Consider the following 144179-nt stretch of genomic DNA (forward strand, 5'->3'; position numbering starts at 1 on the left):
GGAAATAATGTGGCAGGCAGAAAAAGTCAATGTTGTCACCATCTGGAGATTATTCTTACAAAATTTCACTAGTAGAAAATAAATACAGTCCTTATTATAATTAAGATAATAAGTGGCTGACTCTAGGTGTTCAATTCATCATTTTATTTCATTCATCATTTATGTTATTAATGAAATCTCATATTCATGTTTTAACCCAGAGCTCTCCACCCAAACAGAATCATGTCTGAGTCCCTAGAGAGCAGAGGACCTATAAATAAAATAGGAAAGCCTGTTTTTACTAAAACCTCAGTTAAGATTTTATCTGCTGAGGCACTTTGTGTAGTATCCACCTTCATAAGTGTAACAATGATCTCCTGGAAATCAGGAAGGCTTTGTCATCTTGAGGACTCCAACACCTCAACCACTGTCAGCAGAAGGGAAAAAAAACAAAACAAAGAAGAAATGACAGTAGGGTCTAAAAGACATGGCAGTATCCAGAGGAGGGTGGAACCTACTTCTCAGTTGCCTTAAATTGTTCTTGGGCATAGGTAAGATATCCCTCAGCCCTCCCTAAATATCACTGGAATCTGGGGTTTGGAAAGAGCAAGGGAGTTGGGTAGGGCCCAAACCAACAAAGATCACACATACAGTACCTCATCTGATCCACTCAGAGGCCTTGGGATGCAAAGAGTATTCCCTTTTCAAAGATGATACCCTTTAAGGGAATGTCAGGGTAATAAATACCTGGGTTTTATTGCTAAAAAAGAAATTCTAAAAAAAATACACCCTTGAAATGTATTTTATTTTGTTCTTTTAACAAGTTTAAAAAGCTAATTGACACATTACTTTAATTACTTTTATTACACTTAAGGGCACAAGTGATAAATACAAATTTGGGGAAAATACAGTTATCACAGAGAAAGAAATTAAATCATTCACAATTATGCCATCTAAAGATAAACACTCACATTTTAGTATATATATTTGCCTCATTGTTAATATATGTAATACATAAATATATAAGCATTAAAATGAAAGTGATAAATTTACTCACTGCTTTCTAACTTTTTTTCACTTTTGGAACACACAATGAACATATTTCTATTCAAATGAGTGAAAACACCTCTGCTGACAAAGAAAAGCTTGTTGATTTGGTTTGAATTCAAATAGAATTCAAATAGATGCTGATAGTATTCAAAGTTTTTTTTACCATCTATTCTTTTTTTTCCATTTATTTTTATTAGTTGGAGGCTAATTACTTTACAATATTGTAGTGGTTTTGTTTTTTGTTTTTTTTTTAATTTTTTATGTATTTATTTATTTATTGGGCTGCACTGGATCTTTTTTTTTTTAATTTTTTTATTAGTTGGAGGCTAATTACTTCACAACATTTCAGTGGGTCTTGTCATACATTGATATGAATCAGCCATAGATTTACACTTATTCCCCATCCCGATCCCCCCTCCCATCTCCCTCTCCACCCGATTCCTCTGGGTCTTCCCAGTGCACCAGGCCGGAGCACTTGTCTCATGCATCCCACCTGGGCTGGTGATCTGTTTCACCATAGATTTGTAGTGGTTTTTGAAGCAACTGAATAAGTAAAATTACACCAAGAAAAGGCAAATAAACAGAAAACAAGATTGAAAAGTATTAACCTCAGAGAAAACCTCAGTATTCAAGGCATAAGGAAAAATTCATCATGATGATGAGGGTGGTCCTGCACCCATGCTACGTAGCTTCAGTAGCATCCAACTCTTTATGACCCTATGGACCATAGCCCTCCAGGCTCCTCTGCTCATGGGATTCTCCAGGCAAAAATACTGGAGTGGGTTACCACTTTCTTCTCCAGGAGATCTTCCCAACTTAGGGATCGAACCTGCATCTCTTATCTCCCACATTGGCAGGTGGGTTCTTTACTACTAGCACCACCTGAGAAGCCCTCCAGGGTGGTCCTACTAAAGCTAGATGGACTGTACTTAAACATCAGGGCCCTGAGTTAAACTCTCTCATCTCTTCTGTGAACATTTCCGTATCATCTGCATCCCTATCACGTTATTTACAAGCCTAAAATCCTGGGAAAGCAGAGCCCAAGCCCCTCTAATATTGCCTTCAGGCTTCTGGCTTTCATTCCCTCCCAGAGCTTCCTCTCCATTCAGCACAGGGGCAGGATCCCTTCCTTTTGTGTCTTTTTCCCCCCAAGGGATCCTTTTCCGTGTTGAGATCCCACCCCACCCCACCCTCGCCCTTATTCCTCTTTGGACTCCATTACTTATAGGAGACAAAAGGCAAAAGAAAGAACTGAATGCTTGAGACAAAGATCAGCACCGAGGACAGAGGTCCTACTTACTATAGGCCTTTCAAGGTTTAGATTTCTGTGGTTTCTGAAATTCTGTTTTTCCCACATGAGAGGACTAGTGCGCCCTCCAGGAGGCCTCCAGATGGAGTTCCGTCTTCCCGCTCGTTTCTCTTCCCTACGCCCTTTTAAACTCACCAATTTTTTCCTTTACGTAGATCCTTCCTCAGGCTTCTGAAGGCACAAAAAGGGAAGCTCCGTAGGGGAGCCTCAGATTGGGCTCTGTTCCCGCACCTCCCCCCACTGTCCCCCGCATAGATTGAGCCTATCTTTGCTGTCTCTGCCGCCTCCGCATTCTCGCGGCCAGGCGCGCGAGGTGCTTGGTCCTGACCCGAGGACCCTCACACCTGATGGTTGGGGTCGGGGAAGCGGTAGGTGCCATAGCAAAAACTCAGTGCGGATCTGCCCCTGCCGGGCCCTTCCCGGCCTCTCCCAGCACTGTATTTCCCAACTTTGTCCCTCCTTATCCATAGCCATCCTCAACTTTTGGTACACCTCCTCTTAAATACCCCCAATGGTGGAAGAGGGGTGACTATTTAAAATAAAACTCACTCTCTGTGTGTCTTTGTTTCCTCCTCCTGTGACTCATTTCCGCACTCCAAAATGGGCATGGGACACGGGGAGCAGGGGTTGAGTGGAACCCTTTCCAGCATATTCCCATACTTATGTACTCATAAGAAGAAAAGCTATGACCAACTTAGCATACAAAAAGCAGAGACATTACTTTGCCAACAAAGGTCCATCTAGTCAAAGCTATGGTTTTTCCAGTAGTCATGTATGGATGTGAGAGTTGGACTATAAAGAAACCTGAGCATGGAAGAATTGATGCTTTTGAACTGCTGTGTTGGAGAAGATTCTTGAGAGTCCCTTGGACTGCAAGGAGATCCAACCAGTCCAACCGAAAGGAGATCAGTCCTGAGTGTTCACTGGAAGGACTGATGCTGAAGCTGAAACTCCAATACTTTGGCCACCTGATGCAAAGAACTGACTCCTCGGGAAAAAACCCTGATGCTAGGAAAGATTGAAGGCTGGAGGAGAAGGGGATGACAGAGGATGAGTTGGTTGGATGGCATCACCGACTCAATGGGCATGAGTTTGAGGAAGTTCTGGAGTTGGTGATGGACAGGGAGGCCTGGCGTGCTGCAGTCCATGGGGTCGCAAAGAGTCAGACACAACTGAGTTACTGAACTGAACTGAACTGAAACTACTTGCCCCCAGTATCACCCAAAATAGACTTTGGGTAAGGAAGCTGTGACCAGAAAGCAGACTCTGATCCATTTAAGGATTCGGCCCTCAGTCCCCAGCCATCCTGGTGCCAGGGTTACCCCAGGCAGCTTCAGTCGGAACACAAACTTACAGTGTTCCTGGACCATTGCTTCCCCATGCCCTCGTCCCTCCCCTTCCCTGCCCCGCATTCCTTGACCAGAAGCTTTTCCTCCTCTGCCAAGAGGAATCTCGACTCAGAGGATACAAGAGACAGGAAAAAAGAGATTTGGGCCCAGGTAGACTCCCTCTAGTGACACTGTTGCAGGAAAGGGCACTCCTTCCAGGGCCTGAAAGTGGGCTCTGGTCTAACACTTGGAAATGAATTGAGCACTCCTTCCAGGGCCTGAAAGTGGGCTCTGGTTCTAACACTCAGAAATGAGTTGTCCGAGGAGACACACTTGCTGACAAAGCAAGAGGTTTTATTGGAAAGGGTGCTGGGGTGGAGAGCAGTAGGGTAAGGGAACCCAGGAGAACTGCTCTGCCAGTTCTGGCTGGCAGTCTCAGGTTTTATGGTGATGGGATTAGTTTCCGGGTTGTCTTTAACCAATCATTCTGACTGAGACTCCTTCCTGGTGGTGCAAGCCTTGTTCAGCCAAGATGGATGCCAGAGAGGATTCTGGGAGGTGGTTGGACATGTGGTGTCTCCTTTTGATCTTTCCCAAACTCTTTCAGTTGTTGGTGGCTTATTAGTTCCATGTTCCTTACCAGGACCTCCTGTCCTAAAACAACATGCAAATGGTTACTATGGTGCCTGGCCAGGATGGGCGGTTTCAGTCAGTGTCCTTCCCCTAAAACACCAAAAGAGTTCAGGTTCCTGATCCTCCTTCCCATTCAAACTGGGCAGCAGGAACCCTCATCCCCTGATCCTCCTGTCACCATGGATCTGGAATGTCTGTTTTTCCACCTCAGCATTTCAAGAAGCCAGATGTACTATTTGGCTTTCTCCAATAATGGGCGAGGGGGCACTTCCCAGGTGGCACTAGCAGTAAAGAACCCACCTACCAATGTAAGCTGACATGGGTGGCTTAAGAGAAGAGGGTTCGATCCCTCAGTAGGGAAGATCCCCTGCGTGAAGGCATGGCAACCCACTCCCGTATTCTTGACTAGAGAATCCCAGAGGAGCTTGGCGAACTATAGTCTATAGGGACGCAAAGAATCAGACATGACTGAAGTAACTTAGCATACAATCATAAGGGAGAGGCCACTTAAAATTCCTGTCAGATTAGCCCTTTCCTTGTTCTAACCTCTTCTCAACCTGCTCCTTCTCAGAACCTCCTCTCCTGGTATTCTTTTCCCCTGAAGCCCTTTCCTGCACCTAAATGGCCAGAAAGCTAGGTATCAGGAAAGAGTGCTGGAAGTTGAAAATGGAACATTATCTTTCTTCTGTGTATGTTCACATTACAATTTTTTAATTTTAAATGCTTTGTTTTTACATTTCAGAAATACAGTACTTACATTTGTAGGGGAGGAAGAATATGGGTATTTATCCTCAGATTTCTCTTTTCATTGTAGTGCTTTATTATTTGGCTAAATTAACATGTATCAAATAGAAAATATTTTCCATCAGCTACAAAAGAAAGAGCAGTTTTTAAAAACATGTTAATTATTCACAATCTTTAAGACATACTCTTTGGAGAGTAAAGTAACACAATAAAAATAAGATTTTCTACTAAATAGGAAATTCTTCATAACTTGGTCATGTTTATCATTTAAAGAATGATTCTAGTGATACTTCTCAAATAGTTTTTAAAAATCAGGTGAATTAGTTTGAAATTTTTAAACCTAAATTTTTCTAAAAGAAATCCACATTTTAGAGGTTCAGCAAATTAACCCATGTAGAGCCTAGTAAATGTCTTATTTTTGTTTGTTTTAGAAAAATGATCTCTCTCTTCCACTTTGAGGAGTTTTAATCTTTATAAATGTGAGTTAGTTCAGTTGTGTCCTGTCAGAGGGATGCAGCCTGCTAGGCCTCTCACCTCTGGCCTCTTTACCTCCAGAAAACCCAGAAGAAGTCTAGCCTTGCAGAAGGGTTGCTGCCTGCCAGTCCATCCCCACCTAGGTGGCTCTTCAGCCAGACTTCCAAAGAACTCTCACCCGCTAACCATATTAATTAACTTAGATCAGGTGCTCTCAACAAGGGAAGTCTGTGGACTACCTGAAATTCTATGCAAATTTGTATAAGTTTGGGCTAGTGGGGTACATGCACTTTTGTGGGAAGATGGTTTGTACCTTAGGAACCTGAGAAAGCCTATACATTAGCAGGGCAACATGATGCGGAAACTGAAGCTATGAAGTAGAGACAAGACAAAGGAGGAGAAGGAGATATGAGGGGAAGGGAGAAGAGACTGAGTCCAAAGCTGAGCCAAGTTAGTAGTAAAACACTATAGTGCTCAGGTCCTGGCTCCCAGAGTTCCATTCAAAACTGGCTGTCAATTCTCAGATCCCCTTAGGATCCTAGTCTTCTCTCACTTCAGTTCAGTCGCTCAATCATGTCCAATTCTTTGTGACCCCATGGAACTGCAGCACGCCAGGCTTCCCTGTCCATCACCAACTCCCAGAGCTTCCTCAAACTCATGTCCATCAAGTCGGTGATGCCACCCAACCATCTTATCCTCTGTCGTCCCCTTCTCTTCCTGCCTTCAATCTTTCCCAGCATCAGGGTCTTTGCCAATGAGTCAGTTCTTCGCATCAGGTGGCCAAAGTATTGGAGTTTCAGCTTCAGCACCAGTCCTTCCAGTGAACATTCAGGGTTGATTTCCTTTAGGATTGATTGGTTTGATCTTGCAAGTCCAAGGGGCTCCCAAGAGTCTTCTCCAACACCAGAGTTCAAAAGCATCAATTTTTCAGCACTCAGCTTTCTTTACAGTCCAACTCTCACATCCATACATGACTACTGGAAAAAAAAAAAAAAAACATAGCCTTGACTAGATGGATCTTTGTTGGCAGAGTAATGCCTCTACTTTTTGTAATCTGTCTAGGTTGGTCATAGTTTATCTTCCAAGGAGCATCTTTTAATTTCATGGCTGCAGTCACCATCTGCAGTCATTCTGGAGCCCAAGAAAATAAAGTCTGTCAGTGTTTCCATTGTTTTCCCATATATTTGCCATGAAGTGATGGGACCGGATGCCATGATGTTTATTTTTTGAATGTTGAGTTTTAAGACAACTTTTTCACTCTCGTCTTTCACTTTCATCAAGAGGCTCTTTAGTTCCTCTTTACTTTCTGCCATGAGGGTGGTGTCATCTGCATATTTAAGGTTATTGATATTTCTCCTGGAAATCTTGATTCCAGCTTGTCCTTCATCCAGCCCAGCATTTTGTATGATGTACCCTGCATATAAGTTAAATAATCAGGATGACAATATACAACCTTGATGTACTCCTTTCCCAATTTGGAACCAGCATGTTGTTCCATGCCCAGTTCTAACTGTTGCTTCTTGACCTCCGTACTTCTCAGGAGGCAGATCAGGTGGTCTGGTATTCCCATCTGTTTAAGAATGTTCCACAGTTTGTTGTAATCCACATAGTCAAAGGTTTTGGCAGAGTCAATAAAGCAGAAGTAGATGTTTTTCTGGAACTCTCTTGCTTTTTCAGTAATCCAGTTCAGTTCAGTTCAGTCACTCAGTCATGTCTGACTCTTTGCAACCCCATGAACCACAGCATGCCAGGCCTCCCTGTCCATCACCAACTCCCGGAGTCCACCCAAACCCATGTCCATCAAGTCAGTGATACCATGTCATCTTTTGTCATCCCCTTCTCCTTCTGCCCTCTATCTTTCCCAGCATCAGGGTCTTCTCAAATGAGTCAGCTCTTCACATCAGGTGGCCAAAGTATTGGAGTTTCAGCTTCAACATCAAGTCCTTCCAATGAACACCCAGGACTGATCTTTCAGATGGACTGGTTGGATCTCCTTGCAGTCCAAGGGACTCAAGAATCTTCTCCAACACCACAGTTCAAAAGCATCAATTCTTCAGTGCTCAGCTTTCTTTATAGTCCAACTCTCACATCCATACATGACCACTGGAAAAAACATAGCCTTGACTAGATGGACCTTTGTTGGCAAAGTAATGTCTCTGCTTTTTAATATGTTGCCTAGGTTGGTAATAACTTTCCTTCCAAGCCTTAAGTATCTTTTAATTTCGTGGCTGCAATCACCATCTGGAGTGATTTTGGAGCCCAGAAAAATAAAGTCAGCCACTGTTTCCATGTTTCCCCATCTATTTGCCATGAAGTGATGGGACCAGATGCCATGATCTTAATTTTCTGAATGTTGAGCTTTAAGTTAACTTTTTCCACTCTCTTCTTTCACTTTCATCTGAATATCACATTCACGATAATCCAGTGGATGTTGGCAATTTGATCTCTGGTTCCTCTGCCTTTATAAATCCAGCTTGAACATCTGGAAGTTCATAGTTCACATACTTTTGAAGACTGGCTTGGAGAATTTTGAGCATTACTTTGCTAGCATGTAAGATGAGTGCAATTGTGTGGTATTTTGAGCATTCTTTGGCATTGCCTTTCTTTGGGATTGGAATGAAAACTGACCTTTTCCAGTCCTGTGGCCACTGCTGAGTTTTCCAAATTTGCTGGAATATTGAGTGAAGCACTTTCACAGCATCATCTTTTAGGATTGCAAGCAGCTGTACAAGACTGAAGCAACTGAGCACAACTGAGCACATAAATGACATATAACACTGTATTAGTTTCAGGTGTAAAACATGGTGATTCAATATTTGTATATATGGCAAACTGATCACCATGATAAATCTAGTTCACATTCATACACTATTCTATAGTTTCAAAAACACTTGTGAATAGATGATATGGCTGGAAAAGCAGAATCCCTATCATATGAGACCTTTCAGAGAAAGGGCTTATGGAAAGGGTTGACTGCCGGGTCAATAGGAGCTCAGAGAAGGCAAAGGCCAGTTAGCCCAAAATAGTCAGAGGAAGCCTCACGGAAGTAAAAGATCTTGACCTAGGCCTCACAGGGTTGGCAGGACCTAGACAGAGGGTGGGAAGGAAAGAGATCAGTCTGATTGTATCCTGACCCCATGTCCTTACTGTTACCCTGGCCTGTTTTAAGCTTCCTTGCTGGGTCAGGTTCATTGTTCATAAATACTCTTTCTGGGTATTTATGTCTATTGACAGTCGCTATTGTCTGAAAGCAGGTTCAGTGAAAGCACTTTTTGACAAGCTCTGCACTACCCCGAAGGACTTTTTTCACTTATTTCCAGGTTATAGAATCTGAATTGGTCAACCTTTCTGGATAGTTCTTGAAAGTGAAAGTGTTAGTTGCTCGGTCGTGTCCAACTCTTTGTGATCCCATGAATAGTAGTCTACCAGGCTCTTCTGTCCATGGAATCCTCCAGGCAAGAATACTGAAATGTGTAGTCATTTCATTCTCCAGGGAACCTTCCCAGCCCAGGAATCAACCCAGGTCTCAAGCACTGCAGACAGATTCTTTATGGTCTGAGCCTCCAGGGAAGCCCTTTAGTTCCTAGGCAATTGCTAAGTACTTAAATATGCATTCCCTTTGAGCCTGTAAATCCATTCTTGGGTATTCACCCTAGGGTGAACCCACAGGGGATAGGGCTCACTCTCAAGAAGATAGACCTGAAGAAGAGGCATAAGCAAGTCTTGCGTTTCCGCTCCAGGTCCTTTGGGCAGGATACTCTAGGGTCCTAGGTATCTAGAACATAGTCTAGAAGGATAAAAGTGAAGGTTCCAGGTTGGTATATCTTCTTTCTCATTGGCTCTTCACTACCTGGGGAAGACAGCATCCAGAGGACCAAACTGATCACTTCCTGGCAAATATCACCACCAAGACTCTGGAGTCAAACATGATTTTTTTTTTCATTTTGAATCCTTTTCCCCAAATGAAATCCTAATATAATTATTTTTAAAAATATAAATATAATAATAGTTTGCACTTCTAAAGCACTTATCATATGCCAGGCACTATTCTCAGGACTGTACACATACTAACTCGTTTAATTGAAGTAATTCTGTCTTTGCTTGTTCCAACTATAAAAAGACATGAATTTGTTAAAAAACAAAACAAAACCACAGACCCCAAACTTCATCTCTTGTGCTAAAGCCAATGATACCAAACCTAGACTTAATATCTCACCTAATTGCAGTTTCAGCCTCTTCCCAGAAATGCAATCTTAAATCAACCAGCCTGGAATTTTCTGGTCAAGCAACAGTAAGGTAATGTCACATATGCCCTCTCCATCACCCTAATAAAGAAGTAATCTGCTTCATAAAACCTTCGCTGCTCCCTTCCTCTGCTCATGCCAGACTCTATACAAATCCATGGACTGTAGCCCACCAGGGTCCTCTGTCCATGGGATTTTCTAGGCAAGAATACTATAGTGGGTTGTCATTTCCAACTGAGGGATCGAACCCACCTCTCTTGCATCTCCTGCATTGGCAGGAAGATTCTTTTTTATTTTATTTTATTATTGAAGGATAATTGTTGGTCCTTTAATGGACCGGAACCTGATGGTCCGGAGTCGACGATAAGAAAGTAAGAGAGATAAAGAGGCTGATATCCCCTGATTTATGCAGAAAGCCCTATTCTTAGGGCTCGCGCTGCTGCACGTAGGCACCCGGCGCCCTCTCGAGTGGGTGGAGGCGCAGTGCCCCTTCTCGAGAGGGTCTTAGAAGCCCGGGCAAGAAAGTGAGCTCAGCGGGCCTCTGCGCTCCAAGGAATTAGCCTGAAAGAGAGAGAGAAGGAAAGAAAGAAAGAATAGAAAGACAGACACGGGGACCCAAGCTCTGATGGAGCAAAGGTGTTTTAATCAACATGGTGTGTACATATTTACTGTTTTACAAGGTGATTATTCTCAGCAAAGATAAAGATTAAAATTCCAGACTTAGAAAACGCAAGACATCCCTGTCAAAGAGAGAGTTGCAAACAATCACCTTTTACCGTATGACTCATAAAAAGGAAGAGGGTACTTACCACCGTAATGAGAAATGCCTGGCTTCCTCAGCCCCGGGAAAGGCGTGCCTCTATCTTAATTAGGAATTAATAAGGGCCAGAGGGTTCCTGACAGATCCAAAACAGCACACAGGAAGCCTCTTGTTAAATGCTTCCTGACAGATAATTGCTGTACAGAATTTTGTTATTTTCTGTCAAACCTCAACATGAATCAGCCTAGGGTATGCATATGATCCCTCCTTCTTGAAGCTCCCTCCCATCTCCCTCCCCATCCCATCTCTTTAGGTTGATACAGAGCCCATTTGAGTTTCCTGAACCATACAGCAAATTCACATTGGCTATCTATTTTACGTATGGTAATGTAAGTTTCCATGTTACTCCTTCCATACATCTCACCCTCTCCTCCCCTCTCCCCATGTCCATAAGTCTATTCTCTATGTCTGTTTCTCCATTGTTGCCCTATAAATAAATTCTTCAGTACCACTTTTCTAGATTCCATATATATAGCAGGCAAATTCTTGACCACTGGGCCACCTGGGAAGCTCATCCCTTCCTCTCCCCTCCCAAAAAATTATCCTTATCTAAAAATAATCCTTTTATTTATTTATTTAAAAATTTATCTTTACTTTTTTAACACCAAAACCTTTTAGCAATATTTTAATGTAGTTTTTCACTTTACTTAATACTGTTCTATATTTTTTAAAAAGTAACTGGAAAAACAAAATTCAGCTGAATAAATGTGAGGAACTAATTGGCTTTATACAACAATTCATGAATAGGGCAGCAACCCATCTAGCAGCTACCCGGGCACTGTCAGGGATTGTATAAAATGGAAGGTTTCTATAGGCTGTCAAGTAGGGCAAGGGAGCTATTAGCATAATAAAAGAAAGGATTTGGGGCTATACCCCAACAGAAAAGTACTAAAAGTAAAGTTTAAAACTACATTAAAAATAATACTTCTGTCCCAGGCCTCCCCCACTCAGCTCTTTTTTTTTTTTTTTTAAGAAACAACCCACTGCCAAACCAAGCCTATTCCACAACAGCCAAGGACCAGATTGCAGATGAAATGGAGACTGGGGCGGGGGCAATGGATGTAGGTTAGTGTTCTTAATCCTGGGAGCAGAAGGCAAGAAAAAAGAATTCTTGGAAAAGTAGAAAAGTTTAGTAGCTCCAGAAAAAAATGCAGCCCCTCCCTAGTAATCAGAGAAAGGCAAATAACATTTTCCCCCTGGGGATAGGCAAAAAAGATGGACAGGGCCAAATGTACAAGCGGGAGGGAGCAGAGGAGTGGCCCACATCTGCCCCGCTTTTGGTGGGAGTGGAAATTGAGGGCCAGAGATCACTGGTGACGTAGACCTCATGTGACCACGAGTCGACGTGTGCAGAAGTCCTGCTAGTCTGGTCCTTGTTCCCGTTTGGGTACCAGCTTCCTTCAGCAGCGGTAGCCGGTGGGGCCAACGGTGGGGAAGGAGGAGTCTACTGGCTGAAATTTTTCAGGTTGGTGGCAAAATAGATGCTGCCTGGGGATTTCGAGGGTGGGGATGGCCTAGAAGCAGAGATTTAAGGAAGCCCTGGAAAAGTCCATCTCTCCACCTCCCACCTCCAGGTCTGCAGGAAATGATGACCCTTGGGAAAGGGACTAGGGGTCCCCGGAGAAAGACAAGGAGACCTGTGATAGTTTAAAAATAATCATCCTCTGCCACCTAAGACGGCTTTCCCAACACCTCCCCTCCTCCCACCCCCAACCCCCATTTTTAATGATAGTTTGGAAATCTGCTTTTCCGACTCCCTGTCTGATGGAAAATTCGAGCTAACTGGCACTATGGAGACGGAGAGAAATGAGGGAAACAGAGGATGGAAAAGTTTCCATAACCGAGAACCTTAACAGGAAAAGTGCGCGGTGTTGATCAGTCCGCGGAGCGCTTGCCCCACCCCCACTCTTATCCCCTCCCCCTCCCGTTTCCCGTTGGTCTGCAGGTCTGCTGTTCTGAAAAGGCCAGGAAGAAAAGTGATCGGATGAGAAGATGAGGGAAATATTATGAAGACCCCTGGAGTGGAGGTGGGCAAAGGAGGGACTGAGGTCGCGGGCCCCTATGTTCTTCCCCCACACCCCTTTCTCCCAGCTTACTGTGTTCTAGGAAGGTCTTGCGTTCTGCCTTGTGTGGAAGAAATGGTTGAGAAGAACCTTGGAAAAGGCTGGAGGGAGGGACAAGGGAGGTGAAGAGGTAGAAAATGGAGGTGAGAATGGCAGGCTCAGGGAAACCCTGATGGCTGACGTATCCTTCTTGCTTCCTAGAAGTAGTTGTTTTCAAATAAGAATAAGTAGAAGAAAAGAAAGGAAGAGGGAAAGAAAGGGAGACACAAGATGAAACCCTGTCAAAAAATTGAAGAAAAAACAGAAAATGAGAATGAACCAAAAGTTGAAGAAGTACCAAAGCCTGAGGAAAAGCAAGAGGAGGAGGAAAAAACAGAAGAAACTTTTAGAGAAAGACTGATTCAGTCTCTCCAGGAATTTAAAGAAGATATACACAACAGGCATTTAAGCAAGGAAGATGTGTTTAGAAATGTGAATGAAACTGATGAGATAAGGAGAGTCAGAAACAAACTTACAGTGATGCGTTGGAAGGTTAATCGAAACCATCCTTACCCCTATTTAATGTAGTTTACCTTGATTTCTATTTTTTCTGATGTTGACATTACTTTCTTTTTTTGTTGTCCTGTATATCTCTGTCCATCTTTCTGCTTTTAACTTGTTGCTGTTAGTGGTTTTAGATGCATCTCATTGTTTATTTCAAACCAATCTACAAGTCTTTGCCTTTTAATAGGAGAGCTTTACTCATTTGTACAAAAAGAGATTCCTAACAGGATATAAAATGTAAAAAAGTTACTAAGTAATATGTGAATATCATATTTTTGAAAGGGAAAGGTACATTTGTATATTCCATATATACACAGAAGAATATGTAAAGGATGAAAGACAAAAAATATAGTCAGTGTAGGATTATGAGTGATTTTTTTAATTCAGCTTATTTGTATTTTTCCTTATTCCTAGAATGTACACACGTTATTGTTAAAAATAATAAAATTTTATAACAAAAAAAGGAGTAACCAACAGTAGTTAGTATATTTCTAAAGGCATTGAGACATAATATTTATTAGCAGAATTTTAGAAGTAAATGTGAACTCCAAATTACCACCAGACCTCTTAGCTAGAAAAATAAATTTTATATCTTTTCTCATTTGCAGTATAGAGATAATAATGATCTTTCTGGGATCTCATAAGGACCAAATAAGGTACTGACTGTGAGCTGTATTTGACAAGCTTTTATTCCCATATGCCCATGTAGGATGCCAAATCCTAAGAGATTTGTTTTAGGTATTTTGGAGGGAGAAGGTTAGTCCTCACCTGTGCTTAAGAAAAAATCCAGACAGCTGTTAGGTGGGTACCACCTTTGTTTTTCTCTCCTCCTGTGCCTGTCCAACCTTTTATGCCCCTCCCCTTGATACTACCACGTGTACTGGATATTTCTGCCCCTTCATTCAGATTCTGTACCTCTCAGCCCCCTAACACTGCTAATGTGCTAGAAATCTCAAATAGTGAAGCCCAACATATTTCTTTGGAACCCGCTTGATTCTCCAGTCTGAGCTCTACAGAAGTGGGGAGAATGCCCATCTCTTCAGTTTAGATGTTTATGCAAGGCCACTTGGGCTGTGATATCTTACTGATACCTTGGCAACTTTGGGATTTGAATCAAAGAACCCCTCTTCCCTATAGGACTCAGACACAATGGGTCTGTTTAGGGGTGGGACCAGAAAATAAGTCTGAATAAGAGACATTATGCTTTAGTCAGGGTTGCTTCTGAGTCTAAAGATTGGTTTATCTTCCTGAGTTTCATTTCCTTAGGGTGAGTGATCTCTCCCAAAAACTGGTGGCAGGCCTCCTCACCAACTCAAAAGATACCCTTAGACTTGTGTAAGTTTTAAAGGGAGGCTCAAGTCAGATTTTGCAATATTCCCATTCTTTATTGGAAATGTATGAAAGTGCTGGGTAAGACTTACTGTGTATTTATATCTGCATCCAGATTTTCATAACTATATGTGTATCTGTGGATCACAGTTGTACCAACAGTGTATTATTTTTCCTCTGTGATGCTCATTTTGGGGGCAGTTAATCACTTCAGACCATTCTTCAAGGTTACGGCAGCTTGATGGATGAAGGTGAAGGTCCAGGAACTCACTTGCCAGCATTATAAGACTGGTTGAATCCAGCCCCTTGGCACTGAGGAGTGGCACTGTGGCAGGACATGGAAGGACTCCCCCAAGGCACACCCCTCTCCAAGATGATCTGACATTGGTTTCTCTGCTCCAGCCTGCAGCAGGCACCAACTCTCCAGGCTGTCCTGGACATGCATACCTGGAGGACAACTCTCCCATTGCAGGTCAGAGCACTAGACTTCCTTTATTCCTTTTTTTTTCCCTCACAAAAGGGCTTGATGGGAACTTTTTAAAGGAAAAATGTAAAATTTCAAAAGTCACTAACTAAAAACATTGGTTGTGATAGTCTTTGTCCCAGCAATGACTACTCTGGAGGTAATCAGATAACTTGGGATTAAGGTAGAAGGGCCTACTGGAGATGATTTCAGATAATAACACAATTATTTTAAGTTATAATATCCATGTATTTGGGGCTTCCCAGGTGGCATTAGTGATAAAGAACCTGCTTGCCAATGCAGGAGACATAAGAGATGAGGGTTCAATTCCTGGGTTGGGAAGATCCTGGAGGAGAGAATGGCAACCCAGTCCAGTATTCTTGCCCGGAGAATGCCATGGGCAGAGGAGCCTGGTGGGCTGGAGTCCATGGGGTCACAAAGAGTCAGACACTACTGAAGCAACTTAGCATGCACACACATATTCATGTATTTATTTGAGTGTATATTAATAAATCTTTAAGGCAAATGATGATAGTTTAGATTAAGGCAGTGCTATAAAGTTTCCTTTTCAAAAAAGTACCCAAATTTCCTTTGCAAAAAATATTCAAATTCAATAAGTGAGTCAGTTTGAAGACAAACATGAAGTAGAATACTATGTTAATAGCAAAGATGGTACATAGATATGGCAAAAGTTATCCTAGTGGGTAATGCTGTTGTCACTCTCTTGCAACCCCATGGAATGTAGCCTGCCAGGTTCCTCTGTCCATGGAATTCTCCAGGCAAGAATACTGGAGTGGATAGCCATTCCCTTCTCCAGGAGATCTTCCCAACCCAGGGATTGAACCCAGGTCTCCTGCATTGGCAGGTGGATTCTTTACCACTGAGCCACCTGAGAAGACTGGAAATATTGCCCCAGTATAATTGATTTAGAGAATAATATCTGGAAACACCTGTCAAGAGGGGTGCAATCTGAGATTTTACCTTATCTACAAATTAACAAGTTAATATTAACCTGCTGCTGTTTAACCTGCTTTTGCTATGGCAAATGACACTAGAATCCCAGTCCTAAGGACATTATTACCCATGGTAAAAGCAGTAGCCTTGGCTTCATTTTGGTTTGTATTAGTTCCCCATGATCCTCAAGTCCCACGAGCTGACACAGCCCATCATGGATGATGGCACATGCAATGCACCGTGTTCTAGGAAAGATGCCCACAGTTTGGAGAATTCACTGCTTTCATAGTAAGCAAAAGCAAGCCTGCTGTGTCCACAGAAAGGGAAACACATTACTTCATGCCTCAAATTGCTTGCTGCAACTAAACTCTGAGAAATGGTCTGCCTGCATAAAGGGTGGTCAGGGCCTTAAGAACGTACAAGGATGCTCAGGACTCAAGGCAGATTGCCTCTCCCAGTAACACTTTTCTCTGTGCAACAAATCTTAATGTGAATGGTAAGCCTTTCTTAACATCACAAATTTTGATTTATAATTCCAAGTTAAAGCAGATAATGCATTATAATACTATATACTATAAACAGGAAATTTGTAATTCTAATTTTTACTTAAATACATAGGACTTTGAATGAATCCTAATTAACTGAATGAAAAGAACATCACCTAAGAAACCACAAGTAAATAATCTATGAGGAACTTTAAAGTTACAGTAAGACATAGCTACTGTGACACACAAAATTAAATAAATAGAGGAGCAAAAACCATGGATTTATCAAGATGCTAATGACAGGAAAAATATTCTGCAAAATTTTTCACTGAGAAATTGACAGGAGTGTGTGTGTGTGTTTGTAAGTCAGCCCCAGATCCTTTACATATATAATCGTTACTGTCTCTATAAAAGGAAAAGCCAAAAGCTAGGAGAAAAGCTGGTCTGTTCCCTCTATAGGGAAAGTTTTGAGGGAGAAGGAAACTTTTGCACATAATGGTATCCCAAATCAATCATTTGATATTTTGACACCAGTGTTTTGCAAGAGCTTCAGAAAAAAACAGCTGCATCATTTGCTAGATAATTTACTTGAGTATGGAACATCTTTTCATGTACTATTGGTCATTTAAACATCTTACTTTGAGAAATGTCCATTCAAATATTTTGCTTAAACACCCCCTTAATATTTTCAGTACACTATAGGTAAAGAATCCATTTGCAAGGGTGAGGTAGCTCCATATGTACTACATGTTCACCATGCATCATTAAAAGAAAAATGAAGGACAGGAGGTTAAGTATAATATATACAGGTGGCGCTAGTGGCAAAGAACCTGCCTGCCAGTGCAGGAGACGTAAGAGACGCAGGTTCGATCCCTGGGTCAGGAAGATCCCCTGGAGAAGGAAATGGCAGCCCATTCCAGTATTCTTGCCTGGAGAATCCCTTGGACAGAGGAGCCTGATAGGCTACAGCCGATGGTATCGCAGAGTCAGACACAACTGAAGCAACTTAGCACAGCACACACATACATACACATACTCACAAATGCCAACATAAAGCCCTTCAGCTCACTAAAGGGAGGGATTGTGTCTTTCAAAGTGATATCTTGATATCTCATCAGGCCTCTTGCTACCTCATTGTTTAAGGAACTTTTTAAAAATTTCTCCTAATAGACCATTCTATTATCCTTGCATTGTAACATGTATCCTTGCATGTATCCTTGCATGTCAAAATAGTTTCTTGTACTTACACAAAGTCCTTCCCTTCCATGAATTCTGAGTCCTTTTCCAGATGTTATGCTATTAACCTACTATTTAACAGAAAAGGAAGCAAGGCTTAGAGAGATTATGTGTCTCGGCCAAGGTCACCCAGCTATTAAATGGAACACCTGCCTAAGGTCAAAGCCCTCACTCCTAATCTCTACTCTGCAACAGTTGGTATTTAATAAATACTAACAACAACAACAGCAACACTGCTAAATGGATTCCCATCATTTCCTTAAAGCTCCTACTCGTTATCCCAGAATAGATGTTACTTCTTTTAAAACAGTTTTTATTGAGATATAATTCACACACCATACAATTAAGTGTACAAGTCAATAGTTTTTAGTGTACATTTTCATATCAAAGAGAAATACCATACCTTAGCAATGATCCTGCCCCCACGCCTCTATCCCTTCAGCCCTAAGTGAAAGTAAGTGAAAGTGAAAGTCACTCAGTTGTGTCCAACTCTTTGTGACACCATGGACTATACAATCCATGGAATTCTCCAGACCGGAATACTGGAGTGGGTAGTCATTCCCTTCTCCAGGGGATCTTCCCAACCCAGGGATCGAACCCAGGTCTCCCAAATTGCAGGCAAATTCTTTACTAGCTGAGCCACAAGGGAAGTAAACATCAACCTATTCTCTGTCTCTATAGATTTCCTTTTCCTGGACATTTCATAAGAATGGACTCATAAAATGTGGTCTTTTATTATTGGCTTTTCTCACTTAGCATATGTTTTCAAGGTTAGTCCATTGTGCACCATGTATTAATTTCTTTTTATGGCTGAACAATATTCTGTTGTATGGATATGAACATTTTGTTTATCCATTAGTCCATTGATGGATATTTGGGCTGTTTTCATCTTTTGCTTGTTATGGATAATGTTGCTATATAGATTTATGTACAAGTTTTGTGCGGACATAATGTACTTATTTCTCTAGGGTAGATATCTAGCAATTGAATTGCTGTGTCATACAGTAACTCTATGCTTAATTGTTTCAGGAACTGCCATATTGTTTTCTAAACTGGCTGACCATTTTACCTTCATTGTGTATACCGCTGTATACTTACCAGCAGTGTGTAAGGGTTCCAATTTGCCCATATCCTTGACAACACTTTATTTTCTGACTTTTTGACTGTAGCCATTTTAGCAGAGGTGAGTGATATCTTATTGTGGTTTGGATTTACATTTCTCTGATGGTTGATGATATTGAGCATCTCTCCATGTGCTTATTGGCAACTAGTATATATTACTAGGAGAAATGTCTATTCAAATCCTTTGCCCATTTTTAATTGGGATATTTGCCTTTTTATTATTGAGTTGTAAGAGTTTTATTTGTTTTTTTTTACCAATTGATTTTTTAAATTAATTAATTAATTTATTTTACTTTACAATATTATATTGGTTTTGCCATACACTGACTTGAATCTGCCATGAGTGTACATGTATTCCCCATCCTGAACGCCCCTCCCACCTCCTTCCCCATCCCATCCCTCTGGGTCATCCCATTGCGCCAGCCCTGAGCACCCTGTATCATGCATCAAACCTAGAATTGTGATTCGTTTCACATATGATATTTTACATGTTTCAATGCCATTCTCCCATATCATCCCATCCTCGCCCTCTCCCACAGAGTCCAAAAGACTGTTCAATACATCTGTGTCTCTCTTGCTGTCTCGCATACAGGGTTATCGTTACCATACTTCTAAATTCCATATATATGTGTTAATACACTGTATTGGTGTTTTTCTTTCTGGCTTTCTTCACTCTGTATAATAGGCTCCAGTTTCATCCATCTCATTAGAACTGATTCAAATGTATTCTTTTTAATGGTTGAGTAATAGTCCATTGTGTATATGTACCACAACTTTCTTATCCATTCATCTGCTGATGGGCATCTAGGTTGCTTCCATGTCCTGGCTATTATAAACAGTGCTGCGATGAACACTGGGGTACACGTGTCTCTTTCGATTCTGGTTTCCTCAGTGTGTATGCCCAGCAGCAGGATTGGGTCATATGGCAGTTCTATGTCCAGTTTTTTAAGGAATCTCCACACTGTTCTCCACAGTGGCTGTACTAGTTTGCATTCCCACCAGCAGTGTAAGAGGGTTCCCTTTTCTCCACACCCTCTCCAGCATTTATTGCTTGTAGACTTTTGGATAACAGCCATTCTGACTGGCATGTAATGGTACCTCATTGAGGTTTTGATTTGCATTTCTCTGATAATGAGTGATGTTGAGCATTTTTTCATGTGTTTGTTAGCCATCTGTATGTCTTCTTTAGAGAAATGTCTGTTTAGTTCTTTGGCCCGCTTTTTGAGTGGGTCTTTTATTTTTCTGGAATTGAGCTGCAGGAGTTGCTTGTATATTTTTGAGATTAATTCTTTGTCCATTGCTTCATTTGCTATTATTTTCTCCCATTGTGAAGGCTGTCTTTTCACCTTGCCTATAGTTTCCTTTGTTGTGCAAAAGCTTTTAATTTATTTATTTATTTATTTTTAAGCTTTTAATTTTAATTAGGTCCCATTTGTTTATTTTTGCTTTTATTTCCAATATTCCAGGAGGTGGGTCATAGAGGATCCTGCTGTGGTTTATGTAGGAGAGTGTTTTGCCTGTGTTTTCATCTAGGAGTTTAGTAGTTTCTGGTCTTACATTTAGATCTTTAATCCATTTTGAGTTTATTTTTGTGTATGGTGTTAGAAAGTGTTCTAGTTTCATTCTTTTACAAGTGGTTGACCAGTTTTCCCAGCACCACTTGTTAAAGAGATTGTCTTTTCTCCATTGTATATTCTTGCCTCCTTTGTCAAAGACAAGTTGTTCATAGGTGTGTGGATTTATCTCTGGGGTTTCTATTTTGTTCCATTGATCTATATTTCTGTCTTTGTGCCAGTACCATACTGTCTTGATGACTGTGGCTTTGTAGTAGAGACTGAAGTCAGGCAGGTTGATTCCTCCAGTTCCATTCTTCTTTCTCAAGATTGCTTTGGCTATTCGAGGTTTTTTGTATTTCCATACAAATTGTGAAATTATTTGTTCTAGTTCTGTGAAAAATACAATTGGTAGCTTGATAGGGATTGCATTGAATCTATAGATTGCTTTGAGTCATATACTCATTTTCACTCTATTGATTCTTCTGGTCCATGAACATGGTATATTTCTCCATCTATTTGTGTCCTCTTTGATTTCTTTCATGAGTGTTTTATAGTTTTCTATATGTAGGTCTTTTGTTTCTTTAGATAGATGTACTCCTAAGTATTTTATTCTTTTTGTTGCAATGGTGAATGGAATTGTTTCCTTAATTTCTCTGTTTTCTCATTGTTAGTGCATAGGAATGCAAGGGTTTTCTGTGTGTTAATTTTATGTCCTGCAACTTTACTATATTCATTGATTAGCTCTAATAATTTTCTGGTGGAGTCTTTAGGATTTTCTATGTTGAGGATCATGTCATCTGCAAACAGTGAGAGTTTCACTTCTTCTTTTCCAATCTGGATTCCTTTTATTTCTTTTTCTGCTCTGATTGCTGTGGCCAAAACTTCCAAAACTATTTTGAATAGTAGTGGTGAGAGTGGTCACCCTTGCCTTGTTCCTGACTTTAGGGGAAATGCTTTCAATTTTTCACTATTGAGGATAATGTTTGCTGAGGGTTTGTCATATATTGCTTTTATTATGTTGAGGTATGTTCCTTCTATTCCTGCTTTCTGGAGGGTTTTTATCATAAATGGATGTTGAATTTTGTCAAAGGCTTTCTCTGCATCTATTGAGATAATCATATGGTTTTTATATTTCAATTTGTTAATGTGGTGTATTACATTGATTGATTTGCAGATATTGAAGAATCCTTGTATCCCTGGGATAAAGCCCACTTGGTCATGATGTATGATCTTTTAAATATGTTGTTGGATTCTGTTTGCTAGAAATTTGTTATGGGTATTTGCATCTATGTTCATCAGTGATATTGGCCTGTGGTTTTCTTTTTTTGTGGCATCTTTGTCAGGTTTTGGTATTAGGGTGATGGTGGCCTCATAGAATGAGTTTGGAAGTTTACATTCCTCTGCAATTTTCTGGAAGAGTTTGAGTAGGATAGGTGTTAGTTCTCTAAATTTTTGGTAGAATTCAGCTGTGAAGCCATCTTGTCCTGGGCTTTTGTTTGTTCGAAGGTTTCTGATTACAGTTTCAATTTCCGTGCTTGTGATGGGTCTGTTAAGGTTTTCTATTTCTTCCTGGTTCATTTTTGGAAAGTTGTACTTATCTAAGAATTTATCCATTTCTTCCAATTTGTCCATTTTATTTGCATATAGTGCTGATATATATATATGATATAGTTTCTTATGATCCTTTGTATTTCTGTGTTGTCTGTTGTGATCTCTCCATTTTCATTTCTAATTTTGTTGATTTGATTTTTCTCCCTTTGTTTCTTGATGAGTCTGGCTGTAAGAGTTTTTATATACTCTGAATATAAATCCCATGGATACATGATTTGTACATATTTTTTCCCATTCTGTGGGTTATCTTTTTACTTCCCTGATGGTATACTTTTAGAAAATTATTTATTTTATGTATTTAGTTTTGGCTGAGCTGGGTCTTTGTTGCTTTGGGTGGACTTTATCTAGTTGTAGTGAGTGGGGGCCACTCTCGGTTGCAGTGCACAGGCTTCTCACTGCAGTGGTTTCTTTTATTGTGGAGCACAGGCTCTATGTGCACAGGCTTAAGTAGTTGCAGGAAGCAGGCTCAGAAGGTGTAGCTTGCAGGCTCTAGAGCATGGGCTCAGTAGTCCTGGCGCCAGGCCTAGTTGCTCTGCGGCATGTAGAATCTTCCCAGAGGAGGGATTGAACCTGTGTCCCCTGATTGGCAGGCAGATTCTTATCCACTGTGCCACCAGGGAAGTCCTGATGGTATACTTTGATGCCCTCCAAATTTTAGTTTAGATGAAGTTTAATATATATTTTTTATTTTTCTGCTCATTCTTTTGGTGTCAAGATCGTGAAGATTTGTACCTATATATTTTCCCCTAAGAGTTGTATCATTTTAAATCTTACATTTAGGTCTCTAATCTATTTCTAGTTAATTTTTTGTATATGGTATGAGATAAGGGTCTCATTTCATTAGTTTGCAAATGGCTGTCTAGTTGGTCCAGGACTATTTGTGAAAGGACTATTTTTTCCCATTGAATGGTCTTGGCATCCTTGTCAAAAATCAGCTGAAACATAATTTTATTTCTGGACTCTCAATTCAGTCCTATTGACCTATATGTCTATCATGTGACAGGATGACACTGCTTTGATTACCATTGCTTTGAAGCAATTCTGCAACCAGGAAACATGAGTCCTCCTATTTTATTCATTTCCAAGGTTGTTTTGGCTATTTAGGGTCCCTTGCAATGCATATGAATTTTAGAATAAGCTTGTCAATTTCTACAAAGAAATCAGCTGGGATTATGAAAGGGATTGCATTGAATCTATAGATCAATTTGGGAAGCATTACCATTTTAACACTATTAAAATTTTCAATTCATGAACATGGGATTTTTTTCCCATTTAATTGCATCTTCTTTAATTTCTTAATGGCATCATTTAATTTTCTTCTTTAATTTCAATAGTAGTTTGCAGTTTTCAGAGTATCGATTTTGTGATTCCCTTATTAAATGTATTTCTAAATATCTCAGTCTTTTTGATACTTTTATAAGTAGAATTGTTTTCTTAATTATCTTGTTCTGATTGTTCATTATAAGTGTATAGAAATATGGTTGTATTGAAATATCTTTGTATATTCATCTTACATCTTGCAACCTTGCTGAATTGTTTGTTTTGTTAGTTTATCAGTGGATTCCATAAGACTTTCTATACATCAGATTATGTCCTCTGGAAATATAGTTCTAATTCTTATTTTTCGATCTGGATGCCTTTTATTTCTTTTTCTTGCCTAACTCTCTTGGCTAGAACCTCCAGTTGTAATGTTGGATAGAAATGGTGACAGCACATATCTTTGTTTTTGCTCCTAATAATAGGGAAAAGATATTCATTGTTTTAGCATTAAGTGTAATGTCAGTGGGGGGCTTCCCTGGTAGCTCAGCTGGTAAAGAATCCACCTGCAATGCAGGAGACCCTCGTTCGATACCTGGGTCAGAAAGATCCCCTGGAGAAGGGATAGGCTGCCCACTTCAGTATTCTTGGACTTCCCTGGTGGCTCAGATGGTAAAGAATCTGCCTGCAGTGTGGGAGACCTGAGTTTGATCCCTGGGTTAGGAAGATACCCTGGAGGAAGGCATGGCAACCTACTCCAGTATTCTTGCCTGGAGAATCCCCATGGACAGAGGAGCCTGGCAGGCTACATACACTCCATGCAGTTACAAAGAGTCAGACATGACTGAGAGGCTAAGCACAGCACAGCACATAATGTCCATGGAGGGTTTTTGTAATAACTTTCATTATGCTTAGGGAATTCCTGGTTTGGGGATGCTAAATCATGCTTGCATTTTGGGATAAATCTTTTGGTCATAATGTATAATTGTTTTTATATGTTTCTAGATTTGTTTTCCTAGTATCTTGTAGGGGGATTTTTGCATCCATATTCATAAGCAATACTGGTTTGTAGTTTTTTCATGTCATATCTTTGTCTGGATTTTGTATCAGGGTAATACTGGTCTCACAAAAAAAGAGGATAAAGGTTTCCTTTTCTGTTTTGTTTGTTTGTTTGTTTTTGTTTGTTTTGACGAATTTGTGAAGGATTCTTCCTTAAATATTTGATAGAATTCAGCAGTGAAGCCATGTGGCCTAGAATTTTATTAGTGGGTAGTTTTAAAAAATATATTACTAATTCAATCTCTTCATTTGTTATAGGTGTATTCAGATGGTTTATTTATTCTTGAGATAGTTTTGGTAGTTTGTGTTTTTCTAGGAATTTGTCCATTTCTTCTGTTATCTAATATAAGGGCATGTAATATTTCATATTATTCATTTATAATCTTTTTTCATATCTATAAGGTCAGTAATACCAACCCCTCTTTCATTTCCAATTCTAGTAACTTGACACACATTTCTCTCTTTCCCTCTCACCCTCTGTCTCATCAGTCTAGCTGAAGATTTGTCAACATTGTTGATCTTTTCAAAGAATCTGCTTTGGTTTCATTAGTTTTCTCTATTCTCTATTTTCCATTACATTAATTTCTGCTCTAATTATTATTATTTCCTTCCTTCTGCTTGCTTTATGCTTAGTTTGCTCTTCTTTCCCAGTATCTTAAGGTGGAAAGTTAGGATGTTGATTTGAGATCTTTCTTCTTTTTTAAATACAGGCATTTAAAGCTATATATTTCCCTTTATACAAGTTTAGCTTTATCCCATCATTTTGAGTACATTGTGTTTCTAAATACCAAAGTTCCACACCATAAGTTCTGGTATGCTGTATTCTATGTTTCATTTTTCTTTAATTTCAAAGCATTTTCTGATATCCAAAGAACAAATGTTCTTTGATGCATTGGCTATTTAGGAGTGTTTTGCTTAATTTCCAGATATTTGTGAATTTCCTAAATTTTTTTCTGTTGTTGATATGAAATTTTATTTCAGTGTGGTCAGAGAACATATCTTCTATAACTAACTTCTAATCATTTAAATTTATTGAGGGTTGTTTTATGGCCTATTACATGGTCTACCATGGAGAATGTTCAATGTGCACTTGAGAAAAATATGTATTTTGCTGTTGTTGGGTGGCATATTCTATATGTCTATTAGGTCTAGTTGGTGCATGGTGTTCTAACATCTTCTATTTCCTGGTTGATCTTCTGCCAAATTGATCTATTTATTATGAAAAGTGGGTTATTAAAGTCTCCAACTATTACTATTGAATTATCTATTTCTCCCTTTTTTATTGTCAGTTTCTGCTTCATACATTTTGGTCCTCTGTTATTAGGGGCATATATATTTATAATTGTCATATATTACTTATATGTTAACTCTCTTATCATTAAATTCCCTCTTGCTTCCAGTTTTTTGTTTGGCATGGAAAAAACTTAGAAGTAGTTACTCTATTGTAACAATAAGTAAAGAGTTGAATAAACTGAGAATCAAGAACTCCTCTTAGATCCATTAAATGATTGAAGTCACAAAGCAAATCCCTGCTCCAGACAGGTGACAGACAGGCAGATACACAGAATCACAATTTGCTAGAGTAAAATCTATAAACAGAAACTTCCCCAGGAACCAGTACTGATATAAACTATATACTATAGTTATATACTATAGTTTATATACTATAAACTATAGTTTACGAATTGCTAGAAGCTCAATGTGGACAAGTCTGAGATTTAAAACTCCAGAGAGGCCCAATTTAAGGGGTGCACTCACACTTTTAGAGACCTATGAGGTTTTCACAGTGAATATTAGAGAAAACCTCTTTGTCCTTCTGGAAGGGGAAGGGGAAAGTAGGCATTTTTAAGTGTACCCAGAGTGTTCTATTCTTCTTAATAGTCAAGAAGAACTATTTTTTACCAGAGCCTAATTAGAATTTTCTCCTTCGCCTTTCACTTCTTTTCTTTTCACAGCTATTTGTAAGGCCTCCTCAGACAACCATTTTGCCTTTTTGCATTTCTTTTCCATGGGGATGGTCTTGATCCCTGTCTCCTGTACAATGTCACGAACCTCCGTTCATAGTTCATCAGGCACTCTGCCTATCATATCTAGTCCCTTATATCTATTTCTCACTTCCACTGTATAGTCATAAGGGATTTGATTTAGGTCATACCTGAATGGTCTAGTGGTTTTCCCTACTTTCTTCAATTTAAGTCTGAATTTGGCAATAAGGAGTTCATGATCTGAGCCACAGTCAGCTCCCGGTCAAAATTCTCCAAGCCAGGCTTCAGCAATACATGAACTGTGAACTTCCAGATGTTCAAGGTGGTTTTAGAAAAGGCAGAGGAACCAGAGATCAAATTGCCAACATCTGCTGGATCATCGAAAAAGCAAGAGAGTTCCAGAAAAACATCTATTTCTGCTTTATTGACTATATCAAAGTCTTTGTGTGGATCACAATAAGCTGTGGAAAATTCTGAAAGAGATGGGAATACCAGACCACCTGACCTGCCTCTTGAGGAACCTATATGCAGGTCAGGAAGCAACAGTTAGAACGGACATGGAACAACAGACTGGTTCCAAATAGAAAAAGGAGTATGTCAAGGCTGTATATTGTCACCCTGCTTCTTTAACTTCTATGCAGAGTACATCATGAGAAACGCTGGGCTGGAAGAAGCACAAGCTGGAATCAAGATTGTGGGGAGAAATATCAATAACCTCAGATATGCAGATGACACAACCCTTATGGCAGAAAGTGAAGAGGAACTAAAAAGCCTCTTGATGAAAGTGAAAGAGGAGAGTGAAAAAGTTGGCTTAAAGTTCAACATTCAGAAAACTAAGATCATGGCATCTGGTCTCATCACTTCATGGCAAATAGATGGGGAAACAGTGGAAACAGTGTCAGACTCTATTTTTGGGGGCTCCAGAATCACTGCAGATGGTGATTGCAGCCATGAAATTAAAAGACGCTTTCTCCTTGGAAGGAAAGTTATGACCAACCTAGATAGCATATTAAAAAGCAGAGACATTACTTTGCCAACAAAGGTCCATCTAGTCAAGGCTATGGTTTTTCCAGTGGTCATGTATGGATGTGAGAGTTGGACTGTGAAGAAAGCTGAGTGCTGAAAAATTGATGTTTTTGAACTGTGGTGTTGGAGAAGACTCTTGAGAGTCCCTTGGACTGCAAGGAGGTCCAACCAGTCCATCCTAGGGGAGATCAGTCCTGGGTGTTCATTGGAAGGACTGATGCTGAAGCTGAAACTCCAATACTTTGGCCACCTCATGCGAAGAGTTGACTCATTGGAAAAGACCCTGATGCTGGGAGGGATTGGGGGCAGGAGGAGAAGGGGCTGACAGAGGATGAGATGGCTGGATGGCATCACCAACTCGTTGGACATGAGTTTGAATAAACTCCAGGAGGTGGTGATGGACAGGGAGGCCTGGCGTGCTGCAATTCATGGGGTCGCAAAGAGTCAGACACGACTGAGTGACTGAACTAAACTGAATTAGAGTTTTATCTAGAGCCTAGTTTATCTAGCTAGAGCCTAGCTGACCTGGGGGAAGGACAATATCCAATCCCAACACCTCTCTCATCATCCTGTCCCAACTAAATGAGAACGAGGTGAGGCACTGAAAAGCACTTGTCCTGTCCATATGCAGTTGTTAGGTTCCTATTATTGCCAGTTGATTAATCTACTATTTTTTAACTGTGTTCTTGGGCATCAATTGCTCTGCAACCTAATTAAATCAAATTTGGGCTCCCTTGCAGGAAAAGTTCCAAAGGTCAGTGTTTAATATTTGTTCCAAACAAAGAAGGAGAACTCCCCACAGCCATCTTCTTACCTGACTTTTTAAAACATATATTTATTTATTTATTTATTTGTCTGTGTCAGGTCTTAGTTGCGGCACTTGGGATCTTCATTGTGTCATGTGAGATCTTTCATTGAGATACATGGACTCTCTAGTTGCAGCACACTGGCTTAGTTCCTCCAAGGCATGTGAAATCTTAGTTCCCCAACCAGAAATCAAACCCATGTTCCCCGTATTGCAAGGGGGATTCTTAATCCCTGGACCACCAGGGAAGTCCCCTTACCAGACTTTTTTTTCAAAAAAAATCTTTTATTAATAATAATAGCACATTTGAATTGAATGTTGATTGGGCATCAATGTCAAAAATACTATATTTTCATTAATCTTCAAACCAATAACAACTCTTAGAGGTAGAGATAAAGAGACTTCATGTATAAAAATACTTCATGGTATTTATTTGCCTAAGCCTGGAAGTGGAAAAGACAGGCTTTGAGCCCTCACTCTCCAAATGCAAACTATTACCCAGTGAAATGAACAACTGCAAACTTTTTAATTTGCCTTCTGCTAGGGAAGATGTTTTTCCTCCTAGTTCTCTGAAGGGTACTGTCTTTCCCTTTAAAAGAACATTACCTGACTTTTTAAAACAATCTAGCCAGCTTACGGCTACCTGGTATCTTCACCAAACCCCTGAATCACTTCCCAATTGCCTCCACAACAACCATTCTGTTTTTAGAGCAACTTTGGCTTGAATGCCTCCATGCTTTGTTGCAAATAAAGTAAGTTCCATTGGGGAAATTTTAGCACCTATATGATTCATGACTTTCTTCTCTCCCCAGGCAAAATCTCTGAGCCAGGGCTCTGGATCTGGGGGTGGAGACAACAGCACTTTTATCTTTGAATGACACTTGTGCTTTAGTACCTGATGTGTTAAAGTAGGCAGAAAGGAAACAACAGCCTGATGTTCTCTCACCTTGCTTCTCATAGTGTGGAACCACACCTTACAGCCAAACCAAGAGTGATAAGGACCCCAGTATTCTCAGTGGTACCATACCCACAGGACAATTTCCATTCTATTAGTGAGGGCTGGTTCCTCTCAATTGCACTCACCTGGAGCCTAACCTTGCAACCTCAGTAGTTGAAACAGGATAAGAAATACTGATATACTCCTCTTCTGAGAAAGAAATCACCATGGCAGTGAGCTGCAGGAAGAGGATATCCTGTGTTCTTGGCTGATAGTTAGGAGTGCAATTTTGCTTCCTTTATTTACATTTACATTACATTACAAATGTAATGTAAAGGAAAAAGGGAGAGGTCTAGGTTCAAATACCACAGATTCATATTTCTTGTGAAGTTTTTATAGATTTTCTTGAATAGATAGTTTTCCACTTAATGGTTTCCCTTAAAACCTTTCTAAAGCCTTTAACTTGTTTTGCTTGTTTTTTTTTTTTTTTTTTATGAATTTCACTAGTTTCACAGGAAAGCAGATCCACAGAGATCCTCACATTGTCATAGCAGAAATTGACCTCCTAGACATTCCTTCTTCCTGGAAGACTTCACTGGCAACTGAGTTAGGTCCTCTTACTCAGTGCTGTAATCTCCCCTTCAGTACTTATCGCACTCTCCTTGTTTCCTCTCACTAAACTATGTGCTACATAGCAATATGAAGGTTATATCTGTCTTATTGCTTTTTATATCTCCAGGGCCTGGAGCATAGTAGATGCTTAATAAATTATGATTGAATGAAAAGTATATTTCTGATATTTTAATTAAATGGAAAGAACTGTGTCCTAGAAATCAGAAATGTAAATACAGTACTGAGATTGAGATGTGAAATGGGCAGGCAGTGCCTGCCACAGAAAAGGCCTCAAATAATAGATGGATAAAAGAAAGAATGAGAAATAGATTTGGGACTTTTAAAAATTATTTATTTATTTAATTTATTATGTTTTGGCTGCATTGGGTCTTTGTTGCTGCACGTGGGCTTTCTCTAGCTACAGAGAGCAGGGGCTACTCTTCATTGTGGTGGGGCTTCTCATTACAGTGGCTTCTCTTACTGCAGAGCATAAGCTCTAGGTGCATGAGCCTCAGTAGTTGCAGCATGCAAGTTCAGTAGTTGTGGTACATGGGCTTAACTGCTTCATGGTGTGTGAGATCTTCCTGGATCAGGGATCAAACCTCTGTCCCTGGCACTGGCTGGCAGATTCTCAACTACTAGACCACCAGGGAAGTCTGGGACTTATTAATAAATGAAACTGAGTAGAGGGCAAGAACATGGACTCTAAGAACTAAACTGTATGTGTTTGAATTCCTGTTCTACCACTTCTTATCTGTTGCATAGCCTTGCTGTCCTACAATACTATTATTTGTAAAATAGGGGATGATATTAACACCTACCTCATAGAATTTGGAGGAGAATAAAATGCAATAATGAATATACATATACAACACTTTTTGATATATACCAGCATTTATGTAAGTGCTGTTTTATTTCATTTTCATCACTATGTATTTTTAAGGAAACTAGGATAATTCTGTATATACTATTTCATAGCCTGAATCTAAAAGAAAAATAATTAATGATTTTTCCCTTCTACTTACAAAAAGAATACCTTGTCCTCTGAGATAATTTAGAAGATAGAGGTAATCACCACTTGATGTCCAGCATTAGAAAAACATTTTTAATCTCAAATATGAGGACAAGTACAATAAACGGAAAGGGATGAGGGAGGAGTGGGAGTGCAGGAAGGGGTCATCAAGTCACCAGACGTAAGTCTCTAAGTGTAAAATATGGCTCAAGATACTGTCATGCTACAATGCCTAAGTCTTAGATTCATGGTGGGAAAAGTAGCCCCTGACTCAGGAACTGGGGCAGGGGTGTAACATGGAGAGGAGGAACGGAGGAAGGGAAGAATGTGTGAGTGTGTGTGTGTGAGAGAGACAGAGTATGTGTTAGCTTACTGTTTAGTTATAGATAAACTTGGGGTTTCCCTCATGGTTCAGTGGTAAAGAAACCACCTGCCAAGCAGGAGATGTGGGTTTGATCCCTGGATCAGGGAGATGCCCTAGAGAAGGAAACAGCAACCCACTCTAGTATTCTTGCCTGGGAAATCCCATGGATCTCTAATAGATAGTGAGGTCCTGAATATTTGTTGATTTCACACTCAGATGTCTTAGCCTTATGGCTTTGTACTTATATAATACAAGATCTCTTGAATGAAATATTGAATACATTATCTTTCAAATGTTCCAAATTCTTAAAGTAACATCTTTAAAATTTTATCACGTCTGTTCTCAGTTCTTCAAAGTTCTTGGCATCAAAATTATAATGGCCATAGCTTATTGGGAAGCTAAAATAGGCATAATTTCCTAGATTTTTAATATCTGGCTTCAATTTGTTAATATGTGCTTACATTTAGGAAAAAAGAGAGAAGCACAATAAGACTGAAGCACTGAAGCATTGGAATGACCCATAGAGAACCATTCTAGGCAGGAACAGAGATATCCACACCCACAGAGCCCACCATGTGCCAGACTATCTGCTTTCAATCCTTGCACTCACCCATGAGAGTATAATGAGAGGAAAACAGGACAATAACTACAATTCAACTGGGTACCTTTCCAGCCAAATACGTGTGAGCTATATATCATGGCAATATGCAAAAAGATCTCAGCAAAAATGAGTTGCCTCTGATAGAATATTAACCTGATATCACCACAGTTTGATTGAAGTGTAGCTAGTTGAGGCAAAATCACAAAAGAGTCTTATTTTTCCAATAGCTCCTCAACAGTGCTCTATTATCCCCACCCTCCACTTTCTACTGGATAATAAGCTTCTTTAATTGTATCTCAGTCCTGTTCCCCAACTTTTCAGTTACTTTTGCTTATTAAAATATTTCAGTTAAACTGTTAAAGGTTTGGTTCTATGTCTTTTTAAAGTTTATTTTTTCTTGAAATATAGTTGAATTACAATGTTGTGTTAATTACTGATGTGAAACAAAGTGGCTCAGTTATACATATATATTACATGCATTCTTTTTCATATTCTTTTCCATTGTGGTTTATCACAAGGTATTGAATATAGTTCCCTGTGCTGTACAGCAAGGCCTTATTGCTTATCCATTCTATATATACCAATTTGCATCTTGGTTCTATGTATTTTAAAACACTGATATCACTTTTGATTCAGAATTCTCCTCATCCCTCTAGGAGATCTAATTTTCTATCTAGAGTCTATCTATCTATCAGTTACCAATTATAAGGTCTATAGACTGACTGTAAGTCTATAAGCTTACATGATTATGTAGCCTGGGAAGTTCCATGATGTGCTGTCTACAAGCTGGAGAGCCAAGAAAGCCAGTGGTGTACTTTAAAAGCCTGAGTGTTGGAGAGCTAACATGTAGGTACCAGTCTGAATTATAAGTCCTGAGAACCAGGAACACCAAAGGCAGGAGAAGATCAAAGTACCGGCTCAAGCAATCAGACAGAGAGTGAATTCGACCTTCTGCTTTTCTGTTTTATTTAGGCCCTCAGTGGTATTAGATGATGTCTACCTGCATTGGGGAAGGCCATCTGCTTTACTCAGTTTACCAATTCAAATGCTAAACTTTTCTAGAAACATCCTCACAGACACACTCAGAAATATTATTCAGCCAGATATATGGGCATCCAATGGCCTTTTGGATTCATAAAATTAACAATCACACCCTTTTCCCTGGTTTACGCAAATGACTTGACAGTTTGAAGAAGAGGGATATAAAGACAACTCTTTATGTGAATACCGAGGGTAAGATTGCTATCCCACATGATTAATCATCACTGAAGCTCAAGCTTGATTTCTAGAGAACCTGCTGCTAAGGACTCACATCCAAGCATCTCCCTTTCAAGTGTTTCCTTGGAAGACTGGGCCATATCTTGTATGTGACTCTTACCTCATAACCCTCACATGGAATTCCTATAATTCATAGGTCTCTTTGTCCTAGTCTGTATCAGTTTCTGGTAAATCTGTATCTCAATAACTCCCCTCTTCCCAACTCTAGAACTTGTAAGCATGGTAGGATTTATTTTTCATGCTTATCCAGAATTGGGAAATTTGGTAGGGGATTAATCTTAGCCCTTTCTCTACCTGGCCACACCACAACATCATCTTTCAAAAATGTTCTTTCCAGGCTCCCATAGCATCTAGGTAGCTCAAAATCCCAATGGTAATGCAGATATCCAGCAGAGGAATAAGTGAACCTTAACAAGTGATGGGAAGAATTGACTCATTGGAAAAGACCCTGATGCTAGGAAAGATTGAAGGCAGGAGAAGGGGACAACAGAAGATGAGATGGTTGGATGGCACCATTGACTCCATGGACATGAGTTTGAGCAACCTCTGGGAATTGGTGATGGACAGGGAAGCCTGGTGTGCCACAGTCCATGGAGTTGCAAAGAGTTGGACATGACTGAGGGACTGAACTGAACTGAACATCTTGTAGATATCCCTAAACTTTATGTACTATTCTTTTGGGGTCCCATCTCCTTGGCTTTGGTGAAGGAAACCGATCAAGTGGCTGGTTCCACTATAATTATAGGAGATAAGGAAAGGAAATAGGTTCTTTTCACAAATACTGCACTTCCCCAAACATGAACACAGGTTCCTCCTTCCCAGTACTACACTACTCTTCACCCTCTCTGTCTTTCAGGGCACATGAGTCCCAAACTAAGACTCTTATATCCTTCCAACTCAGCCTTAGAAATTTAAAAAAATTTTGTTCTCAACAGGTTGTTATCTACTTTCAACTCCTCAGAAAACACCAAGGACAAGAAAAGATCTCAATCAACACCTCAACACTTTAGTGAAGACAACATCATTACAAGGACAAATTTCACCTATCTTTATTATTTTTAACTAATTTATTTTTAATTGAAGGATAATTGTTTTACAGAATTTTGTTTTCTTTCTGTCAAACATCAACATGAATCAGCCATAGTTCACCTATCTGTAAAACATCACTTCATTACAACCAACGTCCCATGTAGCATAAACTCTAATCTTGGAAAAATACACAAAAGTATGTTTTCATCCAAGAAAATTTGGTGGTTTCAAGCAAAAGACTAATCCAAGATGGATCAAAAAGATAATAGCAAAGAATTGAGCCACTGAGAGAACCAAAAATCTACTTTTCAAATTTTGTATTCAATGGTTGCATGTGTGCTCAGTCTCTCAGTCATGTCTGACTCTTTGTGACCCCATAAACTGCAGCCCACCAGGATCCTCTGTCCATGGGATTCTCCAGGCAAGGATACTGGATTGGGTTGCCATGCCCTCCTCCAGGGATCTTCACAACCCGGGGATTGAACCTGCATCTCTTACATCTCCTGCATTGGCAGGCGGGTTCTTTACCACAAGCATCATCTGGGGAGGCCATTCAATGGTTATGTCATAGCAATTTGCCTACTTTCAGGGGATTCTTTCTAGGTAATTTCTAATTTTCATAAAAGTTTTTCTATATTGCTGTAAATATAGTCCCCTGAATGAAAAGCAACCTATTAGCCTCAGTATGCATGCTGCATGCTAAGTCGTTTCAGTTGTGTTGGACTCCTTGTGACCCTATGGACTGTAACCCGCCAAGCTCCTCTGTCCATGGGATTCCTCTGTCCATGGGAGTGGGTTGCCATTTCCTTCTCCAGGGGATCTTCCTGACCCAGGGATTGTCTCATGTTTCCTGCACTGGCTGGCGGATTCTTTACCACTAGTGCCACCTGGGAAGCCCCATTAACTCAATAGTGGATATATCAGTCAACAAATATTCACCTACCGGGGTCCAGCCCCAGCAGGATCCAGGGGAACCCTCAGGATGAATGGCATCGGTGAGAGAGAGACACGTAGGACTGGCCTTGATAGGGCTAAGTCTGCGAGGGGGAGAGAGAGAGAGAGAAAGAAAGAGACCAAACCAGGAATATGCAGCAGAGTCTGGCAGTTGTTTTATTTTTCACTGTAGCCTTTATACCCTAAGTTGGTACATTTCTAAGGGGCAGATAAGCATACAGACTTAGTTTAACATTACATCAGCTTGTCCTTCATGAAACCAGGTGTTCTCTGTATATTTTTTATTTACAAAAGTCTTTTCCCATAGATTTTTTGTACCTTGTCTTCTGGCCTTGAGGTTAGCAGAAAACAGAAAAGTGGCAGTCTCATGGTACAGCAGGTTGCAACATAATAGAAATACAATCTTGTTAACATAAAAGTCAGTCTTTTTGCAGAAATTCTTAGCTAAATTTATCTAAAAAGTTTAGCACACAAAGACTCTGCGGCTCTGGTGAGGCAGCCCCTGTTTAGCACTCCTGGTTAAAATTAACAATTATCTTATTGTTTTTACACTAGGGCTAAACTCTTATTTTACTATATCTTTAACTATATTAACAATAGTTTCCACTGCACAACCTCAGCACATTAACATCAATCAAACGTTGATCTAATAACCACTTTTAAAACAATATTTTTTGTATTTTCTAATAGGGCTTCCTCACCCCCCAAAGGGCTCTGTGCCTATTAGGGCCTTTTTTAAGGTATATGTATATGTATAATATCTTTTGGCTTTCAGGCCTGTTAACAATTTATGGTTTGCACCTGGTGCAACTTTAAGCAACTTCAGTAGCCGACCCTGTCTTTTTTGTCGTTAATCTATTTTCTTTCTATTAGGTGTCATCTCCAAGGGAACTAGATAGGATTACATTTTCATGGAACAGAAATGCAAAGGATTGCAAAAACAGCAGATATGGCACAAAACAGGCTCTTAGTCTAAAAGTTAATTACCTGCAAGAAGTCACCAGCTGATCTCTATCTAAACTATTTTCTATTAGGCGTATATGTGGCTATAATATTTGTGGGGCTTTTTTCACCCCGCAGAGGGACCTATACTTAATAGTTTCTTTTGTTAGCGTACTGTGCTTAGGTTGTTTAGAACAATCATGAACATTTTGTGCAATGAGAGCACACATTTATCAAATAAGCCAGAATGCCAGCAAAAGGGTTTGAATTGAAGCATTTCCTTCATCCCTGGCTCCTTCATAGGGTACCAGCGTCCAGGAGATTTATTAATTAGGGTTTTAAGTTGGTCTTCATTCAGTGAAAGAGGAGCAGGAGAGCTCTCGGCAGGCAACACAAGAATCTGCAGCAGGGCAAACAAGAACAACAGCAGAAAAGAGGGGAGGATATAGGGTAGGGTAGAGGCCAAGGCCAACCTGGAGGGTCCCTTATCCTAGACAGCCTTGCCTGTCAGGTATTTTCCTCGTGACCTCATCATGGATGGGGTCCCGGACGGCCTTGCCTGCCAGGTATTTTCTTCATGACCTCGTCACGGGCGGGACCTCCCATAATGGCTCCCGACATTCACCAATCACCTACTTGGTACAAAGAATTCTGTAAGTCAATGACTTTGCAAAGTAGAAGACAGCAGATGAGTTTGGGACCCTCACAGATTTTAAAGACAAGTGTATCTAGCTAAGAACAGAACTATGCTTTGCCCACTCTTTAAACCTTGTTAGAAACCATCTAATAATAGTAAAAAAAAAAAAAAAAGTAATGAATCAACTTTCACTGATGATTCTTTAGGCTCTATGGTACTTACTTGAAATATGTGATTTATTTCTAATAATCCCTGTTTCACAGAGGAAGCACAGAGACCCTGATAAGTAACTGACCCAAAGTCATACATCAGTACAAGTAGCAGAAACATGATTTAAACCCAGACATGTCTGATACCACAACTCATGCCTCTAATCGGCATGATTCCAATGGGTATCATTAATAGAGCTACCTATATGAAGAGTTGTTAATTGTGAGAGAGAATTCAGGAATCACTAGCATTCCTTTAAAAGACAATTACTTTTAATTTGAGCTTTTGGAGCAATATATCAATATTTCTTTATCTCTCTAAAATTAGTATATATATATATATGTGAAAAATATATGTGTGTATGTATATATATATATATATATATATATATATATAACACACATATATGTCAGATAGATAGATACATGGGCTTCCCCAGTGGCTCAGCAGTAAAGAATCCACCTGTAATGCAGGAGATATGGGTTCTATCCCTGGGTCAAGAAGATCCCCTGGAGGAAGGAGGGCAAGGCAACCCACTCCAGTATTCTTGCCTGGAAAACCCCATGGACTGAGGAGCCTGGCAGGCTCCATGAGGAGTCCATGAGGTTGTCATTGTTTCGACATGTCCGTGAGGTCAAAAAGAGTCAGACATGACTGAGCATGCATGCATATATACATAATTTTATATATTTCAAACTACATATGCAGTAGGCATATACTCTTCCTTTATTCAGTGTCCCAGCTAGTTTAGCAGGGTGGGAGATTACATAGGCTTTTGGAGCCAAAGGGCTTCCCAGATGGCATAGTGGTAAAGAATCCACTTGCCAATGTAGGTGATACAAGAGAGACAGGTTCAGTCCCTGGGTTGAGAAGATTCCCTGGAGGAGGAAATAGCAACACACTCCAGTATTCTTGCCTGGATAATCCCATGGACAGAGAAGCCTGGCAGGCCACAGTTCAGGAGGTCTCGAAGAGTCAGACACAACTGAAGCCCCTGAGCAAAACTAGAGGCAGTTAGCATTTGCCTGGCCCATCTGGTCTCAGTACATATAACTCTTTTGGTTCCTTGGACACAACCAACACTTACTATTTTTAAATAATAATGCCATTTTCCTAAAGGCATCTCTATTTTGTAACCATGATTTTTAAAAATAGTTTTCAGTTATTTCAAGTCGAAAAAATGAACAGTTATACTCAAAGTGAGTTTCAAGTTTAATTGCTTCACATACCCCATGCCTATTTCTAATATTTTTTGGAAACATTCACATTACAAAAAACATGTCTTTGGAACTAACTTTTACCAGTTGTATACTTAATTTCTGAGATCACTCTAAGGAAGTATGTGTAGGAGTGCCTTCCCAACTTTGGAAAGGAAAGCAGAAAATAAACAGCCTCCTTTTTTTTTAAAGGCTCCTTTCCTCCAAAGACTATGGTATCAAAAACATCACATAAATTTACATAAAATGGTCAAGGTCTGACAACTGGACTTCAACCTCAAGATTTACTTTACAGATCATTTTGAAAACAACTGTATTCAGGAAGATACTTGTATTTTTTCAAAAGAAGATTTCAAAATAAAATGTTTCCAAAATGTTGTTGATGTTGTGTGGTGGAGTCCAAAGAAAATATTTTCTGAGTGGTACCGGTGAACAAACAAAATCAAACAATTAGGCTTTTTCTTTCCGCAGGATGCAGCATTTCTTTAAAAAATGAAACCTTGTAATTTTTAATTTTTTGATGGCATGCTGACTTTTTTAAAAAAAGAAATAAAGAGAAATTATTAGGAAGGATATATACAACCCACTCTACCTTCTCGCCTCTCTGTCTGACAAGTTTCTTGCTCCCTCCCCACCCTAACCTTCAACCTAAATGTCCTAGAAGAGTATGAATTCTGGGCACTTGGTGGGCAATGGCGGGGCGGGGTGGGGAAAGACTTTGGTCAGTGAGAAGAAGAACGAGAGCAAAAACACCAACGCCAAGGCCTAGGGGCGGAGAGCGGGTAGAAGGTGTTGTAGACCCTCCCTTATAACCAGAGAAATGCAAACTCCAACACCAGGGAAGTGATGCCACTCGTGGGCAGTCAGATTGGAGAAGAACGAGATGATTGATTGACAGGGAGGTGCGCGCTGTGACCCAGCGCACAAACAGGCGGAGGTGGTAGTCCGTGCCGGTGCACGAGGCGGAAGTGGGGCGCTCCTGCTGCACTGGCCGCCGGAGTTGGGGGCGAGCTCGGCGGTGACGTGGGGGTGCTCACGTGATCTAGAGCTGCAGAGCGACGCAGCCTTCGGTGCAGTCGTCACTTCTGTCTGGGTACCAGCTTCCCGCTCCCCCGCGCACGGCGGGTTGGCATCGGGCCCGCGGCAAGCGGAGCAGGTAAGGGCCCCGGGGCCGCGCGCTGACGCCAGGGAGGCAGCTGCCAGCCAACCCCAGAGGCCAGCACAGGGGTTCAGCGGCAAGCCTTCTCCACACCCCGGCTTTCCTGGAAACAGAAATAGTGGCCCCCTGGGGTGGGGGGTGCAGGGGTGCAGGGTTCCAGGGAAGGCAGGAAAGCAACTCAGAGCGATGGGAAATCATCCCTGAGTTCCTGCAAGGCGATAGAGAACCTGGGAGTGGGGCGGGGATGGGGGCACCTGAGGGTGGGGGCGGGGGGCTCGGGGCGGCCAGGCGCGGAAAGGGGGGTTGGTGGGAGTGGGGGACGCGGGGTCGGGAAGGTGCCAAGAGCCCGGCTGCAGCAGCCTCCTGCCCCCACCCTGGCCCTTTGCAGGTCTGCCGAACTAAGTGTGGCGGCTGCGCACTCGTGGCGAGGATCGGAAGGAGCAGGAGACAGCGAGGATAGGCCCAGGTCAGTGCCGGGAACTGTGCAGGGGAGGAAGGGACTGGTGCATAGCCCAGCCTGAGATCCCTTGCTAATTCCCCCAGACCCCATGCCCCGTCCTCCATTTTGGTGCCTGCTGCGCTCTGGGAAAGAATCCTGGGAAAAGAAAAATGGTGGGCTTTGGGTGTGAGGGAGGGAGGAAAAAGGAGAGAGCTGGGAAAGAGGTCAAATTGAAGGCTCCCCAGAAGGCGCACGAAGCGCCTGTGGTGGGAAAAAAAATTTTTTTTTAATCTTTGCTATCAGGACTCTGAATCCTGCTGGTCAGTGCACCAAGCATTCAGTCTCTCACCTTGCCTTTGTCTTACTTGTTGTTCAAAGAAAAATAACAGGGGGGAAAAATCTCATCATGGCTAATATCCACCAGGAAAACGAAGAAATGGAGCAACCCGTGCAGAACGGAGAGGAAGACCGCCCTTTGGGAGGGGGCGAAGGCCACCAGCCAGAAAGAAATCATAGACGGGGACAGGCTCGCCGACTTGCCCCTAATTTCCGATGGGTCATACCCAATAGGCAGGTCAATGATGGGATGGGTGGAGAGGGAGACGATATGGAAATATTCATGGAGGAGATGAGAGAAATCAGGAGAAAACTTAGGGAGCTGCAGTTGAGGAATTGTCTGCGTATCCTTATGGGGGAGCTCTCTAATCACCATGACCATCATGACGAATTTTGCCTTATGCCTTGACTCCTGCCATTTCCATGAGATTAATACTGTGATTTCCACTGTTGTTCTGTTTTTCCTTGCATTTTCCTGATAATGCCTTTACTGATCCGTTTGCTGTGAACCTTATGTAATTTCAGTGTGTCAGGTGGGTTCTGTGTTACCAGCTTCTAACTGCAGATTGCCTTGGCACCCAATCTAAGTTTCTGTCAACAGTAAAGTTTCACCCATTTGCATGGAAAAATGTAAAGTTAATAAAGTAATGAAAAAGCAATTTACACATTTATCATTGTCTCATTAAAGAAAAAAAAATACATGAACCCTTCAAAAATCTGAAATCACATATCCCAGGATGGTAATTGGAGCACATTTCTCTGGGTTGGATAATACGTGACTTCTTTTCATTTATTATCTGGGATTTTTAGAAGCATTGAGAAGAGTTTTTCAATGAATCTGTGAATGAACATAATTACTGGTTCAGCAAACTTAAAGAAAAGTGAACTTTAAGTATCTTCCAGTCTTAATTGAAAGTAAACCCTCCCTTTATTACAGATACATTCCTGTAAAGAATCAGTCTTCTCTTCTGTGAAATGGGATAAATAATGTCTGCCTTAGAGGGCTGCCAAATGAAATACATGAGGTGTGGAACTGTTGGCCTGCCTCCTATGCAACTCCTCAGCATTTAACAGGACTCTGACTCTCATCAGATCCTTGGGCACTACTAAGGGGAGTTTTCACCCAGGCTCACAAGAGGAAAAATAGGTGGGTTCCACTCTGTCATTCCAGTCATATTTGCAGTACACCTACCTCCCTGATTACTGCCATGTCAGTTGGGCATTTTTCCCCTTCTGCTGGCTCCTATTTCAATATCCTGTGATAAACCATAATGCAAAAAGAATATGAAAAAAGAATGTAAAAAAAGGTACTGGTTTAAATACAGACATACATTGTTTGATGCAATTCCAATTTTGGAAAGATTAAAATTTGGAAAGGTACATTCCTTGTGAAATTAAATAAGCAAATCAGATCACAATGTTTGTAAAATTGTGTCATCACTGTCACTGTTCAGTTCATGTTGCCGATGTGCTGGAGTCCACAAGCTAAACAAAAGCCCACTGATCTCTCTGTAGTCCCTGGTGAGATAAATCCCCCCTTTGACTTCTATAAAAGTTGTGGGAGAAGGCTCCCACACTTTGGAGTTACATTTACCAGTGAGTACCATTCCCATAGTTCTTGTTCTTAACGTTGGTTCTGAACAAGACCCTTTTGGTTTTACTCTGTCCATGGGTTTCTCCAGGCAAGAATACTGGAGTGGGTTGCCATGCCCTTCTTCAGGGAATCTTCCTGACCCAGGGATCGAACCCACAACTCTTACGTCTTTTGCATTGGCAAGCAGGTTCTTACCACTAGCGCCACATGGAAAGCTCCAACAGATATTTAATTATTTTAACTGATTCATTAATAGAGTTCAGAAACTGGCTCAACACTGTTCCTAAGTGACTGTCCTTAATTAAGTGGCCTAGTGAAAAGTGAAAGTGGCTCAGTCATGTCCAACTCTCTGTGACCCCATGGACTACACAGTCCATGGAATTCTCCAGGCCAGAATACTGGAGTGGGTAGCCTTTTCCTTCAGTGGATCTTCCAAGCCCAGGGATTGAACCCAGGTCTCCCAATTGTAGGCAGATTCTTTACCAGCTGAGCCACAAGGGAAGCCCAAGAATACTGGAGTGGGTAGCCTATCCCTTCTCCAGTAGATCTTCCCAACCCAGGAATCGAACCAGGTTCTCTTGCATTGCAGGCGGATTCTTTATCAACTGAGCTATCAGGGAAGCTCAATCACCTGAAGGAAATGTTAAAAAATGCTTTCACTTGGGTGCCTTCCCAGTCCCAACCCCTTGTCATTCCTTGAATCACCTGATCATTAACTACTGTTTTGACAGTTCCTCGGGTGATTCTGCTTCCCTGGTGGCTCAATAGTAAAAGAACCCACCTGCTAATGGAGGAGCTGTGGGATTGATCCCTGGGTTGGGCATATTCCCTGGAGAAGGAAATGGCAACCAACCCACTCCAGTATTCTTGCCTGGAGAATCCCATGGACAGAGGAGCCTGGTGGGCTATAGTCCATGGGGTCGCAAAAAGTTGGACACGATTGAGCACACATGCAGGTGATTCTGATGCATCTGAGTTTTGCCAGCATAGGCATGGAGAAACACTGACAGTGATGACACCATTTTACAAACATTGTGATCTGATTTGCTTATTTAATTTCACAAGGAATGTACCTTTTCAAATTTTAATCTTTCCAAAATTGGAATTGCATCAAACAATGTAAACCAGTACATTTTTTTACATTCTTTTTCCATTATGATTTATCACAGGATATTGAATATAGTTCCCTGTGCTGTTCAGAAGGACCTTGTTGCTAAACCAGTACTGGTTTTTTTTACCTTTCCAAATATCCTGTTAAGTTAATGCACTATTATAGTTTATTATTAATAATAATTATATAATTATTAAATAAATTAGGCATTATCTTTTCTGTGCAAGCCTGTGCCCTTTTATAACAATGCTTTTGTCTTAATTACCCTGGAGCTCAATTTCCAGCAGTGTCTGATGTAGATATTTAATAACATAATAATGCACTTTATTATTATTAAAGCTTTTAGCAATTTTTTTATAACAGCAATTAACATTGGGTCTTTGTGAGTTGTTTATTTCTTTACACTCGTTTTAAAAGTTTCTATGAGAAACATTTGAAGATGAAATACTTTCTGTAATTATTTGTGTAATACAAGGTGATTAGACATATTTGGATTATGCAGAAATATAAAGAAAAATATAAACAAAACCATAATCCAACTATCCAAAGAAAGTACAATTTACAAAAATTGTAAAATTTTTTATTATCATCCTATACTAGTCATGATTAAACCAGGTTTAGTCATAATTAAACCACTCATGATTAAACTTAATCACAATTAGATCTCTTAAGAGAAATATTGCCTCTTTCACAGCCCCTGCCAAGGAGACACGTTTAACTTGTTATGTTTATTTTTTATGTCTTCTCACCACTCTTCAAAGCTAATTGGATCATATTTGACCTACTTTCAGTTGTTGTTCAGTCACTCAGTCATGTCTGACTCTGCAAAACCATGGACTGCAGCACTCCAGCATGCTAGGCTTCCCTGTCCTTCACTAATCTCCCAGAGTTTGCTCAAACTCATGTCCATAAATTGATGATGCCATCCAACCACCTCATGTCTGTCACTCCCTTTTCCTCCTGCCTTCAATCTTTCCCAGCATCAGTGTATTTTCCAATAAGTCCGCTCTTTGCATTAGGTGGCCAAAGTATTGGAGCTTCAGCATCAGTCCTTCCAATGAATATTCAGGCTTGATTTCCTTTAGGATTGAGTGGTTTGATCTCCTTGCTGTCCTAGGGACTCTCAAGGGTCTTCTTCAGAACCACAGTTTGAAAGCATCAATTCTTTGGTGCTCAGCCTTCTTTATGGTCCAATTCCGACATCTGTACATGACTACTGGAAAAATTATACCTTTGATTATATGGACCTTTGCCAGCAGAGTGATATCTCCACACTTTTTAATACACTGTCTAGGTTTATCATGCTTTTCTTCCAAGGAGCAAGCATCTTTTAATTTCATGGCTGCAGTCACCATCTGCAGTGATTTTGGAGCCCAAGAAAATAAAAACTTTCAATTAGCTCCTGTTTTTCAAAACTGAAAATAACAGTCATGTTTCAGCAGGTCCACTCTCAGTGGGCAAATTTGGGAACATTACATGAATACATTTAGTTAATAGAACTAATTTATTTCTATATGAAATTTAAAAGTTGTCTTGTGAGTAGAAAAAGGACTGATTACAGGAATGAAATGGACAAAATCCTGTGTCTATTCCCTGTCTCCTTCCCTAATATCACGTATTTCATATAATAAATGTGCTGATTTTGTTTAGAATGATCTCATTTTAAAATTTTCATGCATATAGCATGAAATGTGGTTGCTGTCTTGTGTAACCAGTCAAAATGCTTTCTAAGTAATATAAACAAACATAACTAAATAAATAAGGCATCTCTATAAATTTGAAAATCTTGACATTTATTTGTATTTTTAATTTTTGCTCAAACATTGTTTTAAAAGTTATGATTAGCCTGTTTAGAAATTTACTCTTTCTCATGTAGCCAATGGAAAATATTTTCCATTTAGTTCCCACAAATGGAATGAGCATTATTATGTTTCTGATTGTAAAATATGCCTCCTAAAGTGGTTTTGTTGTTGTTGCTTTGGAACAGAAGATAAACTATATTAAGAAGACAAATTTTAAATCTTGCTTTCAACACCATGTTTCCTTTACTGAAATTACATGTGTAAAGTTTTTATCTAGTTTTCCTAAATTAGCAGATATTACTTAATCTCTGATTAAAGTTTGATTTTTAAAAGAGGAAGCAGGAATTCCTGGGTTGTCTAATGGTTAAGATTCTTCACTTCCACCACAGAGGGCACAGGTTTGATCTCTGGTCGGGAACTAAGATCTCACATGCTGCATGGCCAAAAAAAAAAAAAAAACAAGAGGAAGCAAACTAAATGTATCAGTCAATTTAAAGACAGTGAAAAACTTGATGAAAACTTGTTGAAAAAGCATCAACAAACAAGAATAATGAATTTCAAAATACTTTTGAATCATTTAGCTAGCAATATGTTGTTTAGTCACTAAGTTGTGTCCAGCTCTTTTGGGACCCTATGGATTGTAGCCTGCCAGGCATTTCTGTCCATGGGATTCCCCAGGCAAGAAGTCTGGAGTGGGTTGCCATTTCCTTCTCAAGGGATCTTCCTGAGCCAGGGATTGAACCTGTGTATCCTGTGCAAGAGGCATCTCCTGCATTGCAGGCAGATTCTTTACCCCTGAGCCACATGGGAAGAAGCTAGCAATATAAACAGTGGTTTTTACTATGACAATGCCTCCGTTATTTCACTCTATTTATTAGTAAAATGGAGATAATAATTTCCATGGCTGCTGTCAGAACCAAAATAGGTAAAGAGCATGTGAGCTGGCACAGGCAGAATCCAAGTCCCTCAGATTCCGCTCCATTGCTGGAAGTAGCATCCAAACTGAGTGTCACAAAGCCCACTCCATTCCTCTGCTGTGGTGAGCCACCTCCACCCTCCATCATTACAGATTTTTCTGGACACCTCAGTGTCCCAGTTTGTCTCTTACAGAGCTGTGCATAAAGATCCTCTACCTGACTTAGAATTGTACTAGCTTAGGTGAGTACTATCTTAATGATGCTTGGACCATGGTATGTTGTATATTTTTAGAAAAAAAAAGTTCTTTTTCTCAGTATGTGTCTATGGTTTGTTGTGTGTGCAACAAGCCCTCTCTTCTCCATAACATTCAGATATTAAAGGCTCAGTCTTGCTTTTTATTCACTCTGACGATCTCTATCATGTCATTAGAGAGCTTAGACAATTTTCATTTAAAGTGATTATCAATATAGTTGTCCCACAACTCAGTAATGCTTGTTCATTTCTTAAATTGAAGTACAATTTGTGCCTCAGCTGGTAAAGAATCTGCCTGCAATGCGAGGGACCTGGGTTTGATCCATGGGTTGGGAAGATCCCCTGGAGAAGGGAACGGCTACCCACTCCAGTATTCTGGCCCGGAGAATTCCATGGACTGTATAGTCCATGGGGTTGCAAAGAGTCGGACACGACTGAGCGACTTTCATTTCACAACTGATTTACAATATTATGTTAGCTTCAGGTACACAGCATAGTGATTCAGTATTTTTACAGATTATATTCCATTCAAAGTTATTATAAGGTAATGGCTATAATTCTTTGTGCTGTAAAAATAGGGGTATGGAATTGATATCTATTCATTTTTAAAGTCTGCATTTCATTTTGAATTGTTTTTATTCCTATGTCTTCAAACTCACTAATCTTTTCTTCTGTAACATCTAATCTGCCATTAACCCCATCTAACATATTTTTCATTTCAGACATTGTAGTTTTTAATCTCTAGATGTTCAATTTGGGTCTTTTTTTTTTAATATTTTTTGTATTCCATGTCTCTACTAAACATCTTCAGTCTTTCCTCCAGCTTCTTGAACATAGATAGTGCAGTTATATCTATTTTAATGTCTTTGTCTATTGTACCATCTTTATCTTTTCTTGGTCAGTTTTGATCGATTGATTTCTTTTCTCCTCATGATGGGTTAGATTTTCCTGACTCTTTGCTGACCTGGCAATTGTTGACTGGATACCAGGTATTGTGAGTTTTACCTCTTGAGTGCTACATAGTTTTGTATCCCTGTAAAGATGATGGTTTTTACTCTGGAACACAGCTAAGTTACTTGTAAACAGTTTGATCTTTTTAGGTTTTTATTTTAACCTTTGTAAGATAAGAACAAAGTAGTGTTTAGTTTAGGATTAATTGTACCCCATTAATGAGGAAAAACTCTTCCAAACACTCTTTCTGATGTCCTGTGAATTATGAGATCTTCAAATCTGACTGGTAGGAGCAGGCACTATGTCCAAACTTGTGTGTACTTAAGAAATTATTCTCTTTAATCCTTTTGGGTGATTCTTTTCCTGATCTGGGATCATTTGCTCACAGGTGTGTAATTAGTACTCAGATAAATAGTCAAGGGCTGCTGCTGCTGCTAAGTTGCTTCAGTCGTGTCTGACTCTGTGCGACCCCATAGATGGCAGCCCACCAGGCTCCCCTGTCCCTGGGATTCTCCAGGCAAGAACAGTAGTGTGGGTTGCCATTTCCTTCTCCAATGCACGAAAGTGAAAAGTGAAAGTGAAGTCACTCAGCCGTGTCCAACTCTTAGCGACCCCATGGATTGCAGCCCACCAGGCTCCTCCTTCCATGGGATTTTCCCGGCAAGAGTACTGGGGTGGGGTGCCATTGCCTTCTCTGTAGTCAAGGGAGACTCTCTGTAAATCTCCAAAACTTTTTCTCTGTGGGCTCTTTCCTTTTTGGTACTCTGTCTTGCAATCTCTAGCCACCTTGGCTTCCCCAGATTCCCTTCTTATCCTAATCTGTAGGATACCACCAGGCTCTCCATGGATTCTCACTTTCTACACAGTGGCCTGAAAACTTTCTTCAGGAAGTAGGCTGGAGCAATCATAAGAATTATCTCATTTGTTCCCAGTCTTCTAGGGATCACTGACTTCTGTTGCTTAAAGTCCTGTGTCTTGAACAGGACAGTTCTTAGAATGTCTTGAATAGTTCATTCATAGAATGAAAGGCAATTTGTTTGTTTCAGAATGAAACACTCTAAGTTACTTTATCCTGGTCAGGAGCAGAAATTCTGCTATATCTTGAATAAATGTTTAAAGTAGCCATTATGACTGTGTAGATTCTTAAGTCCTTAGCCTAATTCTACCCATGACTAAAGAATAACAGGCAAGTCACTTCATTTCTCTAGAGTCAAAGACTTGACTTTCCCAAGGAGCCTAGCAGGGGTAGTATGACACAGCAAATTAAAACATGAACAAAAATTTTCTGTTATATTGTAAAAGAAAACTTCCTTTTACCTATTAAAAACAGCAAGAAATACTTTACTCAAGATTATTGTAATAAGGATCAAAACTATTACAATAGGGAAGAGAAATTAAACTCAGCTGTAAATACGACAGGGACAGGTAGGGATTTATGGTCAATGGGAAAGGTACAGGAGAGGATGAAAAATTATGAAAAGGAACTTGGTTATGTATCAAGCTTGATTAGACATCAAGGTTGGGAGAATTCTTGATAAATTGCCTAACCAGAATTTCTTGCTAAAACTGGACTTAGCAGGCCAAAACCAGAACCAAGGACAAGGCCTCATTGAAGACAAAGCCAGAGAAGCCCGAGTAAAATTTTGGTCCAAGAGGGAGTCCTTGTCAGTATGTATCAGTGATTTTTTGAAGCATTTCCCAAAGACTACTTGCTTCAGAATCTTGCTAATAATACAGACTTTGGTACTCCTCTCCAGATTTCATGAGTCAAATTCACTTCCAACTGGGCCCCAAAACATAAATTATTGTCATGCTCCTCTGAGAGATTTTAATGCACACTAACACCTGAGAACCACCAGAAGTACGGTGGAAATACAATTATATTGAATACAAACGTGCCTACAGAAAGGCTACAAGGAAATACATCAAAATGCCAGAGATCCTAACTGCATATATCATATGACCTAAATTGTCTTATTCTATGTTAGGATCAATTTTTTTAAAATTTCAACATTTCTCACATTGGGATACATCATAAAATATATGTTATGTGATCAGTTTATTTTTCTCAAAAAGGTATTTCTGAATAAATGGTGTATGTTGCAGATACTCTAATAATAAAAAAAAACTAAGGTATAAAATATATACAGGAATGTGCATATAAAAGTAGAAAAAGTCATAAAGGAATTCACCACTAATGACATATGGAAATGGATGTGTAATAAAATGTAATTTTTCTGTTATTTATTTCAGTGTCAGGCTTTTAGATTTTAATTTTCTTGTGCAGTTATGATATTATTGCCATTAAAGCAATTCTGAATATGTCATCAGGTTAATTTGGACTACACAGAAAATTATGATACTAATCCAATATTCATAACATAACACTACTTTTAGTGTGTACCATATTTGAGACAGTGTCTTCAGCTATTTACAGGTACTAATCAATCCATTCCTCAGAAGAAATCTGTGAGGGCTGTACTATCAATGTACCCATTTTACATAGGAAGAAGTTGAGACACATAGTGATTAAGCAAATTACCTAAAATTGTACAACTAGTAAGTTGTAAAGACAAGATATAGCTCAAAATGTTGGGTCCAGAACCAGTGCTCTCAGCGTCTCATAAAACAAATAATAAATCCATTAAAGCAGTGATTGAAACAGCCACCTATTTTCTTAAATATAATTTAAAAATAATGTCATTTTTAAAGATATTTTAATAGTGGTGAATTCCAATCCAATTGGTTCTTCTAAAGAGAGACATGTTTTCCCTCACACTGAATGAAATTGGGTATGAGGTGAAGTGAAGTGAAGGTGAAAGTGGCTCAGTCGTGTCTGACTCTTTGAAACCCCATGGACTATACAGTCCATGGAATTCTCCAGTTCAGAATACTGGAGTGGATAGCCTTTCCCTTCTTCAGGGGATTTTTCCCAACCCAGGGATCAAAGCCAGGTCTCCGACATTGCAGGCGGATTCTTTACCAGCTGAGCCACAAGGGAAGCCCAAGAATACTGGAGTGGGTAGCTTATCCCTTCTCTAGAGAATCTTCCTGACCCAGGAATGGAACCTGGGTCTCCTGTATTGCAGGCGGATTCTTTATCAACTGAGCTATTAGGGAAGCCCAAGGGTAGGTATAGTGGAGATAATCAGGCTATTGATGTTGGGAACCAAAAAGGAAAATAAGCAAAAGGAAAAAACCAAAGTCCTTAATGTTGAGGACTTGAGAGGTAATCATGGTAAGTCCAACTTGTGAGGAAGATGATATTAGGGGGAACAGAAACTATGCAGAAGTAAAAACTCTCCAGAAAGCAGGAATAGAAGGAACATACCTCAACATAATAAAAGCTATATGTGACAAACCCACAGCAAGCATTACCCTCAATGATGAAAAATTGAAAGCATTTCCCCTGAAATCAGGAACAAGACAAAGGTGCCCACACTCACCACTACTATTCAATATAGTTTTGGAAGTTTTGGCCACAGCAATCAGAGCAGGAAAAGAAGTAAAAGGACTCCAGATAGGAAAAGAAGAAGTGAAACTCTCACTGTTTGCAGATGACATGATCCTCTACACAGAAAACCCTAAAGATTCTACCAGAAAATTACTAGAGCTAATCAACAAATATAGTAAAGTTGCAGGATATAAAATTGACACACAGAAATCCCTTGCATTCCTATACACTAACAATGAGAAAACAGAAAGAGAAATTAAGGAAACAATACCATTCACCATTGCAACAAAAAGAATAAAATACTTAGGAGTATATCTACCTAAAGAAACAAAAGACCTATACATAGAAAACTATAAAACACTGATGAAAGAAATCAAAGAGGACACAAACAGAGGGAGAAACATACCGTGTTCATGGATTGGAAGAATCAATATTGTCAAAATGGCTGTACTACCCAAAGCAATCTATAGATTCAATGCAATCCCTATCAAGCTACCAACGGTATTTTTCACAGATCTAGAACAAATAATTTCACAATTTGTATGGAAATACAAAAACCCTCGAATAGCCAAAGTAATCCTGAGAAAGAAGAATGGAACTGGAGGAATCAACCTGCCTGATTTCAAACTATACTACAAAGCCACAGTCATCAAGACAGTATGGTACTGGCACAAAGACAGAAATATAGATCAATGGAACAGAATAGAAAGCCCAGAGATAAATCCACAAACCTATGGACACCTTATCTTCGACAAAGGAGGCAAGGATAAAGACAACCTCTTTAACAAGTGGTGCTTGGAAACAGGTCAACCACTTGTAAAAAATGAAACTAGAACACTTTCTAACACCATACACAAAAATAAACTCAAAATGGATTAAAGATCTAAATGTAAGACCAGAGACTATAGAACTCCTAGAGGAGAACATAGGCAAAACACTCTCCGACATAAATCACAGCAAGATCCTCTATGACCCACCTCCCAGAATATTGGAAATAAAAGCAAAAATAAACAAATGAGACCTAATGAAACTTAAAGCTTTTGCACAACAAAGGAAACTATAAGCAAGGTGAAAAGACAGCCTTCACAATGGGAGAAAATAATAGCAAACAAAGCAACAGACAAAGGATTAATCTCAAAAATATACAAGCAACTCTTGAAGCTCAATTCCAGAAAAATAAATGACCCAATCAAAAAATGGGCCAAAGAACTAAACAGACATTTCTCCAAAGAAGATGTACAGATGGCTAACAAACACATGAAAAGATGCTCAACATCACTCATTATCAGAGAAATGCAAATCAAAACCACAATGAGGTACCATTACACACCAGTCAGGATGGCTGCTATCCAAAAGTCTACAAGCAATAAATGCTGGAGAGGGTGTGGAGAAAAGGGAACCCTCTTACACTGTTGGTGGGAATGCAAACTAGTACTGCCGCTATGGAGAACAGTGTGGAGATTTCTTAAGAAACTGGAAATAGAACTGCCATATGACCCAGCAATCCCACTTCTGGGCATACACACTGAGGAAACCAGATCTGAAAGAGACACGTGCACCCCAATGTTCATCGCAGCACTGTTTATAATAGCCAGGACATGGAAGCAACCTAGATGCCCATCAGCAGACGAATGGATAAGGAAGCTGTGGTACATATACACCATGGAATATTACTCAAAATAATTCATTTGAACCAGTTCTAATGAGATGGATGAAACTGGAGCCCATTATACAGAGTGAAGTAAGCCAGAAAGATAAAGACTAATACAGTATACTAACACATATATATGGAATTTAGAAAGATGGTAACGACAACCCTATATGCAAAACAGAAAAAGAGACACAGATGTACAGAAGAGAATTTTGGACTCTGTGAGAGAAGGCGAGGGTGGGATGTTTTGAGAGAACAGCATCGAAACATGTTATTATCTATGGTGAAACAGATCACCAGCCCAGACTGGATGCATGAGACAAGTGCTCGGGCCTGGTGCACTGGGAAGACCCAGAGGAATCAGGTGGAGAGGGAGGTGGGAGGGGGGATCGGGATGGGGAATACGTGTAAATCTATGGCTGATTCATATCAATGTATGACAAAACCCACTGAAATGTTGTAAAGTAATTAGCCTCCAACTAATAAAAAAATTAAAAAAAAAAAAAAAAAAAAGCAGAGACATTACTTTGTCAACAAAGGTCCGTCTAGTCAAGGCTATGGTTTTTCCAGTGGTCATATATGGATGTGAGAGTTGGGCTATAAAGAAAGCTGAGCACTGAAGAATTGATGCTTTTGAACTGTGGTGTTGGAGAAGACTCTTGAGAGTCCCTTGCACTGCAAGGAGATCCAACCAGTCCATCCTAAAGGAGATCAGTCCTGGGTGTTCTTGGGAAGGACTGATGTTGAAGCTGAAACTCCAATACTTTGGCCACCTGATGCGAAGAGCTGACTCATTTGAAAAGACCCTGATGCTGGGAAAGATTGAGGGCAGGAGGAGAAGGGGACGACAGAGGATGAGATGGTTGGATGACATCACCAACTCAATGGACGTGGGTTTGGGTGGACTTCGGGAGTTGGTGATGGACAGGGAGGCCTGGTGTGCTGTGTTTCATGGGGTTGCAAAGAGTCGGACACGACTGAGCTACTGAACTTACTGAAAATAAGATAAATACATTATGGAATTTATATGATATGTACCAGTAAAATACATTACAAAAATACCACAATAAGGGAGAATAAAATAAAATACGATTACTGTAAGATTCTTACATTTATATATGAAGTGCTAAAATCAGTGTTTAAAAGTAGATAGAAGTCAAAAATACAGTGTGCAAATTCCACCAAAACTAGTAAAAATAAAACAATGTGTACTAATAAGTCAACAGAAGAAATAACATAAATTACTAAAAATGGTTAAGTAATTCAAATGAAGGCAGTAACAGAGAAATTCAAAAAGAGACACAAATAGAAAACAGCAAAATATCAAATTTGAATCAAATTGTTTTGAAAATTACATTAAACATAACCATTGTGAACATTCCAATTACAATGTTAGCTTGTCTGATTGGATGAAAAAGCAGGACCCAAACATATGCTGTATAAGAAATAGACTTTATTTTTTAAAAATTATTTATTTATTTGGCTGCATCAGGTCTTAGTTGCTGCTTTCAAGTTTAGTTGCTGCACAGTATATGGGATCTTAGTTCCCTGCCCAGAGATTAAACCCACAACCCCCACATTGCAGGGTGGATTCTTAACCACTGGACCACCTGGGAAGTCCCAGAAATAGACTTTAAATATAAAGACAGATATAGGCTAAATTCAATGGGTAGAAATGTATATTAAGAAAAATGCTAAGGCTTGTCATTATATTAACATTATACAAAGTATATTTCAGGACAAGGAATATTACTTCAGAAAAACAAAGATGTTTTTTATAATGCTAGATTAACGCGTCAAAAGGTCATAGAAATCCTAAATATGCTGCACCCAATAATATGCTTCAGAATGCTTAAAGCAAATCCTAATACTGAAAATATATGTAGACAAATCTGAAATTATAGTTGTAGATGTCAGTGCTTCTCACTCAATAATTAATAGAGCAAGTAGACAAAAAAATTAAGGGTATAAAAACCCGAATATTAACACAAAAAAAGCTTCACACAAATATTTTTTTTTAATAACCGATAAGCCTGTGCTTACATTCTTTATTTTTTTTCTTTTTTTTTTAATTAATTAATTTATTTATTTTTTCAGTGGGTTTTGTCATACATTGACACAAACCAGCAATAGATTTACACGTATTCCCCATCCCGATCCCCCCTCCCACCTCCCTCTCCACCCGATTCCTCTGGGTCTTCCCAGTGCACCAGGCTCGAGCACTTATCTCATGCATCCCACCTGGGCTGGTGATCTGTTTCACCATAGATAATATACATGCTGTTCTTTCGCAACATCCCACCCTCATCTTCTCCCACAGAGTTCAAAAGTCTGTTCTGTACTTCTGTGTCTCTTTTTCTGTTTTGCATATAGGGTTGTCGTTACCATCTTTCTAAATTCCATATATATGTGTTAGTATGCTGTAATGTTCTTTATCTTTCTGGCTTACTTCACTCTGTATAATGGGCTCCAGTTTCATCCATCTCATTAGAACTGGTTCAAATGAATTCTTCCTAACGGCTGAGTAATATTCCATTGTGTATATGTACCACAGCTTCCTTATCCATTCGTCTGCTGATGGGCATCTAAGTTGCTTCCATGTCCTGGCTATTATAAACAGTGCTGCGATGAACATTGGGGTGCACGTGTCTCTTTCAGATCTGGTTTCCTCAGTGTGTATGCCCAGAAGTGGGATTGCTGGGTCATATGGCAGTTCTATTTCCAGTTTTTTAAGAAATCTCCACACTGTTTTCCATAGTGGCTGTACTAGTTTGCATTCCCACCAACAGTGTAAGAGGGTTCCCTTTTCTCCACACCCTCTCCAGCATTTATTGCTTGTAGACTTTTGGATAGCAGCCATCCTGACTGGTGTGTAATGGTACCTCATTGGCTTCACACAAATATTTATAGCAGTTTATAATTGCCAAAATGTGGAAGCAGCCAAGATGTCCTTCAATAGATAAATGGATAAACAAACTAGGGTTCATCCATAAATGGAATATTATTCAACAATAAAAATACATGAACTCTCAAGTCATAAAAAGATTTAGAGGAAACTTAAATGTGTATTTCTGAGTGACAGAAGCCAAACTGTAAAGGCTCCATACTATATGATTCCAACTATATGACATTCTGGAAAAGGCAAAATTATGAAGACAGTAAAAAGATTGAAATGATTTCAATGATTATATGTACATACTAATTGAAATTTGTAGAATAATCCAACTAACAACAGCAGAATAATTATTTTTGAGTAAACATGGAATATTCAAAAGCATTCAAACAAATGCTTGAATGCATTTGTGCTACAGACAAACTCCTTCAGGCTCCACTTCCTTTTTGGTAAAACAGGTATAAAAGGTATAAAAGCTGGTATAAAACCTACCTTGTAGACTTGTGCTGAGGATTAGATGATGCAAGAGAGACATAAGAGACACAGGTTCGATCTCTGGGTTGGGAAGATCCCCTAGAGAAGGAAATGGCAACCTACTCCAGTATTCCTGCCCAGAGAATCCCATGGATATAGGAGCCTGGCAGGCTACAGTCCATGGAGTCGGACACAACTGAAGCGACTTAGCACACATGTACAGTAAAGCTCACTTACAAAACCTGTACAAGATGAGAAATTTCAGGCGATAATGACAAAAAAATGCAGACACATAGGCAAGGAAATTTGCTGATTTTTATATTTTTTGTTCTTTTTTCGTATGGCGTGGAAATCCGTGGTCCTTTGAGACAAGCGAGAGCCAGTTATTCAATACCAAAAGGTGATGGTAATGGAGTATATGACCTTCTCTTTATGCCTGTTCTTTGTTCTTTTCTTCTGAGAGTTGAAGATACCAATGGAGTTTGAGAATTTTTCATTATAGAGAAGCTGCACCTCCTGGAGTTATGTTGCCCAAAGTTGTTTCCAGATTTGAAAGGCCATGCGGGATGCTAATGTAATGAGGAGTAGAAGAGAGAGAATCAGCTGCAACATGAAACAGAGATAAGGAATCATGTCTGACCAATTGCCCATTGTAATGGATAGGTTTTCACTGAGAAGATCCTCTCTTCACTTTTCCAACAGTGAGAAGTTCATAATTTTTAGGTGTCAGAAGAGGAGCCATCCCACAGTTACAAATTCTCTGGGTTGTTATTGCCTCTTTCATCCAGTCTAAGTTCACAGATAGATGATTTGGGCAAGAGGCTTACAGGGAGTATGACCAGAGGAGTTCAATGGCTGTTGACCTGGTAATGGGGTGGCTTCATTATTACCCATCTCTTTTTCCCCCTCTGAAACTTTCATTATTACCCTAGCACTCAGAGCTTGGTTTCCACTTCAGCCTTGGGTGGAAGAACTACTGCTAGTTTCCCTAGAAACTTTATTCACTGACTAAGTTATTTGGTGTTTCCCATGTCATACTGAAAAAATGACTTGTGATTCTTTTCTGCCAGTATTATCAGATGGGAAAAGAAATGTTGCAGCATTCATCAAAAGTGTCCAGTCACTGCTTTGTCACATGTAGTTGTCTCCTTCTGGGATCCACCATAAATCCTTACTCTTGTTTTGGGTGTATTATGCTAGACATGGGATTATTTGTCCACCAGGGCCTTCAAGGGGAGAACTCATCCAGAGGTCCTCTTTCCTCCCTCCTCTCCAATTAGTCTCTGGGAGAGAAGGTCATTTCTCAGAAACCCTTTGTCTGGCCCTCATCAGAGGCAGCTCCCTTCACTTTGCCAGAAGACCTAAATTAATTCCGTTAAGAGAATATACCACATGAACAACCTTACTCTGTGACTAAGTCTCTGTATGTCTAAAACTGTTGGAACCAAACAGAAGCTATGAGTTCTAACTCTTGCCCAGAAACAGCCTTCTCCCAAAGGAGGATCCTGCCACCACCCTGCTCTCCTGGAGTGATGGCTCCACCAGGATCAGAAAGATGCTCATCAGGAGACATCAAGTGCCCTGAGAATGTGAGGACAGTGCAGTCACTATCTGACTTGGGGCCTTGGTCTCATTCCTTTCCAGCCTCTATCGGCCTGTGAAGATAGCACAGAAGCTTCTGTGAAGACAGAAGCTGAGTCATGTGTCCAAAGGGAAAAGGAAGAGGGACTCACACTTTTTGAGGACGGATCTGCTGAGAGTCAGGAATCTGGTGGAGCTTTACCCTCCTAGAAGTGGAAGGGGCAGGAGAATGTGAACTACAGATGTGACTGGTATTTGAATGGCAGCATGATCTGGAGAGCAGGTGGAGAGAAGGAAAATATTCACATATTTCTATTTTGACTGTGACTCAATGTCATTTTGGGCTTCCCAGGTGGTGCAGTGGTAAAGAATCTGCCTACCAATGCAGAAGACGCAAGAGACATGGGTTCGATCCCTGGGTCTGGAAGATCCCTTGGAGGAGGGAATAGCTATCCACTCCAGCATTCTTGTCTGGAGAATCCCATAGACAGAGGAGACTGGCAAGCTACAGTCAATAGGGTCACAAAGAGTCAGACATGACTGAACTTAGCACGCATGCATGCAATGCTCTTTTATGTGGTGGAATAAGTGCCCTGATGGGGCTGGGGAAGAAAAGAAGGTGTCTATACCATTTCCATTCAATTGAGTCATGTACCCCATGAATGGAGACTGGAGTAAGGGAATGAAGTCACCACCTACCTTGTTCCCCATGTTTTCCTTTCCCCTTAGCTTACCCTCTTGTTTTACATAGGAAACTAGTATTTTCTTTGAGGTCCTGAAAAGTGAGATCAAAGTCTAATACTATATCTGCCAGACAGGACACAAGACACTGGAACAAGAGAGACAGGAGACTTCCCTGGAGTAACTGTTTATGTCTGTAAGTCACCTCACCCCTCTTAGTCTCACTTGGAAAATATATATTTGTGTTATGTATGGGCTTCCATTGTGGCTCAGCTGGTAAAGAATCCGCCTGCAATGTGGGAGACCTGGGTTTGATCCTTGGGTTGGGAAGATCCCCTGGATAAAGGAAAGACTACCCACTCCAGTATGCTGGCCTGGATAATTCCATGGACTGTACAGTCCATGGGGTCACAAAGAGTTGGACATGACTGATCGACTTTCACTTTCATTGCTGTGGGGTAGAGTGATGGCACTGCAAATATAAACAGGTAGAAACTGAGAGCTTGCTGGATGAGCCAACAACCAGGGCATACGCTTCGGTATCTGTGTTTCCTGTTGTACCATTCTGGTTGTCAGGCATCTCCCATCTTTCTGTCCTTCTCTCAGGGCACCCCAGATTTACTAACCCTAACTTCTGTCTATATTCCTCTAATGTCACAAAGAGCTGGGCTGGAGCAAAGGATTTCAAGAACGGGAGCAAAGAGGGATCTCCTGGAAAACCTGCTGTTTTCTGCTCTCCTCCCCTGGAGAAGTTGGAAAGGAAGAAAATCATCATCCTGTTTGTTCTTGTTTCATGTGCTATTATGTTCCCTTACTTCTCCATGAAGATAACTTCAGGGAAATACTTCTCCACTGAACCTTTGAAAGGTAAGGTGCTATATAGGATCAAAGGCTATTTGTGTATTTTGTACAAGATCACACAGTACCAGTCAAGAGCTTGCCCTGGGCCCCAGTGACAGATCTCACCTCATAACTCTAGGATGACATTGGGTAAACACTGCCCAAAGAAGAGGTGGTCTCTCCTGTCAAAGAGGATCACACCAGCCTCTTCTCCCAGCCAGCTAGGTCTGGGCCAGAGACTAAAGTCATTTCCATCCAGCAAAACACTTTGAGTTTCTAGAAGGAAGATATTTTTCAATGTAAGTCCAAGGAATTATTTTAAGACTCATTCTGTAGGCTGTACATCTACATTCAGTCTCTATATCTGATTTCAATTCAGTTAAAAATTCACTGAGTTCCAGACTCTTGGTGAGATTCTAGAGATATTTGTTGTTTCATGGTAAGGTACTTTCATGGTTAGTATCAGTGGGCTTTATTTAATACCATATAGACCTGGGAAGGGCCATCCCTCTGTTTCCTACTATGTGAGCTAGACAACTTTTTTAACTCCTGTGCCTTAACTTCTGATTCATAAATGGTGATAAAACCTTAAAAGGATGTTTTGAAGATCAAATATGTTAGTATCATCAAAGTACTTAATATGGTGTCTGGCATAGAAATGTAGGCTACACTGGACCTTCACTCTTTTATTCAGCTATCTTAATGTTGAGTTCTTGCTCTGGCTTTACCTGGTGGTAGCATAACCCATTTCAACATGTTCTACCATTTCAAATACATTCCTTTCACAAAGAGGAAAAAAGCTAATAAGTGTTGGGTTGGAAATGCAGATTTTGATAAAGCTTATGAGAATGATCCTACTTTAGTTTGTAGAACTGGTGTAAGGATAGAAAGAATTGATGACTCAATTTTATAAGCCATTTGCATTTTTAACAAATATTTTGGGGGTATCTGTTATATGCCAGGCTCGGTAAGCCTACAAATCATGTCTTCATCTCAGAACTTTCTTCTATGCTCCAGATCCATGGCCTGCTCTCTTGAAATAATTCCAAGTTTTAATGTCATTGTCAGTAGTTGGATACCAACTACCTGCCAGAAATTTTACATCTAGAGCAATAGTTCTCAAATGGTGTTGATTTCATTCCCTGGCTCCAGGAGACATGTGGAAATGTCTGAAAACACTTTCAGTAGTCACAACTTAGAGTGCTACTGAAATTTTGTGGGTAGAGGCTAAACATCCCACAGTGCATAGAACAGCCTTCACAAGAAAGAGCTCTCTGAACCAAAGTGTCAACAGTTTTGAGGAAAAGCTCTCTAGAGCAAGGTAAACGTTATTACCCACCTTGTGTGCACAGATACAGGGTAGAACTCAAGTTTGGAATCTAACAACCCTGAATTAGAATAACTATAGTGCCTATTCCTTGGCATGCCCTTGGAAAATGTATGTAACCTCTCTGAGCCTTTGTAGAGTGTGCCATGGCAAAAACCACTACAATATTGTAAAGTAGTTAGCCTCCAATTAAAATAAATAAATTTTAAAAAAGAGGAAAGAGTTATAATGGGGAATACTGATACTTAACTTACTGAACAGTTGTAAGAAGTTGTAAAACAGTATGTGGAGTTCCTAACACAGTGTCTGGCCAATAATAGGCCATTGATTTGTTAGTTTCCTTCCCACCCCACTTCCTAACTTCTGCTTCCAAGATTACTTTAACCTAAATTATGTAGCCCTACACAGCGTAACTATGTCCTGAAGAGCTTCTGGAACTATAACAACAAGAAGGAAAATAAGCTTACAGAGACCCAACTTGTGTATAAGAGTTGGTGCCACTTTTGTGTTGTATGTATAATGGAAGTGGGCTATGGGGAAAAATTGTCCCCCCATTTCCAGGAAATCAGTGTACCTTTACTGAGCTCTTATGGGGCCATCTTGGAAAGTTAACACAGGAATGCCCACTAACTGGGTATGTGGTTCATCTTGTGGCTCAATAAACATAAACAGAGAAGCACAAAGGCCAGACATTTCGGAGCAAGGCCATAGGAATAATTGGGAGCCAGCCAGACACAGAAAGAGGAGAACTTTGGGCCAGTTGTGAGACCACCTTACAACTGGGCAGAGCAGAATGTGAGCTCCATAAGGGCAACTCACCACCAAGAGTTTTGAAGGAAGCGGACCTGAGCTGTGCAATTAGTTCTCCTTCCGATCTCACTAATTAGGTAAGTTGTTCCTGTGATAGAGAAGAAATGAGTGTATAGAAAGGCTAGAAGTGCTTTGGTCATGGATGTCCCATCATATGGAAGAAATTAATGAGAATGGAGGGTCAAAATTCCCCAGGACAAACCAATGTATGGCCCAATAGACTAAGTTTCTGCCTTATGCATCATGCTAAGTCACTTGTGTCATGTCTGACTCTTTGCAACCCTATGGACTGTAGCCCACCAGGCTATTCAGTTCTTGGGATTCTCCTGGGATTGAATCTATGTCTCTTACATCTCCTGCATTGGCAGGCATGTTCTTTACCACTAGGGTCACCTGGGAAGCCCAAGTTTCTGCCTACTAAATAACTAATATTCTAGGCCTGCTCTCTTGAAATAATTCCTAAATTGCCTAATGACATTTATTTTGTGTGTTCCTCGATAATTCAGTCACATGATTACAGTCAGTCTCTTAGTTTTCTGCCACAGATGGCTAACTGTTTAGCATGGCCTGTGATTTTACACATTCACCCTGCAAGGGCTAGTTCACCTCCAAGAACCCTCCATGGGATATTGATGATACTTTCACCTTGTCTCATTCTAAAGAATGCAAAATTCCTGATGACAGGCATTTGCTTTGTTAGAATAGCTTGGGCAGAGTTCCACCACCACCCGGCTCCCAGTCTATATTGCCTTTATTTCTCTGGTGACAACATAAAGAGCAAAAGTGCTCTGCTTTCGGGCTTCCCTTGTGGCTCAGCTTGTAAAGAATCTGCCCACAATGAGGGAGACCTGGGTTTGATCCCTGGGTTGGGAAGACCTCCTGGAGAAGGGAAAGGTTACCCACTCCAGTATTCTGTCTTGGAGAATTCCATGGACTGTATAGTCCATGGGGTCGCAAAGAGTTGGACACGACTGAGTGACTTTCACTTTCACAAGCCAATGGCCCTGTAGTTATTGTGGGATCATGAACGTCTGTATGAATTCAGGCACTTTTTATTCCTTTTCCTCTTTGTTGTTAAGAGATAGACGAGAAAAGGAGAAGAAAAAGGCCGTGGTGGGAAGTTCATTGTAACATCTGGTTGTTATGATCACCACCCAGTTGTTTTAATGTCATTGTCATTAACCCAGTGCCTAGCATGGTGCAGGGCACACAGTCACACCAGTAAACTGTGGTGATTGCTGGATGTGTCTCTCCCTGTGCAGCCCTCATGCTGGTGGCCTTGCTCATATCAGGTGTCTGAAGAAGACAGGTTCTGAGAATCAGTGTCCTGATGGCTGACGGAGCTTCTACTCCAGGTTCAAGGGCAGCGGTCCTCAGGAGACCCCAAAACTTCACATCTTCAGTTAGATATGATACCTGACAAGTGAGTTCATAGGTATGATAAAACTATGTTGAGGGATGGCTCTGTAAGGCTCACAAACTGGCCTAAAAGTAAAGAAGCTACTTTGATCTCATGATGGAAGAAAAAGGTTAGCAGGTGGCATTTAATTTCTTCAGCAGCTAATGCTTTATAGCAGCCCTTGAAGTCTATTAACGATGTCTTCTTTTGTTTGAAAGCAATTATTTACCCAACCTGAGGGAGGAACTTGATCTTTAGCATGCGTTTGGAATAAATATACCTAAATTGTTTTCGCTGGGTAAATATTATTCAGTGATCACCATGTTTCTCTCAGGTGGTTGTTGAAATATGCATTTGGTTGGAAACTCTTCCTAGTGATTTGAGATTGTAATATAGTTTATTCCCTGGAAGCTGCATTCTTTATCTATTCTATAATGAAAAGTCTTAAGAAGCCAGAAAATTTCCAAATGTTAGTTAAAAATATCTTTTACTGGCAGGCTACAGTTCATGGGATCGAAAGAGCTGGACACAACTTAGCACTATCCTCAGCTTTCAGCTCAGCTTTAAGAATTTATATATTTAAACAATTAATTTAGAGTGTCTTATTGATCTGCTAAAATAACCATGTAATCTTAAATGTAGATATGTTTACCTTCCCAGTACATAATAATTTCAGCTTTTTATTATCTGGCCTCCCTCCTCCTCCCCCTGCAGTGTACCCAGGCAACCACTGATCTCTCACTATAGATTACTTTTCATATCCTGGAATTTTATTCAAATGGAACCATAAAGGATTTTCTTTTTCTTTCTTTTTTTTGGTCAGTTGGTTTTGGTTGGTCTGGTTTCTTTCATTCAACCTGTTTGTTTTAGATGTATCCATTTTGTTGCATGTATCAATAGTTCATTCTTCTTTATTGATGAGTAGTGTCCTAGTATGAGCTTCCTCCATGATTCAGTGGTAAAGAATCTGCCTGTAATGCAGGAGCCGTGGGTTCGATCCCTGGGTCAGGAAAATTCCCTGGAGAAGGGAATGGCAACCCACTCTAGTATCCTTACCTGGAGAATCCCATGGACAGAGGAGCCTGGCAAGTTGTAAAGAGTCAGACGTGACTGAAGTGACAGCATGCACACACGCACACATCCCAGTATACGGATATACTGTGATTTGTTTGAAATTTGCTGTTGTTTTCTAAATTAAATCTTCAGTGAATATTTGTGTGTAAGTTTTTGCATGGACATATGTTTACTTTCTTTCAGGTAAATACTTAAAGAGTGCAGTGTCTGGATCATATGGTAGATTTAAGATTAACATTGCTAAGAAACTGCCAAACTGATTATACCATTTTTCATTCCCTCAAACACTTTGTGAGAGTTCCATTCTCCTCAACCTTGCCAGTGCTTGGGATGGTCAGTCTTTTTAATTTCAGCCATTCTCATGTGAATGTAGTGGTATCAGATTGTAGTTTTAATTTACAATTCTCTAATGATATTGAGCATATTTTCATGTGCTTATTTGCTGTTTCTGTATCTTCTTTGGTGAAATTTTTATTCAAAAATTTTCCCCATTTATTTTTTGTAGTCTCTTTTTTGCTTCTTAAATGACTTTTTTCTATAGTCTGGATACAGATGCTTTGTCAGATATATAATTTGCACATATTTTCTCCCAGTCAATGCCTTGACTTTTCATTCTCTGAATAGTATCTTAGAAAGGGCAGTTTTTAACTTGAAGTCCAGTTTTATGTATTGGTTTGCTTATGGATTATAGTTTCGGTGTCTGTGAAATCTTCACCTAACCCAAGGTCACAAGGATTTTCTCCTATGTTTCCTCTAGAAGGTTGAAAACTTTAGGTTATATTTGGGTCTCTGATGCATTTTGAGTGGACATTCGTGTATTATGTGATATGTGAATCACTCTTTATATTTGTATATATGATATCCACTTGTCCCAGCACCTTTTGTTGATAAGACTATCATTTCTCCACTGGATTGCCTTTGCTTGTTTTCAAAAATCAGTTCTCCATATATGTTTGCATCTATTTCTGAATACTTTATTATTTTCCTTCAATCTGTTTGTCTACATTAATTCTAATACCACACTTCCTTGATTACTGTAGGTTTATAGTGAGTCTTCAGAAATCTTGGAGTCTTCATCCTTCAACCTTATTCTTCTTTTCTCAAAGTTGTTTTTCATAGTCCACGACCTCTGTATTTCCAAATTAACTTCAGAATTTGCCCATAAATTTCTTTTAAAAAATATTTTCTAGGATTTTTATTGGGATTACACTGAATATATAGACCAATTTGGGAGAAGTACCATCTTAACAATACTACATCTTTTGATCCATAAAGACAGTTGTCTCTCCATTTATTTAAGTTTTCTTTAATTTTTCTGAGCAATGTTTTATAGTGTTCAGTGAACAGATCTTGCACATTTTTGAACAAGTTATTCATAAGTATTTCAGACTTTTTGATGCTATTGTAAAGAACACTACTTTGTAAATAAAATTTCCAGTTATTGTATTTTCACTGAACTGTCAGCAGCCAAATGTTTCATAATAGCCATTGCAGGAAATTTTTGGTTGAAAGAACAGGCTACTCTAGGATATAAAAACTACCTGATGTGTAACATGCTTTTGACTGTGTTTCTTTATCAGCTTTTAGATGTTATTGGCAATGTGCTGAAACTAAGGAAGAAGATGTCAGAGATAATTCTACAGGACATCTCCAGAAAAATCAGCGACTGAAATAAAATAATTATGGCAGCTTTCAATTTTCATGCATGTGGTTAAAATTGAACCAGTCTATTTGTGGGTTTTTTCTTTTTTGTGGCCCAGCAAGTCTTCCTCAGTGAATTCCTGGGTTCTCCAGTAGTGAAACAGACAGAAGGAGAAAGCACATATGTATATGAGCATGTATGTTTGTATGTATATGTATATTGGAGAAGCTGCGAGGAATTTTTATTGGAAGGAAAACTCGAGGTTAATGCTGTGGTCATGTCAGTCCTTTTAACTTCCTGTCACATATTTGGAACCAAATTGGTTGCTGTTTGTTTGCTGGCTTCACTTGGCGAGCATTGTTACCATGGTGACTTAGTGACTGCTGTGGGATTTGATGCAGATTGAACATCATTTTATAATTCTAACCTGAATTATTTATTACTATTATAGTTGTCAAGTGTTGCTTTTCTGATTACCTCATTCCTTTCAGATTTGTTCACTGAAATTTGACTGGAGGTAGAGCTTTCTCTTTTCTCTATTTTTTTGTTTATATAAGTATGACTCATAGGTTATCCTATTTTGCTCAAAGGTCTACCATTTGGTGCTGTAATTATTTATTTTGATGCTCAAATTGTCCCAGAATTGGCCAGCAGAGGCCCCTTTAAGTTGGCTTCTGTGTCCATTTGATGCCTCCTTAGAATTCTTTGAACATGTACTTTTCTCTCTGAGCCTGAGTATCTCCTAATCTGTAGAAAGAAAATTATGATTCTCCACCTCAGAGCATCCCTTTGTAGAACTGAGAAGTCTGATAATTACAACCTTCAGCATGTGGCATCTATTAGGCCCTCACCAAATTGTATTTCTCCACTCCAACATTACCTCCTTCATTCTGTTTAGTGTGATGCCTTTGACATTTCCATAATAGCATGACTACTGGAGAGAATACTCGGACATGTAACATAAACAGGGATAAGGGCACATGTCCATGATGTGAGAGCTTCAGTGTCACTGCTGTGTGTGGAGGAAAAGCATCACTGCACAGCTTCCAGGGGAATGAGAGGGGTCAGCAGGCAAACACATCCTGAGCTCCTTCCCCTGCATTTCATGTGCTTTCCCTTCTTCTCACTTTCCTCTCTATTCCATGCACTGTCTTATCTCCTTATTCTTCCTTAAAGTAGGACATCACAGAAGGATGTGAACACTGAGCCCCAGAAACAAGATCCAGTAGAAAGAACCAGTTGTGATGTTGAGTCTGCTAGACAGGTTCCTGGAGCAAGAGTGAAGAGATTGGATCCCATCATTGGGACACTTTAGGTAAGTCACCAGTCTTCCCTCCATTGTCTTCTATACAACAGGATAACAGTACCCAATGCTTCTGACCACCCAGGAGTATTGTGAAGTTTAGGTATGAACCCATGTGGGAAAGCAACCTGTGATTGTAGGTGGGAGGGAAGGACCAGTGTACTATATTAACAGATACACCCCATATATATTAGAATTTTGCATGGTAGACATTAAATTATCTTTTTTAAGCCATACAGCACGTGGGATCTTAGTTCCTCAACTGGATATTGAACCCGCATCCCCTGCATTGGAAGCACTGAGGCTTTACTGCTGGACTGCCATGGAAGTCCCATGTTGGGCATTAAATTAATGCTACACAGATGTTAGCTGTTTGGGTCAGGAATTATCCAAATGGGATCCTCAAAACACTTCATTAAACTCACTTGGGGGTGCTTATTAAAATCCCAGATTCCTGTACCCCACCCTAGGTCTACTGAATTAAAACCAGGGAGGTAGAATGAGAGGTACCTACATTTTGAAGAATATTTCCAGTGTTTCTGTATTCATCCGATTTTAAACAGCTCTGCTGCAGATTTCCAACAAACACTTCTTAAAATTCTGCATCATTTAATGTCTTATGCCCTTGCCAACTTGTCCTGTACCTCAGTCTTAAATATCTGCCCCTGCTCCTGTATCTCAAATAGGTAACAATTCCTTCATGCAAGTAATATTTATGCAGAGATTTATATGTGAAGCACTGAAATAGGCACTGGGGATGCAGCAAAAAGAATAAGACAGGCAAGGTCCCTAGAGTTTTATTCTAGTTTGGGGAAACTGGCAGTAAGCAGGTAAACCAGTAAGTGGGATAATTCTATATGGGGATGAGTGCTTTGAGGAAAATAAACACATAAATAGAGTAAAAAATGAGTGGCACGGGGATTATAATGGAGGGGTTGTCAGTGAATCTTTCTCAGGAAGTGACATTTGAGTTAAGTCCTGAACAACAAGAGGAAACCAGGCCTGGGCAGGCCTTTGGGTCCCTCACCCCGTCGAGTGTGTGGCACTGCTGGTTCCAGGAGCAGAGGACAAGGTCCAGTGGGTGGAGCCTGGCAGACAAGTGCAGATGGTAGGAGATGAGGTCAAGGGCAGACAGCAGCCACATGGTGTGGAACATGTAAGGAGTTTGGAGTTCATCCTGAGGGTGAAGGGTTAAAGGGAGGGAGTGACAAGCTGTGATTCATGTACTCACAAGGTGACTCTGGCTGCTGTGTGGGGAATGGACTGGACAGGTATGGGAGAGCTGAAGGGAATAACCACTAGGAGAATCTTGCAGGGTCCAGGGCAGAGACAAGGGTGGATTGGCCCTGAGCTGCAGTGGTATGCAGAGGACAGGTGGCCTGGACAGGGTGTGCTGGAGGTAGGGTAGGAGGGACCTGCAGTGGCTGTGTGTTGGGGTGGTGGGATATGTGAGGATAACACAGGATCCTGAATGAGGCCTTGGATTTATGTTTAGTCATGTACAGAAATGGTAATGGTGTTTCCTGAGATCAGTTATTCCAAGTAATTGAAGACATTCTTATGATAATTAGGTATCCACCATTGGTGACAGTGAAAATTAATGATATACAAAATCTCTTTTGATGGATAGAATTCAGTTGTAAGACTATTAAACTTTATTAAATATACACATAAATGATAAAACTATAAAAAGATCTGTATTGTATTTGTTTAAATAAGCTTGCATTTATTGAGCTGATATTGTGTGCCTAGCATTGTTTTAAGGATTTTTATATATTAATTCAGTTCTCAAAGCAGCAACCTTTGATGTAGGGATGACTGTTTTACCCATTTTATAGAATGAGGAAAACAACTGAAGTGCTGAGTGGTTCTTTCAATCTACTAAGATCACAGAAAGTCAGATATCCCAATATCTCTGCAGTAGAATTTTTGTTGTTGTTCTTGTTGTTTAGTTGCTAAGTCATGTCCGACTCTTTTGCAACCCCACAGACTGTAGCCCACCAGGCTCCTCTGTCCATGGGATTTCACAGGCAAGAATACTGGAGTGGGCTGCCATTTCCTTCTCCAGGGGATCTTCCTGACCCTGGGATTGAACCCGCATCTCCTGCACTGGCAGGCAGATTCTTTACTGCTGAGCCATCTGGGAAGCCCAGTAGAATTTTTTTAAATATTGGTATTAGGGACCATTTATGCTTGTAAAAACCAAAACACAAAGCAATATTGTTTAGAAACATTTTGTCTTCTACAGTAAGTACTGCACAATCCCAGTTTTTATACATGAGGCAATTGAGTGACTATAAGGTGAAGTAAAAGGATTCAAACTCACACAGTTTGTAAGTGGCAGAATAGCAGTTTGGACCTAGCCTGTCTCCAAAGCCCATACTCCTAGCTAATACTCTTAGGGAGAAGAAAAATATTTGTTGAACCATGTCAGCCCACAATGGATGATGTTAGGTTAGAGCCATCCATATCTCTTTGGGTAGAAACTATGCTTCATTAGGCATTTTGCCATGTACCAGATGGTATTTATTTAACGAAAAGGTAATGACTATACGAAAAAAAGCATGCAAAGATAAACAAAACCAGACCCTAGTTAAAGTGGTAAGGACATATTTTAATCAGTAATATATTATTATGACAGGGAAAAGAGTCCAGTGTGAGCTGACTCCAACTTCAATTTGTACAGAGGTCACTAGGCTTTTCAAAGGGAATATGAGGGAAAAGGGAGAGGGGTGAGTAGGGGCCAGTATAGCCAGGGAACTAAAAATTTACAAAAAAGCAGGAAGGGAGGTGTTCATGTGAAACCCATCTGGGTTTCTAAGGCATACTTATTCAAGTTAGATTTCTACCCTCCCACAAAGGCTGGGAGACAAGGTCCTCTCCTCAGGCATTGGCTGGAACAAACAGTAAATTGTTCTGAAAGACTTGAGTGTTCTTAGGCAATCACTTTAAGGGAATTTAAGGTCATCTTAGGAATGCAGCCTTTAGTTAGAAACTATGTCAGTTTTTTGTTTGCAACTATTGTCCAGGTTCAGGCCTGGTTCAGAAGAGAGCTCAGAGGAATCTGACTAGAATTTGGTCAAGGAGAGAATGTTTTACAGGAACCATCATTATTCATTTATATTTTTATTGAAGTATAGTTGATTTACAATGTTGTGTTAGTTTCTGAGGTACAGCAAAGTGATTGTGTGTGTGTGTATATATATATATATATATATACACATATATGTATATTTTTTCACATTCTTTTTCATTATGGTTTATTATAAGATATTGAATATGGTTCCCTGTGCTATATAGTAGGATCTAATTGTTTATCTGTTTTATGAGTAACTTTTTTTTTTTTTTAATTTTTTTATTAGTTGGAGGCTAATTACTTCACAACATTTCAGTGGGTTTTGTCATACATTGATATGAATCAGCCATAGATTTATGTTTATCTGTTTTATATACAGTAGTTTGTATCTGCTAATCACAAACTCTTGATTTATTTTTCTCCCCCCCCATCCCCTTTGGTAACTATAAGTTTATTTTCTGTGTTTGTGAGTCTGTTTCTGTTTTGTAAATCAGTTCATTTATATCATATTTTAGATTCCACATATAAGTGATATCATACGGCATTTGTCTTTCTCTGTTTGACTTACTTCACTTAGTTTGATAATCTCTAGGTTCATCCATGTTGCTGCAAATGGCATTATTTCATTCTTTTTTAAGGCTGAGTAGTATTCCATTGTAATACGTACCACGTCCTCTTTATCTATACATTTGTCTATGGACATTTAAGTTGCTTCTATGACTTGGCTATTGTAAATGGTGCTACAATGAACACTGGGGTGCCTGTATCTTTTTGACTTATGGTTTTCTCTGGATATATGCCCAGGAGTGGGATAGAAAGATCAGATAGTAGCTTTTTTTTTTTTAGTTTCTTAAGGAACCTCCAAATTGGCTGTACCAATTTACATTTCCCCCAACAGTGTAGGAGGATTCCCTTTTCTCCATACCCTTTGCAGCGTTTATTGTTTACTTTTTGAGGATGGCCATTCTGACCAGAATGAGGTGATACCTCATTGTAGTTTTGATTTGAGTGAGTGAGTGAAGTCGCTCAGCCGTGTCCAACTCTTTGTGACTCGGTGGACTGTAGCCCACCAGACTCCTCTGTCCATGATGGATTCTCCAGACAAGAATACTGGAGTGGGTTGCCATTTCCTTCTCCAGGGGATCTTCCCGACCCAGGGATCAAACCCAGGTCTCCCACATTGCAGGCAGACGCTTTAACCTCTGAGCCACCTTTCTCTAATAATTAACAATGTTGAACATCTTTTCATGTGCTTTTTGACCCTCTCTATGTCTTTGGAGAAATGCATATTTATGTCTTCTGTCAAGGGCAATAATTATAACAGCAAGTTAAAAGGGAATAATCACTGTAGTTCCTATGCATTAGATAGCTTGAATGTTAAAATAATTACTTGGACATCCAAGATAAATTATTTCCCCTTTTATGAACTCAAGGTGCTTTTTAGATGAGAATCACATTGCTCTGTGCTCTGGGTTTTACTGGTTAGGAAGCAGGGATGGTCTGATAGGTGAGACCAGAGAAAAAATTTTTGGAAACCTGCAGCATGTACTCTTGAGTATGGCTTCTTTTAATCAACCTAATATACATGTGTGTGATTTACATTATTGTTGTCTACAGTTCTAGATCATTCATTCTCATTACTGTATAGTATTATATCATGTGGATATTTTACAATATATGTATCTAGGGGATTTATATATTTTTAATTATTATGAATAATAGTACTATGAATGTTCATTTATACATCTTTTTATTAACATTTATTAATATTTTCACTTCTGAACATATACCAAAGAGTGGCATTTTTAAGTCATAGAGTAAGAATACTTTGAGTTCAGTAGAACTCAAGCAGTTTTTCAAAGTGGTTGTTCAGATCTATACCCCTTGTAAAGTATGAGAGAATTCTACTTACTGCAAATCCTTGTTGACACATGGTATTTTTCATCTTTTTCAGTTTTGTTGTCCTGGAGGGCACTTAGTGGTATCTTTTTGTGGTTTTAATTTTAATTTCTCTGTTTTAATTTCTCTTTAACTCTCTCTGAAGTATTAAGTTTTTTTAATCTAAAGAAGGTCCATCCTCACTTTTTCAACCTTCTAACTTATGTGCTGAATAAACTGTATCTTTTGTCCTATAGAGTGTGGATTTTGGATTTTGCTAATTATATCTTTATGGTATTGCTTATTTTGTTCCTCTGACCTCTGTTGTCCTTAAGTTGATAATTAGGTTTAGAGGCTTGTTCAGAGTATGCTTTTTGGCAAAAGTTCCTTAGATGTGCTATTGTTTATTCCTATAGTATTCCACCATGAGATTCATTGTGTCTGGTCATCTCTCCTCTTGTGACATTAAAATTGATCACTGTGAATTGGAGTACTGTCAGCCTGATTGATCCATTATAAAATTTCCCATGTGCTCTTCACCTCATGTTTTATGCAGTCTCTGAAGATCATTGCCTAATTCTGCATTTCAGTAAAGGTTGAAAAATTGTCATTCAGTCACTAAGTCATTTCTTCAGAAAAGTCTGGTTTCTTTGAGTGGGAAATGATATTAGATTCAGTCATGAATTCAGGATTCAGTCATGGTAGTAGAGGTACATACTGATACTAGGTTGGTCACTGTTTCTTGATCTTTTCAATGCATGGAACCAGCAAAAAAGTATTATATTTTTAAAATTTATTGTTTTCAATAGAGTTTATTTCATAGAGTGGTTTTAAGTACATAGCAAAAACTGACAGAGAAGTACAGAGAATTCTCATATACCCAGTGCCCCTACACATTTGTAGCCCCATTATCAACATCACTCACCAGAGTGGTTCATTTGTTATAATTGATGAAACTATATTTAACATATCATTATTACACAAAGCCCATAGTTTACATCAGAGTTCATTCTTGTATATTTTATGGATTTGGAGAAGTGTGTAATGACATGTCTCCACTATTGTAGTATCATGCAGAGTAGTAGGCCCTAAAATTACTCTGAAAAGTGAAAGTGTTAGTTGCTCAGTAGTTTCCAACTCTTTGCGACCGCATGGACTGTAGCCTGCGAGACCCCTCTGTCCATGGAATTCTCCAGGCAAGAATACTGGAGTGGGTAGTCATTCCTTTCTCCAGGGGATCTTCCCAACCCAGAGATCAAACCTGGGACTCCTGAATTGCAGTCAGATTCTTTACCATCTGAGCCACCACATAAATGCCCCCCCCCCAGATTCTCCACCAGTTATTCCCTCTCCCTATTCTAGCCCCTGGCAACCAGTGATCTTTTTATTGTCTCCATAGTACTGTTTCTAAGATGTCGTATAGTTAGAATCACACAGTATGTAGCCTTTTCATATTGGCTTCTTTCACTTAGTGGTATGCATTTAAGGTTCTTCCATGTTTTTATAGCTTGATAGCTCATTCCTTTTTAGTTACAAATAATATTCCATTGTCTGGATGTGCCACAGTTTATTTATCCATTCACCTAGTAAAGGTCATCTTAGTTGCTTCCAGGTTTTGGCCATTATGAATAAAGCTGCAGTATGTGCAGGTTTTTGTGTGAAAGTAAGTTTTCAACTCCCATGAGTACATACCAAGGAGCAAGATCGCTGGATCATATGGTAAGAGGAGGTTTCGTTTTTTAAGAAACCACTAAACTGTCTTCTAAAGTGGTTCCATTTTTCAGTCCCACCAGCAATGAATGAGTTCCTGTTGCTTCACATCCTTGTGAGTATTTGGTATTGTCAGAGTTCTGGTGTTTGGTCATTCTAATAGATGTGTAGTGGCATCTCATTGTTTTAATTTGCACTTCCTTGATGACATATGATGGAGAGTATCTTTTCATTTGGAGTCCACCCTGACTGGAGTGAAGAATGGAGGCTCAGAGGTAACTGATGGGGCACTCCAGGGATCTGAGGCCATCCAGCTGTAGGACTGATTGGGGAAGGACCATATTTGCTTCCATGGGACACTACACACCCCCCTTTATACACTGATATGGTGTACAACATTGGTAAGGAGTAAAGTGCCCCATGCTTCTGTCACTGGCCTACAGGGCAGAGAAGGACCAGGTCCACTGAGAGTAGGGAAGTTGAGCTGATACTCAGTTCCCTAAACCTCCTTTAAAGTAGGAAGCAGACATAAAGGAGAAGGATTCATGACTAAGGGATTCCCCCACACTTTCTGGAGACCATACATCCTCTTTAGTTTCTCTGACCCCGGGTCCCATGGACTTCATCTGCCAGTGAGGTCCTACCTGCCTCCTGGTGTCACATTCCTAACCAGAACACTCTGTCCACCTGTTAGCTCTCCCCACACTCTGGTTTGTTCCATCTCTACATCATCTCTGAGATCACTCAGGCTTTTCTCATCCTTTGTTGTCTCAATGCCTTTCACCAGCTCAGTGAGGTGTATCATAGCACTGCCATGACAAGCTAACCCAAAATTTAGCATTCACCTACACTATCTTTTATGTATTGCTTTTGTACACTTTCCATTTCTGCAGAGCTAAAATCTGATGCAGCCACAACCTGGTCAAAAAAGGCAGTGATACAGGGAGAGAGTTTTCCTGTGTCCAGACTAACACCCAAACCTTTTGGTGACTTTATGGATGTCTCATATCATGAATGTGATCTAATTTTGTACTACAAGTGTTGGGCATGTGTATATTTTCCTTTCCTTTGGTTATTTTTAGTTGCCCAAGGAAGGTACTTCAAAGGTGTTTTCATTTACCTGTGTGGACTGTGTCTGGGGACTTTGTCTGAATGATCCTGGGACTAAAATTTCCCCTGAAACCTGCCCTTTGAACATTTTCCCCTCTGGATGCTGTGGAGCTGGGCGATTTCATGGAGACTCTCAATCTTTCCTTTCTCCATGGTGGTAGCTGCTTGGCTAACTGGGTGGTTAAACCCATGAGTTTGCCTTCATTTCAAGAGTTTATTTGGAAAGGACAGAGAGATGCATGTTGTGAAACTACTTTCAACTCAAGACCTTAGTTAAAATCCTGGAAAGTGGAGACACTTCCTACCTGTTGAATGGAACGTTTGTTTAGAGACAGATTCCCTTCTGTTACCCATGTGATTTCCCTGAAGCTGCTCAATTGGGATGGTCATATGGTGGATTCATAAATGACTCCTGGGTCCACCCTATTACCTAAGTCCCTTAGGTTAGAGGTGTCCCTATTCTGATGCTGAGTCACTTTTCTATGGAAAGGACTGTGGATGTATATTTATTCATTAGGGTGATTTTCACTTACAAATCTAAAACACACTCATTGTAGAAAAATTGAAAAATGCATTTAGGAAAACATCATTAAAAACCCATAAAAGCCCATTACTTATGGAGAAGGGTTCTTAACAGTTCAGTATCTATAATATTTATTTTTGAGCTGTTTTACTATATAAACATAACTGTTTATACATAAGAATAGCAATGAAGTAATAGCCTATTTATAGCTTCATAAAACTTCTTTCTATGAAGAAATATCAATATAGGCCAACTTATTAATAAAAATGAGAGTAGAAACACTAATGGCCAACTTTAAGTACCTCATGCTCCAGAGTCTGTCAGTCAGTTAGTTCATCCAGTTGGGCATTTCCCATCATGTACTCTGCATATAAGTTAAATAAGAAAGGTGACAATATACAGCCTCAATGTACTCCTTTCCCAATTTGGAACCAGTGTGTTGTTCCATGTCCAGTTCTAACTGTTTCTTCTTGACCTGCATACAGATTTCTCAAGAGGCAGTTAAGGTGTTATGGTACTCCCAACTCTTGAAGAATTTTCCAGTTTGTTGTGATCCACACAGCCAAAGGCTTTAGTGTAGTAAATGAAGCAGAAGTAGATGTTTTTCTGGAATTCTCTTGCCTATGATCCAATGGATGTTGGCAATTTGATCTCTGGTTCCTCTGCCTTTTCTAGATCCAGCTTGAACATCTGGAAGTTCTCAGTTCACGTAGTGTTAAAGCCTAGTGTGGAGAATTTTCAGCTTTACTTTGGTAGCATGTGAGATGAGTGCAATTGTGCGGTAGTTTGAACATTCCATGGCATTGCCTTTCTTAGGGATTGGAATGAAAACTGACCTTTTCCAGTCCTGTAGCCACTGCTGTTTTCCAAACTTGCTGGCATTTTAGTGCAGCACTTTCACAGCATCATCTTTTAGGATTTGAAATAACTCAGCTGGAATTCCATCACTTCCACAAGCTTTGTTCTTAGTGATGCTTCCTAAGGCCCACTAGACTTCGCATTCCAGGATGTCTGGCTCTAGGTGAGTGATCACACCATCATGGTTATCTGGGTCATGAAGATCTTTTTTGTAGAGTTCTTCTGTGTATTCTTGCCACCTCTTCTTAATATCTTCTGCTTCTATTAGGTCCAGGCTGTTTCTGTCCTTTATTGTACACATCTTTGCAAGAAATATTCCCTTCGTATCTCTAATTTTTCTTGAAGAGATCTCTAATCTTTCCCATTCTATTGTTTTCCTCTATTTCTTCACACTGATCACTTAGGAAGGCTTTCTTATCTCTTCTTGCTATTCTTTGGAAATCTGCATTCAGAGTTCTTTCCTTTTCTCCTTTGCCTTTTGCTTCCAGAGTCTGGGAAACTGCCAGAGATTAGCTGTTAATTGACAGGAGTAGTCTGCTCAAACATGCTTATGTCAGGTGGTCATTAAAAGTAATATTACGGACAGGGAGAACAAGATGGCAGAGGAGTAGGCGGATGTGGAGTACATCTCTCTCCATCAGGAATACACCTTCAGACACAGAAGTGCATGCAGAACACCAGCTGAGAGCAGACAGGAGTACCTAAGCAATGGAAAAGAATATATAGAAACATGCAAAATTCGGTAGGATGAAGGAACTAGGGGAGAAAACAGGAGTGTTAGTTGGACTGGACCTGCCCTTGGCGAGTGGGGGAACTGAAGCACAATGGGGCAATTGTCTGAGTCAGAGGAGAAAGATTTAAGGCTGAGAGTGAAATGGCTGATCTGTAGCAGCCTAAATGGAATAAGAATCAGACAGTCCAAGCTCCAACCATACATACTCTGGGCAGGAATGCTGGTCTCCTGGAAGGGGCAATGGCTGGGAGCTGGATCTAAGGGATTGTGGAGCAATCCCAGGGCGAGGGCTGCTGTTGACTGCAGAGAGATGGATTGAGGGGATGTGAGGGAGGAGATCGTGGTGGGAAATGCCGGTGGAGGAAAGCCAGGCAGCCGTGGAAGCAAGGCAATACTGCTGAGTCAGTGTAGCGGGTGGGGCCATCACCATAGCCTCTCTCTCCCCACAAGCCAGCATTGGCAGAAGAACAGTAGAGAGGCTGGCCCATCAAACGCCTGACTCACTGAAGTACAGAGTAGGACCCCACCCAGGGTGTCCCTTTAAGTGCCTGATGTGCCAATCTACAGAGCAGTACCCCAGTCAGAGGGACCCCTGTCTGTGCCTGACACACCGAACAACAGAGAAGGATCCCAGGCAAGGGACCCCTCTAAGTGCCTGAATGGGCGGAGCTACAGAGAAAGACTGGCCAAAGAGGCCTTTTGATTGCCAGCTACAACAGGCTTGAAAAAAGACTCTGATAGGGCCGTAACTCCTGCAGCAGAGGCAGTCCATGTCCCTGCACACTTGGAGCTGCCAGGGTTCCTGCAAGCCAAGCAGCTGCACCACCTTCACGCTCATCTCTCACTGGGGCAGAGCTGCCACAGGCAAAAAAAAAAAAAAAGTCTTGTGTTTATGAGTACGGGTTCGCTTCAGTTGTGTCCGACTCTTTGCGACCCTGTAGGCTGTGGCCTGCAGGGCTTCTCTGTCAGAGAGGGGGCTCTCCAGGCAAGAATACTGGAGCATATTGGCCAATACTGGTTGCCATACCCTTCTAGAGCACTATATTTCCTGCTGCCCTGGCCGCCAACCCCCCTGAGTACCTGGTGCTGCCAGAACCCCTGTGGCCCAAGCAGCTGCACCACCTCTACACCTGGCCATCACAAGGGCAAACCCAAGCCCTCCAGGGAAGCCTCAGGAGCTAAACCCCAGTGGAGGACCCACATGCAGAGGTGAAAATAAAACCACAATTGAAACCCAGGGGCAGGGTGGCTAAGGAAGACGATCCAAAACCTTCCCACCAGCTGTACAAGCTGCAGATTAAATCCACATGATCAACTAAGCAGACTCTGTGTCTATGGAATATATAAAAGGCCACTGAGAGTGCCAACAAAAGAAAACGCACTAGCTCTGATAGCTGTGGACATTGGAGGCAAGAACACACAGGAGTAGGACCAGATTAGAATCTGAGCAGCCCCCACAGCAGGTCCAAAGATCAGCACAGGGTTGGAGGGCATCCTAGGGAGGTAAGGTGGACTGTGATTCCCAGCGAGGGAAAGGACAGTAGTGACTCAAAAAAAACATTTATTATTCTTATTTTTTGACTTGTTCTATAGATTCTTTTGTATTTTTTTCTTTTTTCTTTTCCCTTCCCTCCCCGCCTCTTGTAGTTGTCAATTTTATTGGCACTAAGAAACCCAATTAAGCTTCTGAGCTTTTTTTTTTTCCCCAGTCACATTTTTTATTATTGTCATAAACCTCTGCCTCTACTTTGGGCTTCTGCAGTTCTGTGGAGTTTTCCTCTTTTTTTTTTTTTCTTTTCTTCTTAGTTTTAAATTTTAATTTTTTAAACCTATTATTATTTTTCTACATTTATTCCTTTGTTTGTTTTTCCTACTGTTCTTTTCCCCTTGCTGTTAATCTTTAATGTAAATAAATCTTTATCTACATCTATTTAACTCTGCATATCTATTCTTTCTTTCTTTTCTTTCTCTCCTTTCCTCTCAACGTATTTGTTAGTTTTATTTTCATTGCTTTATTCCCCAATTGGCAGCTTGCCTTAGTTTTGTTTTCCAGTTTGTGCTTTAATTAGTTTTGTTCTGGTAGATATAATTTTTGGTTTTCTTTGTTGGCTGGGTCAATCTATTATACTTTATTTTTGTTGAACTGTTTTGATTTTGCTTATGGATGTATATGTATATGTGTATATGCAGTCACATTTTCTGTTGTTGTTATAAACCTCTGCCTCTACATTGGGCTTTTGCAGTTCTGTGGAGTTTTCCTTTTGTCCCCCCTTTTTTCTTTCTTCTTCTGGTGTTACTCTTTTCTCTTTTTTATAACTTTAATTTTTAATTTTTTTAAACCTGTTATATTTTTCTACATTTATTCCTTTGCTTGCCTTTCATACTGTTCTTTTCCCCTTGCAGTTAATCTTTAATGTATATAAATCTCTTCATTTACTTCTACTTAACTTCGTATATCTCTTCTTTCTTTCTTTCCTTTCCTCTCAACATATTTGTTAGTTTTGTTCTTGTTGCTTTATTCCCCACTTGGCACTTTGCTTTAGTTTTGTTTTCCAGTTTGTGCTTAAGTTAGTTTTGTTCTTAACTGGTAAATATAGTTTTTGATTTCCTATATTCTCCAGATCAATCTGCTGTACTTTATTTTTGTTGGGCTGTTTTCACTTTGCCCATGGATGTATATGTATATGTGTATATTCCATTATTTTAATTATTATTTGCCTGATTTTGTAACTGCCATTTTTCTGGGGTTCATCTTTGGTTTCTCATTTTTGAATATTTGTTTTAAAACTCACTTAATGCCATAACAAACCACTTGTGGAATCTTCATTCCTGACTAGAGATCAAACCTTGAGCCTTTGGAGTGGGAGCACTGACTCCAAGACTCTAGACTACCAGAGGAATAGCCATAGGGAGTATCAAATAGTGAGAACTCACACAAAGGAAACCACTTGAATACAAGACCCAGCATCACCCAACCACCAGTAGCACCCTGTGCAGGACACCTCATCTAAACAACAAAAATACAACAACACAAAAAAATACAAACTCAATCATCAGCAGACAGGATTACCACCTCACTCAGCCTTGCCCATCAGAGGAAAAACAAACAAACAAAAACTCAGCATAAATCCCACGCTATACAAAGCTCACACAAACCACTGGACCAACCTCAGGAGGGCAGAAACTAAAAGGAATAAAGAATTCAACCTTCTTCAAGGAAAGAGTTCAACTTTCCTTGAAGCCTGGGAAAAGGAGGCCTCAAACAGAATAACTTTAAAAAAAGAAAGAAAAGGCAGAGAAATACTGCACAAATGAAGGAACAAACAAACACAGAAGTCCAAATAAATGAAGAGGAAATAGGCAAACTACCTGAAAAAGAATTTAGAATAATGATAGTAAAGATGATCAAAAATCTTGAAAACAAAATGGAGAAAATGCAAGAATCAATTACAAAGACCTAGAAGAATTAAAGAATAAACATACAAAGACAAACAACACAATTACTGAAATTAAAAATACTCTGGAAGGAATCAATAGCAGAATATCTGAAGTAGAAGAACGAATCAGTGAGCTGGAAGATAAAATGGTGTAAATAACTTCTGAAGAGCAGAGTAAAGTAAAAAGAATGAAAACTGAGGACAGTCTCAGAGTCATCTGGGACCATACCAAATGCACCAACATTCAAATTATAGGGGTCCAAGAGGAAGAAGAGAAAAAGAAAGGCTATGAGAAAATTTTTGAAGAGATTATAGTTGAAAATTTCCCCAACATGAAAAAGGAAATAGTCAATCAAGTCCAAGAGGCACAAAGAGTCCCATACAGGATAAACCCAAGGAGAAACATGCCAAGACACAAATAAATCAAACTAACAAAGACTAAACACAAAGAAAGAACATTAAAAGCATCAAGAGAGAAGCAACAAGTAATATACAAGGGAAACCTCATATGCTTAACAGCTGACCTTTCAGCAGAAACTCTGCAGGCCAGAAGGGAATGGCAGAATATATTTAAGGTACTGAAAGGGAAAAATCTACAACCAAGATTACTGTACCCAGCAAGGATCTCATTCAAAATTGGTGGAGAAATAAAAAGCTTTTCACACAAGCAAACGTTAAGAGAATTCAGCACCACCAAACCAGCTTTACAACAAATGTTAAACAGACTTATACAGTCAGGAAATACAACAGAAGAAAGAAAGATCTACAAAATCAACCCGAAACAATAAAAAATGGCAATAAGAACATATATATCAATAATTACTTTAAATGTAAATGGATTAAATGCTCCAACCAAAAGACACAGACTGGCTGAATGGATACAAAAACAAGACCCATATATATTCTGTCTACAAGAAACCCACTTCGGACCTCAAGAAATGTATAGACTGAAAGTGAGAGGATGGAAAAATATATTCCATGTAAATGGGAAGCAAAAGAAAGCTGAAGTAGCAATCCTCACATCAAACAAAATAGACCTTAAGATAAAGAATATTACAAGAGATAAGGAAAGACACTACATAATGATCAAGGGATCAATCCAAGAGGAAGACATAACAATTGTAAATAGCTATGCACCCAACACAGAAACACCTCAATACATAAGATAAACACTAACAGACATAAAAGGAGCAATTGACAGTAACACAATAATAGTAGGAGACTTTAACACCCCACTCACACCAATGGAGAGACCATCAAAACAGAAAATTAATAAGTAAACACAAGTCTTAAATGATACATTGGGTGAGATGGATCTCATTGATATTTTCAGGACATTCCATCCAAATGCAGAAGAATGCACCTTCTTCCCAAATGCACACGGAACATTCTCCAGGATAGACCACATCTTGGGTCACAAATCAAACCTCAGTAAATTTAAGAAAATTTAAATCATATCAAAATCATATCAAGCATCTTCTTTGACTACAGTGCTATGAGACTAGATATCAATTGTAAGAAAAAACTGCAAGAAACACAAACACATGGAGATTAAACAATACGTTTCTAAATAACCAACAGGTTATTGAAGAAATCAAAAGGGAAATCAAAAAAATTCTAGAAACAAATGACAAAAACATCACAAGCCAAAGCCTATGGGATGCAGCAAAAGCAGTCCTAAGAGGGAAGTTTATAGCAATACAATCCTACCTCAAGAAACAAGATAAGAATCAAATAGACAGCCTAACGTTACACCTAAAACAATTGGAAAAAGAAGAACAAAAAAACCCAAAAAATTAGAAGGGAAGAAATCATAAAGATCTGAGCAGAGATAAATGAAAAAGAAATGAAAGAAACAATAGTAAAAGTTAATAAAACTAGAAGCTGGTTCTGTGAGAAGATAAACAAAATTGACAAACCCTTAGCCAGACTCATCAAGAAAAAAAGAGAGAAGAATCAAATCAACAAAACTAGAAATGAAAAAGAAGAGGTTACAGCAAACAATGCAGAAATACAAAGGATTATAAGAGACTATTATGAACAACTATATGGCAATAAAATAGATAACCTGGAAGAAATGGACAGAGTCTTGAAGAGTTTAATCTTCCAAGACTGAACCAGGAAGAAATAGAAATTATGAACAACCCAATTACAAGCATTGAAATTGAAGCTGTGATCAAAAATATCTCAAAAAAACAAAAGCCCAGGACCAGATGGCTTCACAGGAAAATTGTATTAGAGAAAAGCTAAAGCCTATCCTTCTAAAACTCTTTCAAAAAATTGCAGAGGAAGGAATACTTCCAAAGACATTCTAGGAGGCCACCATCACCCTGATACCAAACCAGACAAAGACAACACAAAAAAGAAAACTACAGGCCAATATCATTGATGAACATAGATGCAAAAATCCTCAACAGAATTTTAGCAAACAGAATTCAGCAACACATCAACAAGCTCATACAACATGATCAAGCTGGGTTTACTCCAGGGATGCAAAGATTCTTCACTATATGCAAATCAATCAATGTGATACACCATATTAAGAAACTGAAAGATAAAAACCATATGATTATCTCAATAGATGCAGGAAAAGCCTTTGACAAAATTCAGCACCCATTTATGATTAAAAGTCTTCAAAACATGGGCATAGAAGGAACCTACCTCAACATAGTAAAGCCCATATATGATAAGCCTACAGCAAACATTGTTCTCAATGGTGAAAAACTGAAAGTACTCTCCCTAAGATCAGGAACAAGACAAGGGTGTCCACTTTTGCCACTGTCATTCAACATAGTTCTGGAAGTCTTAGTTACAGCAATCAGAGAAGAAAAAGAAATAAAAGGAATCGAGATTGGAAACGAAGTAAAGCTCTCACTGTTTGTAGATGACATGATACTGTACATAGAAATGCTTAAAGATAGTATCAGAAAATTACTAGAGCTAATCAGGGAATTTAGCAAAGTTGCAGAATACAAAATCAATACACAGAAATCACTTACATTTCTATATACTAACAATGAAAAATCAGAAAGGGAAATTAAGGAATCAATCCCATTCACCATTGCAACAAAAAGAAGTAAATATCTAGGAATAAGCTTACCTAAGGAGACAAAAGAACTGTATACAGAAAATTATAAGATACTAATGAAAGAAATCAAAGATGACATAAACAGATGGAGAGATAGTCCATGTTCCTGGGTAGGAAGAATCAATATTGTGAAAATGACTATACTACCAAAGGCAATCTACAGGTTTAACACGATCCCTATCAAATTACCAATGGCATTTTTCACAGAACTAAAACAAAAAAATTTCACAGTTCATATGGAAACACAAAAGATCCCGAATAGCCAAAGCAGTCTTGAGAAAGAAGAATGGAGCTGGAGGAATCAACCTTCCTGACTTCAGATTATACTACAAAGCTACAGTCATCAAGACAGTATGGTACTGGCACTAAAACAGAAATACAGACCAATGGAACAAGATAGAAAGCCCAGAAATAAGCCCATGCACCTATGGGTACCTTATTTTTGACAAAGGAGGCAAGAATATACAACAGGGCAGAGACAGCCTCTTCAATAAATGTTGCTGGGAAAACTGGACAGCTATATGTATAAGAATGAAATTAGAACACTTCCTAACACCATACACAAAGATAAACTCAAAATGGATCAAAGACCTAAATGTAAGACCAAAAACTATAAAACTCTTAGAGGAAAACATAAGCAGAACATTGTATGACATAAATCAAAGCAAGATCCTCTAGGAACCATCTCTTAGAATAATGGAAATAAAAACAAAAGTAAACAAGTGGGACCTGATTAAACTTAAAAGCTTTTGCACAGCAAAGGAAACTATAAGCAAGGTGAAAAGACAACCCTCAGAATGGCTGAAAATAATAGCAAATGAAACAACTGACAAAGGATTAATTTCCAAAATATACAAGTGGCTCATAAAACTCAATACCAGAAAAACAAACAACCCAATCAAAAAGTGGGGAAAAGACCTAAATAGACATTTCTCCAAAGAAGACATATAGATGGCTAACAAACACATGAAAAGATGCTCAACATCGCTCATTATTAAAGAAATGCAAATCAAAACTACAATGAGATCATCTCACACCGGTCAGAATGACCCTCATCAAAAATTCTACAAACAATAAATTCTGGAGAGGGTGTGGAGAAAAGGGAACCCTCTTGCACTGTTGGTGGGAATGTAAATTGATACAGCCACTATGGAAGATGGTATGGAGATTCCTTAAAAAGCTAGGAATAAAACCACCATATGACCCAGCAATCCCACCCCTAGGCATATACCCTGAGGAAACCAAAATTGAAAGAGACACATGTATCCCATTGTTAATTGCAGCACTATTTACAATAGCTAGAACATGGAAGCAACCTAGATGCCCATTAACAGATGAATGGATAAAGAAGTTGTGGCACATATACACAATGAAATATTACTCAGTCTTAAAAGAACACATTTGAGTCAGTTCTCATTAGTTGGATGAACCTAGAACCTATTATACAGAGTGAAGTGAGTCAGAAAGAGAAAGATAAATACCATCTTCTAACGCATATATATGGAATCTAGAAAAAAATGGTACTGAAGAATTTATTTACAGGGCAACAATGGAGAAACAGACATAGAGAGTAACCTTAGGGACATGCGGAGAGGGAAGGAGAGGTTGAGATGTATGGAAGGAGTAACAAGGAAACTTACACTACCATATGTAAAATTGATAGCCAACGGGAATTTGCTGCATGGCTCAGGAAACTGAAACAGGGACTCTGGAGGGGTGGGATGGGGAGGATGATGGGAGGGAGGTTCAAAAGGGACGGAAAATATGTATACCTATGGCTGATTCATGTTGCGGTTTGACAGAAAACAGCAAAATTCTGTAAAGCAAGTATCCTTCAATAAAAAATTAATAAATTTTTAAAAGTAATAATATGTAAATACTTCTACAAAATATCTGGACCTATGGACAAATGGGTGGCTTGTGACCTTGGTGAGAGCAAGTTCTTTGAAATCATGGGAGTATAACTGACAGTACAGTGAGATAAGGGGTTGGTGAGAATGAGGAATGTTTACCGGGAATGCTGAAAACTTTCTGATGTTAATAGGGCATGTAGAAAACTCTCTGGGGAAGTTATATTTTGAAGGCAAAGAGGGAGAGAGAGGAAAGGAGAGAGAGCCCCCTGTGCCTGCATAGGTATTAGAAGCCCTGAGAGGGTTGTTTTCTTTTTTTTAATCTTCAATTCCAAAACTTCTCAGATGGCCCAGTGACTAAGACTCAATGCTGGAGGCCCGGGTTTGAACCCTGGTCTGAGAAATAGATCCCTTGTGCCATAGCTAAGACTTTGCGTGCCACAACTAAGAGTTCACATGCCCCATCTTTGACCCAGCAGAGCCAAATAGATAAATAAATATTTCTAAAAATCCTCAATGCCATGAAGTTTGAACAAGTTTAAAAATTAATATGAAGGAAGTCAAAAATTGGTAAAGGAGTATGTCAAGGCTGTATTTTGTCACCCTGCTTATTTACCTTAAATGCATAGTACATCATGCAAAATGCCAGGCTGGATGAATCACAAGCTGGAATCAAGATTGCTGGGAGAAATATCAATAACCTCAGATATGCAGATGATACCACTCTAATGGCAGAAAGCAAAGAGGAACTAAAGAGCCTTTACATGAGGTTGAAAAAGAAGAGTGAAAAAGCCGGTTTAAAACTCAACATTAAAAAAAAAAAAAAAAAAAGATCATGACATCCCGTCCCATCACTTCATGGCAAATAGTTGGGGGAAAAGTGGAAAAAGTAACAGATTTTATTTTCTTCAGCTCCAAAATCACTGCATGTGGTGACTGCAACCATGAAATTAAAAGATGCTTGCTCCTTGGAAGAAAAGCTATGACAAACCTAGAAGGTGCATTAAAAAAGCAGAGACATCATTTTGCTGACAAAGTTTTATATAGTCAAAATGATGATGTTTTCAGTAGTCATGCACAAATGTGGGAGTTGAACCATAATGAAGGCTGAGTGACAAAAAAAATTGATGCTCTTTAACTGTGGTGCTAGAGAAGACTCTTGAGAGTTCCTTGGACAGCAAGGAGATAAAAACAATCAATCCTAAAGGAAAACAACCCTGAATATTCATTGGAAAGACTGATGCTGAAGCTGAGCTCTAGGACTCTGGCCATTTGATTTTAAGACCTGACTCATTGGAAATAACTCTTATGCTGGGAAAGATTGAGGGCAAGAGTAGAAGGGCATAGCAGAGATTGAGATGTTTAGATACCATCACTGACTCAGTGGACGTAAGTATGAATAAACTCAGGGAGATAGTGAGGGACAGAGAAACCTGGCCTGCTGCAGTTCATGGGGTAGCAAAGAGTCAGAGGCCACTTAACAATTGAGTGTCAAAATAGCTTATAAATACCACCTTAACAAATCTAGCTTTCTCTTCAGGTCTGACTAGAGATTGATTCCGATCTCAGATTTAGATATGCCCAAAAATGGAAGATACAGAGAAACTGCTCCCAGTAAGTGAAAAATTCTGGAAAACCCTGGCTAAAACCATTTACCCACATCTCTAACTTCCTCCTCACTCTCCTTTGCGAGACCCCTGTTCTGAGTCACAGAACTGCAATTATGTCTCTGACCACAAGGCGGCTCCCATCTCCATTTTTCTTTTACAAAGAAAATGAGCACCATGTGCTAAGCAGAAGATGATCCTGGAATGTTTTACTTACTAAGGGACTAATTATGTTTGTAAAGTTTATATATATATATATATAACTTTATATATAGTAAAGCAGTCCCACCTGCTGTTTTCCTGAAAAGAACATCGAAGTCATTGAGGTATCTCCTTCCTTCGTAAGTGTAGGTTGAAGTGTCCACACTTCAAGATGGGGGTCACTCCCAGACAGCAGGGTGTTCACCCTCCATCACCACCCACCCCGTAGTCTTCCCAGACCTTCTCCCACTCCCTGTATGTCATACCCTGCCCATGACACTGGACAGAGCCAGCAAGACCCCACTCTGGATCCCCTTCTCTCTTGCACCTCCCACCAGTCTTACCAAACCCTTCAACAGCAGGCCACAGCCACCAAGCTATTGCGACCTGGTGTTTTGTCTTCATGTGCAAGTGCTGAGTATTTTTTTTTTACACTCTTCTCTTACCTCTAACAAGTTTTTAGACAAAATTAGAGTCATTATGTACATAGGTATATAGGCTGGCTTTTGAAGAAGTGAAAGTGAAAGTGAAGTCATGAAGTCGTGTCCGACTCTTTGCCACCCCATGGACTGTAGCCTACCAGGCTCCTCCGTCCATTTGAAGAAGAGGATGGTATTTTTGTTTTTGTTTTTGTTTTTTTTTTTTAATTTTTTTTATTAGTTGGAGGCTAATTACTTCATAACATTTCAGTGGGTTTTGTCATACATTGATATGAATCAGCCATAGATTTACACTTATTCCCCATCCCGATCCCCCCTCCCACCTCCCTCTCCACCCGATTCCTCTGGGTCTTCCCAGTGTACCAGGCCCGAGCACTTGTCTCATGCATTCCACCTGGGCTGGTGATCTGTTTCACCATAGATAGTATACATGCTGTTCTTTTGAAACATCCCACCCTCACCTTCTCCCACAGAGTTCAAAAGTCTGTTCTGTATTTCTGTGTCTCTTTTTCTGTTTTGCATATAAGGTTATCGTTACCATCTTTCTAAATTCCATATATACGTGTTAGTATGCTGTAATGTTCTTTATCTTTCTGAGGATGGTATTTTTGAACTGAAGTCTTTATAGAGAAATGTGACTGTGGCGGTAGGATGGTGCCACCTTGTGACAGTACGCTGAACTGCAGCTTGAACATCACTGAGCTAGAAAGCGGGAGGGAAGGGCTGTGGCCTAAACCCAGAGAACTTTCAGGAAGTCTGTGTAGAAAAGGGACGCAGACTTGATGCAGGGATACTGAAGTATCTAGACAGAAAGTGCAGCCTCTTTCTATGTTGAGTGGAAAGCTCTATGTGATTTCAACAACAGGACCATTTTTATGTTTTAACAAAAGTGTGGTTTTTTTTTTAAGCTCTCTGGATAAAGAGGTATACCCTTCTATAAGCAAAAATAGATTCTTGTCATTTATAAATATAATCCACTCTAATGATAGAAAGTGAAGAGGAACTAAGGAGTCTCTTGATGAGGGTGAAGAAGAGTGAAGCAGCCAGCTTAAGACTATTAAAAAAAAAAAAAAAACAAAGATCATGGCATCTGGCCCCATTACTGCATGGCAAATAGAAGGGGAAAGGCTGGAAGCAGTGACAGATTTCCTCTTCTTGGGCTCTAAAATCACTGCGGACGGTGACTGCAGCCATGAAATCAGGAGATTTTGCTTCTTGCCACGAAAGCAATGACAAACCTAGACAGTGTGTTGAAAAGCAGAGACATTACTCTGCCAACAAAGGTCTGTTAGTCAAGGCTATGGTCTTCCCAGTGGTCACGTATGGTTGTGAGAGCTGGACCGTTAAGAAGGCTGAATGCCAAAGAATTGATGCCTTAGAACTGTGGTGCTGGAGAAGACTCCTGAAAGTCCCTTGAACAGCAAGGAGATCAAACAGTCAGTCTCAAGGGAAATCAACCCTGAATATTCATTGGAAGGGCTGATGCTGAAGCTGAAACTCCAGTATTTTGGTCATCTGATGCAAACAGCTGACTCATTGGAAAAGCCCCTGATGCTGGGAAAGATTTAGGGCAGAAGGAGAAGGGAGCGTAAGAGGATGAGATGGCTGGATGGGATCACCAATGCAATGAACATGAACTTGGGCAAACTCCAGGAGATGGTGAGGGACAGGGAGGCCTGGCGTGCTGCAATCCATGGAGTCACAAAGAGTTGGACATGACTGGGCAACTGAACAGCAACAGCAATAAATATTTTAACCTGCTTTATTACTTATTGTGAACATATTTCCATGGGAATTAATATCTACAATAATATTTTAGTTTCTTGAAAACTAAATGTCACTTTTTCTTTTATATCAACAAACTGTTGCATCACATTGTTATTGACCAGGGTTCTAGGCCTTTCCCAATCAATAAAGTTGACTAGACACCAGATATGAAATACAGGCATGGCTTTATTGGGGCCCCTACGGCTGCAGCGGGGAGTGAAAACAAACAACAGATTCCTTTGCTTGCTGCTCCCCACTCCCAGAGGTGTGGCCAGCTCATTCTTTATTTGGGAGGAGGGTAGGGATGTGTTCAGGGGTCAAGCCAGAGGGATTGCTTTGGTGTTTTGGCCTCCCCTTAGGTGGTGTTCTGCTTCATGGATCACAGCCTTGTCGTGGTGAAGGGGCTTTAGTAACTCAATGAAGCTATGAGACATGCTGTGCAATGGCACCCAAGATGGACAGGTCATACTGAAATTATGGTATGCTGTCCACAAGCATGTAGACCCCAGACCAGTTAAACCTCAAGACTGATGATGTTGATGCTTATTGATTTCACCACCAACCCATCAGAACAGTGTCCAGGAACTGATCACGCCCTCTTTTACTATAAAACTTGTCACGATCTACCCAATTTGAGAACACTTGGTTTTGAGGGCATTAGCCCACTGTGTCCCCCTTTGCCTAGCAGAGGAATAAAGCTCTCCTTTTCTACTTCACCCAAAACTCTGTCTCTGAAATTTGTTTTGACACCAGTGAACAGAGAAGCTGAGCTTTTTGTATCAGTTACTTGGTCTATTTGGATCTTTTGTCCAGAATTTGTTGCAACTGCACATGCACCCAGTTATTTTTAGTCCTATCCATTTTCTCTGTATTTTCTTGTTCGAAGCAAGGTATGCCAGGTGCAAGTTAAAGCACTGAAGCACAGGTCCCAGATCCCAGCCTGTGTCAATTTGGATGCTCCAAAATTCACTTTTCCAGTACTGATGTGCATATAACTCCTTTACCATGTTTTCTATTACAAATAATAGCGTACTTAACATTCTTGTTCATATACCTGCAGATATCTTAGTAAGCATTTTCATAAGTTCCTCAAGTGTTTTTTCAAACTAAGAAAACTATTTTTTATGAATACAACATTGAAAAAATATTATTTTGTATTTCTAACAGTGCTATATGAAAATTTCTGTTTCTACACGTTTTAGAAATAATGTGAATCATTGCTAATCTGAAAAGCAGCAAATACTCTCTCTTTTTTGTTTCCATTATAACAATTTTGCTACATGACTAGAATTCCATCCTATGGATGTGATAGAATCGATTCTCACAACTTCACGTTATTTGGAATTCAATGTTTCCTATATTCCCTATTGTCAATGTTTTGTGGATGAGATTGAACAGTGCAGAAAGGAACAGATAAGGATTCATGTGACTATTTGCACTGGTAGCTGTATGTGTCCTCTTTGAGCACAGCAACTGTCTTGTGAGAGTCTTAGAATCTACCCAACCTGGTAGATGTAGGAATATGTATGACATGAGTGTCAGTGTATCTATGCATGCATGTGTGTGCCTGCACTCACTGACAACCACACTTTCTTCTGTTTCTTTCAACCTCTTCGTGACCTTGCTACTCCTTTGCCCTCCCTTCCTAAACCCAGGCTGAGATGATAGGAAAGAAATTATCAGAATGGCAATCCTTATAACCAACTCCTATCACTATCCTAAACTATATCCTGAATGAAATTTGCTTCTCCGTTAAGTTCAGTTCAGTCACTCAGTTGTGTTCGACTTGTTGCAATCCTATGAACTGCAGCACATCAGGCTTCCCTGTCCACTCCCGGAGCTTACTCAAACTCGTGTCCATCGAAACAATGATGACATCCAACCATCTCATCCTCTGTCATCCCCTTCTCCCAGCATCAATCTTTTCCAGCATCAGAGTCATTTAAAATGAGTTAGTTCTCCCCACCAGATGGCCAAAGTATTGGAGTTTCAGCTTCAGCATCAATCCTTCCAATGGAATATTCAGGACTGATCTCCTTTAGGATTGACTGGCTTGACCGCCTTGCAGTCCAAGGGACTCTCAAGACTCTTCTCCAACACTACAGTTCTAAAGCATCAGTTCTTCAGTGCTCAGCTTTCTTTATGGTCCAACTCTCACATCCATACATGACTAATGGAAAAAACATAGCCTTGACTAGACGGACCTTTGTTGGCAAAGTAATGTCTCTGCTTTTTAATATGGTGTCTAGGTTGGTGATAGCTTTTCTTCCAAGGAGCAATTGTCTTTTAATTTCATGGCTGCAGTCACCATCTGCAGTAATTTTGGAGTGCAAGAAAATAAAGTCTATCACTGTTTTCATTGTTTCCCACTACTTGCCATGAAGTGATGGGACCAGATGCCATGATCTTAGTTTTCTGAATGTTGAGTTTTAAGCCAAATTTTTCACTCTCCTCTTTCACTTTCATTAAGAGGATCTTTAGCTCCTCTTCTTTTTCTGTCATAAGGGTGGTGTCATCTGCACATCTGAGGTTATTGGTATTTCTCCCGGCAAGTTTGATTTCAGCTTGTGCTTCATCCAGCCTGGCATTTCGCATGATGTACTCGGCATATAAATTAAATAAGCTGGGTGACAATATACAGCCTTGATGTACTCCTTTCTCAATTTGGAACCAGACTGTTGTTCCGTGTCCAGTTCTAACTGTTGCTTCTTGACCTGCATACAGATTTCTCAGGAGGCAGGTAAGGTAGTCTGGTATTCCCACCTCTTAAAGAATTTTCCACAGTTTGTTGTGATCCACATAGTCAAAGGCTTTGGCATAATCAATAAACCAGAAGTAGATGTTTTTCTGGAACTCTCTTGCTTTTTCTATGATGTTGGCAATTTGATCTCTAATTCCTCTGCCTTTGCTAAATCCAGCTTGAACAGTTGGAAGCTCACAGTTCATGTACTGTTGAAGCCTAGCTTGGCGAATTTTGAGCATTACTTTGCTAGCATGTGAGATGAGTGCAATTGTGTGGTAGTTTGAACATTCTTTGGCATTGCCTTTCTTTGGGATTGGAATGAAAAATGACCTTTTCATGGCCACTGCTGAGTTTTGTAAATTTGCCAGCATACTGAGTGCAGCACTTTCACAGCATCATCTTTTAGGATTTGAAATAGCTCAGGTGGAATCCCATCACCTCCACTAGCTTTGTTCATAGTGATGCTTCCCAAGGCCCACCTGACCTCGCACTCCAGGATGTCTGGCTCCAGGTGAGTGATCACACCATCGTGCCTATCTGGGTCATGAAGATCTTTTTCGTACAGTTCTTCTGTGTATTCTTGCCACCTCTTCTTAATATCTTCTGCTTCTGTTAGGTCCATACCATTTCTGTCCTTTATTGTGCCCATCTTTGCATGAAATGTTCCCTTGGTGTCTCTAATTTTCTTGAAGAGATCTCTAGTCTATCCCATTCTATTGTTTTCCTCTATTTCTTTGCATTGATCATCGAGGAAGGCTTTCTTATCTCTCCTTGCTATTCTTTGGAACTCTGCATTCAAATGGTTATAACTTTCCTCTTCTCCTTTGCCTTTCACTTCTCTTCTTTTCTCAGCTATTTGTAAGGCCTCCTCAGACAACCATTTTGCCTTTCTTTTTCTTGGGGATGGTCTTGATCCCTGCCTCCTGTACAATGTCACAAACCTCTGTCCATAGTTCTTCAGGCACTCTGTCTATCAGATCTAATCCCTTGAATCTATTTGTCACTTCCACTGTAAAATCATAAGGGATTTGAATTTAGGTCATACCTGCATGGTCTAGTGGTTTCCCCTACTTTCTTCAATTTAAGTCTGAATTTGGCAATAAGGAGTTCATGATCCGAGTCACAGTCAGCTCCTGGTCTTGTTTTTGCTGACTGTATAGTGCTTCTCCATCTTCGGCTGCAAAGAATATAGTCAATCTGATTTCGGTATTGACCATCTGGTGATGTCCATGTGTAGCGTCTTCACTTGTGTTGTTGGAAGAGGGTGTTTGCTATCACCAGTGAGTTCTCTTGACTAAACTCTGTTAGCCTTTGCCCTGCTTCATTCTGTACTCCAAGGCCAAATTTGCCTATTACTCCAGGTATCTCTTGACATCCTACTTTTGCATTCCAGTCCCCTATAATGAAAAGGGCATCTTTTTTGGTTGTTTATTCTAGAAGGTCTTGTAGTTCTTCATAGAACTGTTTGACTTCAGCTTCTTCAGCACTACTGGTTGGGGCATAGACTTGGATTACTGTGATATTAAATGGTTTGCCTTGGAAATGAACAGAGATCATTCTGTCGTTTTTGAGATTACATCCAAGTATGGCATTTCGGACTCTTTTGTTGACTATGATGGTTACTCCATTTCTTCTAAGGGATTCTTCCCCACGTTAGTAGATATAATGGTCATTTGAGTTAAATTCACCCATTTTAGTTCGCTGATTCCTAAAATGACGATGTTCACTCTTTCCATCTCCTGTTTGACCACTTCCAACTTGCCTTGATTCATGGACCTAACATTCCAGGTTCCTATGTAACACTGCTCTTTATAGCATCAGACTTTTCTTCCATCACCAGCTGCATCCACAACTGGATGTTGTTTTTCTTTGGCTCCATCTCTTCATTCTTTCTGGAGTTATTTCTCCACTAATCTCCAGTAGCATATTAGACACCTACCAATCTGTGGAGTTCATCTTTCAGTGTTCTATCATTTTGCCTTTTCATAGTGTTCATGGAGTCCTCAAGGCAAGAATACTGAAGTGGTTTTCCATTCCCTTCTCCAGTGGACAACATTTTGTCAGAGCTCTCCACCATGACCATCTGTCTTGGGTAGCCCTACTGTAGCATGGCTCACAGTTTCATTGAGTAAGACAAGGCTGTGGTCCAGTAATCAGTTTGGTTAGTTTTTGGTGATTGTGGTTTTCATTCTGTCCGCTCTCTGATGGATAAGGATAAGAGAGGGGGAAACTGGGTCTTTTCTGATGGTCAGAGCCATGCTCAGTAAATCTTTAATCCAATTTTCTGTTGATGGGCGGGGCTGTGTTCCCTCCCTGTTGTTTGACCTGAGGCAAAACTATGGTGGAAGTAATGAAGATAATGGTGACATCATTTTAAAATTCCCATGCATGCACTGTTGCACTCAGTGCCCCTGACCCTTCAGCAGGCCACCACTGACCCACATCTCTGCTGGAGACTCCTGGACACTCATGGCCAAGTCTAGGTCAGTCTCTTGTGGGGTCACTGCTCCTTTCTCCTGGGTCCTGGTGTGCACAAGGTTTTGTTTGTGCCATCCAAGACTGTTTCCCCAGTCCTGTGTAAGTTCTGGCAGCTCTATGGTGGGGTTAATGGCAACCTCCTCCAAAAAGGCTTAGGTTATACCCAGGTCTGCTGCACCCAGAGCCCCTGCCCCTGCAGCAGGCCACAGCTGACTCTTACCTCTGCAGGAGATATTCATACAAAGTTCTGGTTCAGTCTCTGTGGGGTCTCTTTCTCCTGGTGCACACAAGGTTTGTTTGAGCCATCTGAGTGTCTCTGGTGGGCATGGTGTTTGATTCTAAATGTGACTTCACCCCTCCTACCATCTTGCTGGGGCTTCTCCTTTGCCCTTGGATGTGGAGTATCTTTTTTTTGGTGGGATCCAACATTATCCTGTTGACAGTTGTTCAGCAGCAAGTTGTAGTTTTGGAGATCACACAGAAGAAGATGAGTACACATCCTTCTACTCCACCATCTTAATAATTTACTAAAATCTTAATAAATTTGCTTCTTACTCTGGTACAAAAGCAGATGTTGTACAATATACAATGTCATATTTTAAACAGTTTTCCTTGGCTAAAATTTCAAGCAATGAAGTTCACCCATTTTAAGAGTACTGTGTGATGATTTTTAGTAAATGCATGCAACCATCACCATAACTGAATTTTAGGTTTCTCCGTAGTTCCCCAAATTCCCATAATCCTTGAAAAGAGTAAATTCATGTACCCATACTTTGTCACAGGTGAACACTGATTTGTTTTCTGTCTCTATGGATTGCCTATTTTGAACACTTTCTATACATTGAACCCTATGCTGTTTGGTCTTTTTATGTATGAGTTTGTCCACTTTGCATAAGGGCTTCAAGGATCATATATGCTGTCCATGGACCAGTGTTTCATTGATTTCATGGCTAAATCATAATTTGCTGTATGGCTATGCCAAATTTTACTTGTTGATAGACATTTGATTTGTTTCCACTTTTTGGCTATTTGAAAAATGGTCTTATGAAGAGTTTCTACAAGCTTTTATGTTGACATGTATTTATTTCTCTTGAAAAGGAACTACAAGTGTAATTGCAGGACCTCAGCATATGAGACATTGTAATTTCAGATGATTTCATTCCATAATTGGAAATACCTTGAGGGAAAGAAAAAGAGACAGGTAAGACAGAATCTAGTGAGGTGACCCTAAAAAAGATTTTCATCCTGCTGTAGACCTATTTGTAAAATCCCTTTCAATGATGCAAAAGTGTGAGACATGTTGGGGACAATCTACACTTCATTTGAAAGACTATCATCTGTAGCTCACACTTCCCCATTGTCTGACTTGATCTCCATGGAAGACGTTTTATAATTCTAAATTTTAGGTAACTGATAGCATCAGTTTCAATGTAATCCTTGTCAATAGACAAGCAAATTAATTGTATCTTGGGTAGGAAAACCTCTGCTTCCATTTGAACAAGCCTTTCATAACTCATGATGTATAATGTGACAGAAAGATGGCTGTTGATTTTGGCAAGATAAATTTCAGTGGAAGAGTGGAGGGATTTCCTCATTAGTTTAGACATGAAGACTGAGTTGGAGGGGAGGCTAGGGGATGTGAATTGAGTATCAAGAGTTCATTGTAGATCTTTGGCTTCGTAGTGCAGAATATATATGAAAAAAGGTCAGGAACTAGAGATGTGGACAGAGGCTCACAGCATTAAATGATGTTGTAAAAATCACCATTTATAGGACACTTGAGCAGGTTGAGATCTTAATAAGAAGGATTCATTTTTTCTTAGATTAACATCTCAATGTACCACACCAGGCTTCCCACATCTTACTTCTTTGTTTCTATTCTGGATAAGCCTAAGAGTTACCCAAAGAGTGATGGAGTTTCTTCCTAATGCCTGTCAAATATATGAATGGAAGAATAGATGGATTCTTCCAGTGTGTCAAAGATATGATAAGAATTTAAGGATTTTTATCCATGAGTGTGGAACTCCTCAGGCAGATGACTGAACCTGTGTGGTGGGTGGTTGAGAGGATATAGCTCCTCAAGACTCTGCAATTGAGGCTGCAAGATGGGAGCCCTCAATTTCAGTGCTCAGAAGTAGATTTAGTCAGACAGCCATACCTTACGTCCTGGAAGGATCCATCCCTGACCTGAGCAGGTGAGTGCAGACAGGCTTGCCTTTCATCTGGGGAAAGAGACTACTGTGTGCTCAGAAGCATGTTATGGTCTAGCTGTGTGCCATTTAGAAAGACTTGAGAATGAGCAGATTCAACTCCTCTCTAATACTGAACTCAACATATATCACAGAGAGATATTCTCAACCTCTTTCCAGGGATACACAGTGTCATTGGGAGCCCCCAGATCCATACACACACACACACAACCTGGAGCCTACATACAGCCATCAGCCCTAGGAAACCTACCACCTGATGTGGCCACCACTCATTGTTTGTTAGGCTGCATGTATCGCTAGAGACTTTTGCATTAATCACCAATGAAAATGGAGATTAGCAGGTATTTGACATACTAGGGATTCTTTTAGCTAACATTACTGCCCAATTAAATATGATAATAATAACAGAATTTCTATCTTCATGCTTTTCAAATGTAATATCTCAATTATATTGAGAATTCCCAGTGTGGGTGTGCATATGGGAAATCCTACAAAGTCTAATATTGCTGGTGGAGATTTCAATTAGCACAATCTTCTCACAGGCTGATTTGTCAATATGTATTAATGAATCCAGGCACATTTGATTTTCATGCATTTGGAGTCTGTTCCTTCAATTACTCATCCTTAGTATAACACATATCCCTCTGTTTTATTAATCACATTCCCTTTTGTCTACAGAATAGGAAATCAAAGTAAATGATGTTCACTGACTTGCAGGCAGGATTCTCAGTCTGGCATCGGAAGTGAAGATAGATTTCAGAACTGTCACAGATCAGCAAGAAAGTTAGACTTACTTGAACGTGGTGTGATGTCTACCTGAGCATCATGCAATCTGTGCTTGGAAATATAGGGTGTCAATCTCTGCTTTCCCTCTTAATAAAAGGATGACCCCTACGCAAGTTGCTTAACCTCTGTACATTATTGTTTTCCAAAATATTGTGAAGATCTATTATTCTGCCTTCTAAGAATGTTGTAGAAAATGCATGTAGAAAAATGTATGCATTCACAACAGACAAGTCCCTGTGGTTTTCTGGGTCAGAGGTCCTCCCTAATATATAAATTTTCAGTTCCAGCCATCTTAAGACTATTCACAAATGGCATTTCAAGTGCAAAGTAATGTAAGTACTTATGTATACTAAATTCATTCAACACAGACTATGATAATATTCAAAGTGCATATTGGAAAGTATGTAGAAATGACAGGTCCTTGTATTCCACCTAAGGTCTCAAAAGTGCTTTCCTAGACAGTATTTCATTAATTTCTACATCTGAGGAGTTTTATCCAAAAAACTGGCCTTGTGTCCAACTCTTTGTGACCCTGTGGACTATAGCCTGCCAGGTTCCTCTGTCCATGGAACTTTCCAGGCAAGAATACTGGAGTGGGTTGCCATTTCCTTCTCCATGGGCTCTTCCCCACCCAGGGATCTAACCCCAGTCTCCTGCATCTCCTGCATTGCAGGTGAATGCTTTACTGCTGAGCCAACAGGGAAGCCCCCCCAAAATTGGCCAGCATGGTGTAAATGACTTACCCAAGAACCTATGATAAGCCTGGCACCTCATGATTTATTGCAGTGTTCTTCTGCAAATCCATTCTTGCTGGATTACAGTACATGTTATTCTTCTATTAATATTAATATTTTCTGAGCATGGCCCACCCATCAGAGCAAGACCTAGATTTCCCTACAACCAGTCCCTCCCATCAGGAAGCTTCCACAAGCCTCTTCTCCTCATCCATCACAGGACAGACAGAATGATAGCCACAATGACAGAAAACTAACCAAACTGATCACATGGATCACAGCCTTGTATAACAATGAAACTATGAGCCCTGTCGTGTAGGGCCACCCAAGATGGACAGGTCATGGTGGAGAGTTTTGACAAAATATGGTCCACTGGAGAAGGGAACTGCAAACCACTTCAGTGTTCTTGCCTTGAGAACCCCATGAACAGTATGAAAAGGCAAAAAGGATATGACACTGAAAGACGAACTCCCCAGGTTGGTAGTGCCCAGTATGCTACTGGAGATCAGTGGAGAAATAACTCCAGAAGCAATAAAGAGACAGAGCCAAAGGGAAAACAATGCCCAGTTGTGGATGTGATTGGTGATGGAAGTAAAGTCGGGTGCTGTAAAGAGCAATATTGCATAGGAACCTGGAATGTTAGGTTCATGAAACAAGGTAAATTGGAAGTAGTCAAACAGGAGATGACAAGAGTGAACATCTACATTTTAGGAATCAGTAAATTGAAATGGACTGGAATGGGTGAGTTTAATTCAGGTGACTATTATATCTACTACTGTGGGCAAGAATCCCTTAGAAGAAACGGAGTAGCCCTGATAGTCAAAAAAAGAGTTCGAAAGGTAGTACTTGGATGCAGTCTCAAAAACGACATCTCTGTTCATTTCCAAGGCAAATCATTTAATATCACAGTAATACAAGTCTATGCTCCAACCACTAATGTCAAAGAAGCTGAAGTTGAATGGTTCTATGATGACCTACAAGACCTTCTAGAACTAACACCCAAAAATATGTCCTTTTCATCACAAGGGACTGGAATGCAAAAGTAGGAAGTCAAGAGATACTTGGAGTAATAGGCAAGTCTGGCTTTGAAGTACAAAATGAAACAGGGCAAAGGTTTAAAGAGTTTTGTCAAGAGAACACACTGGTCATAGCAAACATCCTCTTCCAACAACACAAGCGAAGACGCTACACATGGACATCACCAGATGGTCAATACCGAAATCAGATTGACTATATTCTTTGCAGCTGAAGATGGAGAAGCACTATACAGTCAGCAAAAACAAGACCAGGAACTGACTGTGACTCAGATCATGAACTCCTTATTGCCAAATTCAGACTTAAATTGAAGAAAGTAGGGGAAACCACTAGACCATGCAGGTATGACCTAAATTCAAATCCCTTATGATTTTACAGTGGAAGTGACAAATAGATTCAAGGGATTAGATCTGATAGACAGAGTGCCTGAAGAACTATGGACAGAGGTTTGTGACATTGTACAGGAGGCAGGGATCAAGACCATCCCCAAGAAAAAGAAAGGCAAAATGGTTGTCTGAGGAGGCCTTACAAATAGCTGAGAAAAGAAGAGAAGTGAAAGGCAAAGGAGAAGAGGAAAGTTATAACCATTTGAATGCAGAGTTCCAAAGAATAGCAAGGAGAGATAAGAAAGCCTTCCTCAGTGATCAATGCAAAGAAATAGAGGAAAACAATAGAATGGGATAGACTAGAGATCTCTTCAAGAAAATTAGAGACACCAAGGGAACATTTCATGCAAAGATGGGCACAATAAAGGACAGAAATGGTATGGACCTAACAGAAGCAGAAGATATTAAGAAGAGGTGGCAAGAATACACAGAAGAACTGTACGAAAAAGATCTTCATGACCCAGATAGGCACGATGGTGTGATCACTCACCTGGAGCCAGACATCCTGGAGTGCGAGGTCAGGTGGGCCTTGGGAAGCATCACTATGAACAAAGCTAGTGGAGGTGATGGGATTCCACCTGAGCTATTTCAAATCCTAAAAGATGATGCTGTGAAAGTGCTGCACTCAGTATGCTGGCAAATTTGCAAAACTCAGCAGTGGCCATGAAAAGGTCATTTTTCATTCCAATCCCAAAGAAAGGCAATGCCAAAGAATGTTCAAACTACCACACAATTGCACCCATCTCACATGCTCAAAATTCACCAAGCCAGGCTTCAACAGTAGACAAATTGGAACTTCCAGATGTTCAAGCTGGATTTAGAAAAGGCAGAGAAACCAGAGATCAAATTGCCAACATCCGTTGGATCACAGAAAAAGCGAGAGTTCCAGAAAAACATCCACTTCCACTTTATTGACAATGCCAAAGTCTTTTACTGTGTGGATCACAACAAACTGTGGAAAATTCTTTAAGAGGTGGGAATACCAGACTACCTTACCTGCCTCCTGAGAAATCTGTATGCAGGTCAAGAAGCAACAGTTAGAACAGGACATGGAACAACAGACTTGTTCCAGATTGGGAAAGGATGCATGTTGTCACCCAGCTTATTTAACTTATATGCAGAGTACATCATGGGAAATGCTGGACTGGATGAAGCACAAGCTGAAAAAAAATTGCCAGGTAAAATATCAATAACCTCAGATATGCATATGATACCACCCTTACAGCAGAAAGCAAAGAGTAACTAAAGATCCTCTTGATGAAACTGAAAGAGGAGAGTGAAAAAGCTGGCTTAAAATTCAACATTCAGAAAATGAGGATCATGGCATCCAGTCCTATCACTTCATGGCAAATAGATGGAGAAACAATGGAATCAGTGATAGACTTTATTTTGGGGGGCACCAAAATCACTGCAGGTGGTGACTGCAGCCATGAAATTAAAAGGCGCCTGCTCCTTGGAAGAAAAGCTATAACAAACATATAGCATATTAAAAAGCAGAGACATTACATTACCGACAAAGGTCCATCTAGTCAAGGCTATGTTTCTTCCAGTAGTCATGTATGGATGTGAGAGTTGGACTATAAAGAAAGCTGAGAGCTGAAGAATTGATGTTTTTGAACTGTGGTGTTGGAGAAGACTCTTGACAATCCCTTGGAGTGCAAGGCGATCCAACCAGTCCATCCTAAAGGAGATCAGTCCTGAATATTCATTGGAAGGACTGATACTGAAGCTGGAACTCTGATACTTTGGCTACCTGATGTGAAGAACTGACTCATTGGATAAGACCCTGATGCTGGGAAAGATTGAAGGCAGGAGGAGAAGGGGATGACAGAGGATAAGATGATTGGATGGCATCACTGACTCAATGGACATGAGTTTGAGCACAGTCTGGGAGTTTGTGATGGACAGAGAAGCCTGAGGTGCTGCAGTCCATGGGGTCGCAAAGAGTTGGACACGACTGAGTGACTGAACTGAATATTATTGAAGTCTAGTTGACTTACAATGTTATGTTAATTTCTGCTGTACAGCAAAGTGATTCAGTTATACATCTATATTATTTTTATCTTATTTTCCATTATGGTTTGCCACAGAATATTGAATTTAGTTACCTGGGCTATACAGTAGGTCCTGTTGCTTATCCATTCTACAAATAATAGTTTGCATCTGCTACTCCCAAGCTCCCAATTCATCCCTCCCCACACCACACCTTGGTAACAAGTCTGCTCTCTGTCTGTCAGATTGTTTCTGTTTCACAGATAAGTTCATCTGAGTACACACATTATTCTTATGAAATTGACACAGACCATTAAAAGTGGTATGGGAAAGTATATGAAATAATGTGAAATGGACCAGTGGTTTTCCTTTACAGACCAAATACAATGCTACAGTCAGTTTTCCATTTTTTTGAAATTATCTGAAAAATGACTCTAGCACAGAAAAATGACACTAAAGTGAATACATAGTGAAAATATATGCATTTCTCTTCCACGTAATATTTTCACATTATTGTCTCCTGATACTATTTGGATCATACAAGGGAATCTCCTTCGAAGGAAGGTCAGGTATGAAATAAGACTATTAATACTTATTTAGCACTATATGTATCCTTTAGCAGATGCACTTGAGATATTTGCTCCTTACAATAATTGTCTAATATGGGTATAATTATTTCCATTTTGCAAGTGAGGAAAGGCGAATTATGAGATACTGTGATGCAGTCATTATAAAATTTCCCATCTAATTCTCACATCATTTTTGCAGCCTCTAAAGATTATTGCTTAGAACTACATTTCATAAAAGGTTGAAAAACATGATGTACAAATTCTTCAATTTCTTCTGCATGTATTAACTATAATTCTTTCATAAAAGAATCCATCCCTTGTCAACTATGCATAGGTGTAATATGCACAGGAAAGGCCAGGTGAATATACAATTCATTGACAATATTTCCACTTTCAAAAATGAGTTTTTTCCCTACAACTCTCAAAGGTGAGCAGTGTGTTGGTTTTTCTGGATTTTTTAAAGAGTGTGATACATGTTAGAGCTCATAGGTATTCCTATATTTAAGGTGTTTTAGTGCATTACAATTATTAATGTTTTTGATGTTCAAATTTTTCTATCTTTGGCCAATGGGAGCCCTTCAGTTATGATTCTTTTTGATATAATTTCTGTTATGAGAGTTCAGTCCACACTCACCTTGTAAAATCCTTACCTAGACCAGAAATCAGGCATTTCTCCAGTAAGCCTGGTTCCTTTTAGTGGGAAATGTGTTTAGAGAATTCAGTGCAGAGACTACCATTGCTGATTGCTACTGGATTGGTCAGTGTTTCTTGCCCTTTTCAGTGAATAGAGCCAGTAAACTTACGTCTCATATTTAGAGACTCTACATCATTGTCATGCATCTTGGGCTGCTCTTCTGTCCTCTTATAGGTACACATTTTTATCATCATTTGTATAACTGTACAGTTTAGAGAATATAAGAAAATATAACACACATTTGTTTTCACCCCTTTTGTATGTAAAAGTTGTTATATTTTACTTCAGAGCTATTCAATAGAGATTTCTGTGGATACGGGAACATTCTGTATTCTGCTCTTCAACACAGCAACCGTTAACTAACAGAGGCTTATTCAGGAATTGAACATTTAGCTACTAAAACGTGGCAACTGTGACTGATTCTTAATGTCATGTAATTTTAATTTAATTTACTGTAAGTAGTTACTTGAGGTTAGTGGCTACCCTATTGGACAGCAGCAGCTCTGCACACTTTATTGCACCTGTTTTTTATATCACTGAACATTATATCCTGGCGATGACTCCATAGCAATACAGAAAGAGAGTCTTACTAGTTTTTATAGCTATATAGGTCTTTTGGATGTAGATGGACCACAGTTTATTCAACCAGCTCCCTGTTGGTGTATATATCTTGTTTCTTATCTTAAAATCTTATTAATTGTTCTGGAAGGAAAGACTTTGAGCTTGTGTCTTTTTTTCTTTTTACATTGTTACTTTAGGGTAGATTCTTAGAAAAGACACTGCTGATTCCAAGGGTAAGTACTCTGGTAATTTCCTTACATCATAACAAATACCCTGGTTAGGAATTGTATCATGTCACATTACCACCAGCAAAAATGTACTTGTCTCCCTATTTCTTCACAGACTATGTAAATGATTAGAAGAGGTATCCTGATTTTTTTTCTCTTTGCATCTCTTAAGAGTTAGGTTGAACAGTTTTTAACATGTTTAAGGAGCATTTTCTCAGGAAGTACTTCTTTGTATCTAGTGTGCTTTCTCCTTCAGAATGTTCTAATTTGCCTTTTCTTTTTCATAATCTTTCTACTACAAGTAGATAAACTTTGTTAGTTACATAAGTTGTATATTTTCCCCAATGTGTAACTTTTCACTTTACTTTGCTTATGAGATTTTTCACCATGCAATTTTTAATGGAATCAAGTGTTACCAGGGTTTTCTCTTACTGCCTCTGGATTTGAAGTCAACTTTGGAAAATTTTTCCCAAGTATTAGCTTATAGAGGAATTTACTGTGGGTGTACATTTGTGGCCAGGAGAGAGAGAAAGGGACCATATTAGAGTGTCAGGTGTAAGAGGAACCCAGAAAACAAGTGACCATCATGTGAGAAATCTGGGAACACCACTTCACTAAGTCAAGAGAGTTGGGCATTTGGACCAGAGTCTTCATCCTGTGTTTGTCTTCATAGCTCAGTCTCTACTCTTTTCCATCCCTTGTGGGTACATACCAGGCTCCCCCTGACTGGCAGAGAACATCTTCATGAAGCAGGAATTCTGTGTCATCTCAAATGGACTTATCAGATGACTAAATGGATAGAACCACCCTCTTATCTCCTTAGAGATAATAAATTCAAAACCAATTCCAAAGTGTACCATTTTGACAGAACAAAAGAAAGGGAAACCTCCAGCTGGATCTGGTGAGAAGAAGCAAAACTGAAACCAACGCTGATCACCTCATCCTTGACTCTCTAAGCAATGCCCAGTCAGAAAAGGTAATAAATAGCCTATTAGTCCTATGCAAAAGGACAGAGATTTGAGTTAGAAGGTGCCACAGTCTCCTGCATTACAAGCTCTCCCACTCAGCTACATCATTTCTTGTTTCCATGATGGTTTCTGGGACTCAAAGTCAAGATCAGATTCATCTTGCTTAGAATGAAGTCTGAAGTCAAAGGGATGAGGGATGTATCCCCATCCCCAAGGGATGGCCACTAACGTCCATCATGTTTCCTATAGGCATTTCCAGTTATGCAGGTCTGCGGATGAAGAGAGAGAGGCTGAGATGCAGATAAGGAATTTGACTGACAGTTCCTGGCACATAGTACGCACACAGTACACATAATACCTCAGTGAGAAGCAGGATAGAAACTACACACATATCCTTTTAGTCTTTTTATGCACATCTGAATTTTCAAAGAAAGTTAAGGTCCCCTTGTACCTACTTCTGTTTTTTAGGAAACTTTTTACTTTGAAAAAAAAATGATGTCTTTTCATTGAGGGAGAGAAAGAAAAATGTGTAGAAAATGGAGAGTGCTGCCTCCTGGTGAACAGAGTCAGAACTGCAGGTATGAGTGTCTGAACTGGGGGTTTGGCAAAGGATGGGGGATGGAAAGAGCTGTGGAATTGAACGGATTCCCTCCTACAGACCAAGATTTCTAGACTTCACACTGGCAGCAGTCCTTCTGTGTTTATGCCCAAGCTGGGATCTTCAAGCCCTGGGACTGGAAATCCAGCCTCTTAGTGAACTGAGTAGAAAGCTGCATGAGCTAGTGTATGAATAATTGGTATAAACAGTTTGAGACAAGAAACAGATATAAATACACACACAAACAGAAAACTGTCAAGTACATTGTTTTCATCTCCTTCTGAAACAATGAATATATGAACATTACATCTGCTATCAGGGTGCAATTTTTTGTATTTTCAACATTTTATTCAGTAAATTACATATTGAAAACACCCTAAAAAAAAAAATGAAAACACCCTAGAAATGCAACGTTATAAAATAAAAACATCCTCTATCTTTGACAATGCATATTCACTGAATAATCATTAAAGAGATCTGTTTAATCCTTAAGTCAGTGAATGTATTTCTACACTATTATTTTGTGACTCAGCTGTTGATAAACCTGTTTTACAAAACTTTCTCTTAATATGTTGATAAGTCACCAATTAATACTTCTCTTTGTTTAACACATTTGAAAAAAATAGAGACACGAGTTTCTCTTAACTTCTTGGTGCCTACTTTCCAGATTTTTCTCTGCATGTAATACAGTAACATATTTAATCACACTCATACAGCCATGCTGATATATATTCTTTGCAAAAAAAAGCATCATATTTTTGGTACATCATGACAATCCTGTTCACTTAATATGATTTAGTTCTTACTTATTTACGTAGTTTTTTTTTCTTTTCAAGTGTTTTTATGTGCTCTTGATATCTTTGACCTACTCTATTGGTCCTACTCTACTATAGGACCTACTCTACTGTAGGACCTACTATAGGTCTTACATTGACCTACTCTATTTAAGAAATAAACCTATACGTGAATATAATATCTTCCAGGTGTTTACACATCTTTTAATGTTGTTATGCAGAGGATATCTAATCCTTCGTAATGAGTTTTAGTGTTTTGCATGTACTTCACATTGTTTTGAAAAGAACAACTGGATAATGATGCTTCCTGGGATGTCGAATGTCAGTTAAAGTATAAAATGGGGAATGCTGAATCATTTTTGTAACTCCAGTTTATGAATCCTGAAGTAGTAGTTAATAAAGCTGTTTCCTAGGTCATGTTACTTAACTTTTACATTCTGTTCCCTGAAATGAACTGAGCAAGGTAGCAGGATAGATTATTATATAGGAATCTATTGCATTCTATTATACTAATAAAGAATTATCAGAAAGAGAATGCAAAAAAAAACAACAACAACAAAAACAATTCCATTTAAAATGCCATCAAAAATACCTAAGAATAAACTTAACCAAGACATAAAAACTCTAAACCTTGATAAAATAAATGGAAGAAAATTCGAAGAATTTAAAAGATATCCCATCATCTTAGATCTGAACACTTAATATTATAAACATGTCTATACCTCCCAAAGATATCAACAGATTTAATGCAATCCTTATCAAAAAACCTGTTACATTTTCACAGAACTAGAACAAATATTTCAAAAATCTATATAGGACTACAAAAAGACTCAGAATTACCAAAGCAATCCTGAGGTAAGGAACAAAGCTTGAGACATAACCCTCCCAGACTTCAGGCTATACTAGGAAACTACAGTCATCAAAGCCACTCAATACTGGAACAAAAGCAGACATATGTATCAATGGACAGAAATAATCCCACGAGTGTGTGCCTATGTGCGAAGTTGCTTTAGTCATGTCCGACTCTTTGCAACCCCATGGACTGTAGCCCACCAGGCTCCTCTGTCCATGAGATTTTCCAGGCAAGGATACTGGAGCGGGTTGCCATTTCCTTCTCCAGGGGATCTTCCCAACTGAGGGATTGAACCTGGGTCTCCTGCACTGCAGGCAGATTCTTTACCAACGGAGCTACAAGGGAACCCCAAGTATCATGCCCAACTCTCTGCAACCCCGTGGACCCACCAGGCTCCTCTGTCCATGGGATTCTCCAGGCAAGAATACTGGGGTGTGTTGCCATTTCCTTCTCCAGGGGATCTTCCTGACCCAGGGATCGAACCCAGGTCTCCCACATTGCAGGCAGACACTTTAACCTCTGAGCCACCAGGAAAGCCCAAGCAAATATTAGGGAAATGCAAATCAAAACCACAATGGGGTTATGCCTCACATGGGTCAGACTGGCTATCATAAAAAGTCTACAAATAATAAATTCTGGAGAGGGTGTGGAGAAAAGGGGCCTTGATACACTGTGGGTGGGAATTAAATTGGTGCAGCCACTATGGAGAATGGTATGGAAGTACCTGAAAAAGCTACAAATATAGCTACCATAGGATCCAGAATTTCCACTTCTGGGTACATAACCAGGAAAAAAAGAAAACTGTCATTCATAGCAGCACCATTTACAGTAACCAAGACACTCAAACAACACAAGTACCCATCAACAGATGACTAGCTTAAGAAGATGTGATATGATACACACACACACACACACATACACACATAAACAGTGGACCATCACTCAGCCATAAAAGAATGAAATATTACCATTTGCAGCAGCATAGACAGACCTAGAGAATACTATAATCAAGTAAGTCAGAAAGAGAAAGTAAATATTATATAATATTATTTATATGTTGAATCTTAAAAATAATACAAATGAATCTATATTCAATACAGAAACAGACTCACAGACAGACAAACTGAGATTATGATTACCAAAGGGGATAGGGAGTGGAGAGGGACAGGAATTAATTAATAGGAATTTGGGGTTAACAGATACAAACTTTTATACACAAAAACGATAACAAATAAGGAGTTGCAGTAAGGTACAGACATTATATTGATTAATTTATAATAATATATGGACAATAATCTAAAATGCATATATATATATATATATCCAAATTGCTTTACTGTACACCTGAAAATAATGCTTTACATCAGCTGTATCTCAATTTAAAAAATTCACACACAAAAAAACTCTTTCTCACTGTTTGTTAAGTGCATATTGGCGTTGAAAAGAGATTAGGGCTGAATGAGATAAAATGTAAAACAGATTTCATATACTAGTTGTGAACATGTTACTATCCTGCAATTCAGGTCCTCTTTACAAAGAGTAACAGCTTGTGCTGCCTCCTGGGTTCAGTTCAGCACCTCAGGAATCAGCTTATCATTGTGGCCGCCACAGCCATTCCTCCTGGCCCAGGGAGTAGGACTTCATCCCCGTTATCATCTTCATGTCCAGTGGGGAGCATGATACAACCTAGATTCTACATCAGGTGAGTTTTCCACTATCAGTCTTTAAGCCCTGGAAATCCATCATCTAAAATGGAGCTGCTGGTTGGCCTGTGCAGAGGGCAAAGGGTAGATATCTGACCCTGGAAATTTTACATTCTCCATCAGTCTGAGGTTGACCATCTGTACAAGAGGACTACAGCTGCCTACTTCTAGACTTGTTAGAAGAAAAGGAGAAAACCTCAAAGAACAGCTCATACACAACAGGACTTTGAGATGTATTACTTCTGGCCCACCTTGCATCTTGTGTGTGCATGCTAAGTTGCTTCAGTTGTGTCTATCTCTGTGCAACCCTAAGGACTGCAGCCCACCAGGCTCCTTTGTCCATGGGATTCTCCAGGCAAGAATACTGGGTGGGTTGCCATTTCCTTCTCCAGGGGATCTTCCTGACCCAGGGATCGAACCCAGTCTCTTATGTCTATCTGCATTGGAAAGTAGGTTTTTTTACCACTAGCACCACCTCAGAACGTTTCTGCCTGTGTCCTCTTAAATAGAATATTTGAAAAAGTGTCTGGAAATGTAGCATCAAGTAAATGTTGGTTCCATCTCATCAATTCCTATTTCCTCACACTTTCTGGTGTCCTTTTTCAAATTCTAGTTTGACCAGAAGTAACTTCTTATTGAACCCCCAAGGAAGGATTAGTACAGGAGAGCAGAGAATAGGCACAGGTCAGCTAGACAGAAGTCATCAAGCAAATGTCCAGTTCCAGAGTCATCAACTGACCACAGGACCTGGACTGAGTCCCTTACTTGTGTTGGCCTCAGTCCTAACACAGAAGTACACTCACCTTAGAAACAGAGGTGATGGGCAAAGCCAGGCAGAACCTGGTCAGAAGACCAGGATTTGATGTTGGGAACCATTATGTGCTGATTGATTTACCTTGATAAATTAGTGATTTATCTAATATGTGTGCTTGGTATATTTTATCATTTTTGTGGGTTTTTTTCAGTTTTATGTGTATTTATGTGTATTTTTCTTACTACTCAGCCAAAATATGAATGATGGCGGTGGTAATTAGCAAGAAGTTAGGGATGAACCCAACTGAGAGTGGAGTATCTAGGAAGTGAACACAGTGTGGAGGTGAGGGATGCAGACAAGCTTTGGGCTCTCCCTGGGTGCCTGGCCCTGTGCCCTTCCTCTAATGACCCAAGGAAGATTCTTACCCAATAGCATTCCTGGTTCTCAGCTGCAGACAGTGGTGACGTGCGGGCTACCAGGGAGGTGCCTAGCTGAAGCACTCTGCCCTGATCAGCTCCTGCTCCACTGAAGGCCGCCATAGCTGCCCTTCCATTGCTATCTCCCAGCTCTTTGCTTCTGGGTATCAGAAAAGTTCCCCCTGTGGAACCTTCCAGACTTGATTCTTAAAGGGCTTCCACATGCAAATGATACTCTATTATCCCCAGTCCTCAAAAGTTGTCCTGCACACTAGGGAAGGGGGACTCTGAGGTAAAGAAGGAAATGTCTTTCTCTCAGAGGTATGTCATCTCCACATATTTACCCAACACACTGTGTTTTTGTAAGCAATGACATTTCCTATACACAGCCCGATGATACACACACATGCACACACACACGTAGATATGCTGGCAATTCAGTTTAATTCTAATTCATCTCCTCATGAAACTGAACATAATGAATTCTTTTCTTAAGTAATGAATGCATGTGCACATGTATGTGCGGTATCATATTCATCAATAGGGGCTTTTGAGGGAGTGCCCCTTGAGCCTGTTATATCATGGGAGAGCAAAGTGACCATTGCTCCAGCCCACAGTCTAAAAGGGAGGCTGTTCTATTGTCCTCCAGAGAAGGCAAGGGACAGAACCTCACCCCAAGTTCCTGCTTATCTGGACAGGTGATAGAAGCTATAAGAGGAGGAGCTCTGTCTGTGAAATGGGATTCATCTCTAACACAGAGCTGTCCTGAGGAGTGAGTGAGAAAGCCTGGGGCTAAGGCAGGCACTGTCATTTCTCATGGTTCTCCTAATGAGAAAGTAGATATCATTAGAAAGGAAGCAAAGTCTCTGTGATGTGACTGGAGTTCAAAGTTCTAAAGAGAGAAGGAACTCTAGTCTCTTGGGAGACTCAGAAGCTCCTAAGAGGCACCCAACATCATACCTGTGAGCAAACTCTGATCGAGTCCCTACGCTGGGAAGACAGGCTTGCCTTTGACTCACCTGGTGATTTCAGTGAGAGATGGCAACAGGGCAGCAAGCTGTGGTGTTGCCTAACTGCTGCTTCTGGACTGCTCCTTATGTTATTACACTGATAGGAAAATTCTGGACCTGTCTCTCATTCAACACTGCAGAGGGGGGATCAGATCATGCAACTTCCAGCCATGTCACACCAGAATTTCCAATATCTGCTGCCTCCGTGTGAGACAAAAAACTAAAAGTACTACCATTTCATTGAAATACAATGGTCCATTCTTTCATTCACTAATAACTCAATATATATTGGGCTTAAAATTTACACTGTTCCATGGCTGATTCATGTCAATGTGTGACAGAACCCACTGCAATGTTGTGGAGTATTTAGCCTCCAACTAATAAAAATAAATGAAAAAAAAAATTTACACTATTCCATTTGAAATAGCTCTTTACTCCGCAGTAGAAATAAGAGGTTAAGAAAGAAAATGTGTACATGGGCAAATTTAAGGGTAAAAAATGAGATGGGATGGCTCCTTCACATTAACTTTTAATCTTGCTCAAGTTTCAAGACATTGAAGATTAAGTAATCAATCCTTGGACTTCACTTCCCCATTCAACCACATGCCTCTCTTTCTCTTCATTTCTGTCTCTGGTTTCCTTTTCTCTCTCAGAATGAGATCTCATTTTCTGTAGATAAATACACAAATATATATATATATATATATATATACACACACACACACACACAAATATGTATATACCTACATAAGCAAACTTCAAGGAAGACATAATGAAGATGAAAACATTAAAGGGGTATCTTTGGGTGGTATGTTGTGGAACAATGATTTTCCCTGCTCCCCACTAGACATCTACTGTGACATAAAGAGTGGAATGAACCTCAGGCACAGTGCATCAAGATAAAAGTGCCTGAAAACCCAATTGTCTATACAGACAGGTGCAGGATTCACCAAACTCACAAAAATGATTCAAGCCTGCTCAAAACAACTAGAAGCTTACTATGTACTAAGAATGAAATGTTCCAGGTTAAAATAACTGAAATAAACAAGGAAAACAATTTACCTTCAAGTTCCCATTAATTATTCGTCCACTCCTCTCAGTTCCCTCCCAACTCCACGCAAACCCGGCAGTCACATCTGAGACTATTAGAGGTGATTCCACACTGGGAGGAGAAAGCCCACACCATTTCATGCTACTCAGGGGAGAGGTGGAACATGAAAGTGGTCGACAGTGCAGGCACTGTGATGGAGAATGCAGACGCTGAGCTTCACTGGGACTGGCTTCCCTCACAAACAGCTCGTCATTCACTATACAAAGACTGGAGGAAAAGTGCACATGTGGACAATTTATGGATGGACCACCTGCACCCCAATCCTGACTGCTCCCACTAACACTCAGCAACCAGATCCCTTCCATACCCTCCTGTGTCTGTACCCAGGCTCCTTGACTGGTTCCTCTGCCCCTCACACAGAGCTCACCTTCAGAGAGATTTTCTACCAGCTTCACTCAGTGAACAGGCTGATCCCCAACCCAGGGACAACTTCACATTTACCCTGAACAGTAACCCAGTACACAGCAGTACAGGGGTGTACAGTCTGATCCCCATTTTCAGAAGAAGACACTGAGTCACAGACAGATCATGTGACTTGACCAAGGTCACACAGAGAGTGAGCATTGGCTCAAGGAGAGAACCCATGTGCTGATTCCAGAGCCCATGCTACTCCTAACCACTAGGCTAGACTGGTCCTTGGATCTCCCTGCTGGCTTTCCACACTACTGAGTCAGCCTAAGATCTGCATCACCACATGCCCAGGGCCCTGAGCCCAGGCTGGATGGGCCATCCTGCCCACAACATGGCTCTCACCTGGAAGAGCTGATGGGAGTAGTGATGAAGGTCCTGGTGAAGGCATGCACACAGCCCTGAGAACTTCCTTCCACTTCAACAACAAAAAACAAACAATAAGCAAGAATACCCCTTAGAGCCCCACGTGTTTACAGGCTCCCACATCATTCCCGAGTCAGGGTCTGACTTGACACTCATGCTGAGGGGACAGCTGTTCACTTGGGGAGCCTGGGTGTCAGGAATGGGGAAGGCAACTGTAGGAGATGTCTGCTCCCAGTGACATGTCCCCATGACAACCACTTCACAAGTTCATGGGATGCATTTTTCTCCGTTGCCGAAGAGATGGATATTATGAGGAAACTGTGAGGTTAAGTAGTAGCCCAGGTTCTCAGTGTAAGGATCTGGTATGGCAGCCACCAAACTCCACAGCCTGTGTCCCTAATGCCCAGGGTGGGCAGGGCAGACATGGACGCAGTTAAGACCTGGGTTGTCTGTGGGAAGACTGAGGGCTGGCGGGGGTGGGGGGAAGGTGAGGGCGGGGAGGGGAAGGGGAGAATCTGGAAGGAAGAGTTCTGGTGGGAGGGAGCCTGACCAGGTGAGAGAGCAGTGTGGCATCTAGGGGGAGCGGGCTGCACATACTCACCTTCCTTGAACACCCCACTGACAGAGAAACAGAGCATGGTTTCCTAATAGGCAAGAGACCAGGTACTCAGTCACCCCTCAACCTCTTCCCCGCCAGTGGCTTCCTGCCTCCCACTACCAACGGAGGAGCAGGTACTCACCGTCTGGAAACACATGTCCACCATGAAGGAGCTGAAGTCATGCTGAGTTTTGGGCAATGCACAGAGGGCATGCACAATGTCATGTTTTGTGTGTTTCAGCATTTGGACACGCAGGTCTGTGGGGGAGAGGAAGAAAGGGAAGGTCAGGGCAGCCACACCATGGATGCTATGATTGGCCCCCTCACAGCACTTCCCACCTAGCTTTCCCACCACACACTCACTTGGGTCCTTGAGCTTCTCTGTATTCCTGTTGTCCTTGAAGTACAGGCGCATGCTGCTTCTAGGAGACACAGAGGAAGCTTGGGTGGTAGTCTAGCCATCATAGGTGTCAGCAGGAGCTGGCCTGCATCTGCTGGGGAACCACACAGCCTGGGGGAGGAGTCTAGGCTGTGATACTCACAATCCTGAGTCCTTGGGGTGGAATGGAATCGTCAGGAAGAAGCAGGCCTCCTCGTGATAAAAATCCAGGAGTCCCTGGCGATCTCCATAGTCATGAATCAAGTAATACCTGAGGGAAGCAGTGAGTACAATCTATCTCTCTGGTCTGGAGTTTGGGTGGTCACCCTTTCCTAGACCTCCCCTTGTTCAGATTCCCAGGGGTACTTACTCCTGCAGGAATTGCAGGATTTGACTGTTCACCTGATCAAATCCAAAGAAACTTCCCTGCAATCAAAACAGTCCTCAGGACAAGGGCTGACACACCCTCATGTACCACCTAGGACCCTGCTGGATCCAATGTGCTCACCTTGCACATTGATAAGAACTTGGGAACTTCAATAGCACACTTAGAACCTGAGAGTGTCTCCTGGCCATCCTGAAGGAGGGAAGAAGAAGTCAGCAGTGCAGTCCAGGATGTGGTGTTGGATGATCAGGGAAAAGGATGGGCCCAGGATGGGGTGGGGGTCTGAGGTCAGAGGAGAAAGGGTCCTGGAAATGCCAGTGGCAGGACTACATTTTCAATTATCTTCATGGTTTCCCCAAAGCCTGTGGCGTACAAGGCTGAAGAAGATCCAGAGCTTTTTCAGACTCTTACAGAGAATGGTACACCTCCCTCCCACAGGACATTTAAGGGTCAGGTTCAAAAATAGAATGTGGACAGTTCCTAACATGTTTCAGAGTAGTTTGAGGGCACTGTCGATGCTATTTAGTGGAGTCTGTGATCAAGGAATGCACTTACCAAGCTTAGTAACCTAGGGAACAATTCCAGGATGGTGTTGCCAAAATCAAGACAAGAGAGAAAAGTCAGTGAAACTGTGGAGATGACCCTCCTCATTGGAGCAAGTCACTCACAGCAATCACAGCCCTGTGTGCCCCCCACAGAACCCAGTATCTTAGCATTCCAGGGCCCTGGTCACCACTCCATGGACTGACCCAGAGGGAGACTGTTTCCTCCACTCCTTCCTACCACTCCCTCCTCCATCTCCTTTCTCCTGGGTAGCTCCCAGCCAGACTGTCCTGACTCCCTTCTCCAGTGCCACAAGGACCAACACTTCAAATTCAGTCTGCCAGGCCTGCCTTCCCTCCCTTCCTTCCTTCCTCACGGGCCCACTGAAGGCTATGCAGAGAACAGGGAATGGGGGGAGAGCCCAGTGCTTTGCTATATTACAGGTTGTCTGACACTCTGTCAAGTCAGAACAAACCTCAGGGATGACCAGGTGTTATGTTAGGGAGGTGAGCAAGGTGGGGCTCAGGAGGTAGGGAGAGGGAGTGGAGGGAGGAGGGGAGAGATGAGAGAGAAATAGGGATGCAGAGACAAGGCAGAGAGTGACCTTATGTTGGTTGACTTATCAGGGAAGTTGGTGCACACGGCATTTCTGTCTGCACATATCCCTTCTGGTTCCAGCTGCTGACCCTTGTCCATCTGCCCTTCAGCCTTCACCTGGAATTATGAGTAAAACCCACATCTACCAGATATCTCTTCATCCATATCCTTCCTTTCCCTACAAATCCACTCCCCCTCATCTGTTACCACCCCATGAACCCTCCTACCTTCCTTTCAAGGGAGGATCTGGGTGCCCCACCTCACCTCAGTGTTGGAGATGTTCAAGTTCTGGGCATTGGAAGCATTCCTCATAATTGTGGACAGGCCATCCAGCAGGTAGGGTTTCTTGTTGCTCAGGTCCAAGGACGAAAACTATGGTGAGGAAAGGGAGTGAGGACCCCAAAGGGAATACCTGAGACATATCTGTCTCTTCTACCTAATCTCTCCCTCCCTCACCATCGGTCCCAACATTGGGCCTAGGTCCTCACCATGGGCCTGATCCCTGGAAGGATGTGCAGGGAAACAACCATGCCATTTCTACAGTTCTGTGTCATTCCAATATCACAGGTCATCAAGTCTCCAGGAAGCCAGGACAAGGGAGACAGAGGCTGAGAGGGTCCCAGATGGTACACCTCCAGCACCAACCCCTCCCCATGATATCATCTCTGAGTGCTCTACCCAGACAGACCATCTACCCTCACCTGTCCTACAATTACTGCTGTAGCCATACCAGGGCCAAAGCAGAGTCTCTGGATGTCAAGAGATTGCTGGCAGGCATCCTATGGTTTGTTCATGGTCAGCTGCAGAGTTAGGGATGGGGTTCAGTGGCTCTGAGTCTGAGGGTGAGCGGAGGGGAGCAGTGGGTCTGGCTGTGAGTGCACAGTTTATGCTTAGTCTGCATTACCTTTATCTGCTCCACCTTTTCAGACGTCAGCACCTTCTGCACAGACTGGGGTGACTCACAGGGTTCAACCAAGATAAATATCTGTAGAGAACACAGGAAGGACTGGTTAAGCTCTAGGAAATCTGTGCATGGGATCAAGCAAGACCATGCCCCTCCCCTGCCCTCTTGTCCCTAGTCAGGCCTGATCACGCCCTTGACACACACCTTTTCATTAACCTCATTGAAAATCTTGCCATTGATATTCTTCAATGCACAGGCAATGTTGGCATTCTCTACAAAGAACTGGGCCTGCATTTTCTCATAGTGAAACTGTAGGGAGAGTGACAGGAAAACAGAATATGAGACCAGGGCCATTTCCTTTCTGGGCCTGCCACTTACCCCATTTCGTCTCATCATCTCCATGTCCTGTATTACTTCGAATGCAATGAAGGGGACACTGCTTTGCTTCTGAATCAAATTCAGCAGCCACTTCTCATCATATTTTATACCAAAGGGAATCTAGGAACCAGAGAACAAATGGGAAAGAGAATGGATACAAAGAAATCTACGGTTAACGTAAGACCCAACTGTGTCTTGATATAGGACCTTTTTTTCAGGCTTTAAATCATTTTTAAAGTTAGGACAATATCTGTTATCTTAACTTTTTTTTTTTTTTACTAGACATGGATTTTCTATATAACTTTCTTTTCATTCAAACACTCTTCCTGAATAAGTCGACTTAATATGTTTCACATGTACTTCCTTTTATTAATTTCCAAGAGATCCATATGAGGTAGACTTGGCCTGTCACTCTGACATGGACCCGAGAGACTCAACCTCTTCCCACACTCAGCTTGAGCCAAACACGTGATCTGGTGTGAAGTGTTCCATCTCCTTGGCAGTAGGTTTCCTCTTTTGCTTTTAGTCAACCTCTCCCATGCTCCTCCTTGCAGGCAATCTATTTCCTTTCTATTGCTTCTCTGAACTCACCCTTAGATGATCTAGGAAGATAGCTCCTAGTAAGAACAAGACAGATTACCAACACCACTGCCCCAGAAAAATTCCCAGCATCTCTACACAAATCCAACCTGACTCTCTCTATCATCTTCTACATATTAGGTCCATTTAGCCAAGATACTCACTGTGATCTTGAACCAGCTCCCCAAGGTCTCATCCTGTCTGTTTCTCCCCATTCTTTTTTCTGGAGGCTTTTGTTTTGTCTCCATGTAAATATGCATTTGGTCTTGTTTCTGAAAACTACTTCTCCAATGATGGGATGGAAGTTCACAGCGAGCACTGTGGGGAAGTGGAGAGAAGAAAGTGGTCCATATAGGCTTGGAAAGTCTTCTCTACATTTTCCCACATGATACCAGAGCTACAATGATTATTGCTCAAGCATTAACCTCATCAAGTATTCCTCAATCTTTCAGGTTGGATAGAAAAATGACTGGTTTAACTACAAGATTTTGTTGTTCACTGGTTGGTACATGTCAGCCATGGTGACTGGTCACTTACTCTCTTGCTTGGTTGTCCATACAAGCATCACTTTCTTCTGAATCTCTGTCTTGCTGCTGCTGGGAAATGACCTGTTCAGACCAATAGGTGTATCGTCTTCGGTAAACACCCCAGCTTGGTGCTCTTCTTTGTAAAGGGTTCACTTTATTGGTGTGCTCTAAAATTGACAACAACATATCAGTGGTCCCAGTACCAGAAGTCCTCAGTAAATATCATGGCTAAAGAAAAATTATCACTGACTTTGTGATAAACAGAAATGCATCTCATGCTAAAAAAAAAAAAAAGGTAGAAGACTTCACTCTGGCTCCACTTTTCAGGAAATGAGAGGTAGGGAGCAGTCACAGCCAAGAGGAAAACAGGCACTGAGGTCTGGATCTAGAGTACAGTCTGTGATGTTAGACTTTGATCTACTTGGTTCAGGCTAAGCGACCTGGGACAAGTGGCATTTCATCCCCAAGTCTCAGTTCTCTGCTCTGCTCTGGGGGGACATTAAAACATACCCTTAAATCTACCATAGTGTGATAGTTCAAAGGTCAAAGGTGATCTGCATCCCTGAAGGAAAAATTAGAGAAATGAATGATAAGTCTGATGAAAAGATCCAGAATGGAGTCTGGAGAGATATAATATGGAGAATATCAAAAGAGAAGTGTAGAGAATTACAGGTGATGCAAGGAGTATACCTAATACACAGTTAATGTGAGTGCCAGAGAGGAGGAGAGGAAGACAGTGGAGAAATGGTAGCTGATGAGAACTTGGTTGAAAAGTTTCCAAAAGTAGCAAGATATCAACAGAAGATAGCAATATTAATTGGATTAAAAGTATTTTTTAAGGAAAAATATTTTTAAAAGAAACTGCGTTCATTTAATCATCATGCAACAATAACTCAGAAAATTTGTGGTCAAAAGATTCAAACTAAAAGAAAATTTATATGTTATTTTTCAGGCAGAAGAAATAACTTCCCAGGTGGAGTCACATAGATACAGGAAAGAAAGCCTAATGCCATCTGTGAATGTGTGAGCAACTTTAAATGAGTACTGACTATATAACACAATGATTCTAATTTCTTCTGGGAATTTAAATATAGGGAGAATGAAAACATGTGACAATATGTTTGGAGGCAGTATACAGAATCAAAGTGTCTCAAGGTCCCATAATTCTCCCAGCAGTTTTAAAGCAGTTTTAAAATAATTTTATTTAATTAGCTAATATTAGACTATGAAATAGCAAAAATATCCATTGTAATCTGACGGATAACTACTACAAGAATGGCAAAAGAATGTTTATCTAGCCACATGTAGTAATAATTTCATAGTTATAAAATATTAATCATTTCAAAGGAATTTAGAAGAGGAAAATACATATGTATATATACATTAATATGACATATGTAAACAAAATTACATCTTTTTTTTACATTAAAAGATTCAGACTAAATATTACTAAAAAAAAAAAAAAAAAACCAAAGCAACAAACAGACAAAAGGCTGTTATCAGATGGGAGAAGAAACCTTCCATCAAATACTCTTGAAAAGAAACACATGCAAAATTTAATCATCTAGAAAATTTGAAAATTAAAAATGGCAAAATGTATACCTTTTCCACATGAGCCTACAGAAAGCTGGTGTAACCATATTATACCAAAAGAAAATGTAGACTTTAAGAAAAAAAAAAAAACATTACAAGAGAAAGAGATTTTCTTATGCTAACAGAGGCAATGCTGTAAGAAGATATTAACACAAAATTCTAAATGCATGCCTTAATTCAAAACCAAAATATTGAAAACTAGTACTGACAGAAATAGAGAATGGACAAAACAAAAGTCACAGTGGGAAACTAACACAGCTCACCTAGTGACAAATGAAGTGGCAAATTAAAAAAAAAACTAAGCTAGATGGTGAAGATTTTTAAATATGACAAATATACTAACAAATTAATTTAATTGATATAGAACCACCCATATACATAGGAACTCAGATGGAATGTTGCAGAATCAATCATATACTGGAAAATAAAGCAAGCTTCAAGAAGTGTCTATGGACTAATACAATTTACCCTTGCTAGTTAATAGAAGATTCTATTAGAAGATTCTATTCTTCTAATAGAAGTAGTAATGGTGGATTTTCTTACTCTTCCACCTCTATTATTAATCCAAAGAATGGTAGTTTCTACGAACCCCACCCTTCATCTAGATTACCATCCCCCTTCTCCAAGCCCTAAGCTACATGACTCAGGTTTTTTCCTTAAATAGGGGAAAAAATCCATACGATGGGATATTGTCCGTGTGGGATGAAGATGGGTGTCCGAGCCCACGTGGCCCATTTCCTCAGAGTAGAAATTAATCAGCCTTGGCCCTCTCCCCGCTTTCTCTATAGGAGGATCAGCTGGTTGGGGTCCTGTGGGTTGGAATGGGGTAAGGAACCCAGAACTCTTCCTGCTCTGTAACAATCTGAAGAGACGCTCTCACACAGACCAACTCACCCATGGGATGGCCTGAAAGCAGAGATCTGTCACCACTGTCCTCACAGGCTGCTCTAGAAGGGACTGTGTGGGTCTGGAGCTGGAGGTTTGGAGAATATCAAGGAACGCTGGCAAGCAAGGAGACAGCAGGCCCCAAACTCTCAGGGTCACGAAAGATGGAGTCCTTACAGGAAGTCCCTTCCCCAAGAGCATAAAGGAGGAGAGCCCTGGGAGTCAGAGGAGACTAAACTTCCTGTAATTACTGCCCTCTGAGTTTGCTACCAGCCTAACATACAGGGAACTCTTTCCAACAGTACCTCCCCTTCAGAGGAGGCCAAGTAGAATCTGGAGGCTTAGGGGATCTTGATACTTACAGCTACACACACAGAGAACTCTCTATGCCAGATTCTGCATTAGCTACATTACATTGTGTTCCTTCATTCTGCAGACCCAGAGAACTGGGAGGGCCAGCAGTAGGAAACTCTCTGTCCTTGCTACATTGCATCTGTTCTTTCATGTATTCCTCACAAGGGGACTCTGATACCAGGATCATCAGCTTTCCCAGGTTGCTGAGGCTTACTGAGGTGCTGCACTTGTCTAGGGTCATTCGGATGCTACTGGGAGAAACAGGCTGAAACTGAACTCCACGGAATGGGAGATAACTTGTTGAAGCATAGCTTTACTAAATATTTGGTGCAATATAGGGGGTTTTCTGAAGTTTATGCAAAGTACCCGACCATTCTAAAAATAATCAAATGGCTAAAATTAAATCTAACACATTCCAGAGGATCATATGAAAACAACAATAACAACAAACAAACAAACAAACAAAAAACCTTGAAAGTATAAAGAAAATACCAGAGTTTGATGGGTCACTGTAATGACAGTGGGGGGGGGGGAGCTAAAACATATCCTTTCCTTTAAAAATATATAATCAATGTAGGCAGATATCCCCTAGTGCAGTCATCCCCAACCCCTGGGCCACGGAAAAATACCAGTCCCAGGCCTGCTAAGAACAGGATCTCACAGTGGGAGGTGAGCATAGGACTGTCAAGCAAGCAAGAAAAGGTTCATCTGGACCTCCCCACCACTAGATTTACTGTCTGAACCATCCCCCCCTCTCTTAGAGCCAGAACTGTAGCTCTGAAAGCTTCAAATCAGATGGATTTCTAAAGAGAGAAGGAGGGAGAAGCCTGGACTCCAATTCATGAACCAGAACTTTCTGGAATTTGTAATATCTTCTGGAATTTTCCAATATTTTCTATTGGAAAATATGGATCTCTATGCCCTGAAAGAGGAAGTCCAGGACTGAGAGAGGTGATGAAAACCCGAACAAGAGGGTGTGACCATCTGAGGTGAGGGAAAATGTAAGGCAGAAATGCATACGAATACACAGATACAATGTCAAGTCAAAAGATGAAAATTTTGACTTTTTATGAAACATTATCATATGAATATTTTTATAACATGTAAATATATGAACTTTTCTGTCAATTAGTTACTAGTTATTTTCAAGTGTTCCTCTCGACAAATTAGCCTAGTTATAAAATTTGAAACATTAAAAATATATTCTTAGAAACTCACATGATTCTGTACTTTACATCTACATAATCACTTCACCATGACTCACAGATACCCTAGACATCCAATGTAAAAGGATTGGTGCATGTTTTCCTGAAGTGTTTCTCTTCTGGTAAGGTGTGTTTTGTATTTATGTGTGTTTTCGGAAGGTGGGGTGGGGTGGGGTGGGGGTGTGATAAATTACTCAGTTCATATTATCGTAATCTTCTAAGTTACTTTTCATTCCAATCCCAAAGAAAGGCAATGCCAAAGAATGCTCAAACTACCACACAATTGCACTCATCTCACATGCTAGTAAAGGATGCTTAAAATTCTCCAAGCCAGGCTTCAGCAATACGTGAACCGTGAACTTCCAGATGTTCAAGCTGGTTTTAGAAAAGGCAGAGGAACCAGAGATCAAATTGCCAACATCCACTGGATTATCGAAAAAGCAAAAGAGTTCCAGAAAAATATCTACTTCTACTTTATTGACTATGCCGAAGCCTTTGACTGTGTGGAACACAATAAACTGTGGAAAATTCTGAAAGAGATGGAAATACCAGACCACCTGACCTGCCTCTTGAAGAACCTGTATGCAGGTCAGGAAGAAACAGTTAGAACTGAACATGGAACAACAGACTGGTTCCAAATAGGAAAAGGAGTATGACAAGGTTGTATATCGTCACCCTGCTTATTTAACTTCTATGCAGAGTACATCATGAGAAACACTAGACTGGAGGAAGCACAGGCTGGAATCAAGATTAACAGGAAAAATAACAGTAAACTCAGATATGCAGATGATACCACCCTTATGGCAGAAAGTGAAGAAGAACTAAAGAGCCTCTTGATGAAAGTGAAAGAGGAGAGTGAAAAAGTTGGCTTACAGCTCAACATTCTGAAAACTAAGATCATGGCATATGGTCCCATCACTTCATGGCAAATAGATGGGGAAACAGTGGCTGACTTTATTTTGGGGGGCTCCAGAATCACTGCAGATGGTCACTGCAGCCATGAAATTAAAAGATGCTTACTCCTTGGAAGGAAAGTTATGACCAACCTAGACAGCATATTAAAAAGCAGAGACATTACTTTGCCAACAAAGGTCCATCTAGTCAAAGGCTATGGTTTTTCCAGTGGTCATATATGGATGTGAGAGTTGGACTATAAAGAAAGCTGAGCACCAAAGAATTGATTCTTTTGAACTGTGGTGTTGGAGAAGACTCTTGAGAGTCCCTTGCACTGCAAGGAGATCCAACCAGTCCATCCTAAAGGAGATCAGTCCTGGGTGTTCATTGGTAGGACTGATGTTGAAGCTGAAACTCCAATACTTTGGCCACCTGATGCGAAGAGTCGACTCATTTGAAAAGACCCTGATGCTGGGAAAGATTGAGGGCAGGAGGAGAAGGGGACGACAGAGGATGAGATGGTTGGATGGCATCACCGACTCAATGGACATGGGTTTGTGTGGACTCCGGGAGTTGGTGATGGACAGGGAGGCCTGGCATGCTGTGGTTCATGGGGTCTCAAGGAGTCGGACACAACTGAGCGACTGGACTGAACTGAACTGAAGGTGCAAAAAATAAATTAAAATAAAATTTTCATTTATATAAATAATTATATGCAAATTCATTGTTTTGTTTATTATGACATCTTCAGATTTTCATTTCCTCAGTTAAGGGTTTGGTATCTTTCCAGATCTTGATTGAAAAGCACTTGCTTTTTAGCTGAGTTGAATTAGTTGTAGTCATCTTTTGTCCTTTTCTCTGCTGATTAACAGAAATCCTATTTGTTCTTGCATGTAAGCACAAAATCTGTAATATCATTTGAAATGTAGTCTTCCATCTTTTCAATTTTTAAATTATTTTTTCCTGTGCCACCAAAGAAATTGTTGTAATTTTCATGGATTTTCTAAATTTAAATGTAGTACAGCTATGACTGAAAAAATAAGTAATACATAGAGTTGCAGCAAATACAGGTCCACTGGGAATTCTAGATTCAAACTTTGAAGGCCTCAGAGTAAAATGGAAAAGAACTTTAGATCACATAATATTTGAATACATGTTTGCTTTTAGGAGAAACCATGTAAAGTGCTTCTGGCCTAAAATAATCTATAAATGATCATTTCCTTCCCTCCGTGGAAGTTAATTTCCTCTGCTTCAACCTAAGCCCCACATAAATCCCTCAGGACACTTCAGTGTCTGGGGCCCTGTATCCAGGGAGTGGATTTCATCTCCATCATCTTCAAGACCAAGACATGGGAGAGAGGGTTGTTTGAGTACCCTATCAGCATATCATTGGCACCAGGACAACCAAAACTAGATATGTGACACAAGAAAAGCTTTGAACTCTGTTACAAACTTTATTAGAGCTATTGAAGAGAAGTTAGAAAAAAAGGCTGAAACTCTTCCAAATGAAAATGTCACATATAAAAAAAATTGAATTATTGGCAAATTATTTACAATATATTTTAGATCAGATATTTTATATTATATAATATAAATAAATCTCATTAGTAAAAGTGGGTCACTCATAGTTATGAAAAAAATTTGGATGAGAACCATGAACCACAAATATATAAAGATTAAACAAAACAAGATTACAAAAACAAGTCTATATACAAGTACATATGAGTGCACATATATCACCACATGCATATATACATAAACATACATCTATAAATATATATGAAAAATACTATATATATATACACTGTGAGCAAAAATTGGAAGAGAAGATATGTCCATGTAAAAAATATTTATATAATATTGTACACAGAGAAATATATTTGGGGAACATAAGCTAAATTATCAATAATAAACTTCTTGTGATGAAAAACATTAAAAATATATAAAAATATTTTCTCTGACATATACACATTTCTGCATTTCATTAGTTTTGAAAAGAAATATGTTCATTTTAAATCAGAAAAATAAAAAATATATATATTATTGTTGTTGTTTAATTGTTCAGTCGTATCCAACGCTTTGTGACCCCATGGACTGCAGCATGCCAGGTTTCTCTGTCTTTCACCATCTCCTGGAGTTTGCTCAAACTCATGTCCATTGAGTCAGTGATGCCATCCAACCATCTCGTTCTTTGTCATCCCCTTTTCCTCCTGCATTCAGTCTTTCCCAGCATCAGGGTCTTTTCCAATGAGTCCACTTTTCCCATCAGGTGGCCAAAGTATTGGAGCTTTAGCTTCAGCATCAGTCCTTCCAATGAACATGCAAGGTTGATTTCCTTTAGCATTGACTGGTTTGACCTCCTTCCTGTGCAAGGGACTATCAAGAGTCTTCTTCAACACCACAGTTCAAAAGCATCGATTCTTCATGCTCAGTCTTCTTTACAGTCCAATTTTCACATCCATTCGTGTCTACTGAGAAAACCATAGCTTTGACTAGATGGACCTGTATTGGCAAATAATATCTCTGCTTTTTCATATGCTCTCTAGGCTTGTCATAGCTTTTCCTGCAAGGAGCAAGTGTCTTTTACTTTCATGGCTGTAGTCAATGTCTGCAGTGATTTTCCAGCCCAAGAAAATAAAGTTTGTCACTGATGGAGACCCTCCACCTTTTCCTTCTCTGTGGTGTTCACTGCTTGGCTAACTGGGTGGTTAAACACATGATCTTGCCTTCATTTCAAGAGAGTTTATTTGGGAGGAACAGAGCAATGCATGTTCTGAAACTACTTTCAACTCAAGACCTTCATTAAAGTTCTGGGAATAGGAGTTGGTTCCCAACTGCTGAATATGAGGTTTGTTTAGAGATAGATTCCCTTCTCCTATACATATGTGATTTCCCTGAAGCTGCTCAATTGGGATGGTCATACGGTAGATTCATAAATGACTTCTGAGTCCAACCTATTACCAAAGTCTCTTGGCTAAGAGGTGTCCCCATTCTGATGCTGAGTCGCTTTTCTAGGGAAAGGACTGGGGATTTGTATTTATACATATTGTTGTGCAATTGCCAAGTCGTGTACAACTCTGCGACCTCATGGACTGCAGCTGCTGCTAAGTCACTTCGTCGTGTCTGACTCTGTGCGACCCCATAGACAGCAGCCCACCAGGCTCCTCTGTCCCTGGGATTCTCCAGGCAAGAATACTGGAGTGGGTTGCCATTTCGTTCTCCAATGTGTGAAAGTGAAAAGTGAAAGTGAAGTCGCTAAGTCATGTCCAACTCTGCACAACCCCATGGACTGTAACCTACCAGGCTCCTCCGTCTGTGGGATTTTCCAGGCAAGAATACTGGAGTGGGTTGCCATGTCCTTCTCCAGCATGCCAAAATTCCCTGTTCTTCACTATCTCCTGGAGTTTGCTCAAACTCACATCCATTGAGTCAGTGGTGCCATCCAACCATCTCATCCTCTGTCACCCCCTACTCCTCCTGTCCTCAGTCATTCCCAGCATCAGGGTCTTTTCCAATGAGTCTGCTTTTCCCATCAGGTAGCCAAAGTATTGGAGCTCCAGCTTCAGCATCAGTCCTTCCAATGAATATGCAGGGTTGATTTCCTTTAGGATGGACTAGTTGGATCTCCTTTCTGTTCAAGGGACTCTCAAGATTCTCTCCAGCACCACAATTCAAAAGCATCAATTCTTCAGTGCTCAGCTTTCTTTTTTTTTTTTTTTCAGCTTTATTTATGATCCAACTCTAACACCCATACATGACTACTGGAAGAACCATAGCTTTGGCTACTCAGGCCTTTGTCTGCAAAGTAATGTCTCTGCTTTTTAATACACTGTCTAGGTTTCTCATAGCCTTTCTTCCAAGGAGCATCTTTTAATTTCATGGCTGCAGTCACTGTCTGCAATAATTTTGGAGCCAAAGGGGAAAAAAAATCACCACTGTTTCTTCTTTTTCCTCATCTATGTGCCGTGAAGTGATGGGACTGGATGCCATGATCTTAGGTTTTTGAATGATGAGTTTAAACCAGCATTTTCACTCTCTTCTTTCACCTTCATCAAGACTTTCTGCCATTAATGATACCATCTTCATATCTGAGGTTGTTGATATTTCTCCCATCAGTCTTAATTCCAGTTTGTGATTCATCCAGCCTGGCATTTCACACATGTACTCTGTGTATAAATTAAACAAGCAGTGTGATGATTACAGCCTTGATGTGCTTCTTCCCCAATTTTGAACTAGTAAGTTGTTCCATGTTCAGTTATAACTGTTGCTCTTTATGGGTACTGCCAAACTCTCTGCTCATTCTGGCCTCTGCTGTCATTCCTGGCTCAGGCCCAGCTCCAGGTCTGTGGCAGCTTGAGAACTTGGAGAGGGGTTGGCGGTGTGGGGCATCTCACCCTGCACCTACCCTCTGTAAAAAATGCAAAATCTACTTTTTCCTTTAAAGAACTTATGCCTAGAGACACAGAAGTACAGAACAGACTTTTGAACTCTGTGGGAGAAGGTGAGGGTGGGATGTTTCGAAAGAACAGCATGTATATTATCTATGGTGAAACAGGTCACCAGCCCAGGTGGGATGCATGAGACAAGTGCTCGAGCCTGGTGCACTGGGAAGACCCAGAGGAGTCGGGTGGAGAGGGGGGTGGGAGGGGGGATCGGGATGGGGAATACGTGTAAATCTATTGCTGATTCATGTCAATGTATGACAAAACCCACTGAAAAAATAAATTAATTAATTAATTAATTAAAAAAAAAAAAAAGAACTTATGCCCAAGAGCTTACTTTGTGGGTTGAAACGAGTAAATTTACTGCCAAGGTAATCGTGGAAGATCTGGACACCTTTGAGGTATCAGGATATAGTTGACTGGGAGTGACTTCCAGACCCTTGGGCTTCCAGTAAATCAGTACGCCTCTCCTCTGAAAGTGGTGGAAAAGGGTCAGCCAATGCATTTTATGATAGGGCTCTGGAGCCTCATCAGGATGAAAAACTGGGCTCCCAGTCTGCCCCCCTCCCTTAGCTAAGGGAGGCAAAGGTGAAGTGAGGGTTCTTGGCTGACATCATAGAAGGGGAAAAGAAGGCACAGTTCAGTGCATCAAATCTTCAGGGCAATTAGCCCCTGGAGAGCAGCACACTCTAATGCTCCAGTGTTCTGGCCCCAACTCGTACAGAAAAAAGCCTCACATTTTCATTGTTGCTCTTCATCGCTAAGTTGTGTCACTCTCTTTTGCAACCCCATGGACTGTAGTCTGCCCAGCTTCTCTGTCTGTGGGATTTCCCAGGCAGACTACTGAAGTGGTTTCTCATTTCCCTCTGGGGATCTTTCTGACTCAGTGATCCAACCTGAGTCTCTTGCAGCTCCTGCACTGGCAGGCGGATTCCTTACCACTGAACCACCATGGAAGTACTCTAAATGGATTAAAATCTGCTTGTTTGGAATACACTGGACTGGCCAAAAAGTTTGTTCGGATTTTTCTGCAAGATATTATGGAAAATTTGAACGAATTCTTTGACCCAGCCCAATGTTTAAACCAATTGGTATGTAAAAACTGAGTTTGGTGCTCACTGGCTTTTCAGCTAATGGGTTACAGCCTGCTGTAAAAGAAGTAAACTGAGGCCATCTTTGGTTCCTTTATATAGCAGTGTCTGTGTGGGAAAATGAATGGGTGAGCCTCTTCAAGTATGAGTGTGTTAATAGGATAATATTTGTGTGATTAAGGAAATGTTTGTGCATGCATGAGTGAACAACTGACATATCCATGGATATTACCATGTTTGTTTGTGTGTGAGTGTAAAAATTTAAGCCTGTTTAATTGTCTGATATTTGGGGGGGGGGCATGTTGGGCTTCCCTGGTGGCTCCAATGTTAAAGAGTCTGCCTGCAATGCGCAACACTCGGGTTTGATCCCTGGGTTTGGAAGATCTCCTAGAGAAGGAAATGGCAACCCACTCCAGTATTCCTGCCTGGAAAATCCATTGGACAGAGGAGCCTGAAGGGCTACAGTTCATGGGATCACAAAGAATTAGACTCAACTGAGCGACTTTCACACATATGTTGTGCAGGTTGCAGGATCTTAGTTCCCCAGCCAGGTAATGAACATGGGGCCACAGCAGTGATACTGCTGAGTACTAACCACTGGACTACCAAAGAATTCCCCTGTATGATATTTTAAAAGTACATCTGACTCTTAAACAATAGGGTTTGAACAGTGCAGGTCCACTTACATGCAGATTTCTTCAATAGCAAATACTACAGTACTACACAATATATGATCAGTTGAATCCATGCATACAAAACCCTGGATTCACAGAAACATTATATTGTGATGGCAGATTATATGTTAAATATATTCATATTCACATGGTCAGAACCCCTAACCCTTGCATCACTCAAAACTCAACTACATTAGTATACTTGAATGAATTTCGTGTGATTGTGAGTGAATGTGAGAGTGTCTTGGTGAGTGTGAGCACATTCCTACTTCTGAGCATGTTAATGTGTATGTGAGTGACTATGAGTGTATGGATGTAAGTATAACTGTGATTTAATTTGTCATCACATTCAAGTGAATGTGTGAGCAGTTATTATGAGTGAACAAGTGTGAGAGCATGTTTGTGCCAGTCAGTGTGACCTTGTGCATGTATATAACCACATGTGTGAGAATGAGCATAGAAGCCTATTCAAATGAGTTTGTGTGTTGAAGTAAATGGAACTTTTCATATGAATGAGTGAATGTATGACAGTTTGCATGAATATTAGCATATTCATGTATGTGAGATGAATGCCTGTTTTTGATCATGTGAAAGTGGAGTGTATTTCTGTGAGTTAATTTCCGAGTGTGTGCATATAAGTACACTTGAATACTTCTACGTGTATAAATGTGGAACTTCATGGTAAGTGTGAGCATATTCACCTGTGAGAATATAAGTATGATGCTGTTTGTATCTTCTACATGGGGAATTGTATATGACTGGGATCATATTTGAATGTGTGTAAGTGAATGTGTGAGCTAGTTTGAGGGAATGTATATGTAAGGAATTTGCATGAGTGAGTATGTAACTGTTCATTTGTGTAAGCTTGTTAATGTGTGAGTATTTTTGTGGAAATTATATGAGTATGTGTTTGTGTTTTTATGTGAGTCATCTGTGTGTGTAGGTATAAGCTTTGTGATGCCTGTGAGAAAATTTGTATTCACATAAATACATGAAAATGCTCCTCTTTCTGAATATATTAATATGCACATATAAGGGCATCTGAGTGTATTGTTGTGAGCATATATGTGTCTGTCTGTGAATGAATTTGTAAGCATTTCATGTCTTAGTGGACATGTGAGCATTTTGTATAAGGGAATGTGTATGGCTACATGAGTGTATCTATGAAAGTAAATGATGGAGCACGTTATGAAAGTGAATGTGTTAGTTGCTCAGATGCATCTGACTCTTTCTGGCCCCATGGACTGTGGCCCACAAGGCTCCATTGTCCATGGAATTCTCCAGGTTAGAATACTGGAGTGGGTAGGCATTCCCTTGTCCAGGGGATATTCCCAAGCCAGGGATTGAACCCAGGTCTCCTGCATTGCAGGCACATTCTTTACCATTTGAACCATGAGGGAAGACCAAATGTGTCTATATATATGAATAAATTGGTGAATATGTTTTCAGTCTGTGAATATGCTCCAGTATTAGAGAATTTAAGTCTGGTGTGCATGTATATGAGCGTTTCTTGTATCTTAGTGAATCTGTGAATGTGTAAATATGAAGAATATGCTGTTGATTTGAGTGGCTAGTCACCACAAAGTATCTGTGAGCATGTCTATGTGAAATTTATTAGATGTCAGGGTGTCTATGTGTATGAAGGAATTTGTAACCATACTTGTATGTGTCACAGTGTCTGTACACATGACTGTGTGAACAACTTTAGGATGAGTATGCTCATGCATGTAAGTAAATGTATGAGTGACACAGTGTACGTGAGGTATATTCAAGTATGTGAGTGAATGTATAACCATGTTAACTTGAGTATATCTGTATTTGAATATGTCCATGTGTCAGTGTGTTTATGTGTGTGTGCTCATTCCTCAGTCCTGTCTGACTATTTGTGACTCCATGCAGCCTACCAGGCTCCTCTGATCCATGGAATTTTCCAGGTAAGAGTACTGGAGTGAGTTCCCATTTCCTTCTCCAGGGAATCTTCCCAACCCAAGGATCAAATCAGTGTCTCTTGCATCTTCTTCACTGGCAGGTAGGTCCTTTACCACTGCAACACCTGGGAACCACAGAGTGTCTATGAATAGAAATAAATCTGTGAGCATGTTCATTTGAGTGAATGTGTAACCTGTGGAAGTATGTGAGCATCTCTTTGTGTACGAGTGAATCGAGCCTGTTCATATGTCAGTGTGTTAATGTGTTTTTGTGTGTTTGTGTGTTCATACATATGAGTGAATTTGTAAGCATGTTCATGCTGGTAGCATGTCCACCTGTGAGTGAATGTGTAACCATGTTCATTTGTGTCAGATTCTTAATGTGTACATCTGCTTTTGAGTCATTGCATGAGTGTATGTGTATGTGTAAATGTTGATAATATGCATGTACATGACTGTTAATGAGTGTACTTGTGAGTTTGTGATCAGGTTCACTGTATGTATATGTGCACTTGTTCATCTCTGTGTGCAAATTACTGTGTGAGTATATACATCTGATCATGTTTCTGTGTTTGAATGAAAATGTAAGCATATCATGTATGTTCATGACTATGAGTGAATGTATGCTTTATATTTCTGTTTTTCTACATTTTTTCTTGTGCAAAATGTGCAAACAAGTTTGTCAGTAAATGCATGAGTATACACACACACATACACACATCTGTGTGTGCATATTGAAATGCAATGTTAAGTGAATATAGCAACATGTGTGTGTTAATGAGTATATAAGCATGCTTGTATGTAGGGGCATGGTAATATATGTGTTCTTTTCTGTGAGAGAATGTGATGATGCTTGTGTATGACTAAATGTGTGTTCCTTGTGCGGAAGTGATGATGTGAAGACATTTGTGCTGTGAGCATGTGAACGTGCAAATGTTAAAGCTTGTATTTGTGAAAACATGAATTTGTGTGTTCATTTATATGTGAGTGTGTATTTGTATATATGTGAGCATGTTCATGTGTGTAAATTAAGGCATGAGTAAGTTGGTGCGCATGAAGATATTAATGTATTTTTCATTAGTGCAACTGAATGTATAAGCAAGGTTATATACATGAGCATGATGTACAATTTTAAGTGAAGTTGTAAGTGTATGTGGGTGTGCCTGTGCACATGAATTCATTTGTGAGCAAGTTCATATATCAATATGTTTATTTCTGTTTGTCTATGTATTTAGGTCTTCATCTGTTCATGAGTATCTAAGTGAGTATATGTGTGTGACTGAACATGATTATGTACACATATGTCAAATTTTCCTTTGTGTAAATAAACTTGAGAGGTTTTTGTGTGTTTGAACATATTAAAATATGAATATGTTCATTAGGCACATGTTTGAATATGGTTTATGTCTGAATGAACATGTAAGTATTTGTGTGAATATACTGAAATGTGTGGTAATGTGTGTGTATGGTCATGTATGTGATGGCAGTCATGTATGGATTAACATATGGGCACTTTCATGTTAAGGAATATAGAATCAGTTTCATGTGAGCATGTTCATGTCATTTAATGTCAATGTCTTAGCTTATATGACTGTATGAACATCCTGTGATTGGATGTGAGTGTATCTAGGTGTGACTGAATGTGTGTGCATGTTTGCACATCTAAGCATGTTAATGTGAGTATGTTCATTTGTGTGAATGAATGTAAGAATGTGCTCCTATGTGTGACTGAATGCATGAGTGTGTTCATGTGGGAGTGATTGTCTGTAGGTGTACATTCATGTGCAAGTGGGAATGAATGTATGACTGATATTTTCAGAGTGTTCATGTATGTGAGTAGATGTGTTGGTATGAATGTATGTGAGCCTATCTGTGTGCAAGTGACTGAGTGTGGGTCACTGTGTCTGATGGCATGTGAGCATGTTTTTGTATGTGACTGAGTTGATATACATGTACATGTGTCTATGACCATTCATGTTAACATGTGAACTTGACATCTGGGTAAATTGTAACTATATGTGTGAGCACATTTGTTTCCATGAATATGCAAGTATGTCTGTGTGTGCGCTCATTCATGTGTGAGTGAATGTGAGTGTATCAGTCTCTCTGTGTGAAAGTACCAGCATGTTCATGTGTGGAAATGTGTGAGTGTGTCCACATGTGTGAGTGTGTTGAAAGAAAAGGTAAGATCATGGGTTAGTGTGTTCACAAGTGAATTTGTAAGGATTTTTGTGTTCATGTGAGATACTGAGTGTGTCTTACATGTGAATAAATTTGTGAACATATTCATGTGAATGAGAGAATGTGTGCATTTGTGGTAGCATCCATGAATCTACTCGTGTGTAAGAATTTAGGATGTATCTGTTAGTGAATGTGTTATGTCTGCATATCAGCATGAATTTGTTTTAGGAAATTTGTAAGTATATGCATTAGTGACAGTAGGTATGTGTGTGTGAGAGAACACACAGATGTTTGTGCACAAGTATGTAAATATAGAATTTAGACTGGACATGTGATTTGTATAAACCATTATATGTAAGAGTATATATGTGAATGAGTTTTTAAATACATGTGTGTGATTCAATGTGTTAGCACTAGAGTGTATAATCATGTTGAGATGGGGATTCACATGTGTGACTGAATACATGTCTTTATTTGTATGTGTGTTTATATACATTAATGACAGAAAGTATCAGTGAGTGAACATGAGCATGTATGAGTGTGTTCTATGTGTGTGAATGAATCTGTGGGTATGTTTATGTAAGCAAATTAATGTGTGAGTAAGTCTGTGGGATTGAACATGTGAACATGTGGATGTAAGTGTGTCCATGTGTGTTAGTAAATTTGTAAGCATTCAGTGAGTGAATGGGGCTCATCTTATAAGCATGTTCATGTGTGAGTGTATTTATGTAGTGATTGTATAAGCATTTGTAAGTATGAGCAGTTTCATGTACAAGTGAACACATGAGCATGCTCCATTTATGATCACGTTATTTTTTGGAAGTTGAAGTGTGAGTCTGTACATGTAAGTACAAACGACTCTGTCTAGTGTGTCAGTGATTTTGTGAGTGTGTTCTTGTGAGTGAATGAATGCATTATCATGCTCATGTGAGTGAATTTTCAAGCATGTCTGTATAAGAGAGAGAATATATGAGACTATGTATGTGCCTATGAGTTAATCTGTTATATGCCCTTTTCAGCGAGTGAATTGTGAGAATGTTATCATTAGTGACACTGCATGTGCATTTATATTATCAATTTTGTGTTTGAGTAAATTTCTAAGTTTACTTGTATGTTTGAATACACATACATGTATGAGTGAATGGTAATCAAGTTATATACGCAGTATGTTGATATGCATTAGGGACAGGGTATGTGAATATGTGTAAATGACTGTGTTCAAGTGAATTTTAACCCATGTTTGTTTCTAAGTGAATATGTGAATGTGTGTGAGCATAAACTAAAGAACACACATGAGTATATATATGAGTGTCGATATATATGAGTGAGTATGTGGTTATATGAGCATATTTCGGTGTGTAAATGTATGAGCATTTCATGTGTGTAAATGGTGGTTGGAGTATATTTGTTTGAATGAGAGAATGAACATGCATATGTGAGTATATAAGTGTATCCATTAGTGAGTAACCTAAGAGAATGATCATGTCAGTGAATAAATGTGTGTGCATGTCTGAAATTGATGAGTGAGCTACATTCATGGTTAAGTGTGTTGTTAGTATATTTGAGCACTTTATACATATTTATACCAATTCTTGTGTATGACTAAATTTTTTAATTTGTACATGGATGTTTGCTTGTGTGGATGAGTTAATGTGTAAGCATACTAGTCTGCATGGGGTTGCTAATGAGAGAGTCAATTCCTAGGTAGGTTGATAAGAAGTCCGGGGGTCCCCAAGGAGAGAGGGGTCTGGAATTCTCAAGGAAGAGAAGAGGACAAATGTTTTTTTTTTCCCTCTACATTCCTTAGTCTTAGTCACATAAAACGTTTTTATCTTTAAGCCTGGAACTGATGATTACACAACAAACAACTAGGTTTGGACTATGTACTAAGGATTATATAGCAACAATGTATCCTGCTTGAGGACAGTTTCTCCTTCCTGAGGGCCTTATGGCTAATCCTGTTATCTTGAAATGTGGATTGTGGGAGTAGGTCTAGTAAGATCTTTGCAACCTCCAGATATTCTTTTGATTCACTGTAATAACTAATTGGAGAGTATATAACTCCCTTGCTAACACTGGCAGGGGGGGCACTCTTTCTGCCCCCTTCTGATGTCTCTGTCAGAAGCTTTCTCTATCTCTTTTATACTTTAATAAAACTTTATTACACAAAAGCTCTGCGCGATCAAGCCTCCTCTATGGCTCCGGATTGAATTCTTCTCCTCCGGAGGCCAAGAATCCCAGCATCTTTTGTGGTTCAGCAACAACCTTTCACTAATGTATGAGTAAACATTTGAGCAAATACTTCTGTGTGTGTGTGTGTGTGTGTGTGTGTATGAATATGTGAGCTTCATGAGTGTGAAAATGTTTATTTGTAATGAAAATGGGTATGTTTCTGTTTGTGTTCATTTGCATGTGTGAAGGATTTGAGAGTATATACATGTGCAGGATCTGTGAAAGTGAGCGTATGTCTTTATCTTGGGATAAATTTGTGATCACGTTTTTTCGAGTGAATAGATGTTCCATCATTTTTATGTCTGTGAGTGATTGTTGCAAGTGTGTTTATTAATTTGAGCTTCTTAATGGAAGAATGTATTTCTTTGAGTGAATATATGTGTGTTTGGAAGCATGTTCATTCACAAGTGAATGTGTAAGCATGTTTCTATTTGCGTGTGCATGCATGTATGAAAGCATGTGTGTATACCTGTGACACATGAATGTCTTATGTATGAGTGGTATTATAACTATGCCCCTGTAAATTAATGTGTGAGCCAGTTTGAGTGAATACATGTGTAAACAAATTTTATGAGTGTCAGAGTATACAAGTATCTTTTTTCATGCCTTTGAGTCAATATATGAGTATTATTTATCTGTCAGATAACTGTTGTATGGGTGTGTTTGACTATGTCAGTGAACTTGTATGCAAGTGAATGTGTGAGTATGTAATATGTGAGCAGAATAATTTCTGTAGAGAACATGTATGCTCATATGTGGAACCAGGCAGTCTGGGGAATTAACATATGAATAAATTTACATATTTACTGTGACTATATATGTGATTAAGATCATATGTGTGACTGTTGAGCATTAGCATGTGTTTCTGAGTACATGTGTCTATGTGTGAGGGGAAATTTGTTTAAGATGCCTTTGTAAAAATGCCTCCTCTTTAAGAAGATTTATAAAAAGAACTACAGGTTTCTGAATTTCAAAACATAATAGTAAACTGAGTAAAAAATCGAAGAATTCTATTGAGAAACGCTATGACTTCATAAAGCTGTTAACAAAAAGGATTCAGTTCAGTTCAGTTCAGTTCAGTTCAGTCGCTCAGTCGTGTCCGACTCTTTGTGACCCCATGAATCGCAGCACACCAGGCCTCCCTGTCCATCACAAACTCCTGGAGTTTACTCAAACTCATGCCCATCGAGTTGGTGATGCCATCCAGCCATCTCATCCTCTGTTGTCCCCTTCTCCTCCTGCCCCCAATCCCTCCTAGCATCAGGGTCTTTTCCAATGAGTCAACTCTTCGCATAAGGTGGCCAAAGTATTGGAGTTTCAGCGTCAGCATCAGTCCTTCCAATGAACACCCAGGGCTTACATAGAACTAAGTAAACTGGTAAATATGGTTGCAATTTTTATGGTTTCTATCCAAAAGCACTATTGGTTGAAATCTGTTTTCCAGGTGTAAGAAAAACCTTCTCTTTCAATTAAATATGACTTGTAATAATTTGGTAGATTATGCTATTTGGAATATTTATCTTTTTCTCTCTACCTGGTTGATCCTGAGAGTAACATATGTTTGTCTCAAAGATTAAGCCATGCATGAGTGTGCATGGCCAGTAAAACAAAACTGCAGATAGCTCATTAAATCACTTATGGCTCCTTTAGTCACTTTATTATTGCAACTGGATTATAACTAGTTATATTAATCACTGTTTAAATTTGTTCTTTGTTTTCCAATTGTGCCTTGGGTCTCCCTGCTCTACTATGTCATTGTCTGCATTACTTATATCCTGTTTAATTTATAAGATTATTGTATCATGCAGTAACCAATGTGTAATTAGGCCTACAACAAAACTTATATGGCTAAATGTTTTGAGGAAATCACATTTGTAACATAAAATAATCATGCAGTAGTATGATTCTAGGGAAAAGGCAACAAGGGAAATGTCTCCTAGATTGCAGTTAAAATCCAGAGAATTTTTAATTATTGATGGGGCCTGGTCCAAAACTTAACACCTGGAGTGGCATATCAAGAATGTCTGCCTGAACTAGGATGAGCCTCCCAGCACTGCAGGACAAAGGTTGATCACATAATGTTTCCCAGATAATGGTCATTCATGACTGTCAGGCAAGCGTATGCTCCTTGGTTCTTTGTCTCGTCACAACAAAGATTTGGAGTGACGGATATTAAAGCCCCCTCAGCGGGTCACAACTCTCGGGTCTTGGACAGACCGTGTTATAGCTCTTAAATAAATCAGTGTTACAGCTCAGTGTTACAGCTCTATTTATTTAGATAATAGCAGGAAAATCCATCTTCGAGGCGTTGAGGGCACGTGGATCCAAAGACGCAAAGAGAAAAGCACCCCATCGCGTGTGCAGGGGGGAGAGAGAGAGAGAGGGAGAGCATACGCACGCGTGGGAGAGTGTGAGAGAGGGAGAGGGAGAGAGAGAGAGAGAGAAAGAGCGTATGCATGCGTGGGAGAGAGAGAGAAAGACAGCGAGACCCCTTTGGCTCTTTTTATATGTTTTTTTCTTCCCCCTGGGCCTGTCTTATGCAAATTGGGCTTAGGCAGGAGCGCTGTTCTACCTGAAGTCCTCACTCTGGTCCTCGGACCTTCCTTTGACCTTCCTCTGTTCTATTTTTGCAGGTTTTTCCCTTCCTTGTCTTTTAGCCACCGCCATTTTGGACTCCTTTTCCCTATTCTAACTACCTAACAATGACCAAGAAGGGAAGACCTGAGGAATGGAATCCGTGTCCTTCAATGTGAGCCAGTGAGCCCCAGTGAGTGGGAATGCCTGCCACCTGGCAGTCATCACACTACAACCACTCCCTATGGTGAACCCTGAGGAAACTGAGAATGCAGGATTACAGGCCCCAGATGACTGAGGTACATACCAAGGAAATAATTTTAGTGAGCCCTGACTTTTGCATGTTCCCACATAGAAAAGTGCTAAATTTCCTAACTTGAGATGCTGTCTCATGGATCTGAAGTTCAGTATTTCTAAGTCTACAGGTGTGAAATAAGACACTCCAAAAGAGGAACAAAAAGAAGACAAATCTCAATGTTTAAAACACTGGCAAAGATGGCAGACACTCCCAGAAAGATCCATCTGACTAAGCAGAATGGTCAGCACCCCTTTTTTCCACAAGATTGTGGGAGAGACTGTGACACTGTTGCAGGGAGGAAGTCAATTCTCAATCCATATTGGAAACTGTTTCTTTGACTTGCTTTTCGTTGCTTTTGTTGTTATAATCATACTTAATAGCTTTTCTCAGAGGACCCTGTCCCTCTGCTTGACTGTAAACTAAACTGCTTTTGTTCAGCTCATAGAAAGGTAATTTGTCCCTTCCCATCTGTAAACAGAGATTCACATACCCCTTCCAAAGACTGGCCATTCCCTTGGAGACGTTTTGCATGACTGAAGACCCTTTCACTTTACTTCCCCACTGCCTCTTACTCTCTATTCTGCCTTTTGTCTTTAGTTCCTCACTGCTTCTTTCTCTCTGATCTATAAAAGAACCTGGCATCCAGACACCCACAAGATGGTTATTTTGAGGTGCTAGCCTGCTATCTTCTCCATCAGCTGCTTTCTGAATAAAGTCGCTTTCCTTGCCTCAAAAAAAAGAGTGAATAACTGTACAAGCGTGTCCTCACTTGAGGGTGTAAATATGTAAATGTGTGATATTTGTATGGGATAGAGTGTGTTTGTGTGTGTATATATGTGTAAAGATATTCATGGTTGATTGTATGAGTAGCATGATAAGGTGAGAATATATTTGGAAGTAACAGTATATGTATTTTTTGTATGTTAATGCACATGTATAATTGAATATGTGGATGTGTACATGAAAGAAAATACACATCTGCCAGTGTGTAAGTGATTTTCTGAGCAAACTCATGCAACTGAATGATGTGTGAACATGTGTATATATGTGAGTTTGTGTTTGTATGAATTCTTGAGTATCTTAGTGAATGAATGGTGGGTATTCACATATGTGAGCATTTTAATGGGAGAGTGAGAATGGACATGTGTAAAAACAATTTTATGTGAGAGCAGCTATATATGTGAATAAATCTGTAGCATGTTTGTGTGTGTAAGATTATTGAGTGTGTGAGCACAGTAACATCAAGTATATAGTGTGTGTGTGTGAGTGAATGTCTCAATGTGTGTGACCATGTAAAACTATATTTGTGATGGAGGATGATAGTGTGTCAATGTATGACAGAATGTGTGAATGACTTTGTGTATGTGATTATATTTGGCAGATGAATGAATGATCACTGTCATATATGTAAACATGAAGCTTTGAGTACATATGTTTAAGTGTGTCCATGAATTTATGAACATGTGTGTGATAAATATGTGTGTTCATAAATGCCAGCATGTTGCTGTGAGACAGGGAATATTAGAACATCCCCCTGTATGAATAAATATGCATGCAAATTTATGTGTGATTTTGTTAATGTGAGTCCATGGGGTCGCAAAGAGTCAGATACGACAGGGCGACTAACACTTCACTTCAGCCGTCATTTTGAATGGAAAAATTCCCACATGACTGTGGTTAGATTTCTCCATGGAATCAAATACGTTTTCATGAGAACTGTCTTTGCTGTCACACCCAAAAGCTATGATTGTTTCCTGTGGGCAGTAAGTGCTGCAGCTGTTGAAGAGCCACCTCCCACTGAATGTGATGTAAATCTGGAAGTTTGTATTGGAAAAGAGTTAGGTTAGGAAAGAATTCCCAAACTGGATGAAGCTCCTGACTCTTTAGACATGGCTTTTCCTGAGTATTATGTTGCATACATTCCTTTATATGTATATAAAGTGTGGGTATATATATTTAAAATATAAGTTCCCAAACAGGAAGGAAATTCATGGTAAGCTGTGCTCGGTCACTTAGTGCAATTTTTTCCAGTGCAAGCTTCAATAAATGGGACTTGCACTACATAAAGAAAAAATCATTATAACAAATAAAAAAGAAACCAATTAGTTGTAAAGGTATATGTTTTGGCAGGGTTTATATTCATCGTTATGCCAGGGATTACTAAGAGCTATAATTTTATCTGATTGTAATCCCATAGACTTTGTTAGTATGGCTCTGCGTTACTGCACTTTTAATATGACTGCACTGACCATAAGCATCCTGGCTGTAATACTGGGTGCATGCTATCTCTGGGCATTCCTCAAATAAGACTCAAGAGACAGTGGCTCGATGTGATTAAAGACACTACTTAATAACAGTATGTCTCATTTGATCCTAGGTCAAAACTGGCTCTGAGGGTTTACAAGGCATCTTTGAGTCATAAGCTGTATCCAAAGAGTCTGGTTTAGCCAGAATGTGTGTTGCTCTAGTAGGAGACAGGAAAAGGTCTAGCCTCAATGGTGGTATCTGGGGTCATGGTAGTAAGACTGACCAGCCTGAACAGACAACAGCCTGGTTCCCATTGTCTCCAATCTGACTTGTGTTATAAGACTCCCTGTTATATGTGTGTGGTACAGTGTCCAGACAGACCTTGTCAACAGAAGTGTACATTACTAGGCCTGGGTGAACCACCAATATACATGGAGTCAACACTGGCAAGTGTAGGAAATTCTCAGGTGAGACGGGGCATAATAATAGGGTATGGCTTAAACTTGGAGGTCACCTGCACCCAGCTGTAGGGGACCTGACTTGTCCCTGGGTATTCATATGGTGTTACCTGTTCAGGGAGTGGTTTAGGTCCACCTCTTGGCTTCCATGGTGTCTTCAGTGGACCAAAGTACATGGATGGCATATAAGGTCACCTCCTTCTCCAGAAAGCGGTGGATACTTTGCTTGGCTTATGCTAGATGATGATGAACACAGGCTAAGGATGGTTTCAGAATCATTGATCCACATCAGGTTCTTATCAGGATCAAGAAGGAGGTGCCTAAGCTCTGGGTTTTCTATGAGGAAGAAAGAAAAGATAAAAGTACCAGGTGAATGTTTCTTTTCTATGCATAGCAGTGCCTGTGTTTCCATGTTAGTGAAAACAATAATTGGGTTATGTCTGGTGTGGATACATACACAAGCAGAGATAGAAATGTCTCTGTGGTTGAGCTCCTCATTTGTTGTAAATTTAAATATTGTTGAGTTATGCCATAAAGACATGAATTTAATATAATCTAAACCACGGGCAGTATTTTTGACCGCTTGAAGGACCACTGCCCTCCACGTTCTCTCACTAGCCCTTAAAAGTCCATCATGTTTTTCATGATACCTGCCACTGGAGGATGACAGGAAAGCTAAAAATCCAAGCAATGTTTTCTTGTAATGCCCATACTTACATCACTTTACACTGATGTGGCAACTTTGGGTTGACTGTATCACTTGTATGGCAGTCCCAAAGGCTGTAAAAGCTATTTTGTTCAGCCTTCAATAGCACTAGAAGAAGTTAGTGCCTTGCATGCATAAATTATTGGAAGAACTTGTGCAGAAGGCCAGTAGCACTGAGCTGAGCTCCCCATGCTATACAGCAGCTTCCCACTAGCTATCTACTTTACACATGCTAGTATATATACGTCAATCCTACTCTTCCAATCATCTCACCCTTCCCTTCCCCCTCTGTGTCCATAAGTCCATTCTCTATGTCTATATCTCTATTCCTGCCCTGCAAATAGATTCATCAGTAGATTCCATATATGTGTGTTAATATATTTGCTTTTCTCTTTCTTACTTACTTTACTCTGTATAACAGGTTCTAGGTTCATCCACATCAGCCTGATGCTCTTTAACAACCTAGAGTGGTGGGATGTGGTGAGGGTAGGAGGGATGCTCAAGAGAGAGGGAATATATGTATACTTATGGCTGATTCTCCTTGTTTTATGGCAGAAATCAATACAACATTATAAAGTAATTGTGCTCCATTTAAAAATATATTTAACAAAAGAAACAAAGGTGGAATTTAAAACAATGAGTTCTAAAATTTTAAATAAAAAGTAGTTTTGGATTAAACTATGCACTCTACTATATATAAATAGACAATCAACAAAGACCTACCGTATAGTACAGGGAACTATACTCAACATTTTAATAATAATCTATAAGGAACAAGAATCCGAAAAGGAATATATATACTTATACATAGCTGAATATATACATATACACATATATATATAGCTGAATCACTTTGCTGTATACCTGAAGCTAATGCAACATTTTAAATCAATGGTACTTCAATAAAAATATAAATAAGGGGACAGTCCCAAGATGGTGGAGGGATAGGACAGGAAGACCACTTTCTTCCCCACAAATTCATCAAAAGATCATCTGAATGCTGAGCAACTTCCACAAAACAACTTCTGAATGCTGGCGGAGGACACCAGGCACCCAGAAAGGCAGCCCATTCTCTTCAAAAGGAGGTAGGACAAAATATAAAAGACAAAAAGAGAGACAAAAGAGTTAAGGATGGAGACCCATCCTGGGGAGGGAGTTGTGAAGGAAGAAAAGTTTCCACACAGCAGGAAACCCTCTCACGGGCAGGTCTGTGGGAAGTTTTGGAGTCTCAGAGAGCAACACAACCGGGAGGGGAAAAAAAAAAACAGAATACGCGCCTAACCGCAACTCCCAGCAAGGAAGTAGCCCAGATGCTCACGTCCACCACCAGCAAGCAGGGGCTGGACAAGGAGGTGCAGGCTGCATGCTTTAGGATAAGGACCTGGCCTGAATGCCCTGAGGACAATCTGAGGGAGCTAACGTGAGAGAGCAACGAAACTGTGGGATAGCCAGAGAGAGAGAGAATATAAAAAAGAGAGCTTTCCCGTGAAAGGCTCTAACCTAATGTGCAGCCTGCCCTGCTCACAGAACAAAGGATTGAGTGAATACCAAAGGAGAGCCAGCCGGTTGCATACAGGCCCATCCCCACCAATGAAGGCAGAGAAGCAGGCGTGCAACAGCCAGAGCTGGAAGGCAAGGAGCAATCTAGGCTCCAGAGACCAGCATCCTCCACCAAACTGTGAGCAGGCTCCCAGTTCTAACCACATCTTCCTGGGAACCTGGACGGTTAACATCTGCCAGGAGGGTCGCAGCCAGAGGTCAGCTCCCCAGAAGAGATACATGGCACACCTGAGATGGTGCTCTCGTGGTGCACCCAGGAAAGTGAGTGGCCAGGACTGGGGAGGTGATTGAGATGCACGGCCCACCTGGGACAGTGTGCTCACCAAGAACCTGGTTGCCTGAGCTGCTCAGACCTGGGAAGGGCACAAAACGGACGCCCAATCAAGTCTGTGCCCTTGCGGAGTCCAAGAACCTGAATCTGAGCAGCTTAGACTTGGGAAGTGCACAAAACGCAGCATCTGCTTTGAACAGTACCCCTGCAGAGCAACGTGGACCCTAAGCAGTGTAGACCTGGAAAGAATATGCTGCCTTGAGCTAGGGCAAACCCAGCGTGATCCATACACTGCAAGCGCTCCCCACACAAGTCAGTGATGTTTGTTGGCAGTGTTCCTCCCTCCCAAGAACACACCTGAACAAGTGAGCCTAAATAAGTGACTATCTTCACCCCTTGTATCAGGCTGGAAATTAGATACTGAACAGACTTGCAAACAGAGGAAACCAAAATAAACAAAGAAGAGGGAACCGCTCCAGAAGTGACAGGTGGAACAGATTTAAAACCCTGTAGTTAACATTGACTAAGCATTGGAAAGGGCCTATAGACCTTGAGAAGAAGTATAAGCTGAAACAAGGAACTATCTGAAACTGAACTGACCCTACACTGCCCACAAAAGCTCCAGAGAAATTCCTAGATATATTTTTACTATTATCATTTTTAATGTTTTTATATTTAAGTTCTTTATTACTCCTTTAATTTTCATTTTTATAACCTACTATTACCTTGCAAAAAAAGACCCTATTTTTAAAGCAAAATTCATATATATATTTTTTATACTTTTTGTGGTTGCTTTTGTTTTGTACTTTTAATATTGTATTTTTGAGAGACTAACCTCAAGATTGCCAGGAGAAATATCAATAACCTCAGATATGCAGATGATACCACCCTTATGGCAAAAAGTGAAGAGGAGGAGAGGGAGCTAAGATGGCAGAGGAATAGGACGGGGAGACCACTTTCTCCCCCACAAATTCATTGAAAGATTATTTGAACACTGAGCAAACTCCACAAAACAACTTCTGATAGCTAGCAGAGGACATCAGACACCCAGAAAAGCAGCCCATTGTCTTAGAAAGGAGGTAGGACAAAATATAAAAGATAAAAAGAGAGACAATAGAGTTAGGGACGGAGATCCGTCCTGGGAAGGGAGTCTTAACAGAGAAAGTTTCCAAACACCAGGAAACCCTCTCACTGGCGGGTCTAGGGGAAGTTTTTGAATCTCGGAGGGCAACCTAAATGGGAGGAAAAATAAATAAAACCCACAGATTACATGCCTAAAAACAACTCCCAGCAGAAAAGTACCCCAGACGCTCACATCCGCCACCAGCAAGTGGGGCCTGAACGGAGAGGAGTGGGCGATATTGCTTAGGGTAAGAACCAGGTCTGAAAGCCCTGAGGGCAATCTGAGGGAGGTAACGATAGCAACTTACACTGTGGGATAGCAAGAGAAAGAGAATTAACCTGGGAAAAGCCCTAAATTTAGGCACTACCCACCCATTCCCAGAACAAAGGACTGAGCAAATACCACAGAAGACCTAGCCGGCTGTGGACTGGCCCATCCCCTGCTGGAGGCAGGAGGCGGGGGGGAGGGAAAAGGGGCAAACTCGGCCCCAGAGACGGCATCTCCTACCAAACTGCAAAGAGGCTTCCAGTCTCTAACCAAAGACTTCATGAGATTATGGATGGTTGACATCCGCCGGGAGGGTCGCAGCCAGAAATCAGCTTCCCAGAAGAGACACAGGCGCACCCTACCCGCACGCCCGGAAACTGAGGCTGGGACCTCGGAGGGGATAAGGCGCACTGCACCTGGGGAGAGTGTGCTTGTCAAGCTCCTGGTTGCCTGAGTTGCTCCGACTGGGGAAGGCACAAAAGGCAGACCCAACCGAGTCTGCATCTTTGTGGAGTACCCGAAAACCTGAACCTGAGCAGCTTAGGCCTGGGAAGTGCACGCAATTCAGGGCCTGCTCCCTGTAGAGCAGCCTGGAGCCTGAGCAGTGTAGATGGGGAAAGCATACACGCCGTGAGCGGGGGCAAACCCAGTGTGACTGGAACACTGCTAGTTCTCCCCACACACGCCAGTGATATTTGTCTGCAGCGCCCCTCCCTCCCCACAGCACAACTGAGCAAGCGAACCTAAACAAGAGACCACCTCTGCCCACTTGTGTCAGGGCAGAAATCAGACACTGAAGAGACCTGCAAACAGAAGCCAAATAAACAAAGGGAACCGCTTCAGAAGTGACAGGTGCAAGAGATTAAAATCCCTGTAGTTAACACCGATTACAGTGGAAGGGGCCTATAGATACTGAGAAGTGTAAGCTGGAAAAAGGAGCTATCTGAAACTGAAACGAACCCACACTGCCTGCAAGAGCTCCAGAGAAATTCCTAGACGTATTTTTACTATTTTTTTTAATTAAAATTTTTTTTCTTTCATTTTTTTTAAGTCCTCTATTACTCCTCTATTAG

General features: G+C 40.2%; 3 protein-coding genes and 2 long non-coding RNA genes across 9 annotated transcripts; 3 read left to right on the plus strand and 2 right to left on the minus strand.

Moving 5' to 3' along the window:
• Positions 1–4308: 4308 nt before the first annotated feature.
• LOC122690263 lies at positions 4309–12789 on the minus strand. Its single transcript, XR_006340032.1, has 3 exons — positions 12678–12789; positions 5057–5168; positions 4309–4320 (listed from the first exon to the last, which is right to left on the minus strand). It is a non-coding gene; the product is annotated as an uncharacterized LOC122690263 (long non-coding RNA).
• Positions 11907–34233, plus strand: TCEAL9 (transcription elongation factor A like 9). Of its 2 annotated transcripts, XR_006340031.1 has the most exons (4): positions 11907–12046; positions 12527–12608; positions 14744–14988; positions 33815–34233. XR_006340031.1 is itself a non-coding variant. In XM_043897343.1 (3 exons), the coding sequence occupies exon 3, from the start codon at positions 12915–12917 to the stop codon at positions 13209–13211; it is 297 nt and encodes a 98-aa protein (XP_043753278.1). In that variant the 5' UTR covers positions 11907–12046; positions 12527–12608; positions 12846–12914; the 3' UTR covers positions 13212–14737. The 2 variants fall into 2 exon arrangements, 1 of the variants encoding a protein (XP_043753278.1); XM_043897343.1 differs by lacking the exons at positions 14744–14988; positions 33815–34233 and adding an exon at positions 12846–14737.
• Positions 34234–38611: 4378 nt separating this feature from the next.
• Positions 38612–40451, plus strand: BEX3 (brain expressed X-linked 3). 2 transcript variants are annotated; one of them, XM_043897344.1, is made up of 3 exons: positions 38612–39024; positions 39416–39493; positions 39845–40451. In XM_043897344.1, exon 3 carries the CDS (start codon positions 39873–39875, stop codon positions 40209–40211), a length of 339 nt encoding a protein of 112 aa, XP_043753279.1. In that variant the 5' UTR covers positions 38612–39024; positions 39416–39493; positions 39845–39872; the 3' UTR covers positions 40212–40451. The 2 variants fall into 2 exon arrangements, with proteins under 2 accessions (XP_043753279.1, XP_043753280.1); XM_043897345.1 differs by having other exon boundaries at positions 38682–39024; positions 39891–40451.
• A 16507-nt stretch (positions 40452–56958) lies between these two features.
• On the plus strand, positions 56959–108026 carry LOC122690783. Of its 2 annotated transcripts, XR_006340103.1 has the most exons (6): positions 56959–57360; positions 57827–58031; positions 65433–65571; positions 103689–103798; positions 106989–107167; positions 107292–108026. It is a non-coding gene; the product is annotated as an uncharacterized LOC122690783 (long non-coding RNA). The 2 variants fall into 2 exon arrangements; XR_006340102.1 differs by lacking the exons at positions 106989–107167; positions 107292–108026 and having other exon boundaries at positions 103689–105002.
• Positions 108027–109379: 1353 nt separating this feature from the next.
• On the minus strand, positions 109380–118839 carry LOC122690782 (nuclear RNA export factor 3-like). Of its 2 annotated transcripts, none has more exons than XM_043897720.1 (18): positions 118611–118839; positions 116134–116290; positions 115761–115914; positions 115054–115137; positions 114844–114948; positions 114655–114720; positions 114000–114107; positions 113743–113852; positions 113151–113163; positions 112719–112787; positions 112581–112636; positions 112374–112481; positions 112195–112253; positions 111974–112089; positions 111835–111877; positions 111213–111285; positions 110411–110666; positions 109380–110017 (listed from the first exon to the last, which is right to left on the minus strand). In XM_043897720.1, the coding sequence occupies exons 1-18, from the start codon at positions 118612–118614 to the stop codon at positions 109910–109912; spliced, it is 1689 nt and encodes a 562-aa protein (XP_043753655.1). In that variant the 5' UTR covers positions 118615–118839; the 3' UTR covers positions 109380–109909. The 2 variants fall into 2 exon arrangements, with proteins under 2 accessions (XP_043753655.1, XP_043753654.1); XM_043897719.1 differs by having other exon boundaries at positions 114640–114720.
• Between the last annotated feature and the right edge of the window lie 25340 nt (positions 118840–144179).

The sequence above is a fragment of the Cervus elaphus genome, chromosome X, assembly GCF_910594005.1.
Source record: "Cervus elaphus chromosome X, mCerEla1.1, whole genome shotgun sequence".
Taxonomy (NCBI): domain Eukaryota; kingdom Metazoa; phylum Chordata; class Mammalia; order Artiodactyla; family Cervidae; genus Cervus; species Cervus elaphus.

Excerpts from the sequence above, each read along its gene's own strand:
- BEX3 (XM_043897344.1), top strand. The coding sequence starts at position 39,873 with ATGGCTAATATCCACCAGGAAAACGAAGAAATGGAGCAACCCGTGCAG.
- TCEAL9 (XM_043897343.1), top strand. The coding sequence starts at position 12,915 with ATGAAACCCTGTCAAAAAATTGAAGAAAAAACAGAAAATGAGAATGAA.
- LOC122690782 (XM_043897719.1), bottom strand. Across the intron at positions 114,949-115,053 it reads TCCCCTTCATTGCATTCGAA|TTTCACTATGAGAAAATGCA; the intron begins GTAATACAGGAC and ends CTCTCCCTACAG. Across the intron at positions 114,108-114,639 it reads AAAAGGTGGAGCAGATAAAG|TTTTCGTCCTTGGACCTGAG; the intron begins GTAATGCAGACT and ends TCCTCACCATAG.